The sequence below is a fragment of the Liolophura sinensis genome, chromosome 6 (assembly GCF_032854445.1).
Source record: "Liolophura sinensis isolate JHLJ2023 chromosome 6, CUHK_Ljap_v2, whole genome shotgun sequence".
Classification (NCBI taxonomy): Eukaryota; Metazoa; Mollusca; class Polyplacophora; order Chitonida; family Chitonidae; genus Liolophura; species Liolophura sinensis.
This window is the reverse complement of record NC_088300.1, coordinates 40334255-40451127: the sequence shown is the minus strand read 5'-3', so window position 1 is coordinate 40451127 and position 116873 is coordinate 40334255. Positions and strand designations below refer to the sequence as shown.

At 40.1% G+C, this 116873-nt stretch overlaps 5 protein-coding genes across 6 annotated transcripts; 1 reads left to right on the top strand and 4 right to left on the bottom strand.

Moving 5' to 3' along the window:
• Positions 1-8264: 8264 nt before the first annotated feature.
• On the bottom strand, positions 8265-14848 carry LOC135467644 (uncharacterized). Its single transcript, XM_064745434.1, has 4 exons — positions 14526-14848; positions 13780-14190; positions 12276-12468; positions 8265-10176 (listed from the first exon to the last, which is right to left on the bottom strand). The coding sequence occupies exons 2-4, from the start codon at positions 14178-14180 to the stop codon at positions 9997-9999; spliced, it is 774 nt and encodes a 257-aa protein (XP_064601504.1). The 5' UTR covers positions 14181-14190; positions 14526-14848; the 3' UTR covers positions 8265-9996.
• A 6907-nt stretch (positions 14849-21755) lies between these two features.
• On the bottom strand, positions 21756-23776 carry LOC135467196 (serine-rich adhesin for platelets-like). Its single transcript, XM_064744960.1, has 2 exons — positions 23675-23776; positions 21756-22376 (listed from the first exon to the last, which is right to left on the bottom strand). Exons 1-2 carry the CDS (start codon positions 23774-23776, stop codon positions 21756-21758), a joined length of 723 nt encoding a protein of 240 aa, XP_064601030.1.
• Positions 23777-54652: 30876 nt separating this feature from the next.
• Positions 54653-79522, bottom strand: LOC135468876 (uncharacterized). Of its 2 annotated transcripts, XM_064747337.1 has the most exons (3): positions 79326-79522; positions 56192-57060; positions 55647-55860 (listed from the first exon to the last, which is right to left on the bottom strand). In XM_064747337.1, exons 1-3 carry the CDS (start codon positions 79379-79381, stop codon positions 55790-55792), a joined length of 996 nt encoding a protein of 331 aa, XP_064603407.1. In that variant the 5' UTR covers positions 79382-79522; the 3' UTR covers positions 55647-55789. The 2 variants fall into 2 exon arrangements, with proteins under 2 accessions (XP_064603406.1, XP_064603407.1); XM_064747336.1 differs by having other exon boundaries at positions 54653-57060.
• Positions 79523-93486: 13964 nt separating this feature from the next.
• On the top strand, positions 93487-97317 carry LOC135467195 (alpha-mannosidase 2-like). The gene has a single exon (XM_064744959.1). It carries the CDS (start codon positions 93487-93489, stop codon positions 95941-95943), a length of 2457 nt encoding a protein of 818 aa, XP_064601029.1. The 3' UTR covers positions 95944-97317.
• Positions 97318-100187: 2870 nt separating this feature from the next.
• Positions 100188-114169, bottom strand: LOC135468632 (uncharacterized). The gene is made up of 9 exons (XM_064746996.1): positions 114020-114169; positions 112547-112632; positions 110840-110936; positions 108507-109071; positions 107773-107968; positions 105447-105514; positions 104822-104969; positions 103505-103598; positions 100188-102563 (listed from the first exon to the last, which is right to left on the bottom strand). Exons 1-9 carry the CDS (start codon positions 114128-114130, stop codon positions 100305-100307), a joined length of 3624 nt encoding a protein of 1207 aa, XP_064603066.1. The 5' UTR covers positions 114131-114169; the 3' UTR covers positions 100188-100304.
• Positions 114170-116873: the final 2704 nt, after the last annotated feature.

Below are 116873 nucleotides of genomic sequence, written 5' to 3'. Positions count from 1 at the left end.
TTTTATTCATTTCCTTATGACGAAGTTTTAACATTACGAACTTTGCGCTTTCGACGTTTTATGTTTGTGAAGCCTATATGGTAGAAATACATTTAAATATTCGTTTCTGTCTTTTTACTTGCCACTTTATACCCAGAAATGGTACCATTATATCCATTGCATGCTCTAATAATTCATAATTCATGTATTTTTAGATTGTTGTCAAACTGTGTATTACCTGCACTGTGTAGATCACTCTTGCTGCAATACATTACATGGCATTTTGAAAGTAATTCAGCTCTTCTTCAGAATGCGGCAGTGAAGTTAGTCTGTGGTTCCCAACCGATAACTATTCAGCGGGAACCAGTTGTTATTTCTGAAAAAAAATATCTTAAGCCAAATCTCCATTAACAGAGTGCCTACAGACTTCATTCTTGGTGTGTGTAGACGGGTGAGTCTGTACGTTAAATATTAAAAGGGATACATGAATAAGGCAGCTTTCCAAACCATATTGTGCACAGAGGTGCCCGCTGGTGTTGGAATTCAGAAGTATGCTTATCACGTGATTGCCAACATTATTGTCATTAATATATCAAGCATAACGTCTGTAGGTGCAGTATTATCAGAGATGTAGGCCAGACAGCTATTTCAGACTGTTGCTTCCGGAAGCAACTATTGGTGTTAAAATCGAAAATTATGTGTATAATTCATTTATTTATTTATTTCAGTGGTGTTTTATGCTTTAAATTTCGCTTATACGAGGACATCATCTTTGCATCAAGTCCATTTGACCGTCCCAGCAATTGTGTTATTTACAAGTCGAAGACAAACCCAACACCTTTATGCACATGTACTACCCAGTACCTTACCATATTATTTGCAGCTACGAAACGTAAGGTACACTTTTATACTAAGGTACAATGCTAAGGTGTCAAACGGTGAGATATAAGGCAAGGAATCGGCAGGTGTTTAAAAAATTGCAAATTTCTCTGATTTTAAAGAGTATTGACCGTTGCTTGGCACGTCATAATGATGTCAACCATGTTTTAAACGTCACTACACATAAAAACCCTGGTGGGAGAGCAATGCGGTTTGACCCATTCGATTTGTCGTCACAAAATGCGTCGGATTAGCTCCTTTCCAAGTGCATTTAAACAATTTTAATATTTTCGAATTTTTACCCGATCACATTGCTAATTGACATTAGTCACAATGTAGTGTGTACCTTAGCGACTACTTATTTCAATATTAAACTTTCGACTATAAGTAATGTGTCGTTCGGTAGGCCGGAACATGTCAAATCTATGGGCCAAGCTAATTTCACTCACCCAGCAATTGTCTTACTTTCAAGTAGAAGACAAACCCATTGCCTTTACCTACATGTACTACCATACCACAACATTTGTATATCGAAAACATAAGGTACTTAATACTGTTTGTTCTAAAAATATAATTTAACACTGACACACACATAAGGTGCCAAACCATGCGCAATAAGGCAAGCAATCGGCGTGTGTTGATACATTTGCAAATTTCTCTGCTTTCCAAGGAGTAGTAAGTGCTGTTGCTAGGTTCGTCATTATGAAGTCAACCATTCGATTTCTTGTCACAAAAATACGTCGGATTAGCTCCTTTCCTAGCGCATTTGAACAATTCTACCATTTTCGAATTTTTACCTGATCACTTTGCTAATTGCCATCGCGACTGTTCATTTCTATGTTAATTTGTCGGCAATAAGTGAAGTGTCGTTCGGTGGCACGGAACATGTCAAATCTTTGGGCCAAGCTCATTTCACTGACACAGTAACTGTCTTACTTTGAAGTCGAAGACAAAACCATTGTCTGTACATACATGTACTACCATACCACAGCATTAGTATGTGGGAAACATAAAGTACTTGATACCGTCTTTTCTAAAAAATAATATTTTGCCCACATCAATTTTATGACTTTTGAGTCGTCCGCGGACATCGTGAATGTAAACAAATCACGTTTGTGTGTGGATCTTCACTCTAACATCAAGAACAGTCAACGGGTATCGTATTTTAACTACTGAACTGTAGAATTCAGACAGTTTACTATACCTTTTGTGTAAAATATTTGTGCCATGCAACAATTTTCCAGAGGGAATGAGCTAATATTTTCATCTTGTGTGTCTTATGTTGTAAACCGCCATGCTGACGAAACTGACAACTGTTGTTAAATTCAAGCATGTTTACTGCACATTTTTGGAGGGAAATTCGAAATACCATCAACCATCTGTGGTCTTAAAATAAACGTTGAACATCGAGGAGCAGTTACACGGGAAATGTTTGGATAGATTGCTGAATATAGGACATTTATTTTCTCCGCAGAAAATATTTGGACAGTCCAAAAACTCGCTGGGACTTAGCAATTGCTGTCAGTACAAGGTCAAACGACAACATACGAGCGCATGTCTTCGTGGATAGACCAATCAGATCTGAGGGGTTTTTTTTAGTGTCAGCCAATCAAATCTTTCTCTTTTCGGCTTATCGCCTATAAAAGGAGCTGACAATATTCATTCTGGATATATGCGTTTACACAGACATTCGTATACCAGCCGTCAACCAATAAGGACGTTCCAGGTCAATAATCGGGAGGCTAATTCCCAAAACGACGTTTAACACAAATTAACACAGAACTAAGAAAGTAAATAAAGTAAGAAAATAGGAGGGAATCATACAAAGAGAAGCGATCAAGAGTTTTCAATGATATGTAAGGTATGCAAATGCATTGAATATTTCATTGAACATTGAGACTTCAAACCTTGCCCAGATCTATGCTAACCTAAAGTGACCATCAGTTCAGTTTTACAATTGTTGACGGGTAAATTTAGGTAACAGTGAATATCACTTGGTTACCCTAGTCCTTTCTTTATAGACGCCATCCGGTACGTAAGCCCTCGTAGTTTCTCTGTGAAATCAGTCCTTACTTTAGGGAACCCACCCGGCAGGTAAGCTGTATGTATTTCCGTGAAATCAACTGTTACAATTACACAGGAAACGGTCAGATCAAACACACAATAATTTATCAGAAGTATTTATCTCTGCTTTGAAAGACAAAGTTTGCGTGACATCGTTAGCTCGAATGACGTCAATTTCAGGTGTAAGTGAATATAATAGATCTGTTTTGTGGCAGTCATTCATCCGTAATTGAGTACACTGTCGCTCACTTTGCCAATATCTCAAAGGTGACGCCAGGCATTAGGATGGCAAACAGAAAAGGCGCAATAAACAAGTATCTCGCATGATTTATTTTCAATACGAAATATCCAGCTGCATGTGTGTTAGGGCGGCTAGAGAATTTCTGATTATTGTCGTTGTTAATGTCTTGGCTCACTGTATACCGCACAGTGACGGAGACTTGGATACAAGGTTGTGTGCAGAATCAACAGACAACTGATATTTATACATGTACAAGGGCAATTGTCTTGATGCTCCCCTGAAATTTGCAGTAAACGGCTATTTATTGCAGCCAAACTCGCCACAAACACACATTTGCATTGTATGACAGATCTATACTTCATGAACCAATTTTCACCTGTGTATTATTTATGTACTTTTGAAATATTGATTTACGCCTGACGGTCTCGCCGCAAACGAAACCGGTCTGGGCTGCAAGGAGGAAAACCGTAAATCACCAGGCTTATTGTATTGTTTTTATTAAAGGATCACTGAAGGTACGATGTCGGTAAATCCACTAGCCCGTGACCGGTGATGCTGCAGGTTGAATCCGCGTATCTCTTGTTGATTTCAATTCCAGGCTAACGTCAGGGGGTAGGTCCTGTACAGGCTAGACGGTTTCACCCAGCCTCTATCGGGTTTCCTCCACTCATCAACTTAAGCGACGCAAAGTGATATACCCATAAGAAGTCGTAATTAAATAACCGTCTGCCCCCCACCCCCCACCCTTTCATAGGACATTCGAAATATAAGAGAATTTTCTTTGAGCACGATGTATAAGATGAATATATACAAAAGATATTTTATGTAGCAGATTAGAATCCGTGTACAATCCGAATTGTGAAATTGTAGGAAATGTAATCACCCAAATGTGTGAAACAAAATGCCAGGATTTGTGAAACAGGCGGCAAAGCATTTATTAGTTTATTATTTACCTGACCCAAGTATTAACTTAAGATAGAGGTATTCGCCGAGGACTTCAATTTGCAATATTAAACATCTAGGCCTACATGACTTCTTACGTAACGGTGGACATCGCGATGAAGCATAACTGAATATAAGTGTGCAGCTTTTTCTACATGGGCTGAATTGAATTAACCTATTGAATTTATTGATCTGATTGGTGTTTCACGCTGCACTCAAGAATATTTAACTTACACGACGGCAGCCAGCATTATAGTGGGAGGAAAACGGACACAGCTCGGGAGGAAGCCCACGAGCATCCGCAAGTTGCTAACAGACCTCAGAGAAATCCAGCATGAGCTGGACTTGCACTCATAGCGAGCGCATTGGTGACTTGCTGGATTAAAGGCTTCACGAATCGTATGCCCATGCAGCTCCACGGCATAATAATTTGTACTAAGAAAGCACAAGTATGCAAAGAAAACATAACCCAACTTAATACAGTTAAATATTGCTCTCACACTCACATTTGGCAAGGTTTTGCTCGGCCACGGGAGATGCCAAACCGCACCTCAAAATGTGCTCCATTTATAAGCCAGTTGCAGTTACTTGCCATTGTATGAAGGGAGGTAATACAGCTGGTTGGTATTACCAATGAATATCAGTTCCATGCGGCTCTTAGAAATAACTGATGCACATAATGCTTGTGGTAAATCGACAGACGAATATGTAAGCAATATGAGTAACTGCAAACCGAACAGAATTTCATGCCCCTATAACTTAATAAGCGTGACTTTTAAAATCTGTAAAAGACCCTGTCATACAAATGGGCTTTCACAAATGATTGATTTTAACTAATTTTTCCAGTTGCTCGTCATTGTGTTTCATGCATTGGAAGGAAAGATGAAAATTTCTCTCCAATTTATCTAAAGTTTGGTAAAAAAAAAAACAATGCTGAGCTATCTTAAAGTTGAACGATGTTTTGGATAACCTGGACGGGGCTTTACCCACATATAGCGGTGTTTCCAGCTACCGAAAGATCCTGGGCAATTGAGGAGTGTAATCATACTATTCGGATTATAAAAATCAACAAGATCACAACGGTATTCAAGAGAATTATTCAGTTCTCTGACATATGGTTTCTAATAGTGTGCTTGTCTACAGAGATCCAGGAGAGTTTCTCCAGACACAGCAGCACTTGATTACTCCTGATTTCCCACGTAGACTAGTCATTTATTTATTTATTCATTTGATTAGTGTTTTACACCATGCTCAAGAATATTTCACATATTTTCACGGCGACCAGCATTTTGGTGGGAGAAAACCGGGCAGAGACCTGGGGAAACCCACGACCATCCGCAGGTTGCTGCCGGACCTTCCCACTTACGACCGGAGAGGAAGCCAGCATGAGCTAGACTTTACACGAGTCATAGAAAAATCCGCTACACGATCAAATAAATTTGGTAGATATGAATCATATCCTTACTTTTGTTACATTATTATGCAAAGACGATATATACCAAGAGGTTGATCCAAATACCCATCTTAAAATACATTTTCAAATAATTTTTTCTCTTGAAAGAAACAGTCGAAAAATTGTAAAAACGTTTTCATGCTTTTTCATCTGATTTTCGCATAATTTTTTTACGTTTTTTGTCAGATATAGAGAGTGATTGCATGCGTAGGGTTTAACGTCGTACTTGACATATTTTTCAAGTCATACGACCACGAAGGAGTCCTTAGAATGCATGTAATGTGCCTCCTTGTTGCGAATTTGCATCGCTCTTTCATCTAGTGCTGCTTCACTGAGACGACGTGCTGAAGGCAAGTATTTATTTATTTATTTATTTATTTGATTGGTGTTTTACGCCGTACTCAAGAATATTTCATTTATATGACGACGGCCAGCATTATGGTGGGAGGAAACCGGGCACAGCCCAGGGGAACCCACAACCATCTGCAGGTTGCTGGAAGACCCTCCCAGGTACGGCTGGAGAGGCTGAAGGCAAGTAAGTCACCCTCCCAGGTACGGCCGGAGAGGCTGAAGGCAAGTAAGTCACCCCACATGAACCATTACACTGATATGGGTCAACCAGTCGTTGCACTATCCCCTTAATGCTGAACGTTAGGTCATAGGTATGACCCGACCCAGGTTTGACCCTGGATCTATGACGCTCTACCAACTCAGCAATCAGGGCCGGGATGTCAGACATAAAGCTTAGAGGGCGTATAATGGACCAAACATGGGACAAACCAAGACACACTGCGATATATGACTATGATACAACACTGAAAACTTTGACCACAAGCAAGGATTCTGATTCCTTCTAGTTTTTGCGCATATTTGTTTATTAAGTTTTTGAATTGAAACTAAGCTCACGTAAAGTTTCAGGGGCCAAAATACAACCTTAAAGCTTACTTTTTTGTATTAGAAATGAAATTTTGTCCATCTCATCAATATTATTATAAGACAAACGAGTCCAAATTTCAACTTCTTGTTCCAGAAAATTAAGTAAATTTGAAGAGGTTTAAAAGGTTGACTTAAGTCAAAATTGGTCTGGCAGCAACATGCGGATTGTCGTGGGATTCCCCTGGGCTCTGCCAAGTTTCCTCCCAACATAATGCTGGCCACCGTCATATTAGTGAAATATTCTTGAGTACGGCATAAACACCAATCAAATTAATAAATAAATAAGTCAAAATTGACTTTGTGAAATTGGCCCCTGCTGACTCAAAGACTTGCATAAAATGCATGTAATTTGCTGAATCGTGTGTTGCATATCTCACCCCGAGACCTGGATTTCTCAAGCCCAAGATCATGCCAACAGGGGAGCTTTGAGTTGAACTCTTTCACTTCTTAAGGTAAAATGAGTTCTTCTGTAAGGTCATGTAAGGTCACAGGTCATGTGACCTGTCAAAAATGTGAGGCAACTAGTTTTGATCACATTTTCATGTACCCTGGTACTCTAACATAGTCATCTGAAAAAAGTAGACAAAACATGGCGAAAACTGAGGAGCTGATCATTTTTGAACTTCATAAGTTTCTACAGGAAAGACGTACCATTTATGCCTCTGGAACACGGTGAGATAAGAGATTAGTAAATTAATGTCAACAACAATTGCCCAACATTTTTCACAATTCGCATGACAAAGTTGGACTATTTTGGCCTTTCACCACAAAAGTGTTCAAATTCTAAACTCCAAACACGCATACTGAAAATGCTATCAGGCTTTTTCATATCTGTTTGTATTGCCCAAAGAAGAACCCTTTGTGATAAGCCGGCACAAGTGATTCAAAACAATTCTTGAATAATTTTTAATTGTTCATCTAACAAAGCTATATGTACACTCCCCTACAGTCTCTCACAATATTACACCAGCATTGGAAGTCTTAAAATTGTAAATGTACATTCAGATGACAAAAAAAACTGATATAAAAATAGATCTCTAAAACATAAAGAAAGAAAAAACAAAACATTATGGCTCAGGTTTTCCCTACATGACCAGTAAACCCTCCCCAAGACCCAAGTGTTTACCAATGTTCAACAATTTCTATAAAACTACCAAACATACAAAGTCACCAGTCAGTGTCAGGTACATGAATGTGTAGTGCCCAGGTGGTTTGTCTCATTTTCGTCGTGTGTGGCTTTTTTGCACCCGTCTGTCTAATTACAACACCAGTATGAGCACCCATCAGTCTAATGACAACAGCATGAGCACCTATCAGTCCAATTACAACGCCAGTATGAGCACCCATCAGCCTAATTATAACGCTAATATGAGCACCCATCAGTCTAATGACAACAGCATGAGCACCTATCAGTCCAATTACAACGCCAGTATGAGCAACCATCAGTCTAATTATAACGCTAATATGAGCACCCACCAGACTAATGACAACGCTAGTATGAGCACCCATCAGTCTAATTACAACACCAGTATGAACACCCATCAGTTTAATGACAACGCCAGTATGAGCACCCATCAGACTAATTACAACGCCAGTATGAGCACCCATCAGTCTAATTATAACGCTAATATGAGCACCCATCAGACTAATTACAACGCCAGTTAGTGCACCCATCAGACTAACTAGCCTGACATAAATGTACAGAAGAAAGTTTTATGAGCATTAATGTGCTAAACAAAACAGTTAACTTGGCTCTACAACCATAGTTTCTACAACCATAACCCATAAGTCCCTATAATCAATAAATTAGAGATTGATCAATGTCATAAATATGCTCCGATGAACAAAGCTACAATAAAAAGCATCCTGCAAACACTAAGAGCTTGTCATACTGCTCAGTCAGTATGCTCTTTCGACAGTTTCATAATATCAACCACAATTTTCAACAAATACATGTACATAACATGAAAATGAAGCATTAAATTAGAACTTAATATGCAATACAAGCATCTACTATGTTGGTCTGTCTTGACTTTAGTATCAATGAACAAAACACGATGCCATGCCTACAGTTTAAGTCTGACCAAAATGGCTTTAACTTCATTAAAAATTACACCTAACAAAAGAGCATGAAACTCAAACTTGACCTTACAGAGTACAAAAGGATGTTTTAAAACTTGCATTCGGTTGTCAGGCAGCTTACGTATACATAAGCATCATTAAAGTTACATTAAATACATTAAAGAAGGTCCCGTGTTGCTATGAATATCATAGATTAGGTAATTTCCTACCATTAACAACCATTGACGGAATATGCATGTATTACAAAATAGAGAGGTTATTACGAGGCATATCCTCAAAAATCATAAATTAGAGAGGTTATTACGAGGCATATCCTCAAAAATCATAAATTATACTATAATCATTTTTGGGGGGGGGGGGGGGGCTTCAAAACCATAATCTCCTAAATGTTCCTTTTCTCAGTTTACCAATGTGGGGACCGCTTATCAGCACTGAGCTAGGCCTGTACATGAAGTCAGTATATTTTGCTTAATTTTATTTTGATATATTTTTTTTTTTTTTGATATTGATATATACTTTATTATATCACAAATTTGAACAAAATGATTGAGCTTTATCTTGCTTACAATTAACAAAACAGAAAGAAGATCAAACTAACTTATCATACATAACAGGGATATGAATTTCTTCACTTAAACACCAGGGAGTTTAATACATATGTATAAAAAAAATCACTGAAATTTAAACTTCAGTTGACAGAGCCAATGCATGAATAAAGAAAATAAATTCATAAATTATGTAAATTGAATATAAGCCACAAAATCAAAATATTAGTAAAGTATTTCATATAAATACATAAAATGATGTCACAACACCAGTGAGAGGGTCCTTTGATGACATAAGTATATGCCTTACATAGCCTACAGCCTTTAGTTCACAATAAGCGAGTTCTTGAGATAACTAGCATTACGCTGATTGCTTTGTTTAGTGCCTGTTGCATTTGTTTAGTTTATCTTCTTTCGAATATGGAGAAAAACAAATGCAGGGAATTTGAAAATAGTGTACCAAGAGGTAATATGGAATTGAAGCAAGCTTAACTTTTTTGCAAGAATTACAGCACAATCAATGAAAAAAAAGTACTTGAGCTATTTTATCCTGAACAAATTTTGGCTGGTTTGAAATGGAAGACCAGCTTCAATATTAACAACACTTTATATGCAAAAAACGATGATTTCAGTATCTTGTCTCTGTTCCATGGTGTAACATGTCAGGAATTTCTTCCAAATGAACAATCTGCACATGGATACATCATGTACTTGTACAAAAGGCATGTACAAAAAAGGCACATTCAAGATGAAAGGAAAATGTTCTACACCGAAGAAATCTGCAAGATCACACGCCAGATGAGTAGCAAATTATTGCATGAAACAGATGTTGAACGTGGAAAGACATCATCAGAAGTTGCATAGAGAGATTCAATTTAACAGTCGGATAATATGTTCTGGGTGGAGAGGTCATGGTTACCACATCGGGAGCTGGGCGGTGTTTCACTAAACACATCACCATTTTCCTCCATGGATTCATCCGGCTTCAGCTCAGCATTGGGAACAATGCCACTGTCAAGGTCTTTGTCTTCAGAATTACAGTACTCCACTCTTTCCTAGGTAGTAGAAAGAAACATCTGTAGGTGAATGTTGCAGACAAAATGACCACACTTACACAATGTATGTTTAATGCCACACTCCAAGAGTTTTTCACTTATATGTCACATGGTGGTCAGTTTTTAAAGGGTTGACGAAACAGAAAGCCCAAGATAAATCAATCAAGATAGCAAGCTGTGAAACTTTGATAACTGTAAGTAAGCCACGATGCTTGTGAGGCTGTTTGAACAGTTTGACGTTTGTTGTCACACACCAATAATGTGCACGTCACCAGCAGGAAAATTCTGTTTGTCACTTGCCAAGTGTTACTGGTTTATCCCTGGCACATCAGTTTTCCCTCGAACCATAATGTACATTTACCACCACGCATGTGTACTCATAATGTGAAAAATTCCTCAATAAAGAAATAAAGATTTCTCTCACATCCCCTAGTGATGATCTCAATTACATCTGTCATAAAAGTTATCCCCCCTTTCATGTAATTCACAACACAGTGACATATCTGGCATCATTTGACCATAAGAGTATTTTTCACACTTTGATCAATCAGAGATTGTCTGCAGGCAGTTCACCTGCCTAATTATGTAGGTTGTTGCTTAGTAGTGGATAGAATGCCTCTAGGTACAGCAAAAAAAACAGATCCAAACATATGTCCAATAATGCTGTCCATTTATTATCTCCTCCAACATACATACCTACAGTAGCAATGATCTAGCAATTACACAACACCAAAGCAATATGGCGTCTTACTCACTTTGTGAGAACTACAGTCAGTAACATAAGATGTCCATGAGATGATAGTTGCAGCACTATACAAATCAATCAATGCATGCTTTTTAGTGAAGTCACTATCACTATCTTCTAATCTATTCAGTTTCATTCCAAATCCACCAAAGAACTGAATTTTTCGCTTAAACTATGTTGGTCAATCATTATGTGTGGAAGAGTCTCCATGGTAAACCACCAACCTTTGGCAAGTTACTGGCAAACTTTTAACACACATGGTGTACATGCGCAAAATGGCATACTATATTGGCGGAAGACGAGTTAATGTTGTGCACATGAATGTCATTGACGGGTTCCTGTAATCAGCCAGCCTATGAACAGTGACAGCACTACACATGAATGTTATTGGCGGGTTCCTGTAATCAGCCAGCCTATGAACAGTGACAGCACTACACATGAATGTCATTGGCGGATTACTGTAATCAGTGAGCCTATGAACAGTGACAGCACTACACATGAATGTCATTGGTGGATTACTGTAATCAGCGAGCCTATGAACAGTGAGAGCACTAGAATCTACAAAATTTGCTAACTAAGACTGAGCTTTAACCAAGCAGTACATCTTTGAAGCTGACTTGTTATGTGTGTAGGTTGGATTCTCGTTACCAGAATTATAATACTGTGTACATACCATCTCAGGTACATATCATGCATTAATAAAGTAGCTTAATTTGCACGCTGTAGGCTTAAATACAAGTAGGCCTATTGGCGATTTGAATTAAAATATTAGCCACAAGAGAGGGGCGGGTGGGTGGGGGGGGGGGGGGGGGGGCTTCAGTTGTTTTCAGAAAAAAAGTGAAAACGACAAGTCCCACTCTTGGAGACAATTTTCATACCATAGCTTTGCTATTGCCTATGACATACTTCTGCCTATTGTCATTTAAAAGATACCAAGGACACATCTCAACCATGTTCATGAAAATAACAATTTTGCCAAATTGGCTAACATCAGCCTACATGGTTGACTCTCAGGTAATAAAATACAAACTACAGCAGCAATGGAAGATGATATGTTGTTGGGACTGAACAACTATCCCAGTCCAATGGGCAGAGTCTAGGGCCTGCCTTGCCTCCCAAACCTCTGGTCTTTTAGATAGCCATAGACAAAGCTCATTTTAAACAGCCTTTTATTTAGGAAATGTCTTGCACATGATTTGCGCTTGCTGAAGTCGTTCATGCAGTTTGAGCCGTAATGCATACATGCCTCTGACCAGGTCGATTTTAGAAAACCAACTTCTATAGGTCGGCAATGTTCTACACTGATTACTGGGCACAGAGAGAAATAATCTTGTTATTAAACAGTTATACTAACCATCTGCCAATCAAGAAGGACTTCTTCATTGACATATCCATCGTTACTGAGACCTGTAACATTTATCTCAGGTTTGCTCCAACTCTCGGCCATAGCTGGGGAGCAGGACTCACTTCTGTTCAGGCCAGTCTTTCTTATGACAACTCTATCAACACAAATGCAAACCCCTGTGCAGCATGATTCACTTGGGCTCCTGTAAACAGATAAATCAACGAAATACACCACACTGAAGTGATATATAACATTACAAATACATAAGTGTTTTTACACGCAGCAAAAATGCTGCACACATCTATAGTGGATGCATGATGGGAAAGGTAAATGATGAAACACTGAAAGCCTGTCTGTCCATGCATTCCTGCTTGATGTTTACTCCAAGAGTGAATCAATCAGTTCCCTATGTTTTTATATCACCACTGCAATTTTGTCAGGTAGGCGGCTAAGTGGCAATGTGCAATGATTTCCTCAGCTTGGTTTTCTCCACTAATCAGCCTCATCCTTGTGACATTTTCTTCTGTATGGCATAAATAAGTATACCTTCAGTCTTGTCAGATGCATTACTGTTTTCATGTATTTTAGTGATTGTGTAAGCATATTCTAGAAATGTTCAACGATACTACTTTTAAACAGGACATAGATTATACTATTTATTTGGACACAAAAATGTAGGCCCTACCCTTTCAGGTTAACATCACTGACATGATACATACACATAGCAGTTTTGAACAGAAATGAGCAAACTCACACCTACATGCCAACACCACTTACCAGTACATGTGGTGTCACAGTATCACCAAACTGTACAGCCAAAGTCTGAACCTTCCACGAGTGTGACACTAGGAATACGATTGTGCATGTGTCTATTTAATGGTTGCATTACCTTGAAAGTGAACTGAATCTGTGATGTGCAGTAAATAGCCACCAGTTCCGATAGTCTAAATCGTGTAACCTGTTAAACAAATGCTCTGGCATCGATCCTATCTCCATATCTATGTACAAACCACCCATTCCAAGTCATAAAAAGAATATAAACTAGGATCAACATATACTGCTCTTCTAGCATGCAAATTAGGACTTAAAAATTACAAGTCTAAAAGTAGTCAAATTTAGTTACAGGTTACCGTAGGCCTACACAACAACGATGTGGGCCACACACAACTGGGTGACCCATTGTAGACATTGAAGTTAAAGTAACTGTCAGTCCACAAGTTGTTACAGGTTACCGTAGGCCTACACAACAACTGAATGGCTCACTGTAGACATTGAAGTACAAGTAATTTTCAGAGTAATTGTCAGTCAACAAGTTACAGTTATAAATTAAGCATTACATATATTGTGAATATCAGTAAACATTTTTACTGCCAAAGGTTAATGTGCTAATTTGCCTGGGTAGGCCTATGTCAGTGTCTACAGGTATATGCTGATTGATGTCCTGTATGCCCTAGACTTCACAAGGAATTACAGTAATACAAACAAATGTAGAGCACAGAGAATAGAAAGTTACCTTTTCCGACCTTTGAATGAACAATAACCCACAATCACAAGGGGCACACCTATCAGGAGCAAACTTAAGCTGACAACCAAAGCAAGGCACACAGGGGTACACAGGGATTCCTCGATAAGGGATGGGTTAAGTCGGGGGTAATTACTGCATTCGGAAATGTTGGGAATGCCACAGACAGAAGTCACCAGCTGAATGTCCCCACTACTTAATATGCTGTTGTTGGCTGCAGCCCAGAACAGACAGGGTTTGGTGGGTGGAGGACATGGTACTGTCTTCTTGATGTACCGGTATGTCTCCAGCTGTGGACAGTCATTGTGTGGGTCAGGGGACAATGGTAGGTCAGCCGGCGTCCAGGAGGGAAGTAACCCCCAACAAATGTTCAGATCCCCAGTCGTATTCATCTCCACCACCCTATACAACAACAACAAACCATATTCTGTAAATGTTGGCCGCCTACATATTGGTACATGTAAAATACAATGAACTCTAAATAAAATGACAATAATCACTCATCAGACCCAAAACAAAAATTATACGAAGGATTGATAATTATAAAATATAATATAAACAATGTCTTCAACGAAGCAGCTAAGATTCATACTTGTTTTGTTTGCATGTATGTGAGAAGATGACTATTGACACTTAATTCTTTCATGTTTGTCACTAAGCTATATATGTCATCCTATGTGATAGGTCTACTAAAATTATACATGCGATTTGAAAAGCGACGAAACAATGGCTTTTACCTTTACAGTTATCACAACACATGTCTCTTCAGCGCTCACATTCGAAGTCACGGTTCAAATTCGGTGTGTTGTAACTACCAGACCAGGAAATGATTAACACACAGATTCACCACACCTGTGACCGAGTGACGCGTTTTCGGAAATGTAAGATTTGGTGTACTGGAATTTGTGATAGTAACTCATTAAGATCGGCATCGTATCATGAGCTTAACATCGGCAACCTGCTACACCCATATTTCCCTCATGCTCATAAGCTTTGGTTGACATTTACAAATTACTTCCTTTCAAAAAGATACACAGATTGTCATCGTAGCCACCAGAGGGCGTTCATTTTAAGACGTCATCACGCTTGTTGCGTGTGCAAAGTGGTACGTACAGTAACCGAAAGTAGGTCAAGGTGTCCGTGTTGGCAAGGAACTACCAGCAGCCGTCAATGGCTGGGTCCTCGCTGGCGACTCGGCCTTATTCGACAGACTTCCTCTGCCGGTAGGCTCGACGTTCTGCATGCTCAACATGTACATGAATCCGATATGTTGGTGCACGAGTTACATGTTGCATGGGCACTGTGCTAATGGCGTTGTTTTCTCTGCAGCTAAATTACTCTGTCATGAAATAAGCTAGACAAAATAAGTTAGACAAAATAATATACATGTGCATGCACAACCATATGCACGTAGCAGTCCAAGCCTTTTTACCAATCTAACTGCTGACAATCAACAAAACTGGCAGGGAGCAGCTGACGGTTTTAATAGTTAATAAGTAGATTCCCAGGACCTAGACCCCGATAGCACAGTTCGTCAACAATCGCATTCTCGCGAGAGTTTCTATAGTGGACGAGACTCGAAATATGAAGAAGAATTATTTCTATTTTAGAATGAGTTGGTCGAGAATCCGTTTCGGGAGCGGTAGGTCCAGGGTCAATCCTGGGTCGAGTCACACCTAAGACTTTAAAAGAGGACGTTGTAACTTCATCGCTTGGCGTTCAGGATGAAGGGGATAGTGCAGAGACTGGTTGACCTGTATCAGTATAATGGCTCGGGCGGGGCGCCTTAGTTGCCTTCGGTATGGCGTTTCAGTGAAGCAGCACAAGATAAAAGAGCGGTGGAAATTCGTCTTGCAACAAGGAGGCACATTACATGCAGTCCAAGGATTCCTTCGTCGTCATAAGACCGAAAAATTGTTAAGCAGGACGTTAAACCCCAAGCACTCACTCACTCGTAGGACCCTTTTGTTCAATACTGGTTTATAAGACTTATTACCAGAATTAAATTTTAGCCCATGTCTTTAATTTTGTACTTTCCGTGCTGAGAAAGAACTTCCGGTTATGCGCATTTACTTTTTTGTATGCTCTCCACATGCACACAAGGGACCGTAAGCCTTGCGTCTATTACAGTACATACCTCTGCGGAAAGAGCTCACAAATCTGATACCGATGATTAACTAACATACCGGTAACCTAGAGTGACAAATGAAAACAACCGTAGCTTATCGAAGAAAAGTTACAATGACTATAAACGAACCGAAAAGATGAATACTGGCTAGATTTTACCAAATTCGTGGACGGGGATCGAGTTTGAAGTGGGGCCTATGCATGGAGACAGTATCTATGGTTCACTTGTGAATGATCGGTGACGCCCGGTATATTAATTGCTGAATTACATGTATAGTTTTTATTTGGTTGAAAACGCGACTCTGGGTAATTAAAGGCACGAGTCAAAACATTTTCTCTATACTAGTTATATGTGAGTATTAATGAAAACACATCTCCACTTTAACCAATTAAATTTTGTACTCGTTTGTCAAGGTATATGTAGTTTGCTCGCACGGAGAGTTTATTGACCAATGCACATAACGTCACTTATTACTTGTATATGAAAATTAGGTGTCTTTTGACAAAACATCTGATCGAGTAGTACTTTTACAGCAAATCACTGTAAATTTAGTCAAAAGGGAGGTGTTCATGTTGTCTACAGAGAAGTTCACTGTAGCCTAACTGCCAGCAAATTTTCCTGCAAAACACCATCTGTTATCACGGCGAGAATATCAAGTACCGGTACATAAAGGGAGGTATTATGCTGTGCTAGGCCAGTTTAAGCTAAATGTGGCTGGGACACCACTATAACATAGCTGACGCTCAGCACAGGCCCAAACTACCTCCTCGTGGACAACAATTCGAACCGGTCCTTATATTTAGTACACGTATGCACTGGTTCCTTCAGTACACTCATTGGAAGCGCAGATATGTCAAAGCCAGCGTCGCTAAACAACAGTAACAGTTAGCCAGCGAATTTAACTTTTCAACTGAACAAGTAGAAACAAGTTTTGAGTTTGAACTTTTGCTAAGCCCAGGAAAGGTACCTGCTCGTTGTTCGAAAATCGAATGTCACGTTATAGGAGTGGAGAAAGCATAATACATAAGCTAGGCTGTAAAACTCCATTATATCAGTAATGTAAAGCAGCACTTCGTGTACCTCGCTATGTGGTATATGCACGCCGAGAAATTTTGTCAGTGTGAGTTAAAATTGTAAGACTAAAATGAGTTAACATGAGGGCAGGGATAATTGGCTTATGGTGTACTACATGTATTAAACCTGAGAACTCTAACGGGCGCTGTGGATTTCCCCCGGGGTCTGCCCGGTTTTCTCCCACCATAATCCTAGCCGCCTTAGTATAAGTGAAATATTCTTGAGAACGGCGTAAAACACCCGTCAAATAAATAAAAAATAACGAGTGTTGCCTACAATTGATCCTGTAGGTCTCTGGCGAACAGATTTGAAATGTACTGAATCAGGATTCCGTTTCGCAGAGCTAGACTGTGCGGCTATTTATTTATTTATTTATTTATTTGATTTGTGTTTCACGCCGTTCTCAAGAACATTTCCCTCACACAACGGTGGCCTACATTATGGTCGAAGCTAAGCGGGGTGGAGCCCGGGGGAAACCCGCGACCATCCGCACTTTCACATGGGTATTTATATTATTCTGTGCCATTATTATGTGGTAACTTCATGTTTGACTACCACAGAGATTTTACACTGGTGTTACAATACAGATTTTACACTGGTGTCACCTACAAGGATATTTGAAATTTATTGCATTCCACAAGGCCTTATTTATACCCACATTAGCGTATTGGGGAGGGGGGGGGGGGGTCGGGGACTTCGGCACTTTAATCGACCACCTTCCAGCAACACATAAACACTTGTAAAACTTTGTTATTTTTATTTTTGATTGTCTTATACTGCGCAGTGATCGTATGTATGGAGAACAATTTGTAGCAAACAGCGCTTCGTAAGCAGATTTCTATAATACCATTTACAATTAACTTGAGAATAAGAGAAAGTGTCAGCTTCTTCTGTAAAGGTTTGACCTTAAATAACTGGACAAACTTTTACAAGCACACTTTCAACCGAATAACCACCTAGATTATCTGGGAATCTTGCCAGATTCGACGCGGTGACCTCAGTTCCTAAGCCGATTGTGCTATAGGCCACTCAGGCTAGTAAGTCAAGTGAGTGGTGTCTGTAAGTAAAAGGATGTTCGTAGTAACATCCATAGCTTCATGTTCTTTGCTACACGACTGACGTCATATACCGTTCCATTTAGATCTGGTATATTTATTATTTATGTAGTTACTTATTCGACTTTTTGAACACTCTTTAATAATAGCGACGATGCCAGAAGTATAAATGCAATGTCACTCTAATATGAATTAATATTCATTTTAAAATGCCACTGTACAGAAATGATCTCTAAAGTAATTCATGAATGGTGAATGGCACGAATTGATCGTCGTTATATATGACCCTTAAGGACGTTCCAATGGCTAAGGAAAGGTTTATTGGTAGTGAATGACGACATGGCTATCTGTGTTTTTTTTGTTCTACAGTGTTTTGAGAAACTTTATTCCCCCAATTCAAAGCGGATTATAATGTACATAAAACCCACTGCCCATATGAATGTGATTTCGTGTTCCCATACCACAGCACTAAGCAAGGCCTTTTTATGGCTGTGAAGCTCTTTGGCCGAAAGGTGTACTTAAGATGTTCAGGCCTACCCGAAAGAGTACTTAAGGTGCTAACGATAATCATTTGTCACTAGAATTATCGTGACGAATACAAGTATGTCTACCAAGTCATCAAGAATTACATATTATAGTTTATTTGTTCAATATGTACTAGTTTTCTCATGTGTTACATGCAGAACTACTCCACCCCTGCCCCGTCCAACCACTGTATATGGCTGTGTGGTGAACGGCAGAGTTTACAATCCTGGAGAGCAAATCGACTCCGGCCAGTTGGACGACCTTTGTTACGCCAGCTTATGTTACGATGACGGCTATAATACGCCCACCGTACTGCACGCCACCGCTTATTGCGGCTCAACCACACCCTCCGCTCCTCCAACCACAACAATTCCCTGGCCACCGACCACAACACCCAGCATGCTCGGATGTCTGGTAGATGGGGTACTTTACGCCCCGGGTGAAACCATTTCGGAAGGCCGGGAAGGAAACTGGTGTTACATCACACTTTGTGACTATGATGGGAATGTGCTCCATGGGGATGACTTCAACTGTATCTCCACAACTACTGTCCTGATGTCAACCACACCTGGTGGCCCAATAACAACTACAACGTACAGAACTACCCAACCACCAACCGCAACGGTGACCACTGTGCCCACAACTGCAACACCTTACATGCCCAGATGCCTTGTGGATGGGGTATATTACGCCCCGGGTGAAACCATTTCGGAAGGTCGGGAAGGAAACTGGTGTTACATCAAACTTTGTGACTATGATGGGAATGTGATCCATGGGGATGACTTCAACTGCATCTCCACAACCACTGTCCTGATACCAACCACTGATGATGGCCCAATAACAACTACAACGTACAGAACTACCCAGCCACCAACCACAACGGTGACCACTGTGCCCACAACTGCAACACCTTACATGCCCAGATGCCTTGTGGATGGGGTATCTTACGCCCCGGGTGAAACCATTTCGGAAGGCCGGGAAGGAAACTGGTGTTACATCACACTTTGTGACTATGATGGGAATGTGATCCATGGGGATGACTTCAACTGCATCTCCACAACCACTGTCCTGATACCAACCACACCTGGTGGCCCAATAACAACTACAACGTACGAAGGAACGACGCCTTCTTCAAAACCGTCTACAGACACTGACCCTGGCACTGCGTCTAAAATACACCAAGGTATTTTTTACGGTGCTATTGTTGTACATAATATTTTGAGTAATAATATTTTTCGAATGCTATTTATTACTATTTAAGGAAATGTTACCAAACACACATTAGAGATTATCTCTGCAACGCACGAAAGTCTTGTGTAATAACCCAGGAGATAAAGATTACCATGACTCGATCGCCATCGGCCTACTAACATTAGGAAATATTTTGATAATCTATCTGCTCATTGGAGTAATATATTAAGACAATTGTTATGGACCACTAGCTGAATGTCTTTCAAGGCTATTTATATAGTATTGTCCGTATACAGGGTAATGACGTCTTAACAATGCCTTGATTTTGTGTGGATGCCCATGATTATGTTCTGATTTATTTAGTGTCTATATCGAGATGTAGAAACTTGTTCCTGAACTATTCCGCGTCTTTATAGGAAGACAGGCAATTGTTAAATTGTGAAATCTCCACATTGTCCTCCTTTACATGATTTATTTATACATTTGATTGATGTTTTACGCCGCACTTAAGAATATTTCACTTATAGGACTGCGGCCAGCTTTATGGTTGGATTAAACTGGGCGGATGTGAATGTGAATAATTAGCCCTGTCTGACGACAAGATATAGACGCTCTCAACTGATAATACCAATGCCGATTTGAAAGGTAATAAAGTAATTCTGTAATAAACTAGTTATTTGCACCGTTAATGTAAATCAACAAGTATGATGAAAGTATCATCAAAATGGCCATAAATCCGCAAGAGAACGAAAACGGCTGTAATTTTATCGAAAAAGGGCCAGAGAGCCGGAAATTTAAACTTGTCTGAACCTTGCCTTCGTAACGACCGTTTGAATTCAATATGCACCGTTATAAAAGTCAAAAACAGGACCAAGCCCGTCAAAATTGGCAAAAATATAAAAATTAAATAATCTTATGTCATGAAGAAATTAATATGAGTTTTCACAATTGTCAAGAAGCCATTCTAAGCATTTTATTCAAATAAAACTTGAATAAATTATCAGTAATTATTGAAATCCACTCCAAATGCAAGTATGCGACTTCAATCGCCTGCATATCAATTGCTGTATACATGGAATAGCAAGGCAAATATTCACCTCTGGGTTAAATGGATTGAATGCATGCACACGCCTCTTCATAGATAATATATAAGTATATCGACTGACGTATACCTTCAATCTGATACATAGAAAGTACACTGTAGTATTTCATCACTGAATATTTGACCCAGGAGCCTCTCACCAATGCGGTCGCTGTGAGTTCAAGTCCAGCTTATGCTAGCTTCCTCTCCGGCCGTGAGTGGGAAGGTCTAACAGCAGCCTGCGGATGGTCCTGGATTTCCCCCTAGCTCTGCCCGGTTTCCTCTAACCACAATGTTAGCCGCCGTCGTATGAGTGAAATATTCTTGAGTATATGCCATAAAACACCAATCCCAAAAATAAAATAAAATAAATCACTGAATATGGATATGGTCATGTAATTTCTATCGGTTGAGGGACGAATTATAATTTTTTTTTGCTATACGCAGTTTGGTGCGCTTGGACGGCATTTACAAAGGCCTGATCAGGCGCCAATGGTCATTCAGCCCCACAGTTTTGGCCATAGTTTGACTTAAATTGATTTATTTGCCGTAAATATTAATTTTTATTACGTTGCTGGTTGCTGGTTTTGTACTATTCAACATACGAAGACGGAACACTGTAATCCAGCGGACCACCCCCGTTCTTGTACCATACACATTCGGACGAAACAACTCCAGCCTTTTTCCAGTAAATATGTCCAGATCGGCAATCATTAGGAACCTCTGTTTTTTAATGTCAGGAATGTTCAGTTTTCCCTCAATGTTTTATTATGTACAGCGGTTTGATTCTTATACCAACTCTGTACATCTGTTATGTATACATACAGTCGTGTGATTTTATGGTTACTCATTTGTTACGCAGCCGGATGAAAGAGCGGTTGTGGTGTCTGTACTCCTCAGAGCGGCTGTAGTGTCAGTACTCCTCAGAGCGGTTGTGGTGTCTGTACTCCGCAGAGTTGCTGTCGTGCCTGTACTCCTCAGAGCGGTTGTGGTGTCTACTCCTCAGAGCGGCTGTCGTGTCTGTACTCCTCGGAGCGGCTGTCGTGTCAATACCCCTCAGAGCGGTTGTGGTGTCTGTACTCCTCAGAGCGGCTGTCGTGTCTGTACTCCTTAGAGCGGGTGTGGTGTCAGTACCCCTCAGAGCGGTTGTGGTGTCTGTACTCCGCAGAGCGGCTGTCGTGTCTGTACTCCTCAGAGCGGCTGTTGTGTCAGTACTCCGCAGAGCGGCTGACGTGCCTGTACTCCGCGGAGTGGCTGTCGTGTCAATACTCCTCAGAGCGGCTGTTGTGCCTGTACTCCGCAGAGCGGTTGTGGTGTCAGTACTCCTCAGAGCGGCTGTTGTGCCTGTACTCCTTTGAACGGCTGTTGTGTCTGTACTCCTCAGAGCGGCTGTCGTGTCAGTAGTCCTCAGAGCGGCTGTCGTGTCAGTACTCCTCAGAACGGCTGTCGTGTCTGCACTCCTCAGAGCGGCTGTCGTGTCTGCACTCCTCAGAGCTGCTCTTGTGTCTGTACTCCCCAGAGCGGCTGCTACTGTCTGCTACAGTCACGGAGTTGAGGTAGAGAAATTCCATACTTCTCGCTCAAAACATTGTTGTTGAACAACAGGGAAAATGTAGCCTTGATTTTTCCCCCCATTTTTAACAGGTACAACTGTACGTGCTCCCACGGGCTGTATTTTTGAGGGGAAGTCGTACGCTGCTGGTATGATTATCACCTACCAGCAAACTGTCAGTGGATGTCATGTGTTGGAGTGTAACTCAAGCGGACAACTGGTACGGAGACAGGACGTGAACTGCTCTACTCTCTACGCAGGTACAAGTACATCTTTTCGCCATCATATTTTTTAAAGTGAGTACGGCGTAAAACACCAATCAAATAAATAAATAAATACATAAATACATAAAAAAAATAAAGACAGTTTTAAATTGACGGATCTTCTGACAAAAACAGCTGCCAAAAAGAGATGATTATTGTTACTAAAAGTCCAGCAGATCATGAAGAACTCGGTCAAAATTGCATCAAGTTATACATGTAGCATATGGCAATTGTTAAGGTCCGTAAAGACCGACTCTAAATAAACCTGTATTCAACCAAGGGCGACTTTGTCGAAAAAGACACGGTACTGGAAGAAAAATTGTTATTAAGGCACAAGGCATGTATGGCTTTATTATATACGTATTTCGAGTAAGATGCAATGCACTAGCCCTAACTAACTAACAACCATATCATCTGAATTCATGTTTATCGGTTATGGAAGATGAAAAAAAAACGGACGATCTTGTCATTATTCATCTCAGACTTTGTGAATTTAATTGTAGTTGTAGATCACGTGATCGCCCTAGCATGGGCAGTAACAAAATGGCCACCCCATGTCAAAGCATGGGGAAAAAGGTCCGCGTTTTCCACTCCGTTAGCGATCACTAAGAAAAAAAATTTCTTCGCACACGCCATGTGTTGCTAAGGTAATCACGTGGTCTCTAGCATACGAGCAGTCTTTACGCTTTATTTTGTCATGGGAAGAATTTTAGACTTGTCAATACATTATTTTATAATGGGAATATAGGCCTAGTTACTAAGGTTTACTGCCAATAAAGCCCTTATCCATAAACTCATATCTTTGTTCTGCATCCCACCTTCGTTCTGATAATACCCTTACTGCCAGTACACGCACACAATACTCATGATAGGAGACTAATCATCAAGCAGAAGATTTGTACGGCCAAAACAAGTGGAAGCTTTAGTACAATTCGATCCTACCTATGAACAGAGAAACTGGCTTCATAAAGACTATCTTTACACTTGCAGGACTGACAGAACCCAGTACATACCCACAGGACTGCCTTCGTAAGTATAGCGTGTGCGGTAGAAAACTTTGATACCTGTAGGCAACGTGTAAGATTTAGTGCTTTGTCGGATGCAGTTAGGATCAACCATGGCTTATGATTTTTCTACTGTTTATTTTATTATTTTTATTATTATTATTATTTTTATTATTTTTATTTTTTATTTTTATGTGTGATAATTCTTAAAGTTTTGTACTTTCATTTCCTACATGTAGTTATCTCTTTCCAGCAGGGTGTTCAAAGTTGGTATTTATTATGGACATAGTCACGTGTGTCAACACATTCCTTCAAAACCAACCTGGCATATTTAAAGAGACTATAGGATTTTTGGCAAAACGTCTATATTCGCAGATGTCTTGTCAAGCGAGAAATTGAACACATATACAGATATAAAACAAATACAAACAACAAACACGTGTACAAATTATGCATACATGATCAGATCAATAATAATACGATCATTATATTGCGCAAATGATCAAGGCATGCATAACCCGCCCATTGTCGTAAGAAATATCATAGAAGTGACGAATTCAAGCATATATATATATATATATATATGCCACTGTTTTAAAAAAGTAGAATAAGCCCTATATCAAAAATATAACCCAGAATACAAAATTCAGAGGAATTTCTAATGAAATGGATCATTATGATCAAAGAATTTTTAAAATATTTGCAAAAGGAAATCAACGCAGACACAAAAACATTTTACACAAACTTGACAAATTCAACTAAAAACTTCGAAAAACAGCTAAAACGTTTTCTCTGCTTGTAAACCCTTTTCTCCGCGGTGGAAACGTTTTCTGTGCGGTGTATACCTTTTCACCTTTTCACCGCGATGGAAGCGTTTACATCGCGGAGAAAACGTTTTTCTCTGTTTTTCAAAGTTTCGGTTGAATTCATCAACTTGGTCCAAAATTTTTTTGTGTTTGCCTTAATTCCCATTTCCATATACTGTAAATTCTTTGTTCTTAATAATAAGGTTTCATTGGAAAAAACCCTGAATCACGGTAAACCATCAGAAAATATAAAAAATTTCGAATGGCGCTAACTGGCCACCGGTATTTAACTGCCATTTTCTTGTCAATGTCTTTCATTCATTATCTTCATGCAAATACATATACGCTTGGCCGGTACATGCACGTAGATCTACGACATTGTCGATAAAATGAGCTACTGTCTCTAGCAATGGTAAGATGTCATTTCGATTTCATTCATTCTCTCCGCGTATTGATATACATGTATACATTCCTGTATGAAATAATTTCTTTATTTATTGATTAAAATGTTATAGAAATCGTCAAGACACTTAGGAACTAGTTAACTAGAAAATTAAGCCATTCGAGGTAGCCATGTTATCTTTGAAACTATAAGCCTTTAGGCTTATATACACATATATATGCAACGGTATGTACTTCAGCGAAAGACTTCTATTGTACAATAGCAGGCCTACCAATTGATCCCGAATTTCATGACCTATATTTATTACATGCAGCTGTGAAGTGCCATTTAAAATTCCATTACCCCTTCTTTAATACACTTGTCAATAGTACTGTAGTGTATGCTTGTATAGGTATACGTCAACACTGTTAAAAGTAAACTTAGCAACTCAAGCACTTTGATTAAAGTTGATTCTGTCCCCACCGTGAATAAAGACCTGTATGTATGTGTGTGGGTAACAGTATAACAAATAATACTCTTGTGAAGGGACGATTGATTTCTGGCCGCCTTTACCTAGTTGTTATAGATAGTTTCACTGGTTGATTGAGCCGATTGGTATGTCACAAAACACATTATACCTTTGACACTTTGATTTCAAATATACTGCTGTTATGTCGTTGTCGGGCCCATGACAACTAACAAGTGCAAGTTGTAATGCCATTACAACCTGCACAGTGATACACGTTCAGTCTCTGACAACGTCATAAAAGCATTAGAAACAGCGCATGTGCCCTTCTATACGCTCGCTTTCATCACTGCCTCCATTAGTCAAGCTCAACCTTTAGGGTCTTTGCGTGCTATTTAACCAGCATTCATCAATAACATTGTTTCAGATGTTGCAAAGCGAACGTTAGAGATCGGCGCATGCGCTATAAGGAGTATATTTTTCACCTCGTACTTGACCTCAATAGATTTTACCTATTACCAAATGTGTTTAGCTGGCGTTCATGTACTTAAGAAATGTACACTTCTAGCTCGAAAAAAAAGTCAAAATGTCTTGACTCAGAAATTGTTTTTCTTGAAAATGTGTAGTTGTCACTGGTAGACCTGATCAATTTCAGAACACGCCCAGAGAATCAACACGGTTTGTGCAGCTGGACAACTGAGAGAATGAATAGGCCTTAGCGCCACGACGGTGATATTTCAGTCAACCGAAATATCCCCCAAAATAGTTTTACTGTGCAAACACACAACGCAAAATCATTAATACATTAATACAAATTACCCAACGTTGTTGTTTAAAGTGAATATAAAATCTACCACTATATGTTTGTATAAAAAAGGAACAAGGGCATAGGTAGTACAGGAAAAAATCTATAAAAGTTTGAAAGGCAAAACGATTAAGTTCTACATAGGGTAGATGGTACTGACAGGCAGTTAAACCCGCGTCTCCATGTTGTAAGAGCCCCTACAAACTTGGTCAATGAATATTATTGAAAGCGTCACGTGATAATTGGCTATAACGTCGAAACAATAGTCAGCTCTTGATTGTTAGTTTGGCTTCTTATGGTGGACAGGCAAACATCGATGAAATAAATTGGATTTTCAGGTAATTGTATTTAGCAATTTGAGAACCAGGAGACTCTCACTAATGTGGTCGCTGTGAGTTCAAGTCCAGCCTATGCTGGCTTCATCTCCGGCTGTGCATGGGAAGTTCTGACAGCAACCTGTGGATGGTCGTAGGTTTCCCACGGGCTCTGTCCGGTTTCCTCCCACTATAACGCTTGCCGCCATCGTATAAGTGAAACATTCTTCGGTAAGGCGTGAAACACCAAATAAATAAGTATATAAAATTTATTTGGCACTGTGACTGAGAGCCATAATGCCTACGCGTTCGGTAAGAGACTGCAATAACTTGCCAGGCCGAGCTGGCAACAAAACATTGGTTGTGAAAGATATCGCAATGTTCCATTTTTTTCATTACGGAAGTCAAATTTATCGCAATGTGCGATAAATTCCATGATGTCAGTACATCCAGCTATTGGAGACAAAAATGACCAAAACCAAACAGAGTTTAACTCTTTGGTATCTGGCGGTTTTGTTTTTTTGTTTATTTGTGTTTTTTTTGCTTTGGTTTTTTTTGGGGGGGGTTGTTTTTGGTTGTTGTTTTTTTTTCTCATTTACATGCCCCATCATGTACATTAGAACCGAGCGACATTGTTTAGTACAGATGGTACATGTACAAGAGAGCTCCTATGTTTTGTGATGTATAGCTAACGTGACAACATGGCGTCACCAAATGAATGGTTATTTAGAACATGTGCTATTTATTCTGCTACTGAGCCTAGTAGAATTTTAAACAAAATATTCTTAGGACAGGCGAGCAGTAGCAAAGCTTGTCTATATTTTGAGAAATATTGACAAAGGTTAAAGTACCACGGTTAGAAAGCTACATAATGTATTTAATATACAATTCAGTCACTGCAAAACCATAATACATTGTGACAGTCATAACAGGTTATTTTGTCATTCCATGTCCATAAAGCTGAAGTGTTATAGCGCCTTGGTGTTTAAAATAAATCCAGGCTCCCATTGTAAGCCGGTCCGCCGTCGTGGGTGATATATGCTTGAGTATAAGACGCATCGTAGAAATCATTCGGTATTTCAACATCTACAATAAGTAAGAATTAATGTCAGTGCATGTAAATGATTATTTGTCCATCAGCTGTTCAGCCGGCAGAGATGACTGTCCCTGTGGTAGAACCTCTGATCAAAGATGGACCTCTCATTGACGGGTACATTTACCAGCAGTTGGCCTTTCGCTGCAAGTTAAAAACTGTCGATGTGAGCAAGCTTTACGACATCACATGGTACATTAACGGAAATCCCGTTGCTCCTAAATTTACTTCACTGGCCGGAAGTGCATTGTCATCTTCAGACCTCTTGGAATCCCACTGGGCAACACTTCATAACCTGGGAATATTGGTAAGTATTATAGCACTCGCTGTAACGTTTTATGGAGGAAAATAATTTCGATGGCGAAACATCGTTAAACACGAGTTAAAATGAATCCTTGCTCCCAACGTAAGCCTGTCTGCAATCGTGGGTGGGATATTCTTGATTTATTTATTTGATTGGTGTCTTAATCAAAAAAAAAAATTCTACGACGGCAACCAGCATTATTGTTGGAGGAAACCAGGCAATACTTACACTTACGGCCGGAGAGGAAGCCAGCATAAGCTGGACTTGAACTCACAGCGACCGCATTGGCGAGAGTATCCAGGGTGATTACGCTACGCTAGCTCACTAACCAACTGAGTCACGAGATAAACTTGGGTATATGCCTGCCTATACATCGTTAAACACGAGTTAAAATGAATCCTTGCTTCCACTGTAAGACTGTCTGGCGTCGTGGGTGAGATAAGCTTGAGTATTAGGCTATACATCGTTAAACACGAGTTAAAATGAATCCTTGCTTCCACTGTAAGACTGCCTGGCGTCGTGGGTGAGATAAGCTTGAGTATTAGGCTATACATCGTTAAACACGAGTTAAAATGAATCCTTGCTTCCACTGTAAGACTGTCTGGCGTCGTTGGTGAGATAAGCTTGAGTATTAGGCTATACATCGTTAAACACGAGTTAAAATGAATCCTTGCTTCCACTGTAAGACTGTCTGGCGTCGTTGGTGAGATAAGCTTGAGTATTAGGCTATACATCGTTAAACACGAGTTAAAATGAATCCTTGCTTCCACTGTAAGACTGTCTGGCGTCGTTGGTGAGATAAGCTTGAGTATTAGGCTATACATCGTTAAACACGAGTTAAAATGAATCCTTGCTTCCACTGTAAGACTGTCTGGCGTCGTTGGTGAGATAAGCTTGAGTATTAGGCTATACATCGTTAAACACGAGTTAAAATGAATCCTTGCCTCCACTGTAAGACTGCCTGGCGTCGTGGGTGAGATAAGCTTGAGTATTAGGCTATACATCGTTAAACACGAGTTAAAATGAATCCTTGCTTCCACTGTAAGACTGTCTGGCGTCGTGGGTGAGATAAGCTTGAGTATTAGGCTATACATCGTTAAACACGAGTTAAAATGAATCCTTGCTTCCACTGTAAGACTGTCTGGCGTCGTTGGTGAGATAAGCTTGAGTATTAGGCTATACATCGTTAAACCCGAAATAAAATGAATCTTTGCTGTCACCGTAAGGCTGTCTGCCGTCGTGGGTGATATATTCTTGAGTATAAGTCTATGTAGCGTTCAACAAGAGTCAGAAAGTGAATTAAAGGAATTCTGCTCTGCAGTTGCTGATGCATAGTTGTCAAAAGTTGACTTTTACCTGCACTGATGTGTTTTACCTTTCTAGTATAATACTTAATTTTCGAGTTAAGTCATTACTGCAACCGTTAAATTGTATTGTTTGGAAACAACGCCGCCGCTTTGCAACTCGGTAAACCCACTTCCTTGTTTTTCAACATGACAGTGCTACATTTCTGCTGGACAATGAGCATTATTTATGCAATAGTGGGACACTCATACCCATTCAAGTTCAGTATTTATTTTTTATTTGCTTATTTAGTTGTTTGGGGGTTTTTTTGCGCTACACGTTAAAATATTTGACTTCTACGACAGGGAAGAACTTGTGGGTAAGAGGATTAATCTAACCATACCATTCTGTGTACAACGCAGCCGCTAAACAGATATTTCCAGCTTTTGTACAAATAGTAAAAATGTCAGTTTGAAAGAAAAATCATTTAGTATCCTAAAGGTAACATAAGGTAATAAGGTATCCAACTAATTGCGTATCAACTATTTTAGTAACATCCTACCCAAAGTAGTTTGGTTATTTATAATTTTATGAATCATAGAAACAAATATCCGTCTGTTTTAGTAAGCATGAGCCGAGTGGCAACTAATAAATAGTTTGTCTGTTTATAGTAATGATGAGGACACACAATTCCTTCAATTTCTTTTGTGGAATACAGTTTGTCTTGAACTGCCGATACCTGGATCCCGTATGACCAGTATCGCATTACATATATACCGTGTGAGCTGTGAAAGATGTATCTGGCATTGATCTCAATCACGCTTAACGCACATGGTCAGCGATACTTCTTCATGGAAATACGCTTATAATGCACATACTTTATGGAGTGCGCTTATAGCACACCTGCATAATGATATTCCTTTACGTAGCCCGCTTTAAGACACACCTGCTCAATAACAGTTCTTCATGTAAAACGTCATGGAATCCTCTTAATACACCTCTTCGATGATAAACCTTCATGAATTCGCCTTATTTTAACACAAATTCTCAATCGTCTTTTGGAACAAACTTCCACAGTGATATCCCTTCGTAGATCTCGGTCGTTTATGAAACGTTGTACTCTTTCATAAAACCCTATTTTTAACACAATGTTTCAATCATCGTCCTTTCTGGACCACGTTTAACACATATCTTCAATGATCCTGCTTTATGGCATCCCCTTGAAACACACCTCCTCATTGATACTCCTTCATGGTATCCCCTTGAAACATACCTCCTCAATGATCCTGCTTTATGACATCCCCTTGAAACATACCTCGTCAATGATACTCCTTCATGGTATCCCCTTGAAACATACCTCCGCAGTGATCCTGCTTTATGGCATCCCATTGAAACATATCTCTTCAATGATCCTGCTTTATGGTATCTCCTGGAAACACACCTCATCAATGATACTCTTTCATGGCATTCTCTTGAAACATACATCCTCAATGATCCTGCTTTATGGTATCCTCTTGAAACACGCTTCCTCAATGATACTCTTTCACTCACGGTAAAAAACTTCAATTACACTTCTTCAATCCACTGGTAACACTCAACTTGCTTGATAATACCTCGTAAAATCCACTTGTAGTACACATCTTTAATGATACTCCTTTATGACAACCACTTAAAAATCCTTCAGTGATACTGATTTAGGTAACCCGCACATAATATTACACATCGTCAAAGAAACCCCATTAAAAATTCTCCTATAGTACGCCTCCTCAGCTATATGCTTTATGAAAACACTTATAACAAACCTTCTCAACGATATACTCCTTCATGGAAACGCTTAAAACACACCTCCTAATCGACAGACTTCTTCATGGAAACTCTTATAACACCCCTCCTCAACAATATACTCCTTCATGGAAACGCTTAAAACACACCTCCTAATCGACAGACTTCTTCATGGAAACTCTTATAACACTCCTCCTCAACAATATACTCCTTCATGGAAACGCTTATAACACGCCTCCTAAACGATATAACCCTTCATGGAAACGCTTACAACACACCTCCTCAACGACATACGCCTTCATGGAATCGCTTATAACACCCCTCCTTATCGATATACTTCTTGATCGAAACGCTAATAAGACACCTCCTCAACAATATACTCCTTCATGGAAACGCTTATAACACACCTCCTCAACAATATACTCCTTCATGGAAACGCTTACAACACTCCTCCTCAACAATATACTCCTTCATGGAAACGCTTACAACACACCTCCTCAACGTTATACGCCTTCGTGGAAACGCTTATAACACGCATCCCCAACGATATACGCCTTCATGGAAACGGTCATAACACGCCTCCTCAACGATATACTCCTTCAAGGAAACTCCTATAACACACCTCCTAAACGATGTACTCCTTCATGGAAACGCTTAAAGCACACCTCCTCAACGTTAGTCTCCATCATGGAAAGGCTTAAACAGCACCTCCTCAACAATATACTCCCTTATAAAACGCTTATAACACGCCTCCTCAACGATTCACTCCTTCGTGGAAACGCTTAAACCACACCTCTTCAACAATATACTCCCTTATGGAAACGCTTATAACACAACTCCTCAACGATGTACTCCTTCATGGAAACAATTCCAACACACCTACTCAACAATATTCTTCTTCAGGGAAACGCTTAAAACGCACCTCTTAAACAATATACTCCCTTATGGAAACGCTTATAACACACCTCAACGATATACTCCTTCATCGAAACGATATACGCCAACATGAAAACGCTTACAACACGCCTCCTCAACCATATACTCCTTCATGGAAACGCTCATAACACACTTCCTAAACGATATACTTCGTCATTGAAACGCTTACAACACACATCCTCAACGATATACGCCTACATGGAAACGCTTACAACACGCTCCCTCAACGATATACTCCTTCATGGAAACGCTTATAACACACATCCTCAATGACATACGCCTTTATGGAAATGCTTATAACACGCATCTCCAACGATATACGCCTTCATGAAAAGGGTTATAACACTCCTCCTCAAAGATATACTCCTTAAAGGAAATTCCTATAACACACCTCCTAAACGATGTACTCCTTCATTGAAATGCTTATAACACATCTCTTCAACAATATACTCCTTCATGGAAACCCTTAAACCACACCTCCTCAACAATATACTCCTTCATGGAAACGCTTCCAACACACCTACTCAACAATATTCTTCTCCAGGGAAACGCTTAAAACGCACCTCTTAAACAATATACTCTCTTATGGAAACTCTTATAGCACACCTCCTCAACGATATACGCCTTCATGGATAAGCTTAGAACACACCTTCTCAACGATATACTTCGTCATTGAAACGCTTACAACACACATCCTCAACGATATACGCCTACATGGAAACGCTTACAACACGCTGCCTCAACGATATACTCCTTCATGAAAACGCCTATAACACACATCCTCAATGATATAACCCTTCATGGAAACGTTTCTAACACACCTCCTCAACGATATACTTCTTCATGGAAACGCTTTCAACACACCTACTCAACAATATTCTTCTTCAGGGAAACGCTTAAAACGCACCTCTTAAACAGTATACTCCCTTATGGAAACGCTTATAACACACCTTCTCAACGATATACTCCTTCATGGAAAGGCTTAAAACGTGCATCCTTAAAATATACTCCTTCATGGAAACGCTCAGGACACACTTCCTAAACGATATACTTCTTCATTAAAACGCTTATAATACACCTCCTCAACGACATATTTCTTTATAAAAGCGCTTAAACCACACCTCCCTAACGATTTACACCTTTATGGAAACCCATATGGAGACCTCCTCAGCGATATACTCTTTTATGGAAACGCTTAAAGCACACCTCCTCAACGATATACTTTTTCATGTAAACGGTTATATTTATTGATTTATTTAACTGGTGTTTTACACCGTTCTCGAGAATATTTTACTTGTAAGACGGCGGCCAGCATTATGGTGGGTAGAAACCCAGCAGAGCCTGGGAGAAAGGTTGCTGGCAGACATTTCCACATACGACCGGAGAGAAAGCCAGCGTGAGCTGGACTTGAACTCACAGCGTTCGCACTGGTGAGAGACTCCTGCTTCAATACGCTGCGCTAGCACACTAACCAACGGAGCCAGAAACGCTTACAATACACCTCCTCAACGGTATACGCCTACATGGAAACGCTTATAACACACCTCCTCAACGATATACTTCTTCATGGAAACGCTTAAAGCACACCTCCTCAACGATATAGTCATTCATGGAAACGCTTACAACACATCTCCTAAACGATATACGTATTCATTGAAACGCTTATAACACACCTCCTCAATGATACACTCCTTAATGGAAACGCTTCCAACACACCTACTCAACGATATACTCCTTCATGGAAACGCTTATAGCACACCTCCTCAACGATATAGTCCTTCATGAAAACGCTTATAACACATCTCCTCAACGATATACTCCTACATAGAAAAGCTTATAACACACCTCCTCAACGATATACTCCTTCATGGAAATGCTTATAACACATATCCCCAACGATATACTCCTTAATGGAAACGCTTATAGCACACCTCCCCAACGATATAGTCCTTCATGGAAACGCTTCTAACACACCTCCTTAATGATATACTCCTTCAATGAAATACTTATAACGCCTCCTCAACAATATACTCCTTCAAGGAAACTCATATAACACACCTCCTCAACGCTATACTCCTTCATGGAAACGCTTAAAGCACACCTCCTCAACGATTTACGCCTTCATGCAACACGCTTACAACACACCTCCTCAACGATATACTTCATGGAAATGCTTATAACAGGCATCCCCAACGATATACTCCTTCATGGAAACGCTTACAACACGCCTCCTCAACGTTAGTCTCCAATATGGAAACGCTTAAAAGCACCTCTTTAACAATATACTCCTTTATAGAAACGCTTATAACAAACCTCCTCCAAGATATACGCCTTTATGGAAACCCATATGGAGACCTCCTCAGCGATATACTCCTTTATGGACACGCTTAAAGCACACCTCCTCAACGATATATTTCTTCGTGTAAACGGTTATATTTATTTATTTAATTGGTGTTTTACGAATTTCTCTAAAATATTTCACTTATACGACGACGGCCAGCATTATGGTGGAAACCGGGCAGAGCCCGGGGGAAATTCACGACCATCCACAGGTTTCTGGCAGACATTCCCACGTACGACCGGAGAGGAAGCCAGCGTGAGCTGGACTTGAACCCACAGCGATCGCACTGGTGAGAGACTCCTGCGTCATTACACTGCGCTAGCACGCTAACCAACTGAACCAGAAACGCTTATAACACGCCTCCTCAACAATATCCTTCATGAAAACGCTTATAACACACCTCCTCAACGATATACTTCTTCATGGAAACGCTTAAAGCACACCTCCTCAACGATATAATCATTCATGGAAACGCTTATAACACGTCTCCTCAACGATATATTTCTTCATGGAAGCCCTTATAATACACCTCCTTAATGGAAACGCCCATAACACACATCCTCAACGATATATTCCTTCATGGAAGCCCTTATAACACACCTCATTAACGATATACTCCTTCATGGAAACGCTTATAACACACATCTTCCTCAATGATATACGTATCCATTGAAAAGCTTATAACAAACATCCTCAGCGATATATTCCTTCATGGAAACGCTTATAACACACCTCCTTAACGATATACTCCTGCATGGCAACGCTTATAACACACATCCTCAACAATATACTCCTTCATGGAAACGCTTATAACACACATCCTCAACAATATACTCCTTCGTGGAAACGCTTATAACACGCCTCCCCAACGATATACTCCTTCATGGAAACGCTTATAACACACATCCTCAACGATATACTCCTTCGTGGAAACGCTTACAACACACCTCCTGAACGATTTACGCCTACATGGAAACGCTTATAACACCTCCTCAACGATATACTTCTTTATGGAAACGCTTATAACACATCTCCTGAGTACATGTACCCCTTTACAGAATCTGCTTACCAAAAACATACTACCCTACGGAATCCCCTTTTAACACCCATCCGAAGGGATTATTGACTGCACTTATGAAACACGTCTTCAAGGATACACCTTCATGACTTAATAATTAATCGGGTTAATAATCATATTCCCAGTGATACCGTTTTGTGGAACATGCGCAAAACGCAATGGCACCTGTGTACAAATTTTTGTATCTGGGTGTCTTGTGAAACATATCAAACATAAGTGTCTACGAAAAAGATGTTTACCAACTTGGTAAAAGTTTTCCGAATTCGCAATCACTATGCCTTCTGTGTTATCAGGTAAAATGTTCTGCCGTAGTGCGCAATGCCGCTCAGTGTCCGCCCATCTCTGCTGGATACAGCCCTAGCTTTTATGCAGGGGTTAAGGTAAGGTTACATTATCATAGTTACATTGTTACTTAAACGAGACCTGTTTGCAAGCGTTGGTGGTCTCTTATAAAGGTATTACATGTCCGTGTGTGACTCGAGTTTATTACTTATTTCAGGAAATAAAGTTAAAGTGAAAGACAACTCAAAAGCATTGAATGTTCAGCAATGATGCTAATAATATGTGCCTTTTATTTCACGTATCTGAAGTAAAATTTTGAATATTTTTAAGGTGTCACATACCGATGTGACACTTCCAGAAGGAGAAGCAGGATATAGTGTCACCTATTCGCTGACGGTACCGATAGCGTGTCGCTATCAGCTGGGATCAGCCGTAGAGCCTTGTGGGCTGAGGATGGAACCGTCGGCCCAAGCTGCACACATCACTTGCCCAAATCTTTTACAAGGTGTTGGTGTGTCCAGTGATGTTTTGTTTACATGTCCGTTTGTGATAGAATCCACTAGTTGGAACAAACCCAAGAGTTTGGGGCTAGTCGGCGTCTTCCGGTCTACCTCTCAGACGAGATGGGCTCGTGTTGACGTAAAGGTCCGGAATAGCTGGAACGACAACGTACACAACAATATCTGGAATCAAATGGAAGTCCCTTCTGTTCAGGTAATTTGATGTAGTAGACGTGGTAACTCTCTGACACTGTTAGCTCGGGTGTGTCTGTTATATCTGCACTGTTAGCTTAGTGTCAAGAGTTCGATATATACCAACATGTAGGGTGCATTTCCATTCCATTTAAAGCTGTCAGTGGCACCCAGTCTCTGAGCCTATTATACTGAAATTCAAGCAAGAATTTATTAAGACTGATGTGTTTAAAACGAGTATAAAGTTAACTGTGAAAGTCTGTATTTCTACAGTTAGTCAGAATCATAGTTTCCATCGACCCATTCCAAAATAACTATAAATACATGCATAATTTGGGAAAAACATTCTCTTTATTGCTTAGGTTCAAATTCTGGGCTCGGGACATCAAATACAGGGAACAGCCTGCAAAGCCACAAGTGACATGAAAATACGAACTTTTGATGGCAGGTAAAAGTTGCAATTTCACTTTGTAAATAATCAAGGGGTTAAATAGAGGATATATTATTGGTGAAACATTAAAACAAAGGACCTAATATCTTAAAAATTGGCGGGTTGTTAATAAACAGTCATCTGTTCTGTATTGTTATCATTCACTGATCGTCTGTCCTATAGGCTTCATCTCGAAATGGTACCTGTACATGGAGAACAACCGTTGGCTTATCTTTACATGTTAAGTCATCAAACATAAGCGAAGTTGTGTGACTAAAAGTATATATACTCAGTCAGTTCAACTAAATGACCATGTAGGTTTAAACAAAGGCCTAAACTATTTGATGTATAGTAAATCATTTTCTGTACAGTGATTTTGAGGTTGATGAAGCGCATTTAACACATGTATTGTAAAGTTTTTTATCTTTCAGTTACTATGGCAACTCCCTAGTCGGAGAGTTTATAATGTACCAGCACCACGTATTTCCTGCCTCTGTGAGTACATAGGTTATGTGTTTTTAAATTCATGTTCCACAAAATATTCCTGATCCAGCATCTTGATCCATAAATGAGCATGACGTGCATGGCGAATTGAAATTTCACCTACTTTGCGCTTTGGTATATGTCTATAGAATCACTCTCTTTTCACTGAAATTTGAACTCCATCCTCGACTCAGTTTGCTACACCCATGTAGCCTTTACTTTAGTCTATTTCATTTAGCGAATCGCCTATATTCAACTGTGTGTAAAATCAGTCATACTCCCTACCAAAATTTCGTTTGACACACAGAACAACACAATCTCTACACATTGATACGTTGGAAGTTAATATTTTTGCAAGGAAGTTGGAACACTTTTTCTTATTCATAAGGTTCAAATGTTTTGTTTCGACACCAAGAACCCATTTCCTGGGGTGACGTCAGAATTATTAAAAAAAAAACAGTTGCCTGTTGGATATTGGGCGGAGTTCAACCTGTTTGGAGGGAGGTCGACACCAATTGCCTAAACTGCTATGGACGCAGCTCTAAACTCTGTTACTAACACTGCCATATTTGAAAGTGTTTATACGTCTTAGTGTCATATAACTGTAATAATTGTATTTTATTTTATCTTGTTAAGAAATGAAAGCGATGAAGTGTATTAGCAGAGACAGTAGTGTTCGTTCTAATCGTTTGTTGATGAAGTCATTGTAAAGCAAATTACACTACACGCCCATTGTCAAGCGTGCAACTTGCTTTTGAATAATTATGACATCACCCAAGGCAATGAATTCTTGGTGTCGAAACAAAGCATATGGTGTTTAACATTATGAATTGGAAAAAGTATTCTAACTGCATTTTCTTTGTAGTAATATGAACGTCCAACATTTGTAGATCTTGGGTTGTTAGGTGTCACTGAATAAAGGTAATTTTGGTAGAGACTGATTTTACAGACAGCTGAATATAGGCGACTCGCTAAAAAAATGGATTTTTAGTAGCACTATGGGTAGGATTACTAAATAGAGTTAGACTCATAGCATTAAAGTCCAACTAGTGTTAGCACTCAGCCCTAATATTTAAAAGTAAAGGCTAATTTTCAGTTTGTCATGAAAGTCTAGGACAACTCTAAATATTAAAATGCAAATACTTAAATTAATTCAAAATTTTAGTTTTGAAATTATTCAAGTGTTGAAATTAAGAAAGTCTGGACAGCTTCTTGAACCCGGGGCCAGGATTACCACTACAGGCATCATTGCTATGACCCTTCAACTCTAAACATCTACATCATATCGCCTTTTCTTTACGTTTGAAGGCTGGAGTTTGCTCTGTTTTAGGTGCACGTTTTAGTGGAGCCATGTCGCCAGTCTGCCAGCCTGACGTGCCTCTGTGCTGTAGTCGTCCGCTCAGGAGAGGACAGGTTCATCGTAAGTGGTTGTGGTTTACCGGCTAACCAGTCCGAATATTACAGAACCAGTAGACTGGGATGTGATCAAGGTGCCTTCCATATCACTCAAGTGGATGCTGCAGTCAGTTATAAGGTGAATCATGCCATTTTTACCTGTGCTTTCAACACAATACATTGTTCACTTTCCTACCATTTTGTATAAAGTAATGTAGATTGATTAATTCTTTAGTTGGTATGAATGTTTCACACGTAATTTTGTTTATTGCTCAAAATAATAATGTCCGGCAATAGCATACACATGAACCAAGCCTTGTGCGTAATCCAAATTAATGCCGCGTTCGTAAACGCATTGACTGTGGTGAACGTATAAATGCCGCTTACGTAAACCAAATGATTGTCGCTTACGTAAATCAAATGATTGTCGCTTACGTAAATCAAATGATTGTCGCACACGTAAACCAAATGATTGTTAAGCATGTAAACCAAATCATTGTCGTGCAAGTAAACCAAATGGTAGAAGTGCAAGTAAACCAAATGGTAGAAGTGCACGTAAACCAATTGTTGCAACCAACCTTTTGATATCAATTCGGAAATGCATGCACATTTCAAATTATGTTTTATCTTCCAAGCAGGTCAGACTCCCAACAGCTTCCGAAATTTCGATAAGGAAAGATTCTTACAATTACCTAATGATTGAGATAACCTCCTCCGTTTTGGACAAGGATCAGGTCGGAGGTTTGTGCGGCAGATTTGACGGCTTACAGCAAAATGATTTCACCCTAGCAGATGGCCATGCAGCCTTGACAGCCACAAACGATTTCCTAGAGGCCTGGCGGTAAGCATGTGCTAAGGCGGTATTATCACAAGCTGACGGACGGACAGGGTAACTGTTTTTTACGCTATAACCAGAAAAATTAGTGGTAAAAAGTCCGGACATGCACAAGTATTGCCCATCCTACGCGCATCTTGATCGGATGGCAGATCATACGGCCATGATGGGCGGCTCGTGCGCGGATGTTGACACCATCCTGATCGCATCTTACGCGGATCCTGATCGGCCGGCTCATGTTGTTTCATACCTAATGTGTCCTCGTCGTCATGTGACTGAAAAATAGTCAAGTTGGACGTAAAGCCGCAAGCATACATGCATATAGTCACAGTAGTGGATGGTCAGTATCATTTGCCGAATTCTTATTCATTTCAAGCTAGTAAAGAGGCGAACTTGCCCAATGTATTGGCTTTTGATTTTGCTTTCCCGTTACTAGACGAAGTTTATTAGTGTCAGTGATGCGATGGAAACCCTCACAAGCATACTATATGGATTTCGTCCCAAATTAAAGCACTTCAGAACTCCTCCTTTTTTGCCATACTAGGAGAGTTCCACGTGTTTCTGTTAATCTAGGTGTCGGCATAATTTGACATATGACACTCTGTCTAGCGACGTGGTTGCTCATGGAAATTTAAAATCCTCACAGCCTTCCTGGGCTACCTGAGTTGATATTAATTATGGCCTAAAGCTGTACTAGAATTATCATTATGCCTGTGTTCTATATATGATAATCTTGCGTTCATTCTGTATGAGTGAATCGCATGCAGCTGTTCTGTATATCCTTTCTTACTTTACATTTTGTAGAACCTGCATCCACTGATACCGTCGTGGCGAAATGTACGGACAGCAGTATGGTTTCCAAATTTTTATGTTTTTGGCGATGTGGTCTCCGTTTATGATTTCAGTCTATGTCCACTTTGTTGTACGGTATTAATGTAGAAGTAGGATTTGTTGTACGTGTGCGCTTTTCTTACTTCCATACATTCAGTGTTTCCCCAAACAACAGTTTGTACGGAGACGGCCTCCCACCTGTAGAGGAGAGCTCTGTGCGGCAGTTTTGTTGGTGTGACATACAAGTCGACCCTGTCACTACGGCCAAATTGGAGATGACAACGTGCTCTCAAGTGCCACCCTTCTGGAAGTGTGAACTTCCGGGCGAGTACAGCACGTTGTCGACTACTGGCAGCTGTAGACGAAGACGAAAGAGACAGGACGCGTTTATAGCCGACGCAACTCTCACAGATTTACCACCGTTCATGTATGATCCTGACTATGTGCCCTTGGTAAGCGTCCTACATTTTGCATCTTTTAAACATCACTCCAATAATCTTTGACAAAACTTCAGATTTCTGCGAATTATTTTATTTTTCAATTATTTAATTTGTTTGAAGCGAATACACGTAAGTGTTGCTCATACTTTTCAAAACGTGCTTTCCCTTCAGTGGTACTTTTTTACATAGAAATGCATTCATATGCCAGGACAATCCAAACGTGATAAAAGAGTATTCATTCGCCACACCTCATGAAGGAGTTTTGTTTTGACTAGCTGTGTAAAGGACGTGTATAAAGAACCACATTTGTCAACAAAACTAATCAAAAGACGTTTACACAGTTTATGATAAATCGTTAAAACCCAACATCCAATAGTCAATGTTCTTAAAACTAGAATATTTTGTTTTCTAAGTGATGCCAGAATATTCGATGTTACTGTAACATGGCATTATACTGTAGTGTCAGAACACAACACCCGACTGCAACAACAAAATTATTATCTGGGAATAATAAAACAAATGCGTCATGTATAAGGGAATTGTTTTTTCTAACAGCATCACCTATTCCGCAAGTACTCGGAAAATAAAGTTTAATTTAAGTTAGCGAAATTCGATGCGCATTTAACGGTGTCTAAATAAACGTTTTGAGTATGTAACCAGAATTTTTAAACGGCACTCAGAAAATTCATTTGTTAATTTTAACAGAAGGTCTGTTGTCTGAATGATGCTAGAGTGTATTGTGTTATTACAACACAGTATTGTGTTATTACAACACAGTATTGTGTTATTATAACATAATACTGTTATATTCAACTGAATATCCTGTTAGTTTAATAGAATCATTGTGTTGAATTAATAGAATAAATGTTATTTTTAACAACAGAATACATTCTAGCATCACTCAGACAACAGACATTCTGTTAAAACAGATTATTTTTTGAGTGAAGTAAATTTTAAATATAGGTCATAACGTATTTCTCTCACTTGGCATCAACAGCTCCCAAGTTGGAGGAATGGATGGTCCGAGGACAAGGCATCTGAGTTCTGTAGAACTTTCTTCAACAGTACCGAAGTGTATGACAGATGCAGTAAGATCGTGCAGGCGGATGCAAGTTTTGCCTTCTATGTCTGTGTGCAAGATATCCTGGTAAGTTACCAAAAGTAAGAACAAGTACTTTTGTAATCATCTGATCAATTATTGATTCATCATTTGAAAGAAGATGGTGATTTGTCACATGGGACTGTCGGAAACTGGTGGGTTGTATTATGTAACTTAAACCCATTGTTATATAACAGGGACGAATTTAAGCATAAAACAGTGATGTAGTTTTATACTAATATTTCAAACTGAAAAATACAGGTCGATCATGTGAAGAACACAATAGACCATAGAGTGGAATGCTTTCTTTTGGTATGAGTAAGAAAGCAGCTTGCTCTATTTTCTACATATAACTTCATTTCTGCAGTATGAACCGTTGAGAATTGCGAATGTTTTATATTACACGGTCATACTGTTGATGGTGCGAATGTTGCATTGTGGGAATCTCGTGGAGCGGACAGTTTACACCTGTGACGGATTAATTCGCCTAAATTACATTTTTCGAAAAGTATAACCCTAGGGCGATTAGTAAGGGATGTAAGGGATGAAATGCAATCAATAAAAATATGTACTTAAAGGAATAAAGCAGGAAAGTCTGCAGGAATCCGCCACAGTAAGGGTGGAGGCATGGTTTCAGTCGTCAGTCGAAGCAGTGGATATCAACAGTGATCAGGCAGAATAATGGCAGAAGGCATAGCTTCTGTGGTCAGTCGGAATGGAGGGTATCAAGAATGATCAGCTAGAATAGTTACGGAGGGCATGGCTTCAGTGGTCAGTCGAAGCAGTCCATATTAACAGCGATCAGCCAGCGGTGGAGATCAACAGTGATCAGCTAGAATAATAGTGGAGGGCATGACTTCAGTGAATGGAGGATATTAAGAACGGTCAGCGAGAGTAATAAAGGAAGAGAGCATGGCTTCAGCCAACAGTCTTTTGGAAAACCCATGCTTTGCATCGTTTACAAGTTTTTTATTACATTGTTCTTTGGTTAGAGATTGCGTCAAGTCTGAGCACCATATAGCTCTACCTTTGAACCATTGACTGGGGAGGAAGTCTTCCACCGTGCGCTTTTACAGACTAAGGCATCCTGTTAATGGTTGCATTTTTTCCTCTGGCTAAGTATACAGCAGTTCAGGGTAGACTGTCTCAGGTTATGTTTTGCTTTTTCTGTGTGAAATACGTTTATTTGACATGGACATCTGTGTTTATATCAGATCAGCGGAAGTAGCCAATGGGCGGCAGTAGCTCTTCAGGTGTACAAAGACGAGTGTGGAGAAACGTTGGTCCAGCACGCTTCCTCTCTCAACTCGTCATCAGATGTTGGCCAGTTGACAGGAATTTTAGATCTGATTTGCCCTAACAATTGTTCCTCCAGCGGGATCTGTGAGAAGGGTAAGCTAATGACTAGCGGTCCTTAAACAATATTGTTTGTTTATTTATTTATTTGATTGGTATTTTACGCCGTACTCAAGAATATTTCACTTATACGACGGCGGCCAGCATTATGGTGGGTGGAAACCGGGCAGAGCCTGGGGGAAACCCACGACCATCCGCAGGTTGCTGTCAGACCTTCTCACGTACGGCCGGAGAGAAAGCCAGCATGAGCTGCTCTTGAACTCACAGCAACCGCATTGGTGAGAGGCTTCTGGGTAACTACCCGACTGAGTAAACAATATTACAACGGAACTCTAACAATGTTTCAGTAAAACGCCATACTTGGACCTCTATCAGGATTTCCTTGCTTTGTGCAATTCGGAGCGATCCGAATCAAAGGTACTGTGTTGAACTGAGTGTAACAGGCTTGGAACTCGGATTTTGGATTTTGATATTTTACACACATACACATTAAAAAGTGAATTTTCCACTAACCAACCTAATGTATGAACATTTTGGAGGTCAAGTGCATTCCAATATTTTGTCGTCCAATTTGAGCTTGCGTGGAGGGTGAAAATGTGTGTCATACGTGACAAGTTCTCCAGTTACTTGCCAAAAGCAGGCCTCTTACTCCTGGCACTTCGTTTTTTCAATCTACAGATCTGACCGCCCTCACATATATTTATTTACTTCTTTGTTGTTTAAAGATAAAGAAACCAAGATTTTTTTCAACCGAGTAAAATGGTTTAAAAACCGCAGATTATACTATAGTTCTTAGTTCTAGGGGGCCTCGTAGACGTCATATACATATTTTTGGCTTGAAATACCAATAGTGTGTGAAGTGGTAAAAATATGATGTGACCTTACTGATCCTAATATTGCCAGAAATGGCTGCCGTAGAATTCAAACTGTAAAATGTATTTTACTAGGTTTAAAAAAGTATAAATATAAATTCGGCTATTTTTGTGGACAGTGTTTTATGGTTTGTCATCTGACATATACTTCACCTTGGTGTTTTCGCTACCGTCCTATATGGAAAATTCCTCCCCGGCCCTACTTGGGAAGGTCCTGCAGCAACTTGCGGGTGGTCGTCGGTTTCCCCTGGGTTTTGCCCAGTTTCCTCCCACCATAATGCTGGCCGCCGTCGTAAAATTGAAATATTCTTGAGTACGGCGTAAAACACCAATCAAATAAGTAAATAAATATGTAAAAAAAAAATAATTCGCGAGTACGGCTTTAACCACTAGTAAAAAAAAATGAATAATAATTTGTGGAAAACCTGATAGAGAATTGCTGATTACTTGATTGCTCTGAACTGTCAGTCATTGTCACACTGACGCTGTACAATTGAATGCAGGAATATGTCGGTGCGAGTCTGGATTTGCTGGTCATGACTGCTCTGTGGATATCACACTGGCACCACACCAGCTGCTGGTTTCCGGAGGAGGATATTGTGACTTGGCCTCTAGGCCGTGTCATGCTGTCAAGGTCTATGGAAATGCCTTCGTAAAGAGTAGCAAACTGAAATGTAAATTCCACTGGGTTCAGGTAAGCCATTACATAAACGCTCGCTGTTTGATTGTGCATTTTTTTGTGCTAATGTATATAAGTGTAGAGATTAGCTCGTCGTGAAATACTGTAAACCTACGGTAAATATGTTTCAAGCAAGATATACAAATTGCATATAGTGTTTATTCAAGACTTACCTGGAATATCGCTCACAGTAATGTTTTTGGAAAATAAATAACTGGACTGTATTATCTACAGGTTACACATAACGGGAGTAGTTTAATGACTGAGGAGGAGTACAGACTGGCGACGTATATCAGCAGCCGCCAGGTTGTCTGCCCCTTACCACCAGACGGAGCAATCAGCTACGAGGACACGCCTACGTTACTCGGGTACAAGCTCTCAATAAGTAATAATGGAGAAGATTTCGGGGACGATGCTCTCGTCATTGTGTACGACTCGACTTGTTTCCAGTGTGCACCTAGCGGCCAGGGTATGATGTGTCAGTTAAAAGTAAGTTTAATAATAGTGTGTACACATTTGTTAAATCAGTATGGCTGGTAACCATCAAAGTCAACAATTGTGCAACTCGTAGATTAATAAAAAAAAATAATGCCTTGGACGACGGCAAGGAAGTGTTTTTGGATACATCCAAGGCTTTTGGTCAAAGTGGGAACAAAGCCACACTCGCTGATTAAATTTTACTTGGAATAAAAGGTACAACGATCAACTGAGTTGCAGATTACTTAAAACATCGACAACAAAGAAATGTACCAAACGGCTTCCAGATACTTAGATCTTAGGATTCGGTTTAGCGTCTTTTATAGTTCCTTGTCTAGGTTAACGATCTTACAAACGAAACTACTAATAATATGAAGTTATTTACTGCCAACACCTTTCTGTACGTTCTTGCCGAGCAACATACACAGCCAAACATATATTATGCGTTTAGAAATGATGACTTTGAACAAATTGATTTTTGGGGCTAAAACTTGGCCAGTTGACATCCATGCGACAGGGACTGTAACGCTTAATGTTTCGAGACGCAGACAGCCATCGCACATAGCATTTCGGATTTTCAGGAGAAAACATAACCCGATCTACATCGCATAAGCAGTTAAGTAATTTCCGATAACACTGGAAACTGGACTTGACATATGAACAACCTTGTAGAAGCTGCCAATAATAATAAAAACTTATTAAATGGCTGTAGAATAATATTTTATATGACAATACCACCAGTATGATATTATGTTGGCACTCGATGGTCAGATATAATCTTGTTAAACTAAGAAATGGATGTAATTGGCTCAATGGCTTATCCTAACTCTACAATGCGTTCTATGTGGGCCTTTCGGAACAGCCGCCATTATTTTCATGTACATGTACTACGCCCAAAAAGTCAATTTCAACAGAAAAGTGTGTTACCTGGGTGATGTTAGAATGTATTCCGCTATTGCAACAGATTATTTTGGTAAATATAACCCACATATTCTATTCATTCAACATAAAGTTTCTATTAAACTAACAAGATATTATGTTGAACATAACACAGTACTAAGTTATAATAACAGAACATACTCTAGCATCAGACGTTCTGTTGAAGTTACCATATTAATTTTGTTAGTGTAGGGTGTAGCAGATAAATTGTTCAGAGAAATAACATGTTTAATGAAAGCAGATGACTGGATTATAAGGATAAAGTCCCAGCTATCATTCTCCTGTATGGCTGTAGTTCTTTACCGGCCAAACTAAATGTAACAGTTTGTTTAGACGTTTACCATTACATTAGTTACATCAAACTATTCTAGTGCATCATCATGTGTAAAGCTCTACTGATTTCGTTTTCTCATGTGTATGTTAGATTACTACTAACACTTGTCGATGAGACAACGTATAGCACACCAGGAAGGCCACTGAGCTATATATGGGTGCCTTCGTGACCTGGTAGTTAGCAAGTCCCTTCCTCACAATGACACAGGAGCCTTTCACCAAAAAAATAAGTATATAAAATTACAATCTACTTATTTACATATAACATAGTTCGTTGTTTCAAACAGACTAAAAATGTCGGCTTCTTAGCAGACATAATGATGTATACATTACTCTGAATGTTACGTGTTATAAGCCTATGGTTTACTGTGTATGCAAAAGGAAAAATTGTGTTAAATAAGATTTATGCAGTTTGAACCCGGTACGATCAATCATTGTCAACTGATTTTTGTAAAAGTTATTTTGTTATCAATTGGCAGGCTGGTGTAGTCGTTAATCGGTACTTCACATTCTTCTACTGATCAGAACTGCGGAAAAGTTCTGTAATTCGTACTGCTGAATAAGTACTAGATGGTATTTTCGAACTAGAAGAAAAGCTGTGGTTGTTCATGAACAATATTATTATTTTCATGTAAATCTACAACAATCAAGATATGTTCTCGTTCACAGGATAGCTATTGCTTCATTGATGGCAAGTGCGTGAGGGAAGGTACGAGCCGTTCAGGAAGCCCCTGTAGTACGTGTAGCCCGGACAATTCAACTATTTCGTGGACATCAAACGGTATATGTAATCACAAGAACCCTAGATCTATATCCAAGGTCATTCTGTCTTGTGTGTTTTCCCTTAGGTTAATGTCATTTATCGTCTGAATACATGTAGTACACACACAATATATAGCGCCTTGGTTTCTTATCACTGCTGTCCAAAACACATGCATGGAAACCAGTCGTCAAGGCAGCCTGACCTTAACACAGCGGAGAACAAACTGTATGTGGCCGCTGACAGCCAGTGGGTAGACCTCCAACGTGCCACGTGATAAGATTTATCTATTTATTTGATAGGTGTTTACGCCGTACTTAAGAATATTTCACACATTCGACCGCGGTCAGCATTATGATGGTAGGAGTCCGAACAGAGCGAAATCAGTCTATAATGAACTAGTTCTGCTTTCTTTTAAGCTGTAGGGGAGGGTAAAGATCAGAGAATAAAGATGAGATACAAGTTGCTTGCTTAACTCTCAGATCAGAGATGGGCCTAACACAAGATCAAACAAAGAAACACGAAGACGCGTGAATAAGTTCAATACATATTTATGAGCAAAATAGACTAGTATTACAAATGACAATAATATACAAAATAATACAAGTAATTACAAAAATATATAGTCTCTTATTGATGATAGTGTCCAAATCCGGGTGGATCGAGTCAGTCCGTGTGAATATAGAATTAGGGAAAACAGTTAAGAGAATGACTATCCAATAAGTGACAAGAGGCAGTGCGCACGGCACGCTGACGATGGTTTATTCCCCAACTGCCTGTGAAGGTGTAACTTCTCAGGACGGACTTGTTGACAGTAGTGTCTGTGGTGCCGAGTTGGCATTGTATGTTTCACTCCTCGGAAATATACACATTCACTTTCAGGGTAAACTGGGATGAAATGTACGTAATCGTACAAAGAGACTTGAGCGATACAAGCTCCAAAATAATGTGTCAAAATAAAAGCAGGTGGCGAAACACAAGCTCACAAAGTGTTACGTACAGAAAGGAGTACAGGTGATGAATGTCGAATGTCGTGAAAGCCATTCTTCGAAACCGGCAAAATCCAGTGGGTGACAGTAAATATGACTGCTCCAAAGCTGACTTGTAAATAACTGCGAGTTTGACAACTCCGTCACTCATTTAAAGAATGACGTACACTGCAAGAAAATTTTGAATAGTTTGATCGTAGACATGTTTACAACACCAATACATATTTCCAGCATGTATATTCTATGTAGAATGACATTAAATTCATAAACACAGAAGCCTCTAGAACGCTTACGTGCAGGCTAAAACGTACACAGAGGGGAAAATGTAGGTTATACATTGATTAAACAATAAAACAATATAATACAATATTTGAAGAGAGGGTTCGTAACACAAGACAATTTACGAATATGTTTCAAAAGTGTTTGCTACACTTGTTAGACATGGCAATGTCTTTCCACACACAAATTAACCCTTCAACGAGCAAAAGTGCTCCTTACCTTGGAATGTGTTGAGAATACCAACATGCAGGTTCATCGACATTGGTGTTTGGGTTAGCTCATATTTTTGGATAAAAAATGAGTACGATTTGTTCCTTTGACAATTAACAATGCTTTCTTGTTGGATACAGTAACGTGAGGACTTACTTCCCCTTAAAACTGCTGGATGTGTGCAAAAGTCTCTCAGATGAATTATCTCATTCATTTCGCCCTGTTTCCCATCTTTCTCATTCATATAGCCATTGTGGTAGACATATTTCTGTTTTGTTTATGTTTTCAGGAGGGTATGAGATAATGGAACCTGAAGGATTTGTGTGTTCTGGTGTCTCCAGTGTATGCTGCTCACTACGGTGTCTAGTAGCATTATTGGCTCTATGGAAGGCATTGTAAAGACGGATTCCAGATTCACGGAGCGGGTATACCTTATTACAATTTACTGAGCATTTACGGAACACCCTAAAAATAGGGTATACAACGTTACTCCTTACAATTCAGAAACTCAGTATATCATAACATAGACAATAAAACAGAGGAGCCATTGTGACAGTGTTTAATATTCTGCAAATACAGTCAGTTATGTTTTACTGTTCGGTGGTGATGAAAACGTTTGTGTTGAATTTAATAATGTTTTTTGTAATTTTGTATTATCACACGTTTGGGATGGAATCAGTATAGAATGTAACTTTTATTTTCTGCAAGAAGCTATACTTGACATTTGTTGAATGTCCGGAAAATAACAAATTAAATCGGTGGGCAACTTTTTTTGACTTCATTAACCGTTATTATTTCCGTGTTATTTATTGCTATGCACAGTTTCTGTCACTCAGGATATATGTTTCCTGGACATTAAAAGATATATTTATTATATCGCCGCACGAGAACTACGATGCTTCCTAAAACAGAATAAAACCCTACGATAACGTAAGAATGTTAATGAAAAGCAGCACAACGATATGGAAAATAAAGTCTTTTCCTAGCATGATTCAAAACGAATTTGCGTTTCAATAACGCATTTCATGGCAGGCAGAGAATTGTTGATAATAAGAAGGAAGAATGGCGCTGAATGTGAACAGGTCGCTCATTGACGTATGCAGAGATAATGGGATAAAAGCTGGCCTGTGTCTGATGATGGTTTGTTGTGTAACGTTGTTCACAAGAAAAGTACACATGTACGACAGCACGCGTGCGCAGTTTCATGGGTGGAGGGAACCGGACTGAAGCACCCGGGCTCGTTGTCTGGTTTCTTGGCTTATGCTGCGTACCTTGAAGGTTGAAGCCATTAGCGCTATCTGACGCCAGGGAGAGGAAACAGCCAACCTGACCTGGAGTGAACCAACACGCAACGTGTCGTAGCAAGAGAAACACAAACAACTTGACCATCGGTATACTACCAGACCTTTGTGAAACGCCTCAAGCGAAACCTATGGCTCGTTACGATATATTACTATTTCATGAAGTACAGTGTACGTACATGTAAATAGGGAGAAGTATGTCACTGTTTGTCGCCTGTTTGTATCCTCTCCTGCGTGATTAAAGCCTACAGTTTTATTGGTCCAAGAAAAATGTGTTACAAACAAAAAATGAGGCCGAGGAATTATGATAAATAATTTTTCTGTCTACAAGAGTATATCAGTCATGGCGGCCATCGTTCACAATGACGGGATTTTACCAGAATGTATTCAGACGTATTCGTCAATAAACAGAGTTGTCCGTACATCACCCGTGATTATCGATTGCGTTGGCTGATTAGATGGGTTTAAATATTGGCATACCCTTGCCCAAAAGGGATTGGCAATAAAAACACATCTGGGGTATCAATAATTTATACCTTGCATAGATGAATTACTGTGCAGCATGTTCGGTTGACGTCATATGTTTTTGCGACAGACTGTAAGATATATCGCGAGCAAAGAAAATAAAATAATTTTGTTTAACAATTCTAATACCACAGGAAGCAATCTTGACGTCGAGATGGTTTCGATCACACTACTGGCTCGTATCATTTTCTTTGGATTCTTACCTCTCTTTGAAGTAATGATGTCGCCCTCTAGACAAACATCAGAACAAACTGTTATGTCACAGCAGTGAAAAATTATGAAAGATGCAGTGTACTCTACTAGCGAAATTGATTGTGAACTTTCCAGTCTGAACTTCCGGATGTGCTTATATAGTCCTGTTCAATAAGCTTATTATCTCCGTTTGAAGAGTTATCGTTCGTAGATTTCTGCCACTTCCGGAGGCTGTAACAAAATGGCGTCCGAAGTTGACAAATGAACTGATTGTAATAGGGATGACAAGCTTGTCGAGGTACCGCCATTCAGAGCAGGGGATGTTTACAACTATTTAGTTCTTAGTGGAACTAGGACACCTGACAGTCATTGCATGGATGCGAAGAAACAGCTTAGAGTGAGATATCAAGCAATATCGAAAGACTGCGCACTCACTGTTGCAGGTTATAATATTTTAAGTTTTTTTGCTAGTTTATGGAACAATAAATTTTACATGTCTGATACCACTGGTTAGATAACAGATTGAAGTTTGAGGCTTTATCTTACCAATTTCCATTCAAATTGCTGGACAGTGTTCTGGTGACTTTCTGTGGACGATGCCATACTTGAAATGAGCACAGCAGGGACGGTCGTTTTTATTATTAAATTCAAAGTTCCGATTCACTGAACGAAGTCTTCTCAACCTTCTTGATTGGTCTTTCTGACGGAAATCGATGTAAAGTAATTGTCCTCTGATTCACAATTTTCCCTATGAAATTACTGCATACACAACAATAATGCTTCTTAAATCCAAGGCTAGGCCACGTCTTGTTGTCTGTCATGTTTATTCTCCAAATCATTTTTTGTACCCGTTGTGACTAAAGAGTGCGCAAAGGGAGGTAAGATCAGGGGGAGATAACAACCCTTATTGAACAGGGCTATAGATGATCCGTTGTCTTTCATTTTAATATCACCTGAAAATGTTGAACAGATCCAAAAAGACATGTGGATCTGGCAATATGTCTGGTATTATCCTATACGAGTTGGCGGATGAGCTGGCTATTCCACACATTAACAAATCTATATCAAGTGGTTTTAATCCAGATATAAACCAATATGTTAAGCAGGATGTAACAAATTATATATCAATATTTTTAATACCAGTTTTTTCGAACGTTTTTGAAAAAGTTCTACTCATCTGCCCTTGTACCATCAGATGGTATAAATGGACAACTTAGATCTTTTTATTTTTAGATTTTATTTGCACAACAGTACTCAGTCTACTGTTGTAATTGGTTTATTTTATTTATTTATTTCTATGATTTGTGTTTTACGCCGTACTCAAGAATATTTCACTTATACAATGGCGACCAGCATTAATGTGCGGGGATTCCGGGCATAGCCTGGGGGGAAACCCACGACCATCCGCAGCTGCTGCCAGACCTTCCCACGTACGGCCGGAGAGGAAGCCAGCTTGAGTAAATAGTTTAAATTCCTCATATAAAAGTGTAACACCAGGTGTACCATAAGAATCTTTTTGAGGCCTTTGTTATTACTGATTTCCCAGATATTGTTAACAGCTCAGAAATCTCAATATGTGAGGGCGACCCCAAACTGTTTAAGACATTTCTCACGGTTTCACGCATTGTGGCCAATTTGCCACAATGCAGACAAGAATGCAGTGTTCACCATTCCAAAACATGATCCTCTAATAGAGACGTGAGGCGAATCATCTGTGGTCTTTGGCTGTTGCCGACAGAACTGGGAAAGACTACGAATCGAGATGAACACGCTATTGAATTTTCCTTGCCTATTTAAGAGATCACATATTGTTACAAACGTTTGACATTAGGCATACAAACCATTAAACTGTATCATAACTTTGCTATATACATATGTTATATTGCTGTATCGTGATTAACATCTCGGTGTTTGCATAATTAAATGTTGAGTGTTATCACTATTTATATCATTTGATGCGTCGTTGTTGATGAATGTAAATACTAAAGCTTATATACAGGGTTTGATTCCACAATTTTGCTCTGGCCAATATTCTTTCCACGTATACTATATGAGTATATATGGATGATATACATTTAAACATTGATCAGCAGGCTAGTGTTTTAGGAGTATGTTTGTATAGCTTGCATAGTTTTAGTTCCTCTACATTTAGGAGCAAACATGACCATTAAGCCAAGTCAATAAATACCAGTTATCTCCACGGTTTTTTACGCTAAGGCCACAGTTTTGTGAACTCTAGAAGGGCAAAAAACCCTAATGATTTCAGCCGAAAGTAGTACAATACAACTTCTGTCCAATGTGTTCCAGGAGTTTTACCCCATTTTATTCAACTTATTTGCCATGTGTCGTTTTCAAATCAAATGACACGAGACATATGAGGTTAGACTGCTCTATTATCATTCGATTCAAATTAATTTTTCCTCATGTTTATCCAAATGTACTGACCAAGTGAAAGCAGTCTCTTTAAAAATCGATCTTCCATTTTGTAGTTTACATACGTTTATTGAGGGCAATTTGTAAGAAAATAGATCTCATCGCTGAAATATTGCACCAGCAGTTGTCATACGTGTGTATATAACAAGGTATTGTATTACAATTCCGCTCTAACAGAAAACTTTTTTCTGGACAATGCATTTTGCTGAAACTTGTGATCAAAAGAAGTGTTGTTATTAAATCACCAAGATGCCAATTCAAATGCCAGTTGCCAATTCGCCCCCTAGCGCTGAAATCCAAAACTCATGCCCCGTAAGTTTTCCTCGCTCGTGCGAGTCGGTGAATTTCTTATATTATTATGCATTACTCCTATATGCCAGTTTAAATTTGAACAGTAACTGGCATCTAATTCACTTTTGAACATCAAACTGGCAACCACGCGCTGGCAACTTCATAAACAGATTTACAGTAGCATGCAATAAAATGAATTAAAATATATATTCTGATTTTCCGACCCTAAAAGCAAATTGATGGTTCACATTCCACGTATATTAATCAACTACAACAAGAACCTTGTCTAAATAGAACCATCAGTGTAGGTTCATCAACAAGTGTCATTCTCCAGTATTGTTGGTATCGCCTGCAATGTGAAGAGTATGAGAGTATTGCCAAAAATTGCAGTCCTTGAACAGAAAATTGCAGTTGAAAACTGCTCTGGAAAGAAAAGGTAAAAAGGAAAGACGATCAAATCAGTACGAGAACGTTACAGTCTCGACAGTGTCTCATATACGTGTAGTTAATTTGCTTGCTTTTCACTTGGAAGGTACCTACACCGTTGTTTCATCACGGAAGGCACCTACACCGCTGTTTCATCACGGAAGGCACCTACACCGTTATTACATCACGGTGTTCATCACGGAAGACATCTATACCGTAGTTTCATCAAGGAAGGCAGGAAAACCCCTAATTTCAGTGTATATGTAGAAAACATACATATCTTGCCTGATGGACAATTTTACAAGATTACAGGCACGTGCATTGGCAACGACAAGGAAACATCCGATAAAATATCTGGACAAGGGTGCAATTTTTCTTCACGCAAAAAGATCAATCAAAACACTCCACTCCCTAAATATAAACAATTTGTCATGGTAAATTTAGACAGTACTAGCTAATCCCTTGCCAAAGAATATACGTCGTTGAAAGATATTGTACATGTCTCTTTCGAAATTCAATACCACTGTAACCGCGTTGGAAAAGTGAGACAGTCCCTGTCTTCTGCATGACGTTTCATTACTGCACTATAAGTATACAGATCGCCATAGGGAAAAGCAAGGTTAAAACCCAAGGATGACAAAAGTCAGTGTCATTTTTATGTGTAAAGTACATGCAATGAAACAACGGTATAAGTGCCTTTCGTGATGAAACAAAGGAATAGGTACCTTCCGTGATGAAACAATTAACACTGATAGCAGTTTTGATAATGGTCATGTTAATGATGCACGTACCATTTAACTTACTATTCAGCAGGCAAAGGTCTACTATTAAATGCAAGTTCTTGGACAGGAGCTTAGTAGATTCCCCGCTCGCATTGTTCGTGAAGTCTTCGTAGTCATTAGCGTTCAACGAGGGCTGTTTGAACTGTCTAATGTACGTCGCAGACCACTGTGGCGTGCAAATAAGTCATAGATAGCAAAGTTGATCAGTAATTTGCCGCAGGTTGTTTGTTTTCTCCGTGGATCTTGTTACTGTAGCCATGATTTCGCCAAAATACTAATTCAATTGAGATTAATTAGCCATGTGAAATATAAATATGCCATGTGCAAAGCTTGTGTGTGGTACGTCATAATTTGATAAAAATCACAATAATAGAACAGGAAACTTACACGAAGTGTGATAATCAAGTTTATGGAAAATCCCAGACCGTAAGACTACTTTTCACATTATTTATAGATTTGATGTTATTTTTCTTCCCATTGAAAACAAATGTTACATGATAATCAATCAATCCAGATTTTTTAGTCACAACTGAACACACCACAGGCAGAAAAATAAAGATATAAATCATTATATTTGCACTGAACAATAGCAGTACTTTTTCAGTTTGGTGTCGTGGACACAGTGAGACTGATCACCGTACAGGTTAATCCGGCTTATATCCCCTGTCAGCTTGAATAAATCTTTAGTTTCGACATGGCGAACTGTTGCTTCAAACTGGCCATCACCGGGAACCGACGTAAACATTATCTGGTAGTCGGTAACAGACTGCTCTTTATCAAGCAAATTATGATTGTGTTTTAAGACTTCGGGATTCATAACGGACCGCCACGCACGATTGATAGCTTTCAGTTGTAGTATAGCACACATACTATTATTAACATCCTGGTTGATGTGGTCCACCGCAAACACGGCTGCTCTCCGGGCGATTTTATCGTGTACGTCGAGTTCGACTTGAGATTGGCAGGTGCACCAGTGAGGAGCGATTGCTGCCGACTCGCATGTCCTGTTGGTGGATACCTCAGAGAATAAACTCAGGCCTCGCTCTGACTGGTGATGGTCTGAGGATTCTTCAAAGCTTTCTGACACGATATCCTTCAGGGTATAATAGATGTCAAAGGGGGTTGTAAGTCTATGCGCATTCAGGTTAATATTTCTGGTAGCCTGCGGATATCTCGATTTAAAAGACATCGGCAAGTGAATAAACATCATTGGCAACCTTTCCTCCATCTTACCAACGTAGGTATTACGTAAACCGCCAAAACGTATCCCATGGTCGCTGAAGAAAAACAAAATTGTATTTTCTAGAAGATTTTTCTCTTTTAGGTTTTGGAAAAATTTTAAGTAAAGATAATCGGATCCTCCTACCTCGTTTATTAAGTCATGACTGATTTTGCTTAAAAATGCGTAGGCAAAGACAGATTTATTTTGATTTTGCTCCAGAAAATCAGACATGTAGTCCAGAACAATGCGTGTTTCCAGACGGTCTACAACACAATAACTATTCGTGTTCCAGATGGACTTATCTCTAAGCATGGCTAAGCTAAATGGTCTCAAGTAGTAATCTGTAGGTGGTTGACGGAAACCAGCCTTAAGGTAATTAAACGTACCGATATGTGGAGCGTCTTCGGCAAGAAATGTCGTATATCCAGCGGAAGAAAACTCTTTCCACAAAAAGTCAATATCATCCAGAAACCTATTTCTCATTGTAGATTCATCAAACGGCACTTCGGCGATAAACTTCCCGGCAAGCAGCGGAACAATATTGACAAATGTGTTGTCCGCAACTTTGTTGTAGCCTTTGTATTCAACACTTCCGAGAATCTGCGTGAGAAAGTGGCGTGTTCTGTTCAGCTGTCGGATCATGTTGAGTTGCGAAACGGAGTCCACGCCCACGAAAACAACGCTTGGTTGTCCATTTGAAGGACTTGCTTCTTCTGTGTACACTGTCTGATTTTCTGTAGAAATGTTTTTAGGTAACACAAACGCGTGGTAGTTTTTGTACATGATCTTGCCTTCCTTGTTAAAGCAGCTAACAGAAATATACTCATCGGATACCTCAAAATCATTTTCAAACTTTATCGGTTTTGAAAGAGTGAAATCACCATCTGAATTTGGCGTGCGTGTGATAACACTGTATGAACAGTGGCCGAAGATTGGTGAAACGATGCCTATCTGTGATTGGTTGATTCTCATCCAAAGTCCATCCTGGACAGTTAAGGAGAGCGGTACTTTGCCACAGTGTAAGTCAGGAACTTCCTGCACAAACTTCCGGATTGACTCATCGTAGGGATCCAGTTCGGGAATGGTACACCCAGGCGTGTACACCAGGTAATTCTTTTCAAGTGTCTGTTTGGCAGGGATCAACCTCTCAGTGGATGTTAGCAATGAATAGAGCGCAAGCACCCCAATCGCCGAGAAACAGAGTGTTAGGAATGTGACCAGTTTTCTTGGGTTCCTCGATTTCAAACCACCGGTCCTAACACGGATAAAGAGAACACAGTCATGTGATTAGAGAAATAACGATTACATGTGGCTATGTGCAAAAATATGTTTTTACGTGCTCTAACCCAGTTCCAAACAGCTTAGCTTGCATACATGTAACGAGTTTATACAAACCGAAAATAGTAAAATCATTACCCGAGTGTACATATGTTTGTTACCTGAAAGTTTAAACAGGCAAAACCATACCAGGATTTGCAAGAAGTTACCAGAAAATGCAAAGCCATCTTAGCCGTAAACATTTTATAGAAATATTTGCAGATTTCATGGCAGCTTCGTCGTCTTGCAATTGAGAAAGTCGGTCACCCCAGCGATGTTCGGGCATAGGAGACGTTTTTCCATGTTTGTCGCCGTGGAACGGGTAAGGTTATAACATAGCTTCAAAACTTTTCCAGAACCGTGTTGGTTCCTAAAAGGTTCGAATTTTATAGAATTTAAATATATCAAGCCATAGTCCGTCAGTCTAGTCCAGTTATTGAAGTTCCTGAACGCTGCACTCCAGTTTTAAGGTCAGGTCAAGGTGCCGTTAAGCTAGTGCTGTTTTCGTGACCATTTCCTAACTTTCATTAACCTACCTTGTACATAAGTACATTTTAACCACATGTTCCAAAGCTTTATTTTAGTATGCAGTAGAAAATGAAAGCATGCAGTAGAAATAGTGATATAAACGACTACTGAAAATGGAGCGGCTATTTCATTGGATAAGCCGTACATGCTATCTAATTCTGATCACTAAAATGTTTATTTTATTGATAAACATAAGTTTGCAAGTTTCTATAACCTTCACATTTTGTATGTCACAGGCATGTTGTATGCCTCTAACAGAGCTTGACATTTTTCTTTTAACGATGCCATTAACATCGCATAAAGCAAATTCGTAGTGTGGGTGCTCGCATCGAGAACGGAAGGACAAGGCAAAAATCGAAGTTTCCATCATTCAGAAATCGATAGACAACAACTATTGCATGATCGCAGCTCAAATATAACGACATATTTATGAAGGCCAGATCATGAGTTACGATTTATCACAAGTCATATCGTCCTAGATCTCTTTCTACGCTTTAAAATATAATATTACGACATATTTATGATGGCCAGATCAGCCCTATCGTCCTAGTTCTCTTTTTAAACGCTTTAAAGTATAATTTTTTCAAATATCCGGAGTGAAATAAAATTCACGAAACCATATTTAGGCCATTTTAATTTTTTTTTGACCTCCAGTAAAGTTTTGAAACTTATGGTAAAAATTGTACTTTACTTCGGTTCACCACGCAAGGAAACACCGCATACGATACAATTTGCGTCCATTGATGATAAACTTAGCGAGAAAATGGAAGAACGCTGAAAGAAAATGTCAGGTGACCCGCTAAACATGACTGAAGACGCTTAATTTGCATACAGGTTGAAGATAAATTCTCAAGAATGGTATTTGGAATTCACATACAAAAAGCTTAAATCAAGGAACAGAACGATTCAGTCAAAAGTTTCCTATTTAACTAGAGCATATGTCGGTCTATAACATATCAAAGTTTCTTAAATTTCCCTTTAACCGCCGTACGTTTAAGCAGAGAGGGGCAATCACTTACACACTAATACACGTATTGACACATAGCAAAGTTTACGACAACAACACCACCCACACTTAACTGCCCTGACCCAATGCAATCCGAAAACTTGTAGTATCAACTGGATAATACTCTCAACTGGCACAAAGAACCGAATTCGTGCCCCATTGATTGATCACGCTACCAAATGTATATGCATTACTGTACACAAGTGTATGCATTCTATGTGGTAATAGTCATCTTTCTTTTTTTTTTCTCTTTTTCACCAGTCAGAAGACTAACATTTATATGCAGCCGCGCTTTAGCTCTCACCTCCACTCGCACATTTATACATTTACTTCTTCATTAAATACATTATAGCTGCTATTCAATTTGGTTTTCAATTCACGTTCCGTCCCAGTTTTATTTTTTTTTTTTGGCAATATATTCTTCAATTCTAAAGTATTCAGCCAGTTTATTAAGTAGATCTTCTAAATATATATTTTTTGTCTCAAACATCCAATTTTCCTAGTATAAGTAAAGTGTTTGTTATTGTCTTTTCTTTGAATAAGAAAAACTACTGTGGCATTGTCGATTTTGCACATAGAGTTGCACTCCTGCTTTAACCACCTTTCAAATCTCGGCCAAAACATTTTAACTATCTCACACTGGATAAATAAATGTTCAATGGTTTCCTTTTCTTTGTTACAGAGTTCACAAACGTTATCATCTTTTCTATCAGTTTTGTACAGATAAGATTTTGTAGGACATATCCGGTGCAAAATTTTATATCGAAAATCTCTTAATTTTACATCTCTAGTACTTTCAAAGCGAGATAAGAAAACACTTTTTACATTAATATCATTTAGCTGTAAGATATGCTCCCATTTACTTAGCAGTAGTGTATCACAGTCACCGCCATTCAAAATATCACAAAAACACGTGTACCTCACTTCACGTGTTGAAGTACACAGGATAAGCATGTCAGTATTCAGTTTTATATCAATTAAAACTCCGAGGGTGTATTTTTTACTAATTTATTGTAATCTAAAAATGTACATTTTATTCCAAATTTGTCCTTAACGTCATTTAAATTTGCAAATATCACCATTAATATTTATAATGCCCCTAATATATAACATCTTGCTTTTATACCAATTCTGAATGAAGAACAATGAGTTTATAAAATTTGAGTTGTACCATAAGTGTCCACCTAATATATTTCTCAGTGTTCTACTTTCGATTTTTCCACAAAAACATTCCCACGCTTCGGGTGTTTCAATCCAAAAGGGTTTTTTATTGCCTGTATGATATCTTTGACGTATCTCCCTCCAACAGCCTTCATCTTATGCCAGTGTACAGGTGTAATCGAAATTGTTTGCCAGTTATTTTCTTCAATAACAAGCCGTCTCACCCATGTTAACTTTAAAGATTGCATAAAAGGCATAATATTAATCATCCTTAAACCCCATAGGCATAATCTTTTCTTATAGTTGACCTCTTTATCCTATCAGGCACCGTCATTCCAAAGAAATTTATACAGTAAACTGCTAATTTCTTTTAAAACATACAACGGAGGGCAAGGTAATAAAAAGAAAAGATCATTTTGGGAAGTGCCAAAGATTTGATAACCGTTATTTTACCCAGGAGGATGATGTTTCTCTATCTCCATTTTTGTAATTCTAGTTTTAATTGCTTTATTCTTACAACACAGTTAATTCTCCATACGCTGTTGAAATCCATAGTTGAGAACAGAATACACAATATGTTTAGTTCATTCGTCGAGTCCAGCTTTATGCCCTGGCATAGTTTTAGATTGCACCCAGACAAACAGCCTGTCTATCTACACTGCTTTTGTTTTTTCTATATTAATTTTTGGCCCTATTTGTAAAGTGTTCTGGGATCCATCCAGAATCCGTCGTCAGAGTGTCGTCAGCATACTGACTTATTTTATGTCTAGTTCCATTATGGTTATAACCCTTATTTTTGTCATTAACAGATGGATACAGGTTTTTCAAATAAATATTTCGTCTTGTATTCTATAAAATGGAAACAAATCCTCGCCAGTCTGAATTAGTAGTATTAGTAGTCAGAATTCTTATCATACTACAGCACACCTCAGCGCACAACAGAAATTATACGGCAAAATCGGATCTCCTTGTATACAACCCCTACTAATTCAGATTGGAGAGGATACTTTTCCATTTTGTAGAATACAAGACGAAATATTTATTTGAAAAACCTGTATCCATCTGTTAATGTGATTACCAAACCTCATTGTTTCCAGTACTTGTTTAATAAACCTCCATGATATGGAGTCAAATGACTTTTCAAAGCCAGTGGACAGATGCATCCCTGGAATTTCACTATTCACTGTTTCAAACATAATATTGTAAATTAGGCAAATAGCTTCATTTATGTATCTACATGATATGAAACCTTTCTGGTCCTCGTGAATAACATTTTGCAATGCTAATTTTAATCTATTTGCGATACAGGAACTAATGAGTTTGTAATTAACATGCGCGAAGTAATTGGCCGCCAGTTGTTTTTTTAATATGACGCAGAGTATTGGGCTTTGAAATACACGTTATTATTCCCTGTTTATGCGTGCATGACATTTCTCCGTCTCTGAAAACCTCGTTTGCACCTCTGACTATAAATTATCCTATATCTTTCCAAAACATCTTATTAAACTCATCAGGAAACCCATCCATTCCTGGACTTCCTTTATTATTTGTTCATATTTTTCAAACACTTTGTTAATTCGTGTCAAGTTATTTGCCCCCTAAGCTGTTCTGCTTCAAGCTTTGTTAATCGACTTAAATCCATGTTGTCTAATGCAGTTTTAGTACCTATTTTATACCTTGCATTTGAACTCATGTATAAATTTTTGTAAGATTTTTTTGTTCTTCTGAAATCTCGGATGTTTTAAATATCTCGTTTCCATGTTCTAGTTTAAGTGTTGAAATAGGCTCATTCGTTTAATTTCGCTTTTCTAAAGATAAAAAGTATTTGCTCGGTTTTTATCTCATATTCTAAATATTCTAAATCATTATGCAATGAATCTGTTTTTGCCTGAGATCTGGGTATTCTGTTTTCAAATTATCCAGCCTTGTAAGCTTTGTTTTGCTTTTTTCCTGGTTCTTCTTCTACTGCTAGTATTTCGCTTTCCAGTTCTGTTTCTCTACACTTTTATATATAAGTATATTCAGAAAGTGTAATCCCTATAAAACGATAATACTGTTACGTAGTCCACTTTCTAAATGACATCTATACCTATCTGATATATTCACCTTTGGGAGTGACGTTGTTTGTGATCATCAGAGGGTTAATGTATGTTGCTGTAAAGTCTACCGGTCACCTACCTTCTATTTTTGTGGAAGGCCCGTTGGTCGAGCGGTCTAGAGCTAAAGTGTAGGGGACCACAAACTAATCAGTTCATCAATACAGCGCGTCGATCTCACCTGTCTTCTGTGGTCGTTAAAGTTCTTTGCCGAAATCTGTCCGTCACGTGACCAAGCAGATTGGATCATTGGATCAGCTGATTTGGCTTTTAGTAAATTCTGGTTTGTCGGCGTCAAGCCTCCTTTTATAACGATGTTGGATCCCTTTAGAGCTTTTCTAACCTTCATGACTTCAAGCTTATGTTGTCGAAATATGAACTTGACTATCACCCCCTCATGGTTTTGAAGTCCGGTCTCACCGGACCCAGCCTGTGTGCTATATTGGTGTCACAATACGTTAATGACAACTTAAGTTTTGGACTGGAAAATTTCAGCAACTTTATCTGAACGCTGGTCAATTGTCTCAGAGACACTGTCCTCCTCTACCCCATAAATTCTTATGCTTTGTTTCCAAGGTGTATTGTTTCAAGTTATTCTGCCTAGTTTCCATACCGTGTAACTATTCAAACCGTCTAAACATGTTTCTTATGTTGTCCCGATCCCTCTCCCACTGTATACTCAGCTCGCGTATATCCTCCTTACGAGTGTTATTTTCTTTCCCTAAGGGTAAAACTTCTAGCCTCTTGCTGTTCAGTTGGGGTACTGAGTTTGGTTACAATTTGTTCTTCTGTTGTTTTTTTTTCTAACTTTTCCTCTGACCATGGAGTTCAGCTTAGTCATTATGAGCTGCAGCTGACCCACTATTTATACCCCACTGGGCGACCCTTTATACCCCGGCTGGGTATTGCTGATGATTAGTCCATACTGTATTGTGCAGGTAGTTCCCGTCTTCGGTCTTTTTTACATTGTGGCTTAGGTGGGGGTTATTTCAAAACACCCCTCAATACATATGGGACAAATACTGAAGGCTCGAGTTTATGCTTTAGTTGAGTGCTGGGTTTCGTCAACGCCACAGCAAAGCAGTAAAAGTCGTAGAAATTATTTCGACGCTACAGAAAATTATGGGGCTAAAACACCACCTAGGCTTCAGTAGAGCTCTTACAAATAAACTGAATCAGTATGTATTGGACAGAAATGGTGCCACATTCAGTTAAAATCAAAACAGTATTAAAACACATGTAGATAATCAACGAGGACGAGACATGGTTGAAGGTTTGCACAACACCGTGATAAAAAATTTTACCCATATCTGCAAGCACCAATTTTCCAACGGCTACCGACCAATATAGGATACACAAAGATGGTGACAGAGTGTTTTTTTACGACAAGGAAAAAGGAAGCGTCCAGTGATTGCAAAGTACGAGAGAATACTAAAAGCAGAAATGAGAAATGCAGTAAGGGGGCATCAGACAAGAAGAAATAATGGCCTAAATATCTTGATGAAGTAAGTGATGAATTATTGTTTAAATGTGCGAAAGTTCAGTAAGTTACTTAATGAACGCAGAACAGAGTTATATTTCCTTGACATTATTCAAAGGAGAAAACTTGAAAAAATGATGAGGAAAATAAATAGTAGTTATTGTTGTTAACACGTAGACATTATTTCGACTGTACGGAAAATTCTGAGGTTAAAGTGCTTCAAATGACTGTAGCCTATTTTATAAGTCACCTGATCAGTGCATGCATGCTTTTGTATATGGCCAATACACGAGTAATGCCTCCCCGTCTTCATCGAGAGATGCAGGTCATACCATATACATATGTACCAGTATGGACACCATTCGTCATAGACATGTATTCGGTGTATATAACAACGGGAGCCATTTGATTCGTACACGACGTACATCTCAATAATGTCATCGGTATTCAACTTTACATTTGGTGCAAGTCTAAACTACCATATTATATCTTTCAAAACATTGAAGTATACTGTAACAAATAACAGTATATTATACCATACAGTATACTATATTATATTATATTATACTAAAGTTGTACTGTACTATACTATGCAGTATACCGACTTCCCCGGTCTTACCAGCAAATCCATCATCAGCAGAAGCAGCAACGACACCCCCAACACCACCCGCGGTCGCAACGCAGCAAGAAACGAAATCAGCTAGAACGGCGGGTCCCAGCAAGTCCAGAGACGAACAAGTCAAAGAAGCAGAAATAGTGGAAGACTCGAGTGAGCGCCTACCAGCCCAACCCATTCCAACCCTCTGACTATCTCCTGCTTACTACCACCATTTCATTTCAATCGGAAAAGTGCGGGGGGGGGGGGGGGGGGTCAGCGCCGGACTTGTACAACTACCGGCTCAGCGATAGAGCCATCGACGAGTACTTTCACGCTATCTACGATGACCAGCCCACAGCTTCGGTTGCATACTACGCCACAAGGAGACAGAGAAGGTGCATACCTTTTACGCCAGCACCAATAACACCAATTCGACTTCCCATATCGCGTGAGGAGTTGGGCTGATATGAGTGCACTCCACACCTAGCTCCCAACCACTGACCCGCTCATCTGGGCTCCAACACGAAATGGACCGTGGATCTCCTGACTAACGTGTTGTTTATTGTCCACAAACTATACGATCAGTCCATCGGAGGCTTAAAAGGGACTGCATGCGTTAGTGAGACCTCATAGGGACAGTTTGTGTTTATTTCGGTGTTTGAGCAACCCCAGAGACTGGGAGAACCTGTCCCGACATTACCATCGAGCTTATCAGGGGGAGGTACAGAGGGAGCCCAGGCATTTCCGCGGTGTTCCTCTCAGTGCGCAGGACATGGCCGAGAGCCTATTCGACGTGAACATCCATGTGTACCAGCTCGACTGAACTCATTTATCGCAGTCCGCAGCGCTACGCTTCCACCATCCCGTGAAACATGGCCCGTTACGCCCAATCCTACACGCTATGTTGGGGAAATTCCGTCCAGTGATGGGTCCTCCAGTTGAGCCAAGCGGTGATGTCTGCGTGGAGGGGTGGCAATTAGTAAGAAATAAAATATTCTCCCCGGAGACGGGGTGTGTTCTTGCACACGTCAATGAAGATGGCCACCCAGAGTCACGTGTTGATGACGAAGGCCCAGGGTTCGTCATTCACTAGGCGAGGGAGGTCATCCCCCAGCATGACCCGAGTAAACGCGTCCGCCTGTAGGGTTCGTCGCCGTTGCGCCGTGTCCATGGTGTTTAACTTAACTTAAATTAAATTAAATTAATTGACAAAGTCACAGAACACGTTACGGCTTTTGTCTACTTCTATGACATTGCCGAATTTGGCGTAGCACACCACGAGGTGGTTTCGCAAACCACTGACGCAACAACAAATCTCAGACGCAATTCGCCTTTCTGGACCAGGTTCAGTTGGTGATGGTAGTGGAGATTTGGTGACAATTCGAAATAAAACAGCCTGCTTCCTTTGGCGAACGTTGTGCGGAGGATGTTGTTCCCCTTCTCGTGAAAGAGGTTCCCTTTCCTGCAAGGCTATCTTATGATTGGCGCGGTGCGGGTCATCTTTGGAGTCTGTGACATACCACGCTTCGTCTTCCCAAACGTTGGAGGTACTGTATTTCTACTATCCCATATTCCCAGTCGCCACTCAAATACATGGGCTGTGGCCTTTGCATGTTGGGGAAGTAGTGGGGCGAGCTATTACTGGACAGCGTCACATGTTGGTGGGGTGATCTCCTCCTACTGACCGTCTTTTCACCCCGCGCAGAATTTAATACAGACTCCTCTTCCGCGGAGGCACAATGGCTGGAGACGGACGCAGTTCGGGTCGCCGCTGTTGTCGCCCCATGGGTCGGCGTAGTAATAGTAATGGTGGTGGTGGCGGTGCTTGTCGTGGGTAGCGAGACCGGGCGGGCAGAAAAGGTGGTGTGGGGAACTCTTTCGACTAGGGTGGTGTGTCCATCTTTGCCCGCACCCACTAACGCCAGCGACCCACAATGTTTGGTTGCGTACAAAGTCTCGCGGGTGTCCATGGCTTTCCGCCCGTGAGCGAAGTCCTCCCGACCCGTAGGTTGGAAGTGTTTCATGCAAGGCGCCATTGACCAATTCGATCATGTTGTTATCATGTTGCTTTCCATGGACAGTAAGTTCTACGCTGTCCGTCCACTTCGTGGGAGGACTTTGTTTGACGCCTTGGAGAAGCAGGGCAGCATTCCACCGCAAATGTTGGGGACGCTCTCTAAAATTTCCGCTTCGCTTAAACGACAAGTAGACTTGACTGCGGGCCGGCTTGTTGGACTTGGGTAATGCGCGGCTTGGTATTAATCTTGAAACGCACGGTACCGTTGAAGGGTGGGGTGATATCGCTGTGTTTTGTCATCGTCCGAGAGGGTCGTGACGAGGAGAATCGATGCCATCTCTTGGTCGAGCGCGTTGAGGGATTTGACGGTACTGGGCACGCGGTACATGGAGATGGGTGGCGGCTGCGTGAGCGGGCCTAAGAGCCGCAGGTCAACCAATGCCATTTTCTTGCCGTGCTCCATTACCGCACGGTGGCATGCATGAGGGCATTTCCGAAAGTTTCCATGATGGAGCGAGGGGAGGGGGGGCACATCGCTGAACAATGCATCATTTCTTATGCAGAGGAACACTTGACCAAGGTGCGGTGACCCGTCTAGTACCGCTGTAACCTCGCCTTCTGTGCCCGCGTAAGTGGCACACTCCCATTTAACACATTCTTCGCACATACACACAAACGCCGAAGTAAACCTGCATCGGAGCCGCGCAGAAAGGCACATTGAACGGCAGGGATGGCTCGAGCCAGCCGGAACAGCAAGGACGCTGACGTTGAAACAACTGATTCGACGGACCGTGCAAACGAGGTTTTATGACTTGGGCAGGCGGGCGTGCTGTATTTCTCCGGCGAAGATATGGGTGCGAAATCACACAGGGTCGGGTGTGGTTTGCTTGAAATCAACCATGTCATCCTAAAACGCCTCGCGCAGGTAATGCGTCTACCCATGAACCATCTCATTGGCAATCGTGGTAATCTGAGACGCGTCGCGTGGGTTTTTAAACAACACCAATTAGGGCACGTTAACACTGATGATGCGATAATCTTTGGTTTTGTTGAACAAGTTCGGCACAAAATAAAAGCTGATATTGCGGTGGTGGCTGCCTTTGTCCGCTTCGGCCATCAAATCGTCCACGACGAATAACGTGCGCTGCCTGGGTCGAATGCTGGCTGGGCTGGGCACGCCTTCTTCAAATCGCACGTCCGGTAGCGTGGCGTACAACGGCTGCTACTTCCCGTTGTACCAGACGAGACGTTGCAGGGCTACCTGGATGAGGGCTTGGGCTTGCGCCACCAGCCGTTAAACAAAGACGGATTTTCCACATCCCGTCAGTCCACTAACGATGCGAGTAAACGGGTGCCTCCATCGCACATCCATCGTCCGAGAATCTGGGTTAGATCGTGTCTTGCGTGCCTGGCGAGGTAGACTGGCTGCTCCGCGTCAAATTTGGCTGGGATGAGGCGGGTGGGGAAACGGTGATCGGTTCCGAGGTCGTCCTCGTCGTGTTAGGGAGTGATTGTCGGTGTCGATGCCGGGTTGAGATGAACTGGGAGGTCCCGTCAAATTCGACCGGCGAGTCGTGGGTTGGTGCGAGTCGTGGGTTTGTGGGTACCGGTGTGGACGTCATGTTCATTTAGCCTTGTAAAAAAATGAAGGGCGTACTGGTCTTGGAGGAGTCGAGCGCTGTGTTGTGCGGCCAACCCAACTACCATACAACTCCGATGTACACGAGAAGTCCGATCGCGGCTGCCACGTTGCCTTTCTTCTCGCGCAGACCTTGTATGCACTGATCTATTCCTTGAAGCTTATCGGTGGGAAGTGACAGATGGCCCGTCGTCGTCGGGGTTAAATACGTTTGACGTCCGTCGCCGGCACTCAAGAATTGAAGCTGGGTGGATAGCCGATCCAGTTCACCAGATCACGACATTCCTCGATGGCGTTCCGTCTGTAAGATCTTCTTCACCAGATAAAACTTCACCGACCTCACCGGTTGCATTTCGGTCTCGTAAAACGTCCCGGCCTACAGTTCCCCGTTGGCCCTCCAGTGTGTAAACGACAGGCTGATGTGATGGTTGCGAACGACGAGGAACATTTCCGTGCTCCTATTAGGGAGGTACGATTTTTTAAACTTCCCTTTGACTACTGATACGCCCGAGATCACCGACACGGTAACGGTACGTCATTCGTTTGCCTGTGGGCCGACTGTACAAGGCTTGACGCACTTCTTACTGATTCCGCAAGGGGACTTCAACAGGGGCGCTCGGTATACTCCTGTGATACGCTCGATTGTAGCCACGGACAAGGGAGGGAAGGCGATTGTTGTGAGCGGTGAAATACTTGTGCAAGCGTCCTTTCAAGGTACGGTTAAACAGTTCTGCCACGGAAGCTTTGGTTGAAAGCGTGAAAGAAGAAGACCCCGTTGTCCCTACAACTTCAGTGCAGGAAAGTGGATAACGGTTGTCGTCGTTCTCTTTCGCAAACTCTCCCATGGCGACAAGGTCCGCCTTCCATTAGCTGTCTATACCCCCAACCTAGGGCCGGTTACGATGGTCGCCGTCGAGCGGACCAGTGGAGCGTGTACATGCCCTGTTAGGCCACCAAACCAACACGTTGGCCGACTCACTTTGACTCCTTGTTGACAGGTTGCGTTAAACAAGGGCTGTATCTCGCTGTAAGCCGCTGGGCTGTCGGGCTCGTAGAACAATGCATGGAGAATGACATCGACAGGGTCTTGGTCGCTGCCCGCGAGAGTGCTCTGACCCCACCTCCTCCTCCGCCGCCGTCGCTACTGGCGAGGTGGCTGACCGTCGGTGCGAGACATGGTACATGTCGTCCCTGTGTGCCTGCAAGGGTAGATATACAGTCATGGAAAAAATTATTAGACCACCCTTGCTTTCTCCCATTTCTTGTTCATTTTAAAACCTTGCACAACTGAAGGAACATTTGTTTGGGCAAAGAAAGTGATGAAAACAGAAATAGTTCATAAGGGTTTTATTTAAGAGGTGATATCTATCAGTTCTCTGTGACTTTCTTGACAATGACCAAAATCACTTAAGTTCATACATCTGTAGATGTGGCAACTGTATTCTCAAAAACATTTTGGCATTTCATTTTTTCTCCTGTCTCCTAGTCACGTAGTCACATGGCTCTCATTCTCACACGGGAGTTAGTACTTGATTGCATGCCCATTGTTTTTGATGACTGCAGCCATGCGCCTTGGCATGCTCTCCACCAGTTTGTTACATTGCCCTGCGGTCACAGCAGCCCATTCCTGTTGCAAAAATTCGAACAAATTTGCTTTGTTTTTGGGCTTGTGGTTCTCCATTTTGAACTTGATAATATTCCACAGGTTTTCAATTGGATTCAGATCAGGTGACTGAGCAGGCCAATTCATGGTTCGAATGTTCCCGTTCTCTATCCAGGTTTTAACTGACCTTGCCGTGTGGCAAGGGGCATTGTCCTGTTGGAAAATCCAGTCATTCGAGCCAGGAAAGAGTTTAGCAGCTGATGGAAGAAGACTGTTTTCAAGAGTAGCTCTGTATGTGACTTGGTTCATTTTCCCTTCACACAACTGCATCTGTCCTGTTCCACCCATACTGAAACAACCCCAGATCATCACTGATCCACCCCCATGCTTTACAGTAGGAGCAAGGCAGTCTGGTTTGTAGGCTTCCCCAGGCTTCCTCCTAACCAGTAAGTTGGCTGGAGTAGGCATCAACTCAAAATTGGATTCATCACTGAAGAGAACTTTAGCCCAATCATCAACAGTCCAATTCTTGTGATCCCTCGCAAAACGCAAGCGGGCCTTCCGCTGCCTCTCGTTGATGAAGGGCTTCTTCCGTGCCCTGTGCGACTTTAGACCAGCTTCAAGAAGTCGGTTTCGAACTGTTCTTGCTGAACAAGTCCCATTTGTTGACAATGCCCACTCATTTCTAAGGTCTCTGGAGGTCTGACGACGATTCTTGATACAGAACCGGATGAGTGCTCGGTCATCTCATGGGGTAGAAAGACATTTCCTGCCTCGACCAGCTAGCAGTTTTGTAGTACCATGTTCGGCTTGCTTTTTCTTGGTGTAATGAACTGCTGTCTTAGAGATCTTCAGTTTTTTGGCCACTTGTCGCTCGCTCAATCCAGTATCCAGCTGTGCCAAGATGGCTGCCTTTCTGGCTCCACATAATTCTTTCGTTTTAGGCATTATGAGAGCTGACAACTACCGAGTTGTGCTGCGTCTTAATATATAAACAAGAGACCCCTATTTATGTAAGCCTACATGTAAACAGGAAACCACTCTTTATGTAAGTCTGCATGTAAATGGAAAGCATGAAATTGCCTCGCATACACCCTAGGAATAAAACTGACCTTAAAGCATATCAAATACGACAAAGTATTATGGAATCAGCTGGATTTTTGTCGTATTCATTGTAATCTTCGGTTAATACACCTTTAGGGTTGCCAGGCATTAAAATGAACAAGAAACCAAAGAAAATATGAGTGGTCTAATAATTTTTTCCGTGACTGTAGGTGTGGTCTGGCGGAATGCGCGGCATAGAGTGAATTGGCCTACCCCAGACAGCGTATTTTTTAGGATTCGAACCCCTGTGTTGTCGAGTTCGCTGGGGCTGCGAGACGGTCTTGTCCCCGCTGGGTGACTCACCCGTCATCCAGCCAGCTGTCTAGCCGTCCAGCACTGTCACCACAAGGGTGGACACCCAGGCCGGCACCGGCGCCCTCGCTGCCTAATTGCAGCCTCATGTGCCCTTGGCTGTGTATTACGTCATACTGCACCACACCATGGCGCGCCACATACTACAGTACAGTACAGTACAGTACAGTACAGTATAGCCTGTGCTTAGTGGGCGGACTCATCGATACGGCTCCCCCGCAGTACAACACGTTTTTGACGCAGTCTACTACTCAGACTGATTCACCGGTTGACACACATTGTTTCCGCTTATACATCAGTTACCTTTCAACTATTCTAAATATTGATACATGAAGAAATAGAACAAATCACGTAGATTCACAATGTACTTACGGTAACCTGCCTCACTGCTGTATAAACATCATATGTAAGGGGTTGATCGGAGCCCGAAAATTCCTGTCAGCCTAAGGCCACCATGTCAGTCTCCCGGGAATAGTCACCTTGCTAGCTTTGGAGTGCCATATATTCTGAATCCACCATTAGAGCTGTCCAATCTTCGGATAATGATTTGCTATACAAGCACATTGTTCGCGACACGCTCACTATCTTTCGCAAGCTATAGAAAAAGGATGTGGATCACGTGTAAATATATACATATTTACATATGTATGCGCATCCGCCCAGAACACGTGGTATAGATAAACGCAGACAACTTGGGTTCAGCTTAGGCGCGTTAGGAAAGGAACAGTGGCAAAAAGACAATCAAACAACAGCTACAGTTAGGTGACAAATCTCTTGTTCATTTACCTACTCATGCAATGGAAGAGGCCATACGTTGTAGTGCAGGAAATTGGTGTAAATGAATACAAAATTCAGATAAGAAAGAAAAGATTTTTTTCTTGTAAACATGCTGACATGCGCTACGTTGTGTGTATATGCATGAGTTACGGGACCTGATTAGAATGTACTAGGACATCTCTTTATTTATTCTACCACTACAAGACACCAGTCCACAGATTGGGTAATCCATATGGTTTACCATCCTAACTGACGTTTCTAATGTAGGATTGTGAGCGGTGGTGCTGCAGAATGTCGACGGTGTTGTACACCTCATAGCATTTGCCAGTAGAAGAAATAGTCAACCATTGAAAAGGAGTGTGCGTACAAATTCTTGGCTGATGTGATGAACTTTTCGGCAGACCTTCAGCTTCATAAACGGAGACAATAACTTTTTTAACCGCGGCCCAGTGGTAAAAAAAACTGATGTTGCAGTATTTTTGATAGTTTGTAAACTGGCCTTAAGGGACAGGTGATGTCATGACTGAGGTTCTTTTCTCTTGTCAGGGGTTGAAGCCAATTCAAGCTTAAATCCCTGCTGAAAATGTTCAGCTTGCAAGGGGAAAAATTGTTATTAGGCTTCCCAGCTGAAAGGTGGAAGACTATTGTTTCTGCTGAGATTATTTTTTCTTCTTAGAAAACTGCTTTTCTTATACTGACAGAAAACTGTGTTAACTTTTTACACAGTTCATTACTAAATCGTTTGGACTATCTTCTGGTGTATAAAACGTTACTTATCTATAACCCATATACCGAGTCGCCATATTGGAGAAGTATGGAAAATCTAGAATGTTTTACTTTTCCAGAATCGCTTATGTGATTGCTATGAAAATTGATATGCGTGTTTACACTACTGGGAGCACTAAGGTTGCAAATATTATTCAAAGAAGTGTAGAATATAATTAAAGACGCGGCAAAGGTGCGGCATAGAGAATAAAACCACAGCAACGAATCCAGAATCAACCCCCAAAATATATATTTAATGCATAGAATAGCGACAGTGTTGACAAGGGAAGACAACGAACCAACGACAGTTGAACGTTTAGACCTCTGTCATTAGCCCCGAGTTGGCTTGGATTTATTTTCAAAAACTTTGCAATTTGTAAATGTGGGAACATACACTACTTGCCAAAGTTGCCAGCATAACTCCTCCTGGTTGATCTCATTGTATCTGCAGGCATTTTAACTGGGTCGTAAGGCTTGAACAGAACGCAGAACCCATCTCCACTGGCCGTACATTTTGCCTAGCATTGCAGCTTGAGCTAAAGATTCCTGTAAATGATAGTAGGCTTACTGTACCAACAGTTAATTTATTTATTTATTTATTTCCACGACCATCCGCGGGCTCTGGTAGGCGTTCCTACGAAATAATATACTTCCCATGTGTCTGATTACCGGAAAGCAACTATAAATCGTTGGTCACTTGGGTTTTCCTCGCCAACATCCACAACCTTTTCTTTCTGCAATATACTGCCTAGCTGATAATACAAAAAAATACCTCCAACTTTAAAGACCTTGAGTATACGTGACCTGACACTGCTGTCGATAATGGCGACGTGCTGAAGCACTGTCAAAATTAAGTTTCACTAAACTTTCATTGGTTAGAAAAAAATATCCAACAAAAATGCTTGATGTCGATTTAAGACACTTTGAATACTAGTCTTTGATTGAATATATACAACCAGATGCTGTCTTTTTTTGTCTTTTTAACAATATTATCAACCTATCTGATGTCTTCAAACATGGCGGTTGGAGTTAGAATTTATCCGGCTTCCATTAGCTTCATGCTTGTGTTCATTTATTAGTGACGACTACCTGGAACTGTTAGCTGAGACGACAAGGAGAGATAAATTATTTGGTGCCCCGCAGAGGTATATTAAAGCCGGCAAGGGAAGTACCGAAGTGTTCAGCTATTCTCACCCAAATACTGCCTGTTTTAGAACGGAAGTGTGTGTAACCTTTGTACGGAGGTCACCGTTAGTTCACTGTTATCTGTCCCTGTAGCTACGTGTAGTCAGTATACAGACCGTTTGATCTGTAGACAGTCATGCTGGCTGCAGTTACATGGCTTTTAGTCTGAACCTATTAATAACGCTGTGCTGCTTGATGATGTTACACTGTCATGGCCTGTAACAGATACTCTCTTATGGAGAATCTCACATCCTTCTGTCTACTATCCATATGCTGAAAGCGTCACAAATCTGATACACCTGGCTAATTAACATATTTCAGATTGACCGTACCGTCGTAACCTGGGACATGTTGCTGTTGTATACCTTACTGTGACTGAACGAAGCGAGAAGGTGAATGCGGGCCAATTTTTACAAAATTCATTGATAGAGATCGAGTTTTAAGTATGGAGACTATTTACGGGTTATTTATGGACGAGAGTCAATCCAGGTATTGCTGAAATAGTTTGTAGTCTGGGTAAGCTATGTGAATATTAAAGAAGAGAGACCTCCACTTCGACCAATGAAAATTTGCTCTCGTTTACTCTTGCGGAGAATTCATTGTCTTATATGGATTACGTGACTTTTCACTCGTATCAGAAAACCTGTCGTCTTTCAACACAGAAAAGAATCGATACCTGCCAGTGGCCTGTGGTCGAGAGAGTATAAAATAGATTTGTTCTGAAGCAAATGGTAAAAAACCATGTGTACAGACCGCTTGGAAACCGTATAACTACACATAGTTCTTGTTCTTTTTGATTTATTTGAAAGTTGCATGTGATTGACACTAAAATGATATATGCTCTCTTTCTTTCACGTGAAAATTGTGCAGCTCTAATAATTAGAGAACCACCCAAAGGAGTTTGGATACGACAATTTTTAGCGTCTTTACGTGGGACAAAATGACCTAGTTGAATGTTACAATCGGTCACAGGGAGCAGGCTCTGTACTGTGATGTGACATTCTTTTTCACAGTATATTGATAATCGCCACATGTAAATACCTCTATTTGGTATTTAAGGAATATTTAAGATCTGTTGAACTTGATTGGGGTCTTTAAGAGACGCGTGTAAAACTCATTGTAACAGTTATTAATTAAGCCTTATATTGTAACCCAAACAATTATTTTAATAAACCTTGTAATGACAACTTTTATTGGATTAATATTTCATTAGAGATTACATGCGCAAGGCTTACTGAAATATTTATTTTAAGAAGGCAAATCCATACATTCTGGACATAAAGTGTCTGATTGAAATAACCATGAAAACTTCAGCACATTGCCCTACAGATGTAATTTCGCATATTCGCAGCTTCTCTATATTAATTAACACAGCGAAGGGAGATGTGGGTTTGGTGTTAATGATGCTGTATGGATTTGTTTGTTGGATGGGAGGGCGTCAGGATGGGTGTTTAGTTCGGTGTTCAGTCAATTGAAGTTTGTATCATTTTTTCAGCATTTTTTTTCAATAATACTAAATTCCCCCTGTTATTCAAACCTGTTCAAACGCCGATAAGTGGAACGCCGATCAAACAAAAAAAAAGAATATCCGGAAAACTGTTTGGGCAAAACGGCCATATTTGTCTACAAGTTGAAGGCAGGGATCCAAAAGTAGAAAATGACTTGTAACTGGATATGATGAAGCCTTATACAAAGTTTCAAATCAGTATGACGAACCGTTTTCAAAAAAAGGCCGAAAAATTATTTCGACAAAAGCGATTATAATCGTGTCTAAATTGGACTCATGGGTCAAAGCAAACGACCGGCCCAGATAGCACAGTTGGTAGAGCGTCCACTTCGGGAGCGGTAGATTCGGGGTCAATCCTGAGGCTTTGCGAGTGGGAGTGCTAACTTGCCTTCGGGAAGTCGTCTTAATGAAGCAGCACTAGATAAAAGAGAGGCGAAAATCTTTCGTCGTCGTATGACTGAAAAATTGTTAAGTACAACGTTAAACCCCTAGTGCACACTCACTCATTCGAAATAATTGTACCACGTTTGATTCATTACGTTAAATTGCTTGGAAAAAATGTATTAAAGGAGAAGAAAACATAAAAATGATGCCAAAATCAGATGATAGAGCGTCAATACTTATTTGCAAAAATAAGTATCTTTAATATTTTGACGGATTTTTTTTTCATGAGAAAAGGGTATTTGAAAATATTTTTGTATGGTGGGTATTTGGGATTATTCGTTGTTGCACAAAAATGTTCTAAATAAGGATGTGATGCTTGTCTAATAAATTTATTTGAATGTAAATTTGTTGTTTATATCGAAACATGTGCATTTAACCTAAATTATGATAATATTTATGAACATATTAAAAATATAATTATGTTCCATATAGAGGTTTAATACATTTGTTAGCTGAAAAAAAAACAAATTCTAGTGCAAAAATATTTATTACACCTATGTGACATCCTCATTTATGACATTATTAAACAAAGACTACAAATACCAAAAGGTGGTCCCAAATACCCACCATACAAAAATTATTTTCAAGTGTCTTCTTCTCCTTAAGGAAAAATCGGAAAAAATATTAAAGACCACATTTAGGAATAACTTTTCGCACTCTTTCATCTGAACTTTATGTCATTTATTACGTTTCTCCACCATTAACATTGTCCAAGTTGGACAAAGGGTTCCGAAACCCTAACTTAATCTGTGACATGACTCTAACTTAATCTGTGACATGACTCTAACTTAATCCGTAAAGGCATGTGCCAAGTCCAAATTCATTTCTGTCATCCGTTTTAAAGAACACTTCGGAAAACTGTGTGCAGAGTTGATGGCTTGGAATGATTTAATGCAGTTAATTTTCACACAATCATTCTTATAATAATATTTCAATAATTATCAATATGGCCTATAAATGTGTCTTACTGAAATAACATCCGTACGATTTCAATAAGGGTTACCAATGCGAAGTAATCCGCTGGTAGCTAATTTTTCCCATCAGTCGTAACTAAAAGCATAAAACTGTCCATGCAATGAAAAGTTAAAATTGGTAAATTACGACCACAATAATACCAAAAAAGAGATCATGATGTAATAAATAAATATTTTCAAACTAATGGATGACTTGATTTGAATAGCGATTTTAATTCGATTGAAACTGCACTATAAATGCACCCGGATATGCGTGTAGCCCTGATTTAATTTGGGTTGTAAGTCAGTGAAGTAGTAGAACAAAGCAAACAATAATCCCACCAAAACATTATAAACGCTAATGGGCTCCTATATGCAGCGGGGCCTCCGTGGCTCAGTCGGTTAGGGCGCTAGCGCAGCTTAATGACCCAGAAGTCTCTCACCAATGCGGTGGCTGTGAGTTCAAGTCCAGCTCATGCTGGCTTCCTCTCCGGCCGTAAAGTGGAAGATCTACCAGCAATTATTGAGTCCGACGTAAAAACGACAATCAAATAAATAAATAGAACTGAAATATTGACTTTTTACCTGCATCATGTGAACATATTACTCAAAAAATTAAAAATTTTCTCTTCTTATTATTATTATTATCATCATTTTGTATTTGTTTATTTATTTCTGTAAATATATTTGTAACGAACGTATTGTTTTATTGCTACAGGTTTTTCAATATTCTATTGTATGTACCGGTAATCATTTTAATTGCATTTTGATTATTTCAATACATTATTTAAACTTAGCTATCTGGTGTTGTCATTTTGTTTGACCAGTTCTTAAAAATACACTTTATTGATTCATTTAATCGATAGTCAATTTACCCTAAACTCGCATTAGAACCTGTCTGTTTACTGCTGCGGCGACACTACTCTCGTACAGACAAGAAACCTACCTAAAATATCATGCAAGATAAAGTGGTTTGACACAGAAGAAAGATCATACTTTGTTGACAGGTGCTGAATGACTTGAAATCTTTTTTTTTTGTTTGCCGTCATAACACATCATTTTTTGTTGTGCTTACTTTTTGTGAAACATGGCGTTAACAATTTGTATGGTAACATTACATATCCAAAGTAATTGCATGTCCTTTAAAGCCTAGCACACCAAGAATTCATCAACACCCAGAAAAAAAGAAGAAAAAAAAAAAAAACATTTCTTCCCAAAATAGATGAAGAAAAACATAAAGATCATAACATTTATTAGCGAGGTAAATTTTAATTTTGTCTTCATCTCCATACGTTTGTCTAAGACTACAAGTGTTGTACTGCAGTACAAAAACATAATTAATCGAGCAACACGGAATTGATGGCTTGGAATGATTTAATGCAGTTAATTTTCACACAATCATTCTTATAATAATATTTCAATAATTATCAATATGGCCTATAAATGGGTCTTACTGAAATAACATCCGTACGATTTTAATAAGGGTTACCAATGCAAAGTAATCCGCTGGTAGCTAATATTTCCCATCAGTCGTAACTAAAAGCATAAAATTGTCCATGTAATGAAAAGTTAAAATTGGTAAATTACGACCACAATAATACCAAAAAAGAGATCATGATGTAATAAATAAATATTTTCAAACTAATGGATGACTTGATTTGAATAGCGATTTTAATTCGATTGAAACTGCACTATAAATGCACCCGGATATGCGTGTAGCCCTGATTTAATTTGGGCTGTAAGTCAGTGAGGTAGTAGAACAAAGCAAACAATAATCCCATCAAAACATTATAGACGTTAATGGGGATCAAATGAAAGTTACAATTGCGCAATTGGTGGAATTTGGTCCAAGATTTGGCACCCCGCAAAAATTAGGGGATATATATTTTTGAGGTTACAATTGACATATTTACTACATAAATTTTAAGGAAAATAAGAACTACTTTGTTGGTATTTACGGCATTTCTTCCAGGAATTGACAAAGATAAACATAAAGATCATACCATTTATTAGCACGGTATCAGCGATTGAGTTAATGGTGAGGCTAGGATGTCAGGTGCCATGTGAGGTTAGGATGTCAAGTGCCGTGTGTCGCGGCAAAAGCTGTCAAATGTAGTGACCATGCAACATCAGAAAATGTCGGAACTTTAACGCAACGGAAACTGAGACTTTACCACACTCCATTTGTATTTTATTTACGTGAAATAAATGAGTCATATTTAAGCAGACAATGTCGTGTGTGTACGCTGTTGTTAAGCCATTACTCTATAGCTCTCATTTGTATCATTATCTCTGCAGATGGACTTCTTAAACACACTGTTTTGCCACAATGTACAATCTGAGAGAAAGCGTAGAATATAGATGTCTGTTTTCACCAGTCATAACACAGCATTGAACAATTGAATTTTGCACACCTATCCCCCACCCACCCACCCCATGACACACACAAGCACACGCACGCACAATCCCTGTCAATACTAGATGGCAACATCGCCTGAGAAGTCAAACAATATTATCGGTATCATGTACTGAAGTTGTCTATTAAATAAAACATAATTTTATATTCCAGACATAAAACTGGCCTAAATTTTAATTTTGTCTTCAAAATAGTCTAAGACTACAAGTGTTGTACTGCAGTACAAAAACATAATTAAATCGAGCAACACGGAATCAATCATAATACGAACTGTAGTCAGCTGAGAAAAATTTCCAACCCAAGGCCTGTATTTATTAAAGTAACTTAAGACTTAAGTCATAAACTGCATGTCCTTAAAAAGCCAAACTCAGAAAAGAAAAGAGTTCAAGTTGTGGTTAGAAAATTGTCCTGCAGTACAGCATCGGTGTACAAATTTTAAACTTGCTAGAGCAAAACATTTTATTTGTAGTTGAGTTTGAATATTTGACTTAAGTCTTAAGACGTTTGATAAATACGGGCCCAGGACTACTGTAATCTAGATGTTGCCAAAGCTTTGGTTAAATGGCTGCCTGTGTTGAATTTGCGCCATACTGATAAATGCGATGTACGTACCTTGAAATGAAACCAGGTGACTGTATCTTTGTTTCCCTGCTACTGAACTTATACATGATAAAGCTTCATAAAATTTTGTTCACTGTTTATAGAAACGAAAGCAGTCTGCAGAGACAAAAAAAATTAGCGGACATTATAGAGGTGATGGTAAACTCAGCAGGTAGAAATGTGCTATGAACTTGATTTGTAGCCACGTGACCATGTCCGCCTCGTTCCCGTCGAGCAGGTGTTTTTTCTTCTCTGCTCCAGTTCGCAACTAATCTTCCAGCGTCAGGCAGGAGACCTAGAACAAACATAACACGTTGATACATTGCGATAACCCAGAAAACGGACTGATTATGGTTGTAGACGATAAACAAGGCATGCTTGAAGCTCCAAGTTCTTATCTCAAATTCACCAGGCTTAATCGTGATAAACCCTGACACTGTATAGTAGTATGTAGAATTGCTCGGAGGAAGTATTATAAAGTGTGATCAGGTAGTAATTCATTTGGCGGGAACGAATGGGCGAAACGTTAAAAAAAAATTTAAACAGGGGAGTAGTCTGATTTATTTTGTAAGGATTTTTTTCCACGTAGTAAAAGTCCGCTTCGGGAGCGATAGATCCAGGGTCATTCCTGGGTCGAGTCACACTTAAGACCTTAAAAGAGGAAGTTAGTAGGGATAGTGCAACGACTGGTTGACCCGTATCAGTATAATGGCTCGGGTGGGGCAGCTTACTCAGGCGTCTCAGTGAGGCAGCACTAGATAAAAGAGAGGTGGAAATCCGCCCTGCAACAGGGAGGCACATTACATGCACTCTAAGGAATCCTTCGTCGTCATATGACTGAAAAATTGTTGAGTACGACGTTAAACCCCAAGCATTCACTCTCCACGAGGTAAAATACACTTGAAACTTTGGACTCTACGGTGGCCTTTTCCGACCATATGGGACGAGTGACGTCACGTCGAGTTTTTGCACTCAGAGACTGCCAGAAGCATCACTCAAAATTTAACTACCTATAAAGATGGATTCATCAACCGAATGAACCTTGATACCTTTTTCATGCAAAAAATATGAATGTGACATTACCGATACCTTCTGGGTCCGAACAGACCATAATAAAATCCAATGTATTGAAAGAATTGCTGTTAAAAAAAATGAAAAGAATTTTGAAGATAAATCTGTAACCCAGACTTTAAGTTAGAGGTAACGCTATAGTCCCATACAAGAGGTTTCTTTACTTTTTATAGGAACTGCTGTACCTCGCGAATGATCCCTTTTTTATTTTTTCTGCAGCAGTTCATGTACTGTTTCTTGCAGTTCTGCTCGCAAAGCCAAATGACACACGTAGCTAACAAACACTGCAGCGTAACAGCTGAAACAGATGTGCTTCTATCCTTGAAATCGGCTTGTCAAGACGATCACTATATCATTCAAACCCATGCACTTGATTTAAAGTTAAAAGCTAGCACTGATTCATGCAAAGAATATGTATGTAATTGTTTGTAGACGTATTTCGGTGCTAATAATAATAATAATAAATAATAATAATGCGTACTCTTTCAAGTGGCGACACCGGGGTTCCAGCGGTTATTCGACGGTTGGAAAATGTATTTCTTAGTTTTATACTGGGATCATTTGCAAACGATGTATTCGCGCATCCAGTTTAGTGAAGTTACTTTCTGTCAAAGCTATGCTTTGTCCATGCATTTACATATTGAATGGCGTTGCCCAATGTCTTTATGATCATTTGTTCGGATCATCACTTAGGTTTCTATGACGTTCCTTCCGGGTTGCCTAAGTCTTGTCTCCTTGTCTTGGAATAGCTGATGAGGTTGCTCTCACGTCTGTACGATGATGTAAATGAGGTATCATCACTTCCGGTTTTGAAAATGTGACTTCTGGTCAGTTAAAATAGCAGTCCATGCGTTTTCTTATTTTGAGGTGGGAGAACGGGGGTACTTTTGCTCTACTGATTTGTGCCTTTCGTGTTTGTTAATTTCGCTTTCTTAATAACAAAACCTTGACCAGGCCCTCTTTTCGTGCCACTTGCAAACCAACTACATCAAAAAATCGGAGGGCGAAAAGTCGAGAGTATGAAAAATATTGTTGTAGCAAGTAAAAGACTGAAGTAATAAAATATATGCAAACAGGTGTCTAAATAGTTTACCAAGGCATTGCTATAACGAGATGAATAAACGTGAAGGAGGGTGGCTAATATACCTTCCTATAGGTATAAAGTACAACATCCAAGAGAAGAATGGTGGCTCAAATTTACCTTCTTATGGGTAGACCTATATAGTACGACTTCCACTAGGAAGAAGGTGGCTATAGTAAGGTGTACAGAACAATATCTATATAGTGATGAATTACTGTAGTCTGTTTCTTTTAGCCAGTCACTTATATTGAGCTGTGTGTAAAACTAACTCGCTCGCCACCAAAATTGCCATTACTCAGTGACATGTAACAACACGTTGATATTTTCGAAGTCCATACTCTTGCAAAGACAATAACGTAAGAACACTTTTTCTAATTTATAATGTTGAATTACAGATGTCTTATCTCGAGTCATTATATCGGGTGTCGTCATAAATATTGAAAAATCTGTGGCAAGTTACGCTCCCAGGATACAATGGTTAATAGAGGACGCTTTTACATATTGATTTGGTAAAATTTTACAGTGAAGTTGGTGAAAGCTCAACATTTTTGTAATTATGGACAAAACTTATTTCTGAAAGCAATTAACCGTTCATTTATGGGTTTTGAGCTCACAGCGCTCAATGGTTCGAGAACTATCTACCTGGGCGATCCCAATCAGTTCACTTTCAAGGAAATATGTCAAAAGACCGTAATGTAAATTGTGGTGTTCCCCAGGGTTCCATTTTCGGTCCTATATTATTTTTATTGTACACTAATGACATTACAGCATCATCAGATATTCTGGATTTTACATTATTTGCTAATGATACAAGTGTCTGCACTTTTGCGCCTACCAGCGCCCAGGCTGTATCCACTATGTCTGTAGAGTTGCATAAAATTTCCGATTGGCTTGACACCTAACCGCTTGTTCCTTAATATTTTGAAAACAAAATGCATGCACATAAATGTATCCTGGCGTTGAAATAGCCAGGCTTCAAGAACACAAGTTATTGGGAGTTCATTTTAATTCAAGGACATCTCACATTAACTTTATTAATAAGAAGGTATCCAGAAATATTGGCATCATCTAACACATTCGAGCAAATGTCAACAAAAAAAACACTGCTTATTTTGTACTACTCTCTGATATTCCCTTATCTTTCATATACAAATGTTTTATGGGGTAACACATACATGAGTCATCTCCATCCCCTTAGTAATTCTTCAGAAACGCATCATCCGCTTCATCACTTTCTCACAAGGACTGGATCATGCGGCTCCAATATATAAGAACGTCAAAATCCTCCCACTTGCAGAAATACAGACACTCATTCTTGCTACTCACAAATTCACTCACCAATCACCCCCTCTTCCTCACAAATTTCATTAGCTGACGTTCACAATTATTCCCCGCCATTTACGAGATATGTAATTATACATATATTTACGTATGGTAAATAAACATTCAAATTCAAATTCAAATTTATGAATCACAAGTAAATCACAAGTAAATCATTCAAGTAAATTATTATTGAATATAATAAAGCAATTACCCATCGTCAGTCATGTGACATCATGTATACATCATGTGAAACGGGCCCCTATAATGCTTAGAATCATGAGAGTGAAGTATTCTCGAGTAGGCCGTAAAAACACTAATCAGTTAAATAAATAAGTAAATAAAGTCTTCATGGTATAACAATGCATTATAGTGCGAATTTTTATCATGTTGAGATATACAAAGGATCGTGGTGCATGTATACTGATATCTGTCGGGGGTCCGATTCATTAACTTTCTAAAGCCGGAAAATTCCAATAGCCAATAGCCAAGTTTGAAATTGATAAGGACAGTTTGAATTCAGAAACAAACAAAAATGCTACTTTTTCTGCTGCAAACTTGCCAGGCGTTTAAAAACAATTCAATTTGTGAAGGAAGGACATTCTTTGTAACAAGCTATATGCATGTTTAACTGCAAGAATATCATCCAATTCAGACGGCTATATGAACTTCAAAGCTGGTCAAATGATGGTAAGTGGATGGTTATGAATTGTTGGAGACTTTTGCTCTGCACTGTAGGGTTAGCCTATAAGGAACAAAAATTAAGCGTTTTACAGAGATACAACTTAGCAGGATAAGCATAGCTGACCGAGAGACAAAACAATTGTGTGAAACACAAAATTTTTTTAAAAAAATAAACAGTTCAATTCTGGTAGGAAATGACTAGATATAGTCTAGATGCCTACACTTTATTCTGTGAACAGGAATTATTTGTTCGTATCAACACCAAGGTCAAAGTCAATTTCGCATATAAAAAAGCGCCTTTTTCAACGTATTTGTCTTTGCAAGAGCGATGTATATCAAGAATATTTTGTGTTATTCGCACTTATGTACGTTAGGGTTAATCAGGTTAACGTATGTATACATTATGTATGCTTAGGGTTTTACGTCGTACTTAACAATTTTTTAGTCTCGTGACACCGAGGAGTCATGAGATGGGTGTACTTTACATGTCTTCTTGTGGCAGGCCAAGTCCATGCCGCCAAAGTGCTGCCATCATCGGAGTGTGGACAAAGACCCCCATTACAATTTCCGTTTTTCGGTAGGGTTGTAGGGTTGTACGATTGTAGTTCTGTGAATTTTAGGGTATAAAGTCTTTTTTGCTCCCAGGCGTCCATTTTTGGTGTACAGGTGCATGCTTGGTATTAAAATGCTGGAAACTGTCTAAACTTTGAGGAGGTATGAGCTTTATTGATGAAAGTTTGAAATTCTGGGTGAGAAGACACAAGGTGTGAGATAGTGATGAGGCTGCGAGTGACGTCCCCTTGGCGTTGCTAGGCACGCTTCTTGGGACTATTTATTTTCTGAAAATATCCATTTTGATGAAAAATCGGTAAAATGTTGTTCAGTGTAGGGTAACATATGTATAGGCGTCCTGAAATGAACAACATGCAACGTTCTAGTATTCCTACGCTTGAAAATGGAGACATTCAGAGCAGAATTTGCTGCAAAATTGAAAGTTTCAGTGTTTATAACGAAAACGGAGCCTGCTGAGTGTGGACTGGACCATTGAGGAGGGATGGTCGATATGGCCTTGCCTCCTGTAAAGACCCCGTCACAAATCGATGGAAGAAGAAACATATCAGTAGACTTGTTTATATGGCCAGACAGGGGCTGTCACATTTAGATCCCAAGCTTGATTGCTCACACGTGTGCCACAACACACGCTGTGTAAATGTGGACCACATAAGCTTGGAGGGGCCTCCGTGGCTCAGTTGGTTAGCTCCCTAGCGCAGCGTAATGACCCAGGAGTCTCTCACCAATGCGGTCGCTGTGAGTTCAAGTCCAGCTCATGCTGGCTTCCTCTCCGGCCGTATATGGGAAGGTCTGCCAGCAACCTGTGGATGGTCGTGGGTTTCCCCCGGGCTCTGCCCGGTTTCCGCCCACCATTATGCTGGCCGCCGTCGTATAAGTGAAATATTCTTGAGTACGGCGTAAAACACCAATCAAAAAAAAAATCATAAGCTTGGAACCGCATGGTGTTAACAATAACAGGCAGCGCTGCTGCAACGCAGGGCTCTGTCTCGGCCATGGGCAGTATGCAAGGTGCATGCTGCATTTAAGACTGAGCAGGTTGGTTTCCCCTCACTAAAAATGTGTCAGGTTTTGCTCAATTTCTGTATTTATTTATTAATTTCTTTCATAAGCGACAACAGCAGTGACAAATTATATACAAAACTGGCGGTTACAAATATCTAACGTATGTGTGATCTGTTGGGGTGTTGTCCAGTTGTCCCTTGGCATAGTTAGTTTTCTCGTCTGGATTTGAAAGCCTGTACTCAATGTGCTCTTGGAGTTTTCTGGCTGTATTGCGGAGTGATCTCCCCTTAACTGTCTGTTGCTTCTTATAAACCTTGTGGTACTGGTTCACCCTTTCAATCTGTTGTACTGTTTTCTCGTTCCTGGGTGAAATACTGGCGCCGAAAGCTCGGAGTTTGGCAGCCGTGGACTTGCCCTGGCCATTGTTGTCTGTGGATTGTGGACGCCGCCCTTCCCTCCATATTTCTGCTGTGGTTTACATTCTTGGGCAAGGAGACGCTGAGTGACATGTTGAGAGCTTCGCACTTTTGAGTGCTGGTGTTCATCCGGAGACTGGCGACGGGCAGAGTTTATTGGTGGATAAAAACAGGAACCTCTCCCACCAGCTGCTGGTTTCCCCTCCGGAGCAAACCACACTGTTCCTGCGGAATTCGGAAAAGTTCCCACAACCCTGGGTAGGTAAGTTTTCATTTTCCTCATGTCACCACTGTGCTCAGACATAAGTTGAGAAAATATCAAGGTACACCTGGCCTTAACATCCTGACTCAACACCATCTGTGCTTTCTTCCTGGCTTCCCTCGTTCGGCCCTGTCCCTCGAACGTGGCATCGCTGAACTTAGCCTGGTGAGTGGGGTCTGCTAACTGTTCGACCTCCCACAGCGGCTCGACCAGTCGGATGCCGTCCTCCACTCCCTTGGCTGACCTGGAGTCGCCGTCCGTGGTTACGTGCTTGGCTAAAACACCTTGCCTTGCCAATCCCTCGCCAATCCCTCGCCAATCTCGTTCCCCATATTATACTCGGACCAGGGGGCATGTGGGTTTGTGTTCGCTGTGCACTCCGCGTGTCCTCCAGGACATTTTACTTGGAAGCCTTTCCCTCTCAGCCAGGACCCAATCCAACACAATTTATTCTTCAGTGCTGCGGAGACAATGTATTGCTTGTCTATTGATGTCTCCACAGCCAGGGAAATGGCCTGTGAAGCATTCTGGCCCGGTTTCTTGGGACTGGTTATGGTAATGCTGTTGTAGCGAGCGTCTGTGGCCAGATCTATTGTGCTGTCATCTTCTCCTCTTTGCATTTTGTATGCCTTTACCACATCCACCTTATTTGCCATATCCTCTCTGTTCAGCTTTGCGATTGCAGATGCGACATGGTTTGCAGTGCGATGCATGTTCCTACGGGTGGCAGGCGGCACGTCCATCGCTGCACATAGGAGTCTGGCTCGGGTGTTCCTCATTGGTGTGTCCTGGAGGCCTACTTGAAGAGCTCGGTTCACCGCTCCAGCTTTTTGGCCAGGTCTGTTGCATTCTACCTCTGTAGAATTTGTGGCCGCCAGATACACAGTCACAGCACTTAAAACTGAACGCCCAGGCTAAACCCCACTTTTTCTCTGCAACTATCTCTAACCTGGGCAGTGGACAGTGGTCCTTGGTCTCACTGTGCTCAAGCATAACTTTGTTCCATATACACACCATTTTCTGTATATCTATGAGTCGCATTCCTTCAGCAGTCCATTCCCGCTCATGTGTATCTCTGTCTGATCCAGCCGTGGAATCTACCTTGCACCGCCTTGGCCGCTGTATTCTCTTTGTGTCAGGCTGGTGTTTTCTTACAGCTTCCTGATTGGGCTGGAAATCTGTGTCCATCAAGGAACACCCAGGCAGAGGATTCAGCATGTCTGTAACTGCTGACAGGTTATTTGAGGGATCCTGGGCCTTTCCAGCTTAAAATCTAGACTGTTTCATCTTTCTGTCTCCCTTCATGGTGTTTTGGGGTAGATTGTTTGCCTTGTTAACTGTCAGACTTTTTCTAAATGGTTGCTTTTGAAAAGTCTAAAGTGCTCTGTCAATGTGATTTTTTAACTTTTCTTGCAGATAAACATCTTGTCTTTCCAAAGCAGTTGACCTGGTGGAGATATCTTGAACGGTATATGCACTGCAAAGCTTCAAAGTTTACCCTTCAGAGCTTTTTTACCCTGAAAAAAAAGACACATGTCCAAGATGGGGGTACCCCAACTTGAATTCATCCAACTCCAAAGTTTCTGCATGTATCAAGCCCTAATTTTTGCCTGTGAGGTTCAGAAGTGTCAGGAATTATGTGGTGCAAAAATTATTGATTTTGAAAAAAGCTGGCTGGTGTGATAGGACACAGACCCCCATTACAACTTCCGTTTTTCGGTAGGGTTGTACGATTGTAGTTCTGTGAATTTTAGGGTATAAAGTCTTTTTTTGCTCCCAGGCATCCATTTTTGGTGTACAGGTGCATGCTTGGTATTAAAATGCTGGGAACTGTCCAAACTTTGAGGAGGTATGAGCTTTATTGATGAAAGTTTGAAGTTCTGGGTGAGAGGACACAAGGTGTGAGGCAGTGATGAGGCTGCGAGTGACGTCCCCTTGACGTTGCTAGGCACGCCTCACAGCTGCCGGCATGGAAAGGTCCAGATTTTGACGGTCAACCTATGTCAAGATTTTTATGGCTTGTTTCTCCCAGGCTGGGCCAGGTATGCACCAAAGCTTATTGGCCACGGAATGTTTGGGACTGAGCTACAGCGCTAGACGTAAACATTGTCGCCTATGGAAAATTAATGGGGGTCTGAGGCCAGTGTCATTCCGAAGACAGACATGACACTCCATCCACTGACACCGTGTCAAACACTTGTTTCCTTGCTCTAACCTCTCAATGCTCAGCACCAAATGAGGTAGCAACAAGTATCATTTTGGTATGACCAGACCCGGGCTTCATCGGGGCGGAAGCTCTTTGGCGACCGAAATGTTGGTTATTCCTTTTTCCTTTCCCTTCTGTACATTTTGGCGGAAACATGAATAATATTTTCATTTTCACTGACTTATACAAATCCCTTCAATAAGGCCGTCGTTTTGTGTTTTACCACAATGTTGGAATATAGGCAAAAGTTGGGGGAGGAAAATGTTATCTGATAGTTCAGTTAACTTTGTCCGCAACAATGGTACATTCATACACTGGTGTCGGATCTAGTAAAGATTACCTCCTTTTTTCATGTGGGAATGGGTAACTAGCCACGTTGATCGGTCCATGTCTTTGTTAAAAAGGTTTCCGTGTTGTGAAATGTCGCAGAGTGACGTGCGGGACTTTGGTTATATATAACCATTTATGTCTCGAATTGAACAGAACTTCAATTTATTTTAAGCTTCTGATTAGAACTGAACTTTGTTTATTTTTTAAAATAATCATTTTTGTTTGCGCTCTTTAGCATTGTGGATTTCAACTCAATTTATAAACACATACTTATTTTTAGAGGAATTTTGGAGAGGTTTTATTTGTGTTTGTTTTGAACAGTAAATACATTATGTCATTTTATTCAGTGTGGTCTACATTAGTACCAAATATTAAACCAAAGATACATGCGGATACGGAAGAAAAACACTTTTATGGGATAATTCCTCTAATTTGGGGGATATCTGGTTGACTCCTTTCAGCCAGTATATACATAACAAAACAAGAAACTGTGTTACTTCCAAACATACCCATATAGAACCATGTGTGTTGCTGGTGGATGAATCTGGTTTGTGTACGTAATGAGGGTATACTAAAACCGGATTAGGCATTACGGTGCGCTTGGTTCACCCTCCATAGTCAACAGTAGCATGATGGGGTTACTTTTGATTTCACAGGGGCTAGTCATCTGTATTAGAGCTTGTTCAGTACCGCATATGCATTCACAACAGCAGTGCAACGTTCTCTATCTCTCTAAAACCTGTGAAAAAAACATTACACAACCTGCCCCATTCTTCCCAGCTTAGCTTTCAGATATAAAGGTCTGTACTCCTCCACTCATTAACCTGGAAACTCGGTGTTTTCGAGTAAGCTGTACTCAACATGTCAAAGCTGTACACTACAGAAAACATGTTGCCTACAATCCTACAGTAATTCTTACTTTATATCACCTATTTAGTCGTGAATAATAAAGACCATAACGTCACAATTAACACAAACGTATCTGTTACTTCGGCGGCAAGCCAAATCTTCGCTAACCGCCATTTTTCAATTAGAATCGGCCACACTCGGCATCGTCCGGAAAAACATGAACTCGTGGAATGATTTGATTGAAACCAATGAGATGTACACCATATAACGGGTGATTTACAAATTGTTTGGGAATCTTAACTTTGTGTGTTAATAATGAACAGAAATCACGGGATCACGGGACGCCTCTTTTATGGTGTACAGCGCTGGCACTTTGGAGACAGCACTGGTGACAGGTCCGAGTTCCAGGTTAGTGAATGTGGAAGTGGAAGCTAAGCTGGAAACGTGACCAACCGATCTCCGAGCTACCCACACGTGGTCGATGGGACCACGAAACAAGCAGGAAACACCGAGACAAAAGTACGAAAGAAGAAAAGAAAACAATGAGGTTTAGCCACTCGGCACTTTCGTACTTTCGCCTCGGTCTTTTGTCTCGTCCTTTCTCTTCGAGATTTCATTTATATGAAACAGACGAAAGAGCAAAACGACGAAAGGACGAGCTCTTACCAGACCTCGCCCTTTCGTACTTTAGCCTTCCGCTTATAAATCGCTGTGTGCATAGCAAACCGAAGGCAAAATACTAAAGGGCGAGGTTTGATAGTCTCGTTCTGTTGACCTTTGCATTCCGGCTGGTCATGCGCACAGCGATTTAAAACTAAATATAAATAAGAGTTTATTACTACCAGTATTATCTAATACACTTTCGAAAAACTGTGTCCAGATGTTTATATTACAATGATGCACCCGTTTATAAGCAACATACTTGAACATGAACAGCAAACATCAATCAAATAAATAAATACATGTGAATATGTCGATGCTACAAGTGTTAAAATCAATTGCAGTATGATCAACATAGAAAGCCTTTTTTTCGTTGACTTCTCATAACGATTTGTGTACGTAAAAACTGGTCTACTCCCGTTGGTCTCCTCCTGCTGGTATCGGCTTAATCCGACACTGTCGCTGACACGCTTCACTTGACAGACAATCACAGCGGCTAAGGGCATATGGACAGGAATGAACTTGTCACAACATCTGCTGAATTCACAGTTCGCCGTAAATTCCCAGCATGTAGGCTGTACTTATCAGTTAATCAGCCAGGCCACAAAGAACACATACACTCTCAATGCGGCAATGCATAGCCTCCCAGGTGACATAACACATTACAAACAAGTGTACTTTGCCGTTCGCCTACGATCATGTTTCTCTGTGGATCGCTAAAAATATCGTGATGGAATTAAAATGTATGTGCATGAACCTAGTCTGCCTTCATGGTGTTTGTATGTTTATAACGTGTAGGTCTAAACAATGGTGCGATCAATGTGTGATCAAATTAATCTGTTAATTTTAACAGAAAGCCTGTTGGCTGAGTGATACTAGATGTATTCTATTAATATAGCACATTATTCACTCACATTCAACATGTGTCTAATGTTAGTCTAATAGAATATTTATGTTGAGTAAATAGAATATGTGTGTTATAATTAACAGAACAGTCTGCTACAATAGCAGAATGTGTTCTACCATCACTCAGACAATGGACTTTCTGTTAAAATTAAGAGCTTAATATTTTGAGCGTAGGGCCAGTGTTGCAGGGCTTATATAGATCACATCTGACCAATGCGGGCACGTGTTCGAATCCAGCTCTCTTTGTTTACACTACGGCTTTCAGTCAGGAGTTTTGTCAGATAGTCCGGTCTAATCCGGTAACTCTTCTTTCCGTCACCCATAAAGTGATCGTTGTCAGGTAAGTGAAAATTCTTGAGCGTTTAACACTAAAGAGTCAATTAAGAAACTTCCAAACAGCTACAAAGCGATTCAGCTTGTCCTACATTTGTAAGCCGTGGCACATGAAGATTAGTAATACATTATAAAATGTTGTTAAGTACTTCGCTGTCAACTGATTTTCATACGTCGTGTTCTAACTTGCGATCGAATGGTTGATCGATCTGAAGTATTGGATAGTTGAGGCTCGTGAGGCGGGTTATCGTTCTGTGATACATTGACTGTTAATTTAGGGTGAGTCTTTACTTTAGTTTATGGCATTTGATTTCCTGAAAATATATTATTAATGCCATAGGGTGAATGAGTTCCCGCTTAAATATGGATTAAGCAATTAAACAATAAGGGCACAACAAATATCGTTTTTTTTTTCGACCATAGCCAGCCTTGGTACCCTCATCTGTTTTCGATCTGTTGTCACTGCGTGGTTGTCACCGTAATCAGGATCTCCGTGGTTGTTTTTGGCACATCTGTTTGATCGGTGTTGAGTTATGTGGTGGGTGCCTGTTACAATGCCCATGTCTTGGAGGAGAGTAGTCAGATTAGTGGAGGAATCGAGCACTAAGGTGATCGGTATTACATGGATTACTCAGGCGCGTATCATGAATAAGTGACAGTCTACAATCTGCTATGTGAGTATAGTAACCAGCTAGGCCTCCGGCCCATTCATAGTTTCCGTTAACCCACTGTAATGCATACTCCATAGCCTGATCTACCCTGACAGATTTCCGTTCTCATCAATCAGTATACCTCTGTACTACCATACTCACTGTACAAGTTGAGTGACCCATATGCAAACACCCTATAACGAAGATATATTTACTAGGCTTGGATCCACATGAGCAAATTGTTTAACGTCGTATATTTTGTTTGTACTATTTTTAGCATTTGGCCTAATGTCGCCAAGACCTGGTCCCTTTGCATTGATTTAATGTGACTTAATATTGAAAGTGATGACAAAAGAGCACTTTGAGTTATTCTAGACCAGTGGCATTTAATAAATTGAAACTATCATCCCGTATAGCATATACGGGAACAGTTAGAATAAAACTCCGACAGGTAAATATTTTGGCGGGGGGGGGGGTGGGGGGGGGGGGGGGGCGGCTTGTACTTTGCTGCTTACGTACCTTACGGGCATACGTGCATGAAGAGTCAGAATAAAACCCTGACAGGTAAATATTTTTCCCTATTCTGCCTGTGCCATGTTACTTGGGCGCCTTTACGTTGCTACTTTTTGGGCATACGTACATGAACAGTCCACAATAAAACCCTGACAGGTAAATATTTTTCCCTATTCTGCCTGTGCCATGTTACTTGGGCGCCTTTACGTTGCTACTTTTTGGGCATACGTACATGAACAGTCACAATAAAACCCTGACAGGTAAATATTTTTTCCCTATTCTGCCTGTGCCATGCTACTTATGTACATGAACAGTCAGAATAAAACCCTGACAGGTGAATATTTTTTCCCATTCTGTCTATGCCATTTCGCTAGGGCGCGTGTACATTGCTACTCTTTGGGCATGTATACATGACAGTTGAATAAACCCTAGCTGAAGTAAATCGACCAGAGGCAGGATTCCATCCCATGACCAGTAATTGGTGTAGCCATTTGCCAAAGTATTCCTACTGCCGTCAGTGCTCTAGTTTTGCCCTTCATGCTTCACCCTTTTAAATTAACTGTTTTTCATGTCAAAACACACGGATTGCCTATATTGTTATGCACATAAAACATGGATTATAGCAAGACAAGTCATTTTGTATCTGTTTTCGGCATAGTGTTTTTAATTAACTCTGCTTGTGTTGGGTATCACTTCTGATGTCTTTTGACATAGTGGTTTCAACATGCAATGGTCGGGTGAGTGTCACGTCTGATTCTTTGGCATAGTGGTTTTAATGTTTGATAGGTTTGGGTGCCATGTTTGATGTCTGCGGCATGTTGATTTCAATACGCTGTGGTTGTGTTGGGCGTCAGGTCTGATGTCTTCGGCATGGTGGGTTTCAATAGGCAGCGATTGGTTTGGGTGTCATGTCTGATGTTTCGGGATGGTGTACAGTGAGGCACTACATGTCGAATACACATCCAGCTTTATATTTACACAGACTCCTTTTCAGCTTCTTACATAACACTCAACACTCATGAAAATACACCTGGACATATTTGGTAGTATTCATTTGATTGGTATTTTTCAGTTATATGACTACCCCGATAGGTAACTGGGGAATCCCCTGCTGCAAAGCCATTTCAGTGTCATCTCAATATCAAGAACTATAGGGGGCAATACATTAGACAGATCACATATTCATGCAAGTTATTTAGAGTAGACACAAATCTAACCAATTAATCAATGAATGGAAAGTGAATAGATAAAATAGATACCTATACATGTATATATATATTTTTCCATTCCAGTGATCCACACGTTCGAGTAGCAAACATGAAACTTAAGACCAAGGCTGTTGTTGCCATAGCCCTCCGTCCAGTGCGCGTCGCGTTGGCAATGTTGTTCCGATTTCATATGTATAATATCATGGCTGTCACATCCTCTACCACGGCACCCAGACAAAAGCACGTGCGTGCTCACATGATGTCCAGTTTTCGTTATGTGGCCAACGCTTCTGACCATCTTCGTGCTCGAGAGTGCACCCCAACAACTGTTATGTTGCCATCGGTAGACTTCACTACCGACGGGATTATGGATAATATTGATTACACAATAAGCAAACAGGGAAAGTATAATGTCGTTCTTCCAAATCAAAAGAAAGAAAAACTGTACCAAAACACGGTTGACAAGAACGAGGATGAGAAGTTGACGGTCATCGTCGTTCCACATTCCCCGAACGGCCACAGCGATCTCTTACCCTTCGACCAGTTTTACGAACAGAAATCCAAACATACTTTAGACAGAATCGTTCAAAAACTCAGCCAATACAAAGATATGAGTTTTATTTGGACAGAGACCGCCTCACTGTCTCGGTGGTGGCTTGAACAAAATGATGCAACACGGCAGCAGATTAGAAAACTTATCAGAAAAGGTCAGCTAGAAATTGTAAACGGCGGCTGGGTTGTTCCGGATGAAGCTTGCACGGATTACCACGACGTTATCCAGCAAATGATCGAAGGGCATCGTTGGCTCTATAATACTTTGGGAGTGAAGCCAAGAGTGAACTGGGCTGTGAAACCCTTTGGTCATTCTCAGACCATGCCCTACTTATGGAAACTAGCTGGTTTTAACCTTATGGTTGTAGGGAGTGTGCACGAGGCAGTCAGAGAATATTTAAGGCAACGAATACGCTTGCAGTTTTCTTGGCGTCAAATGTGGGACCCCAGAGGGGACACTGACATCATCACTCAAATACTACCATATATTTCCTCAGCAACCAGACACTCTTGCGGACCAGACACCACTGTGTGTTCACGATTCGACTTCTTGAAATCGCCACCTATATCAGAAGTCCTGCGGGAGGATGACCCGGACTTTGTGGTAATGGCTTCGGCTCTGTATGAACAGTACCGACTAACAGCCAATGCCTCTCCACGCAAAACCATATTTATTCCTATTGGTGGAGAGTCTGGATGGACAAAAGATTCTGAATGGGATAACAACTACCGCAGTTATCAGAAGTTGTTTAAATATATGAATTCTAGATCAGACTGGAATATCTCCGTGCGTTTTGGAACGATGACTCACTATTTTGATTTCCTCAAAGGTGCACAACACGATGTAAATCCTACCTTGTCTTTGGGATCAACGATGCCGGCTTTTAGCGGAGACTTTTTGCCATATTCTCAAAGCGACAATACTTACTGGACTGGGTTTTACAGCAGCAGGCCTTGGATTAAGTACATGAGTAGAGAAGTCGACGCGGCTCTACGGACAGCTGATATACTTCATGTCATGGCGTGTATCCAAAGTCCATTTGACGTGGGACTGCAGGAAGCTTGCCGCCAGTTCACAGAGGAGCTTCGTACAGCTAGGCAGAGCGTTGCTCTATTTCAGAAGTATGACGCTATAACTGGCACATCTAGGCCTGGTGTAGTGGATGATTATAAGAAAAAGCTTTTGCAAGCAATGAGGAGCACTCAGTTGGTTGTCAACTGGGCCGTGCCTGTGTTGATGTTAACAGATCTTACTCAAACCGTAAATATGTTTCCCGCAACAAGACTTCCTTACGGAATGACCTTAAGTTGGCCACCAACTGCCGCTGTTCGCATCTCTCCGACACGGAGTGTTAACGTTGTGCTTTTTAACCCTTTGCCCATAGACCGGTTGGAGACGGTTACAATACGCATCAATGATTCCACTGTAGCAGTTTCACAAGGGAACAAAGATATCAACGTTCAAATTCTACCGGTACTGAGCGCTGAAAACATTGTAAATTCTAGTGTGTTTGACGCTACATTCAACGTGATGGTCCCTGCTCTGGGTATGGAGACGGTGAGACTTTATCGCAATGACTCAAGTTTGTCTAAAACACAACTCAGTGATATCTCCATCAAAAAGTCTGCTCACACTATTGTTGAACCTTCCTGTTTTAGAGCTGAGCCTCTCCCTACATTTAGAGAAATTATACTTGAAAACAATTGTTTGAAATTAGAATTCGAAGGCAGGACGGGTTTACTAAAAGAAGTGCTGGATAAAATGTCTGGCAGAAGAACCACTGTGGACATGGATTTTGTGAAGTACACACCGTATAAAGGCAATTCACGGGTCTTCCAGGCCCGACTTGAAGCGGAAAGCTTTGCAGACTATGATAAACTAAATGTGTTTAGTAAGCAGAGGTTCGACCCTATCCTCAGTCCAGGTCCTCCACACAGTTTTCCAGCATACAATACGTTTGTATCACACCGCAGGGGCACTGTGCCGAGCTATATCCATAGACAACATCAGTAAGCTAACTGAGGAACAAGACTTCGAACTTGTTATGCGAATTGGAACGGATATTAAAAATTTTGGCACAGTTTATACGGATAGTAACGGTTTACAAATGATTAAAAGAGTCCGTCGGTCGAAACTGCCTCTGGGCGCCAATGTGTTCCCCATGACGAGCATGGCGTTTATCCAGAGTCGAGCCCGTAGACTCACTCTTCATTCCTTCCAGCCTTTAGCGGTCAGTTCAACACGTGACGGCCTCTTGGATGTATTACTGGACAGAACATTGGGAGGCATGAAGTCCATCTCCCCTAGTCCAAGTAAATTTTACATGGTGCTGGAGGAAGCAGGAAAAATTACCCATGATCACGCTCAATACGCCCTACCAACGCTCCTGAATTACCAACTCAATGACTTGCTACAGTCACCTTTGTTAGCGCTCCAATACCCTTATGCCAGCAGCGTCTATTGCCGAAGCCGACGATATGGACTGGCTCAAAACTTTCCGTGTGACCTTCACCTTGTAAGTTTGCGGGAATTGAGGATAAATCCAGAAGACATATTTAGTGCTTCTCTTATTTTACACAGTCGAGGTCACAGGTGTGGACTACCCCCAGATGTTAAGTGTTCACAGGGCAAGAACAGCTTTGCGTTCGAGTCCACTTTTCCGGACTTCAAAATGAGTAAAGTCGATGAATGGACTCTTTCATACTTAGATAAAGTACGCAACGTATCTGTAAACGACGCTGTTAAAATGTCACCCATGGACATTAAAGCGTTTCATTTGAGATGGTTGTCGTGAAATACACGAAATCCTCTCAGTGTGACGTATCACTTTAAATGTTCGGCATGCAAGCATCTGTTGCAGTGTTTGAAGAGTCCAGTGTTTCACAGGGTGCGATTTGTCGTATCGACTCTTCGAATTCGAAAACTGAAAGTTAATTTCAACTACGTTCAGATGATGTGATTTGTAGAAATGGAACAGCGCATGTCCTGTTTTCGTCGGACTTCTTTTCATTTTCGCGTGGAAATATATTCAAGCCTTTGAAAGAACTATAGAATAACTTTGATGGATAAAATCAATTCAACACGCCATTGAGATTCTCAGGCAATAGTATCAGAAATATGTTTTTTTACCATCTTGATACCTATTTCAGAAAAGGATATATTAGCCTTAGAGTATGAATGCGAATGCCGCGACTATCACGTGATGTGTAGTAAGTGGCCAGCGCAGTGGGATATATGCTGAACAAAATGTGGGTTCAGGCTTTAATTTTCGTCTGTATAGCATACTCCATTAAACCGAGAAATAACTTTGTTTTATTAGCAGGAAATGATGAATTGTAATACATTTCTGCAATAAACCCCTAAAAGGGTGTTCTTATGGTATTCATGACAGCCAAACTGCCGGTTATTCCAGTATGTGTGGAAATGTGGCTTTAAGGCAAAGAAAACACTAAACTGAAGTATGTCAGATAAAAGACCATTAAAACTGTCCCATTTATTTTGTTTCGAAATTTTCCAACCGAGTAAAATGGCTTTGAAACATCAGAATCTACGGTGGTCTGTATTGAACTGGAGGGTATCAGTGAAGTCACATTCATATTTTTGCTTGAAATAGTTCGTTTCAAGATCCATTCGCTGAATGTATTCATAACCTACATGTACATGTATTTTTATAGATGAAATGTAGCAATGTGTATAAAGTGGCAAAAACCTGATGTAACGTCATTGGTCCAAATATTGTCAGAAAAGGCCACCGTAGAACTCAAACTTTCAAATGCTTTGTACCATTTTGAAAAAAATAAAATAAAAAAAATAATAAAATAAAACAAACTGTTTCTATGGATAGTGTTTAATGGTCTCTCATCTGACATACACTTCACCTCAGTTTTTTCTTTGTATATTTATTCCCAACGTAATCAATTCAAAAGACCCAAGGTATGGCCTCCACCAAATAAAGGATACCATACTCCAAGCTTATTCCGAATCCATAAGCTTACAACCTATAATACGAATGTTATCCCGAAAAAATAGATCTGCAAGATCTTGGATGAAATGCTGGTACATTTATGTCCTCAATGGTGCAAATTATACTTAAAATTTTAAAGTTGCATGAGTATGAAGTTCGATGTGTTTCCTGACAGACTGAGGATTGTTTCCTGATTTACTGATTGGTTGATTGACGTTTTACAGAAACAGAACGAGTTTGAAAGAAACAGAACGAGTTATGGATGTACATGTATAAGGTTGGCAAAAGTACGCCGCCTGATGGGAGAAAGCCATACATGTCGCCATAAAATGCCTGGAAGCAATACTGATGCCTCCGTACCCTTCTGAAGTCTATCAAACCAACCAATAAGTGGTTACCGTAATTCTTCAACCTTGTTGCATGTTTGCAATGCGTTTATTCTGTGTTGACCGATAAAATTATACTTTTTGTGAAGCCCTGAAACTGGCCAATCCTACCAATACAGTTTTGCCCCAAAAATCAGAGTCAAAATGTGCAGAAATTGTACTGAATGTTGCTCTTTCAAATGCGAAAAAGTTGAGGAATTACGGTGGGAGTATCACGAGTTATCATGTGATGATTAAGTATACTGTCTTCTCCAAGTAAATCAAGTAAATAAATTCAACAAAGAAAGTCTTCAACGTAAATGCCCGCAGTATAAACTTGGCTTGAAGCAATGTGTATTTGAAAACATGAGCGTGTTAAAAGCTTCAATACAAGATTGCATTATTAAGAGTGTCTATTAGGTATCAGTAGAGCTATGTATACATCTAATAAAACTGACATAATAGGTAAGAGCATGGAGGGAGTACAGAAGTATATTACAAAATGTATAAAATACTATAACTTAACACAGTGGGTAAATGTTGAATTTTCCAATGTACGTTATTAAGTACATGTATATAAAACAAGGAAACCAGCAACAGCATGTCCAGTATTCAAAACTTCACACTGCTAACTGCTGACTGAACAATCTTAGATGGTTGGTGTCTGCAAATCCATACATGATACAGCAGAAAACTACCTATTGTTGGCAGCATAGAAGCCACGGGTGTCTTTTGTCAGTGGGGACATTTTCATTAACACTATGATGCAAAGGAAACATATCACGTTTCAAACAAGTGTGTATGTGCTTGGCTAAAATATTGCATGATTAAGCTAATGAATGCTTAAAATGTATTACAAAACAAATTGATCACATTTCTGCCAGCCAAACACAAGTGGTTTAAAAAATCTGATTAAAATCAAATTAAACTAGAATGGATCTGCGAGCAGATCCTAGGCCGGGTCGAGGACGTTTTCCCGACCCGACATTTTTCTCATCACTGTCCTCTCCATTGACATTTTCCACACCGGACATTTGCCCCACCTGTTCATTGTAATTGCAAATCTGCTGACCTGACATTTTCGACCAATAGCGAACTTGCGCAACTTTCAACCGAAATACACCGAATTAGCTCACCTTGTTGGGATAAGTCACTTCAACCTGCATATCAAATTTGAGCTTAATTGGTTGAGAAAATGATGTTCTAATGTTTCAAATACCAATATGGTGGCCATATCACGTGGCCAATATACAAAATAAAAAACATAATTCTGGAGACTATCTCTCTCTATATTGATGTAAAGTTTTAGTTTTACTCTCAATGGTATCGGCTCTAGCTGGCTCACAATATTTGGGAATAATGCACGAAATTTCACGATTTTCCTTACTTATAATTTTTCATTTCGAAAACTATCAATTTCCGGTCAATTTTGATTACATTTTTTTGGATTTCTCTCGCAAAAAGTACATTATAGAACGTGCCATTAATTTAGGCTTCAAAAACTGCGAATATCGTCACGTGACATATTTGACCAATAGCAAACTTCCGCAATTTTTAACCGAAATACACCAAATTTGTAAACTTTTTGGGGTTAAGTTTCCTAAACCTGCATATTACATTTGAGTTTGATCGGTTGAGCGGTTCTGGACATCTTTTAATGTTTCAAACAAAATCCAATATGACGGCCAAACAACGTGCGCTAGAAATAAAAAAAAATAAAAAAACCGACCTCAAGAGTATCTGACAGATAATATGAGCGAAATTTGGGACTTGTATATTGAATGGTGTTGGAGAAATCCTGCTCACGAAGTCGTGAAAAAATAATAATAATAATAATAAAAAACAGAACGAATACAATAGGGATCCCAATCGGGAGAGAACGGAATCCCAGAATATGCACAGGCAACTACATGTAGGCATACAATTGTGAGAATCGGTTAGCAGCTTGAGACAAAGAAGAATTTCGTGTATTAGTTGATACATAAATGAGCGTGTACAAACATACATCTTCACTACTTGATTCCAGTCAATCACAAAACAGTCTGTCACAAGTTTGCTCCACTCTGTTCCTGTAAGTGAGAAGGGATGCAGGTCAACGCTGTGGCCTGAGTGGCTAGGCGCTTGCTAGGTGGTGTTCCCCTTCTAGATGAAGCCCTGTAGACAGACTTGGGAGAAGCCAGACGCTTGACAGCTTTCAAGGGTGATGCGGGCGAGCTCTTGTGCAGGTGGAGGTGGCGCGGGGTCATCCCTTTTGAAGTGCGCAGGTGAACATGCGGGCCATTGGACCGCTCCATCAGAGCCTGCCTGATGTGGGGGGTACAAGGGTTTCGTTCGTCACAACCATGCACTTGATTACCCTCTTGAGGTGTGTTTGGTGAAACTTTTGCATGCTTCTTCAGCACTTTTTTACTAACTGGGGTGCAAACATCATTTATTGTCTCTTGTAAGGAAGCACTTAATGAAAATCTCTGACTTGGCTTAAGGCTACAGGGATACAAGGCTGCATTGGTGATTCCACTCAAATCCATGGTGGTAATGCTGTTTTCAGCCTCCTCTGTAAAATCACCAAAAGGATGAGGGGTCAAATTAAAAACACTGTCCCCATCTACTGTACTTTGAAGCACGCTATCCTCATTTGACATAGCTTCCACGTGGGCAGTGACCATGTCAGGATTACAGTCTGTGTTATCTGTACACATAACACTACTGGTGAGCTTGGCGACTGGGTTCACACCTTGTCTGGCAAGTTTGTGAGATCCTGTCCGTGGAGGTTCATTTTGCACATTATAAATACTTGGTTTTCTTCGACAAGATATTTTGCTGTCCTGTGACGACTGTGTTTGGCAGCAGCCTGTAGCCTCGGCTGATGGTCTCAGCAACTGGGTGGAAATTGGAAGATTTGCTGAGGTTCTTCTCACAGGACCATGGCAGTCTCTCCTCAAACTGTTGAGGGCCATCTGCCTGAACCGTTCTGCGTCAGAGTCCCCTCTGGCAAATATCTTTGGGATACCGACTGGAGAAGCTCCACGAGTCCTGCTGGTGGATTTTGGAAAGCGAAGAGGTGACTTATGCCTTTCTGTCTCATATGCATGCTTTTCGGCTAACTTCTGAGCCTTCTGAGCTACACTGCCCTTGTTGTTGACCCTAAGGCCCAGAACACTTTCGTGATGAGCAATTTTTGCCATGGCTCTCTTAATGGGAGCTCTTTCTTCTATATTTTCTTCCCGTGGTTGTGTTTCCACCTCCTGCCTTACCTTCCCCATCTCTTTTACGTAGCCCGCTCTGGTCAATAACTTACATGTGTCTGCCGAGACCAGGAGATTAGGGGCGGCATGCTGACTTTTACCAACCCTCTCATACATACTCTGAGACCTGCTACATGTAGCAGTTGTTTCCGAGCTACAGGGTTTCTGTAAATTAGCCAAGGAGGATGCCTTTCTGGCAGAGGTTCCTGTAACCCCCAAATTGTCCTTTGCTGAGTCTGAGCCTCCTCCCTGGGCTGACTGTTGCTGATCAGCTAGCACCTTACCTTGTTCTTCCATTTCTTTAACAGCCTGGGTGATACTCTTATGTCCATATTTCGTCTCCAGACTCACATTTTTGGATGGTACAAAGATGACCGTGTCGCCAGAATTGGTGGAAAAGCCACACTCTGACTCATTCATGCCAGTGTCATCATTTGTACCTTCACTTTCCGGTAGGTCAGCAAACTCTTCTGGAGGAGCGAGGATCACACCAGGACTCGTGCTGCTCTTACTGGGTGATCTCTCACTGCTGACCAACTTAGTTTTAGAGTGACGACTTGAACGCTGGGAACTGCTACGAGAAACATAGACATTTTCAATCACAAGATGCCTTCGGGAGGTTGTGTGGAGTGACCTTGATCGGCTACACCTTCTCCTCAATGGCTCTCGTCTCACCTTCAAGGGCAACTGGACCTCACCACTGTTTAGACCATTTGCCACAGTGTTTGGCTTCCCTCTTATCAGGGCAGCTTCCACTGACCTAGTTCGTAGGTGTAGTCTGACATTTGTCCGTTCTATCGCAGACGACGGATAACTCTTATGCTGGGTAGAATGAGACCTCTCCAGGTCAACCTTCTTTGGAGAGAAAAATCTGTCCGCCTGGCCGGTCTGCTCCAGTTGCAAGCATGCTGCTTCTTTAGAGGAGAACAATGCTGCTATGGGAGACTCCTTGGTCACTGAGTAGGTATGACGGTCATCAGCCTTACCTTTAGCTGGACTGGCCAACCGTTCACCAACAATTTGCTGACACAACTGTTTGCTACAGGAGGGTGACTCAGCCTGCAAACATATAAAAATAACATTCATTAAAACAAAAACACACACACAAAAACAAAAAAACAAAAAAAAACGCAGTTTACCAGCTTCCATGCAGACATCATGATAAATGGTTTTCAGACTTCATAAAATATTTCAGGTGTTGCGAAAGAAAAAACACTGGTACTGGTATTTTGAGATAACACAGCCGTTAAACTCCTGTCAGCTTGATGACAACTGGTTGAGTCGATGAAATTCCGTTTCTCCTACCCACTCTTATAGACATACAGCAACACCCCTCTAACCAGAGCAATCCTAAACTTTTGGCTAACCTGGTCCTGCTATATGTTCTGAACTTATTACTAGAGCTGGAAGGCCAAAATATACTGCATCTAACTGTACACATTTCATTTTCTAATTCAAAACTAGATTGTCATAAGACTTAATCGGCCTAGGTTTTGACCAATTTTAATAATATTTTGTAAACTTTATAGCCTCATTAGGTGCGTACACACGTAAGAATTTCTGTCTCAGATGCCCTTTCAATGATATAGGTAATTAAGTGACTATTATCTTTGTAATTAGGACTAGTAGCTAAACCAGGGCAATAATCCAACTATGATGACAACATATAGAGTACACAGCTTAAAATAAAACTTTTGCGACAAAGGGTTACTTACCACCACATGCCCTTCATTAAACTAAACCAATGTAAATCTGTTTAATATTAAGGACCATCTGGCATTTGCTTGTTCTTCATTTAGTTATTTGCTTGACTGGTGTTTCACGACGTACTCAAGAATGTTTCCCTTATGCAATGACAGCCAGTATTACGACGGTGGGAGGAAACAGGGTAGATCCCCGGGAATTTGGGAATTTTCTGAACTTAAAGCAGGTCTGGTATTTAACAATAATGTAAGTGGAAAAAAAAAAATTACATAAAAGTATTGTGCAATTTAAGTTACCTTTGATTTGCCCCCACTTAACCTTCTCAACAGACCCCTCTTCTTTTCCTTTGGAACTGCAAGTTTCAGGTTAGAAGAGCTTGTTGTTACAGACCTGAAGATGCAGAAAGTCAAAAATGCAAACATAACATAAAAGGTTCTCACCAAACATAATCATGATGATACAAGGCATATATGTAGATAATGGCTCGGCAGGGCCATTTAAAATACTGCTCACAAAAACTGATGAGTCACATGCAAGCTCAGAAACTTGTGTTCAGCAAACCGCACAAAGGAAACAGCAAATATACAGAAATACACCAATACCTTTTCAGCTATAAACCATTCACTGAATTTCCGAAAGTGAACCAACTGTCTCAAGACCAGTAAAAATACTGGCTTGAGTGAGACCCCTCTACCAACAGAGCTACCAAGCCAGATTGGAACTGCTTATTTGTTGGAGCCCACTTACAAATCATTATGCAATGAATAATGATTTACTTAGGAAGTACATGTATTTATTAGCATGTATTTGCATTTTGAACAGTAAAAATGAAACGCCTGATTTTTATTGTGTTCCCCTCAATGAAACTGGCTACTTCCACTCCATGGAAACCAGAAATTTGATCAGAACAGCCCAGTATGAACAGGAACCTGATCAACTCCTTCTGTATGAAACAGAAGGACTACTACTTTGTTCAAGTCATTCAAACTTTCGGCTTTTAGTCAGCTGCCACAAAAATCAGAAATCTGATCAAACAGAGAAAGTTTATATAGTACCCTTGTTCACCTCCATCATGTCAAAACAAGCCTACATGTACATATCAAAAACGAAATTATTATCCTAAGCGCTTTGACTTCTATTGCGATCATCTTATTTAAACTTCCTATATCCACTCAATTACAAAGGAAACCGGAAATTTAATCGAAATAGTCCCATATTAAATAGAAACTAACTTTACATCACTGTAAAATCCTTGTGAGGCAGTTTAACTTCTAATGTGATCAAATCTCTGAAACTGCCTATTTCCATTTCTTTGTCGTGGAAAACAGAAATTTGATCCAAAATAGCCCCAGTTTTAAATTGGAACCAAGTTCATTTCAATATGATACAACAGGTACATGCACATACCAACTATGAAATCATTATCTGGAGCGGTTCGGCTATCACCTCGTTGAAACTGACTATTTCCAGTCGGCACAGTCATCGTGACAACATTATCCTTTCAGCATAAAAACTTTGATGTTAGCCCCTTAACCAAATACAAAACACACAGGAGCAACTTGCAATTAGGGCTCATGGTTTGTAGGATAGACATGACAAAAGAAGTAACTTACCATGACTTTGACTTCCTTGCTCCACTGGGACTGAACAGACTCAAGCGCTTACGAGATTTCTTCTTTTCCGGAGTTGCTGTGAACTCAATTTTTTGTTCCTTGGAAAAGTTTATATTCGGTGTCCCTCTTTCTAGAGCCTTCTGAATTTCTGAAAGAGTAAGACATTGAGGTCGACAAGGACATGTGTAAAACTTGAACTGAAAGCACAATGATATGTACATATAATATACTTAGTACGCAAAAACCAGGGAGAGATTTGTTTTGTTTTGCTTCATATTTCACCATCATTTGTACATGTATACGTAAATAGCACTGCCTCATTGAAACACTGTACTGAGAACATTAAACACAATGCCAAACCCTGGAGGGTAACTTGAGCACTTGGGTTTTGCCATACGATAAAAGTGACCACTGCCCTACATGTAGAATAGAAAAATTCTTCACTATGAGGTTAAATGTAAATACCTGTCAAAACAATAACACTGATGTTGAATGTGTTTGTTGTTGTATTATTTTAGTATGGGTCATGATTCATTGCGCATTTGGAATGAGATGTAAAGCACACAAGTCTGGACTATACATGGCCATGGTGACATTCCCCACATACAGAACTGACACCACTAACCTGGAGGGAGAGACTTGAGAGAGCCAGGGGTGAATGGCGTCTGAGGCATCTGCATCAGGATGGCTTTCCTGTGATTGAATTAGATATCACATGAACATGTACAACATATAAACACGTACAACACATAAACATGTACAACATATAAACATATACAAAACATAAACATGTACAACACATAAACATGTACAACATATGAACATGTACAACACATAAACATGTACAACACATTAACATGTACAACATATAAACATGTACAACATATAATAAACATGTACAACACATAAACATGTACAACACATTAACATGTACAACATATAAACATGTACAAAACATAAACATGTACAACATATAAACCTTTTCTGTTCTCAATAATGAAGCCACCACATGAACATATGCATCGTCCACTGCATACATACACCGAATAAGCTATACTGGGCAGCTCATTAAAATCAATGTTCTCAATACTAGAGAAAACAATGAAGTTCATGAAATTTCAAACTACTCTTAATGACCAATTCCCAGATACAAATAGTACAAGCTTTTATATTTTGTGTGTAGAGGCAGACGAATAGCCAGGTGGACAAACAATAAAAGGACAATAGAAAACTACAATGAAGTATGCCCTCTCACTCCTCGGGACCAAAATGACAGCTTATTATGACACACTCTATGGGTATGTCCAGTACAGGGGTCAAAATGTATGAAATCTAGAAATCAGCAGTATGATGACCTCACCAGGATTTTACGTGATGAAAGCTGAATAGTATGATGCCAGCGATCCATCCATAAGGTCAAAATTTGTGAGTTTTCACTCGATATTTAAAAAAAGTGTAGCAGGCAGGCATAATAATACATGTTAACTTGATAAAGTTGCTAAGACAGAAGGGGGAGATAACTCTCCTTGCTTCTTCCCATAGTATTAATAGGTACAAGAACTGAAGAATAAAATTCCACTGTAACTTGGTAAAAGTTACTACAAAAAATTATTTCCCTGAGATGATAGCTTCATGCCATGAAATATCAGTAGATAAAAAATACTGAAGACATACAAGTGGCCATTACGTATAAAAGATGGACCAGTGGCATAAGTCCATGTAGATGTAGATGAATCTTCTCATACCAGTCCTTATGCTGAGAAGCCAATGTTCTCAAAAGTTATGCTCTTTTTCCTCAGATCCAGAACACTAATAAATCTTTTCCTAACTTTAACCTTGAGTGTTTGAACACATGTTCATCGTTCTGTCAAGTACTCAGGGTTATCAGTTGTGAAGGCAAAATGACATAATTTTAAAAAAATGAAACTTAGATTTGGTAGCAAAGGCTATCAAAGAGCTCACCTGCAGGAGGCACATGAATGGAAAACTTCAGCTCAATACATGCTGAAATCGTGAAGTTACAGCAATTGTGTCATTGTGCTTTATATGCATGTAAAACTTCACATCAATACCTGCTATACTTTTTGTGACACCACCCCTAACATTTTCTTTAACTTTGATTTTAATACACAATACACTAAGTCAGGAATTTGGTAATTTACGTTATTTAATACGCACACATCATATCAACATTGGAAAATCTCCTTCGTGTTATTGTGCTCTACATGTGTGCAAACCCTGAGCTCAATAAATGCATAACTTTTTGAGAAACCACCTCTAACATTTTGTTTAACATTGCTTTCCCTGTTACTGGAGCGGACCCTCAAGGTACAACATAAGCTACAAAAAAAATGAGCTAAAAAAAACAAGAACAATTTCTTTGCTTCATATACCCGAGTATAACGCTTTTCAATCTTAAATCTGTCTCCATCTCTCCTTCAAAGAAAGGTACAGTATCTGTGCTGCCATTCCAGCCATATGATTTGAGGTATTTTTTACCTCTTGACTTTCGAGGGACACATTCATTAACAAATAATAAAGAGAAACATATGGCAGCTACTTCTAAAAATAAAACACCGAAAAGGTACAATCATCAAAACAACGATCTGCATGTAAATCTAAATTTCAGATTATTTCAGGTCATAGAAGTGAGTAAACATCATAAAACATTTTAAGCCCTCACTGCTCTGCAGCACACGACTCAATTCAAAACTTACAGGTATGTCACTGTATGCTGTACCACAGAAGCCATCTTGAGTGCAGTATTTTATCTATTTATTTCATTGGTAATTGCATATTATGCCAAAGCACAGAATATTTCCCTAATACGACGGTGACCAGCATTATGTTGGGAGGAAAACGCAGCACTGCTTTCGAGAAACCCACGACCATGTGCAGACTTGGGCACAGTAAATTATGTTTACATTACTCTAGATCAAGCTTGCACTTACCTTTTAGCAGCAGAGAAGACTAGAGCTTCTCCAGAAGCCTTGCGCTTGCGCATCAGTTTGGGTGTCATCACAGGTAGAGAAGCTGGCACGTCTGCGGGAATATTTTCACTGGAAGAATGACTCAGCTGAGAGCTAGTCGACTTCACGGGTGTCGTTCGCCATTTTGCCAGACTTTGAGCAATATTACTAACAAAACCTACCCAATAAACAAAATCCAGGATAAGTATACTTATTATTTCTTCCCATATCTGCATAACACCTACCTAACCACCTACTATACATGTATATGACATTGATTTCTTTGTTTATGAGAATTACCTTGTCAGACAAGTTTTTCACTGTTCTCAAAATCATTTATTTATTTATTTATTTGATTGGTGTCTTACCCCGTACTCAAGAATATTTCACTTATACGACGGCGGCCAGCATTATGGTGGGTGGAAACCGGGCAGAGCCAGGGGAAACCCACTACAATCTGCAGGTTGCTGGCAGACCTTCCTACGTACGGCCGGAGAGGAAGCCAGCATGAGATGGACTCGAACTCACAGCGACCGCATTGGTGAGAGACTCATGGGTCATTACACTGTGCTGGCGTGATAACCAACTGAGCCACGGAGGCCCCCTCTCAAAAACATATGGAACTCATATTTGTACATATATATATAGTTATGGAGACCTGCCATTACCTAGTAATCGACTACATGTTCTTATAGCCACTGCCCTTTAACATGTACCTTGTAGTGAACTACTCCTCCTCTTTTTCCGCTTGGATCTCTTCACTGTCTCATCTACTGTTACATCTGTCCTTTCCTCAACTGAAACCTCCTCCAGGCCCTCCATGAGCTTGACCCGATCCACCAGGCTAGTGGACACAATACCAATTTTTTCTGCGTTTCGGATAAGAAATTCAACGATGGCTGTTTGTGTCTGAAGCAGCTTCTCTTCAGAAGAGTTCATTTTCTCGGTTCTATTGGTATTCACATGCATAATGTTGGGTCCCAACACAACGGCCAAGTTAGTAGCATCCATCTTGTTAACTTGACTGTTGTCAGCCACCCTGGCCAAGAACCTCATGAAGTAGCGGAGTGTGCCTAGATGTTCCCCAGGCAACAGAAGGCACAGATCTAAGATGGAGGACGCAGCCTGATCTCGGTCACTCAGCTGGTAGCACTTTATAAAAGTATCGTGGTACTTATTGGTGAGGAGAGGATCAGGCAGTTCCCGGAAAAACTGCTTCACCACCCCAGTCACGTCAAACACTTGCACATCACTAAATCCACCGTCGTTCTCTATCTGGAGCTGTTTGACAAAAACAACAAGTTCATCAAATTATCAGCTCTTTTGTAACGTTTTGGTTAACGGAACTGATATATGATCATGTCACTCAGATGGCCTGCCTCCATATATGGCCTTATGGTCGATCGGCGTATATGCATCTATAAATCACTTAGCCCAAGTGCTGATCAACTTGCATTGAAAATCCTGTCTATGGCTTTTTATTTGTCTATTAATCTGATTGATAGTTCATGCCGTACTTAAGAATATTTAACTTTTGCCATGGCGGCCAGCATTATGGTCGGAGGAAGCTGGGCAGAGCACTGGCATGCTAGCCACCTCAGCCCCAAACGCCTCTTCTATGGCTTTTGACATTACTTTTCAGATATGTGTACGTGTAGCTGCCTGGTGTGGGGATCATTCCGACAACATCAAGCACATGTATGCATTTCTATGAGGGACAAATGTAATTCTGTGTATTTTAGGGTGTAAAGTCTTTTTCGGTGTACAGGTGCATGCTTGGCATCAAAATGATGGAAACTGTCTAAGCTTTCAGTAGGTATTAGTTTTAATGATGAAAGTTTGAAAGTCTGGGCGAGAGGACACAAGCAGACAGGCGGTGATGAGGCTGCAAGTGACGTCCCCTTGGCGTTGCTAGGCACCTCTCCCAGCTGCCAGCATGGAAAGGTCCAGATTTTGAGGGTCAACGTACTGTATGTCAAGATTTTTATGGCTTCTTTCTCACAGACTGGGCCAGGTATGCACCAAAGCTTATTGGCCACGGAATGTTTGGGACTGAGTTACAGCGCTGAACGTTAACATTGTTGCTTACGGAAAACTAATGGGGGTCTGTGGCCTTATGAGCCACTATGAATGTGTCATCCCATTCTATGTATTAAGTTATCTCCCTTTCATCCAGCAGCATGTGAGAGTAAAGGCAACTGGGGAGTCAGTTTGTAGCAGACTATAGATAAATTCCAATGGTTGTAGTGTAGGTGGCAATATATCAGACATCGATAACCACCGCCGATTGTCAGATTAATTCATGTAATTATCGACAATACACTTCTTTTGTTCTCATTAAGCTGACTGTGCTGATTTTATAATGTAATTTTCATTTTAAATTCAGAAAACAACACACTTTCCACGAGATGTTGATGTGATCATGCTCAGTCACCAGTCACTGCTCCAGCTCCGCACTTTGGGCAGTTTACACCTAAGTAATAAATCACTTAAATTTTGGAAGACACTGTAAGAATCGTATCTCAATTGTACCTGTATGGCAACAGTTATCTCAGTTATCCCAATATAATCTAAACAGTAAATTTAGCCCTGATAATTCTCCTCACATACCATACATCATATCTGATTGAAGAGAATTAATAACCTGCACATTTGTGTACACCATACAAATGGTAATTATTTACATACATGTATTTCACATAATAACATAAATGTATATGAACCACTGCCACATGGTACTGTATGACTTTCATCATCATTCAACATTTTAAACTTTTTTTGTGCATTTTAAATTTTGCAGTGCATCAATTACCCAGAAGCCTGTCACCAAACCGATTGCGGTGAGCTGTAGTCCATCTCTTGCTGGCCTTCTTTCAGGTTATACATGCAAGGAAGGTCTACCTCCCACCATAATGATGGCTCCCGACGTATAAGTTAAACTCCAACTAAATAAATTATATAAATAAATGAATCTAATACTTATGAGATAATGCTGAAAGAAGCCTCTTATTACAAGCTGTATTACTTTCAAAAATATACATTTACTTACCTTGAGCTCCTTTTGTCGACTAACTGCCCCAGATTTACGGAATAAGCCCTCAGTATCGATGAACTGTTCAATGAATTCCACTGCATTCACCAAAAATCTGTCAAATAATCGATGAGATAATCTATTTCTTCATATGGTCAAGAGGCATACTCATGAATGTTCTACTCTTAACTCTGATAGAGGTCAGAACTGAGAGTGTAGATTTGTGCTTGTCACAACACCTAACAAGTGTACAGTGTACCCGACAGATACCCTGATTTGAAGTCATAGAATCCTAAAAATGTAAAAAAAAAAAAAAATGACTAACATAAATAACTGCTATTATTTATCCTATTTTTTCATCAGGAGGCCTGATGATGACTATATGCACATTATGCATATTCCCTCACAATGTCAGTTTCATGATTCTTCTCTTTCTCCAAAAATAAATTTGCATTTTATTCCATCCAAAAATCTTCAACATTGGTTGGTTCTCAAAGTACTTCATGTATAGTGACGATCGCTCAACAATTTTGATTGGTTAATGAAGACAGGCCTCATGGTACAGTTTAATACAGTAAAACCCGACCCTAGTCGGTAGTGGGCCAAGCATGGTTGGATTCTGTTCAATCCTCTGTATATCATGGGTATAGGATCCAATAATGATGTGCATATTTATGGTACCATCATGGGAGTATGATCACCGTGTGATTTTAAGACATCATAAACAGCCATGCGCTAAACATATAAACAGTACATGTACTCGGCAGTTCTACAGCTACATGTATGGCAGCATCTATCAGTGCAGTAAATGTGGAGCAGTATTAGAATCTCGGAGTTTGCATGCCGGTTTCATTTTGAACATCTGTACCCTGTACACAGTCAGCATGGAAAGCAAATACATGTACTTACTATTGCAGATTTACCTACAGAACATAACAATGACATCACACTGTGACAGCTACATGTATATATCCACTAGTATGCTCCCATTCCCTACAACTCAGGCCTACAAATTTACAATCTACATTGTATTATATATATGCATGATGCACGTGTGTTTTAATAAAAAAATAGTCACAAGCAGTAAGCTACAAACACTGGTGCCGTAGACTCAAATTTTGCCAGAAAATCGAGAGCAGGAAAAAATGCTAAGTATTCACAATTACATGAAGACACAATGTATTTGCCGTAAGCAAGCTTGCAACAAACCTAACTTAAAGCCCCGTCCAAACGACCCAACATCACTCAACTTTTGTTGACTCAACAAGTCAACTTGAAGTTGAGTCAGAGAGTCGAGCCGTGTTAAGTACCCTAATTCTTCTAAAATTTGGGACAGATATTAGTAGTGCTGAAAGTAGAATACCGATATTACATTTTTTTACCAGTGCTGCACTGTATTCACAAAAGCCTTCAGGATGAAGACATTCATTTTAAAATTCCTCTTTTGTCATCATAATGGCTCATTAACATACATTTTCGGAAGTAAACTTGAAATTCTGGAATATAAGTTGTTGAAAAGTTACCAAGCCCATCAGAACAAAATGGCAGTGACTGTGTCCCACACCTCATTCCAAATAACTAGGGCTATATCATTTGTTATCCTTTCTCTAACAGCTTTCTCAAGCCAGGCGGCGTCTTATTGAGTCAGCATTATTGAGTCAACATGTACACGCAGTCATGGTACACATGTAGGGATTTGTCACAATACTCTACATGCTGACTCACCTGGGAACATGGCCACAGTTTTCAACAGGTATACATGGAAGATAGCACAGATAGTTCCCAAACACCGCTTGACAGGCCGGCAGCTCCTGCAATAAGAAGATAATACCATGGAAGGCAAATGGAAAGCATGTGATAAAAATATTGAACAATATATTTATATGAATGATTATTCATGTCATGTATCTGAAAGATGTCTGTTTATGTGGCTGGAAGAACACACAAGCCATGAGTTTTGACTCACAACTACAGCTGAACAAACCAGATGGAGATTCTGACCTGTGGCCACATTGGTCAAGGGTACAAGCAATTATTAGGGCTTAAAAAACAACTATATTAAAGTACATCAGTCATTCTATTTAAAATGAAATAAATATTTATAGCTGGCTTAATACAATCAAAATTGATTGAATCTGTGTACATGATTGCATTGTCTGGTCTCCCACAACATATTTGAGTATCCCCCACCCACATACCTGACTGTTCTGATATAAAAGAAAGATTCCTGAGCATGACATTTGGTACCAATCAATCAGCCACACGATAGCTTTTGGAAAAGCACACAGTGGGTAGGCCTAATGGGTGGGATTTGCTTATGCTTTGCACGGCTTTTCAATACATAATCCCGGCAGGTAATCACGGCATGATGTCACCTGGCCAGAACTCCCCGGTTGACAAAATAGGCAGAAGCTCCAACTTTAATGTTTTATTAATGAAACTAGCTAACATAATATTTTTTTAAATGCGGTTTGCACACTAACATAGCATAAATGTTGTGCTTAGGGAAGATTTGATGTGAAAATAAAGTCGTTGGGGTTCTACTTTCCGAAACAAAATATGCCTCTAAAGTAAAATGTTTTTTAATTGTTCTAAAAAATCTTTTGTTTCCCTTTCTTATGCTGGCTTATTGTTGTTGGATTCTTGATGCTAACATTATTCATTTCGTAATCAGTGAAGGTCCAGGCAGATTTATCAAGTAAGTCTCGTGCAAATACAAGACACCAATCTAAAGACCTGCTTTCCGCACCTACCATACAAGATCAATATGGGATTTACTAGCGATCGGAAGAAGGGACATCTAGCTGAGATGAGCATTCCATTCAACTACGACTACAGACAGACACTTATCCGCCTCAACCTCGATGTGTGATGGACAGCATGTAAAGCAGGTACGGTTATTTGACAGGTAACATTGTTGGCATCAGAGCCGTTATCCTTTAGGATGATGAGACGGCGCGTCAGGGTTAACCACGCCAGGGCTTGCACGATGCATTTCTGAAGCTTTCTGGCAGGAGGCTTCCAACACCGCCGAATTCCTCTGAGGAGTTCAGTTGTCACAGTTTCCCATTTCCAACTCCTGGCTGCTGAATTTATTCTGATAAATTGCTTCTTCAACGATAAGATTAACTTCCACCATAACTTCGTTGTTGTTGTTGTACCATGCTAATGTTTGTGGCTGGTGTTATATTTACTTACCTGATTTTTTATCTTTTTTGACCTAGGAACTTTGATACCTATGTTTTTCAGTTCTTGAATCACAAACTCCTGGAGGCCGACAGGATTTTCCAAATCCCACAAAGGTTTCATTTTGGTGTCCGTTGATTCCTATACACGTACCCTAAACACACCTTGGCATCGCTAGGCCGGTCTTGCTACCTCCTTCGGATGGCTTTAAACTTACAGCCACGTTTCTCATTGGTTTATATTTGAGAGAGGGTCGAGAGTCTGGTACGGAGGTCGAGAAACGTTTCCGGCTAATTATTTATTTGCTCGTGATTAATGCCCATGCAAATTAACAATTAATGAATGTGTGGCGTGTATTTAGACTTTATCTAAATCTAATTCTAAATCTAGTTTAGACGCTAATCGAAAATTGTACCATGATGTAAAAGAAAACACGCCATCAAGGGTACAACACTGACAGCCAGCATTCGTGATTCACTGTGAACAGTGACAAATCGCTTACGTCAAGAAAAACAAGAAAAGTGCTCACAGTTCTTAAAGCGCATGCGCTACTATCTTCGTTCATTTCATACTCGTTATAGCGCATGCGCTCTTCTCTACATTCGCTTAACACCACTGCTCCCAGGCCATCAGATTCCGGCCCCTTCTCATCCAAAAAAAAACAAAAACAAACAAAAAAAAAACAACAACAACAACGTAAAACCAAAAGTAAAGTCGAACCAGTTTAATTGCAATGAACAAAATGAATCAAGACCCAAGCACATACATTTGCACTGCAGACTGTTAAGCACCATAGAGCGAGGTGAAATTGACCAGAGGGTTTAGGTTGGCCACTTTTCACTTTTTTACATTCCTAGATAATTTCAGTTTTAATTCTGGCTATCCAATTCACCTCGGTCCTTCCGTTATTAAAGGAAGATGAGATGGATGGTACATTGTATATTTATTTATTTAATTCTTGATTAATTATAGCTTCGTAAAGTTAAATATAAAAGTAATGCTTCTTTAATATTTCTATTCAGTGAATGTGTGTTGATTACTTTTTTAAAGCTTCATGAAAGTAAAGGTAAACTTAATGCCTCTTGTTTTATTAGTTTTATTCATGGATTGTGTATTGGAGAGTAAATATAGGATTAAGGGAGGGAATGGTAATTTTTTTCTTTTTTTTATCCATGCGCAGGCTTAGTTTCAGATTCTACAAGTATGACATAACGACATAACACGACGCCGACATTACGCCAAACAGTTGGAGTTATAGCCCGGACACGAAATCACACCTATTTATATAGTATATATCTGGAATATGGCTAGTTACCATAGCAACAGCGAAAATGGACAAATGTGAGTCGCAACAGATCGTCATCTGTGTATCTATGTATCCACCAAAGATTAAAACTGAATGTTGAAAACTGTTGGAGTTATAGCCCGGACAAGAATTTGGTCTGACGAACAGACGAAAAAAAAATCACTGTAACATCATACGCTCCGCACTATTGGCGGGGGCATATAAAAATTGCGAAGTACGGCTTAAAACCCCAAACATACATTCATACACTAGACAAGCTTCATCTTTGGAGCCTGTGCATTAAAAGCACGCAGGCTTGTTAGCATACCTTAACAATTATCCATTCTGATTCATGACTTATTAAATACAAGTCGGCCAATATCTTTACTCACGCAAAAGTATGTTTCCAAAGAAGAACAGAAATGGATAAGATTCGAACTCTTTCTGAAAGTGCTACCCGTTCTGCACTTTGAAAGTTCACCGTACTATGAAGGATACCTTGAAGACTGCCACAGAGAGATACGGATTTTAAACTTTCCAAAATATCGTAGCTGCTGATATTACAAAGTTTATGTTTAACATGTGAAGACAAATGTTAGCCAAAACGAAACCTCGGTTAACGTCGATCTTCAAACAGAAAATTAAAAACAAATCGCCTCATCTGAACCACAAATTTGAGTTTTTGATGAGGACTACATCTTTTATAGCGGATCATTATTAAGCAACCATCTGTTCAAAGGGCACCCCCACTTTTCAAGTGAGCCCTACCACGCCCCATTCCTTTTTTTTTACGTCGGAATAATTTGATTCGGCAGGAATTGCAAAGCATGTACTGTAGCCACTCTTAAAACTTTGGTTCTTGAACAGTTGCCGTACTAAAATTAATAACAAAGACTAGATAGAAATTATTATCTCTTAATCAAACAGATCCAATGCCAACATGATTTGTTCCTAATTACATGCATCTATAACTGCGTCAAAGTATGAATAAACAACTTTTGCTACTCTAAAAAAGCCAGAGTCCTTTTGGGTTCACAACTAACGTGAAGTAAAGTATTCAAAATTTTTTTTTTTTTAAAGAATTTTGAAATTCTTTATTTATCTGATGTCGATAGAACAAAGATATTTAAGTATAGTGAAAACATTTCGCCAAAGACGCTCTTCTGTGGCTGTCACTGAAAAGTCGATGCCCTTATTTTCAGACTCGGAGTTGCGGCCCCTGCCTAGGGCCCTCTGAGCCTTCGCCTAATGTGCTGGTGTGCACTTTTAAAACTAATTTTCAGCATGTCACTTTCATACAGCTCCATACAATCTGCAGACCCCAATCCCCCATGCCCCAAATGGCACAGATCCCATCTACGACAATCTAGAGTCGTGGAGCCTCTGGAGCATATGCAACCCCTGGACCCTCACCTAAAGTGATGTGATAGCTGCCCCATTCCCTCCCCATCCCAACCACTTTGGATTTTCTTCTGACATCAATAACATGTGTAAATTCCACAGAGATTGCTGAATCTGAGGCCCCTCTTTAAACATGCAAATTTACTTTGGATCAATTTATATATTACTTAACAAACCCGA

Bases quoted from the DNA above. Each gene is read 5' to 3' on its own strand.
- LOC135467644 (XM_064745434.1), bottom strand. From the start codon at position 14,180: ATGAATACGACTGGGGATCTGAACATTTGTTGGGGGTTACTTCCCTCC. The intron at 12,469-13,779 runs GTAACTTTCTAT...ATCTGTTTACAG, and splicing joins TCATTCAAAGGTCGGAAAAG to GAGCCCAAGTGAATCATGCT. The intron at 10,177-12,275 runs GTTAGTATAACT...TCTACTACCTAG, and splicing joins TCCTTCTTGATTGGCAGATG to GAAAGAGTGGAGTACTGTAA.
- LOC135467196 (XM_064744960.1), bottom strand. From the start codon at position 23,776: ATGGTTGATCCTAACTGCATCCGACAAAGCACTAAATCTTACACGTTG. The intron at 22,377-23,674 runs GTGGGTATGTAC...TGACTGTAGCAG, and splicing joins ATACTTACGAAGGCAGTCCT to ACAGTAGCAGCCGCTCTGGG.
- LOC135468876 (XM_064747336.1), bottom strand. From the start codon at position 79,381: ATGTATAAGTTCAGTAGCAGGGAAACAAAGATACAGTCACCTGGTTTC. The intron at 57,061-79,325 runs GTACGTACATCG...TATCCGTGTTAG, and splicing joins TCACCTGGTTTCATTTCAAG to GACCGGTGGTTTGAAATCGA.
- LOC135467195 (XM_064744959.1), top strand. From the start codon at position 93,487: ATGAAACTTAAGACCAAGGCTGTTGTTGCCATAGCCCTCCGTCCAGTG.
- LOC135468632 (XM_064746996.1), bottom strand. From the start codon at position 114,130: ATGAAACCTTTGTGGGATTTGGAAAATCCTGTCGGCCTCCAGGAGTTT. The intron at 110,937-112,546 runs GTGAGTCAGCAT...ATTATTTGACAG, and splicing joins AACTGTGGCCATGTTCCCAG to ATTTTTGGTGAATGCAGTGG. The intron at 102,564-103,504 runs GTAACTTAAATT...ATATGTTTGCAG, and splicing joins TAAGTGGGGGCAAATCAAAG to GCTGAGTCACCCTCCTGTAG.